At 32.0% G+C, this 104,382-nt stretch overlaps 6 protein-coding genes, 1 long non-coding RNA gene and 1 pseudogene across 14 annotated transcripts; 2 read left to right on the plus strand and 6 right to left on the minus strand.

The window, feature by feature from the left end:
- Nucleotides 1–2,912: 2,912 nt before the first annotated feature.
- Nucleotides 2,913–8,339, minus strand: LOC123914734 (NAC domain-containing protein 101-like). The gene is made up of 4 exons (XM_045965913.1): nucleotides 7,902–8,339; nucleotides 7,489–7,668; nucleotides 4,268–4,459; nucleotides 2,913–3,170 (listed from the first exon to the last, which is right to left on the minus strand). The coding sequence occupies exons 1-4, from the start codon at nucleotides 8,337–8,339 to the stop codon at nucleotides 2,913–2,915; spliced, it is 1,068 nt and encodes a 355-aa protein (XP_045821869.1).
- A 1,041-nt stretch (nucleotides 8,340–9,380) lies between these two features.
- LOC123916842 (CLAVATA3/ESR (CLE)-related protein 40-like) lies at nucleotides 9,381–10,212 on the minus strand. Its single transcript, XM_045968405.1, has 3 exons — nucleotides 9,910–10,212; nucleotides 9,760–9,821; nucleotides 9,381–9,666 (listed from the first exon to the last, which is right to left on the minus strand). Exons 1-3 carry the CDS (start codon nucleotides 9,998–10,000, stop codon nucleotides 9,547–9,549), a joined length of 273 nt encoding a protein of 90 aa, XP_045824361.1. The 5' UTR covers nucleotides 10,001–10,212; the 3' UTR covers nucleotides 9,381–9,546.
- A 1,000-nt stretch (nucleotides 10,213–11,212) lies between these two features.
- On the minus strand, nucleotides 11,213–20,835 carry LOC123914735. Its single transcript, XM_045965914.1, has 7 exons — nucleotides 20,634–20,835; nucleotides 19,932–20,134; nucleotides 18,287–18,728; nucleotides 17,837–18,196; nucleotides 17,475–17,653; nucleotides 14,073–17,348; nucleotides 11,213–13,778 (listed from the first exon to the last, which is right to left on the minus strand). The coding sequence occupies exons 1-7, from the start codon at nucleotides 20,833–20,835 to the stop codon at nucleotides 12,282–12,284; spliced, it is 6,159 nt and encodes a 2,052-aa protein (XP_045821870.1). The 3' UTR covers nucleotides 11,213–12,281.
- Nucleotides 20,836–27,356: 6,521 nt separating this feature from the next.
- LOC123917609 lies at nucleotides 27,357–40,345 on the plus strand. 8 transcript variants are annotated; one of them, XR_006812498.1, is made up of 9 exons: nucleotides 27,357–29,404; nucleotides 29,636–29,781; nucleotides 32,262–32,405; nucleotides 32,531–32,603; nucleotides 33,274–35,411; nucleotides 35,907–36,050; nucleotides 37,044–37,228; nucleotides 37,356–37,514; nucleotides 38,963–40,345. It is a non-coding gene; the product is annotated as an uncharacterized LOC123917609 (long non-coding RNA). The 8 variants fall into 8 exon arrangements; XR_006812496.1 differs by having other exon boundaries at nucleotides 29,636–31,990; nucleotides 32,531–35,411; XR_006812497.1 differs by having other exon boundaries at nucleotides 32,262–32,603.
- Nucleotides 40,346–56,434: 16,089 nt separating this feature from the next.
- On the plus strand, nucleotides 56,435–57,039 carry LOC123914736 (annotated as a pseudogene).
- Nucleotides 57,040–58,172: 1,133 nt separating this feature from the next.
- Nucleotides 58,173–59,716, minus strand: LOC123914018 (isoflavone-7-O-methyltransferase 9-like). Its single transcript, XM_045964990.1, has 2 exons — nucleotides 58,856–59,716; nucleotides 58,173–58,599 (listed from the first exon to the last, which is right to left on the minus strand). The coding sequence occupies exons 1-2, from the start codon at nucleotides 59,621–59,623 to the stop codon at nucleotides 58,297–58,299; spliced, it is 1,071 nt and encodes a 356-aa protein (XP_045820946.1). The 5' UTR covers nucleotides 59,624–59,716; the 3' UTR covers nucleotides 58,173–58,296.
- Nucleotides 59,717–62,740: 3,024 nt separating this feature from the next.
- On the minus strand, nucleotides 62,741–66,352 carry LOC123914019 (FT-interacting protein 3-like). The gene is made up of 2 exons (XM_045964991.1): nucleotides 65,933–66,352; nucleotides 62,741–65,407 (listed from the first exon to the last, which is right to left on the minus strand). Exon 2 carries the CDS (start codon nucleotides 65,374–65,376, stop codon nucleotides 63,064–63,066), a length of 2,313 nt encoding a protein of 770 aa, XP_045820947.1. The 5' UTR covers nucleotides 65,377–65,407; nucleotides 65,933–66,352; the 3' UTR covers nucleotides 62,741–63,063.
- A 4,277-nt stretch (nucleotides 66,353–70,629) lies between these two features.
- LOC123914021 (linoleate 13S-lipoxygenase 2-1, chloroplastic-like) lies at nucleotides 70,630–80,826 on the minus strand. The gene is made up of 8 exons (XM_045964992.1): nucleotides 79,965–80,826; nucleotides 77,604–77,872; nucleotides 74,072–74,309; nucleotides 73,644–73,961; nucleotides 73,396–73,481; nucleotides 73,156–73,266; nucleotides 72,545–72,843; nucleotides 70,630–71,878 (listed from the first exon to the last, which is right to left on the minus strand). Exons 1-8 carry the CDS (start codon nucleotides 80,329–80,331, stop codon nucleotides 70,849–70,851), a joined length of 2,718 nt encoding a protein of 905 aa, XP_045820948.1. The 5' UTR covers nucleotides 80,332–80,826; the 3' UTR covers nucleotides 70,630–70,848.
- Between the last annotated feature and the right edge of the window lie 23,556 nt (nucleotides 80,827–104,382).

Raw genomic sequence — 104,382 nt, forward strand, 5'->3', positions numbered from 1 at the left:
TAGAAATTGAAGCTGCTGACATTGAATCTGAGGTAAAATTCTGGCAATCCTCCCTCATCATGTATGTTCTAGGAGGTGATTTAAGCATGAATGCTGTCAAACAGTTTATGATTAAGACATGGAATTTTGTGAAACTGCCTGATATGTTCTATAATGAAGAAGGTTACTTCATCCTGAGATTCCACTCCTTCAAGGAAAAAGATTCTGTGCTGATGCAGGGGCCTTATACAATTAGAAATATGCCGATGCTGCTGCGCGATTGGAAACCTGATTTCAACCTCAAACGAGATATGCTCCGAACCATACCTATATAGATTAAACTGCCTCAACTTCCGCTGCATCTATGGGGGGTTAAGAGCCTGAGCAAAATAGGTAGCGCTATTGGAAACCCTCTGGTTACTGATGAATGCACTGCTCACAAATTCCGGGTGTCATATGCGAGGATTTTGGTTGAGATGGATATCACACAAAAACTGCCACAGGACATAACAATTAAGGATAGTGAGGGGAACAAACTGAAACAAGTGGTGGAATATGAATGGAAGCCTCTCTTCTGTGATAAATGCCAAAAGATGGGACACATTTGCGAGAAAGACCCACCTAAGAAATTGCACAAACAATGGGCGCCGAAGCCACTACCAATACAGTCAGTGAAGGCACCTGTGACAAATGAACAGCAGGAAGCTAGCGAGGCGGATGTGTGGACCACGGTACAATGTAGCGGGAAAGTGAAGGGAAAAGGAATTCAAGCAGGCAGCTCCCCCATTACAGTCACTTGCAGCAACGGTTTTGAACCACTAGGGATTTTGAATGGTCCTCTAGTGATTCACGACACTGGTGCATTTTATTTTTTAAAAGTATAAATAATACTTATTTCAATATAAAAAAAAACATATGAATTACCGGACCCCTTTCCCTGAGAACTAAAGGGTTAATGCCAAAAAAAAAGTTAAATGTACAAATTTCAAAATAATATTTTTACATTTATCTCTTTAATATATGAATTTTGATTATTTAAAATGAATAAAGGGTACAATAAAAAAAATCTTGTAATTTATATTACTCACTTTACACTTTTTTTTTTGAAATGCTCACTTTACACTTTAAAATAAATAAATGACTCACTTTAAAAAGTTAAATTTTTTTTTTTGTTGCAAAAATAGGCAAATTCTTAATATATGTACTTTTAAAATACATGTTACTTAAATTAATATCCAAATTATGACACATAGCATCCCGAGATATTTTTCTCTCGGCTTCTTAGCAGACGAAGATAGATAGTGATATTTTGTTGCACTTTTTGTGATGTTTTTGTCACTTTATTCTTCATCAATGACACGTATATTTTTCTTTATATTAATTTTCAATACTAATATCTGGTCTAATGATTCGTCTAATTTGATTCGATAGTCAATTTTGATATCCAGTGGTCTCAATCTCTTCATGATCGCAGTTTCAGGGGATTGAACCGTAACCTAACGACAATCACCACTAAATCAACTAATAATTGATAATGACACATATGTTTTATTTACTAGCCATGATACCAAAAACTCTTTTCATTTAGAGTCATACAATACTTTAAAGACATATGTTAAGACATTTAAAGATAAAATAGTTACATTAAAAAGTAAAATAATTTAACTTTTAAAAAGTTAAATATACAAGTTTTGAAAAATATATATATTAAATTGTTTATCATGTGTTTTAAGACACATGTTAGTTTTTACTTTTTTTTCTTCTTTTTTTCCCTTCTTTCTTCTTGATGTAGTCTATGTAGATCGATGTGAAACTTATTTGATTCTGGCACAATAGGCACTCATGAAGCCACGTTATATAACCCAAAAGTCACCCAAAATTTTATGTACGTGAATTATTTCTACATCATATTCATAATTGAATGAAGATATACATTTTTTTTAAGAGATTCAGCTGATTTAAAGTGAACAATTATATAATGTAAAGTGAACTTTTACTTTTATTTTTAAGTTTGTTTTCTTAACCATTATTCGAGAAATACCGTGTAGTATGACCTATTTCAATAATAAGTAAAAGAAACTATACAAACTCTGAATAATTGTACCAATTTGCATAGTAGTTGAGAATTTTTGTTGAGGGTTTCTTGCAAAAACTTGAATAAAAAGATGATGATGAAAAATATGATGAACATTGCACATAAATTTTAAAGCGTGTGTAAATACACTAAGCTTTAGGTTCGATTCACCCCCTTGTTTCATTTTTTTTACTAGTTTTTACTAATTAAAGATGTAAAATAGGTAGAAAAAAAAAGAGTTCAAAATCCATAGTAAGTAAGGAAAACAAGCATCATATTATGCAAATCGGATTCAAATGGGTTCATTGACGAATCCCCTTTAGGATACTTTGGAAACCTTGACATGGATTGCATACTCATATCAAGCATATCGATCAATGATAGTTTACAAAATAAAGTTTAATTTCTTCATTAACTCCCGTACACTAGAAAAATAAAGAAATGATTTAGAGATATTTTAGACAAAATTTTAATTCATGAAACTCATGATTTTTTGATGTGTATATTTTCTACCTCATTGGTGTCTCTATTTATAGAAAAACTCATATCATTTGATGAAGGGAAGCAATCTTAAAAGATATCATGCAATATTAATATGAAACAATGCTATAATTCACTCTTGTTCACAAAAGGTTACAAGACTAAACCAAGAAAAACATTATTTCAAACTAACCACTACATCCTTTCAAGTCTACTATTATCATGTAATGGGGTAAACATAATGACCAATGAAAGCAACAAACACAACTATAAACCATTGAATAAATTAAGAAATGTTCAATAATTACAAAAAAATAAATTAATACAAATGTCCTCGTATAGCTACCATATATACTACAATAGCAATATTTGCTACTAGTTACTTATTATTGAGGAGACTTTCAAACAACAATTCTTTATTAAAATTATTGGAAATCATTGGAACATTTTCCTCTCCCTTCAAACAACCTTCATTCTTGTTTATCAACTCTTGTGAAAAATACTTAGGCCAAGAAATAGTGCCATCACCCTCTTCTTCTTTGCTATCATCTTCTTCTGTGTCTATAATGATATCACCATCATCTTCTTTGTTCATAATGCATTCAACATGTTCTTTGTTAATTTCACTATTGTTCTCCTACAAGATGAGAATGCAAGAGCACAATAATTATAAGGAATTGAATGATCAATACAATTAAACAGTAAAATTGATTTGATCTCATCATTTACTCTATTTTTATATAATTTACTATAAAAACTTTTATAAATTATCTCAATAAAATTGTTGATTTCTTTTTTGTTATCATGATATTGTTACAAAGTTTCCATTGCCATTTAGCAGTGACTAATCTTCATCTAAGAAACTATGGAGAACACAAGGTGAATTATCCGCGGCCAACCGATTTTTTTCCCATACACAAGAGCCAATAATCAAACTCTTGTGTGTCTCAAAAAACTGCATATTACATTGTAAAAACAAAAATGTATTACTAGAAACTCCAATAAACCCTTGCATACCAAGTAAAAAAAAAAATGCATATATGATCATTGATCATTTGTTTTTTTTTTTTGGTACATGATCATTTGTTAGTAATTAATATAACAACTAAGGTCCCATTTGGATTGACTTATTTTTGAGCTTATGCAATATAAATGAGATTTTATGCTATTTTAGGCTTAACTACACATTTGGTCCCTTACGTTTATTTTAAGTTTCAATTTGGTCCCTTACGTTTAAAAAGTATCAATTTGGTCCCTTACGTTTCCATTAGGTTTCAATTTAGTCATTTCCGTCAATTTTGTCACATGTGGCAGTCAATTCGCATATGTGGACTGACACGTGGACACTTTGACACAGTGACACGTGTATAGTTCAAACGGTGTTAGTGACAAAACTAACGGAAAGGACTAAATTGAAACCTAATGGAAACGTAAGGGACCAAATTGATTCTTTTTAAACGTAAGAGACCAAATTGAATCCTAAAATAAACGTAAGGGACCAAATGTGTAGTTAAACCGCTATTTTATAAGTTTACACTAGTGAAAATTGTATTTTTATAAGTTATTTTATCATAAACTACCTTGACAAACTTATAATAATACATAAAAATTGCATAAGCTGTTTGCATAAACTCAAAAACAAGCTAATCCAAACAGGGCAAAATCTATGTGTACAATATTAATTAACAAATATAAATATAATGCGAAAATCAAAAATAAATATAATGCACTTACAGATTTGGTCATAGCCTCGAGTGCAAGAACGATGCTGGTTTCTTTTGGCCAAATATTTAAATTACACTTGAGAGAATCCATTCCCTCTTTATATCGAGACTCTTCATTAACCACATTTGTCTTGTAGTGTTCACCATTTGATTCGTTTATCGGTTCATAAATTGTAGTTTTACTCAACAAAGTATTACTGCCCTACAATCCAGGAATGAAAAAAAAATAAAAAATTAACTAGTTAAATTTTAAATCTTAATAATATCTTATTTTAAATTTAAAATATTGAAATTTGAATATAAAATCTTTTAAGAGATACTTCCTCTAGATACAATTATAAGAAAAAATCACTTTTTAGGTTCATTGAAAAACTAATGTATCTGGTCAATAATATAGACTGAATACATTATTTTTATCAATGAATCTAAAAAATATTTTTTACTTATAATTGTGTTCGAAGGAAGGATGTACGTAAATATATTACTTTCAACATTCCTGAGTGAATATTTTGTGAGCATCTAATCCGTACTCGAACTTCAAAATTTATCCTTCTTATATTATTTTGGCCGTATATATTTCTTATCAGTGTCTTTTTTGACTGGAACTTCATCTAGATTTGACTTGAATTTTTTCATCATTGAATTTATTTATTTTCTTAAGATTTAACATCGTTGTATCTTGTGGACTCCATGAGAGAAACATCACATTGTTTATGGCTTGAGTATTGCTATTGGTGACAAACACTCAACCCCACAAAATGCTAGATTTGTTCTTTAAAAGATAAATCAAATAACATTATGGATTTTGGCCGAATACACGGAAGGATCAGAGATACAAAGAATGGTTGTGTTTTCTTTATTAACCGTAATAATATTAATTTTTTGGGTAAATGATCATTTACCCCCCTGCAAAATATGGAAATTTTCATTTACCCCCTTGCACAGATTTTTTTTCTGTTTACCCCCTGCAAAAAATAGATTCTCTCATTTCGCCCCCTGGGTGTACAGCAGGACAAGTGACTGTGCAAATTTGCTGACGTGGCTTGTACACATGGAAAAAAATAATTTATATTTATTTTTAAATTCCACGTCAGATAATTTTTTTTTCAAAAAAAAAAAAAAAAAAAAATTTCATACAAAATTTAAAAAACGAATTTTGTTTTTTTTTTCTTTCAAAATTTTAAAAAAAATTTCCTAGAAATAACTTTTTTTTTTTCGTACAAAATTATTGAGTTTTTTTTTCCTAAAATAAAATAAAAAACGAATTTTCTTATTTTACTCCAAAAATAAAGATTTATTTTCAAATCTTTTTGAATTAAAAAAAAAAACAGAATCTTCGCCGTAATCGTTTGCTTCCACCGTCATGATTGTATTTGTCGTCGTCTTCTTCAATCGCCGAAATCATCTTCTACTTCATTATTGTCTTCTGCTTCTTTATATTTTTCTAGTTTTAGGGCAAATGGTTTTGATAGAAGGGGAAAACACCAATAAAACTTGTTTTTCTATTTTATATTTTTTTTTAAAATCTTTTTCTATTTTTTTTAATTCAAAAAGAATAACAAAAAATAAAGTTTTGTTTTTAAAAAATAAAGATTATGTTTTTTTTAATTCAAAAAGTTTGAAAATAAATCTTTAAAATTTTTATTTCGGAAATAAACTTTATTTCGGAGTAAATCTTTATTTTGGGAGAAAAATAAGAAAATTCATTTTTTTTTTTATTTTGGGAGGAAATTTTTTTTTGTTGGAAATTTTTTTAAAATCATTTGTATGAAAAAAAAATTAATTTTTTTTGTAGGAATTTTTTTAAAAAATTTTGTGGGAAAAAAACAGAATTTTTTTTATTTTGTAGGAAAAAAATTATTATTTTTTTAAAAACAAAATATTATCTGACGTGGAATTTAAAAATAAATATAAATGATTTTTTCCACATGTACAAGCCACGTCAACAGGTTTGCATAGTCACTTGTCCTGCTGTACACCTAGGGGGCGAAATGAGGGAATCTATTTTTTGCAAGGGGGTAATCAGAAAAAAAATTTGTGCAGGGGGGGTAAACGAAAATTTGCTTATTTTGCAGGAGGGTAAATGATCATTTACCCTAATTTTTTTTACAGACCGTAATAATATTAATTAATAAGCATATTATACTTATGACTTTTTAATTAAGTGGTTTTTCACATGCATTTATATTCTCCTTCTTATCCTATTTTTTTTTCTTCTTTTAAAGCACCTAATCTTGATGATCTTTTTTTAAGTTAATTTTTTTTTTCTTTTTCTATTCAATAATATGGTCAATTATTCATCAAATTTACAACAAATTTTGTGCCTTTCATCTAAGATGTAATCACTTCTTTATTATTTTGATCTTTAATCACAAAACTTATATTCAAATACCACTTTATAACCTTTTTTCAACAACTGAACAACGCTTAAAGGGTTTTGATTAATTCTAGGAACATATAAAATATTGAAATTAGGTGATATGATATTAATTCTTTCCGTAATATTTTTTTTTTAAAATGGCAAAGTAAGAACTATATCTTATGAGGATTCAGAGGGCGTTTGATATAGTTTATTTTAGAAAAAAATTAATTTTTTTTATAAAAATAATCATTTTTGATTGTTTTGCATCTGTTTGTTACAGATTTTTAAAATAATCAGAAGCTAAAAATAATCAGAAAACAGCTAAAAATGAGAAGCTACTAGGAGTAGCTTATAAAATAATAGATTTTTTTTAGAGGAGAGAAAAGAAATGTTAAAAGAAGAAAATTGTTTGTAATTAAAAAAATCACTTTTATAAGTTGTATCCAAACAAACTAAAAATTATTTTATTTTAAAAAAGTGATTTTTATTATAATAAACAAAACACAAAGTAAATTCAACTTTTCTAAAAATCTCTAAAAACTAATCTCTAAATTATTTTACATCAAAATCACAATTTTTTTAAATTTTTTTAATCTGTAAACAGACCCTCAGAGTGTTAACCTAATCTTTTACTCCAATCACGTGCTTAATCAATTATTTGATCTTTAAGCAATATAAATTAGAAGGCATAACGGTTAATAAAGAAAACACAACCTACGATCTAAACTGTTTTTTGGTTACAAAGAAAATACATCTTTTTAGGAATGAATCTAGGAAAAGAGGTAACAATATCATAAAGAAACTTAGTAAATCACTAATTTCTCTAAAAAAAATAAAATCACTTGCTAGATATATATATAGTTACTTACAGTTATGGTGGTTGTTGTCGCCGCACATGGAGTAACAACGGTTTTTCTTTGTTTATTTTGTCCAACATTCTTGGCTCTTGAATTTTTGTTTGAATTGGATTGTTGATTTATTCCTGTTCCTGTATTTTGTGTATCCAATTTCAAATTCTTTCTAAATCTACATAGAACATAATTACTGGCCTGAAAAAAAATTAGATACGAAATTAAATTCTTTTTCTTTTTTTGGTAGAGATAAAGAATTAAATTCTAAATATGATCCCAATACCAACATGCAGTAGTACGTACAAATCATATAGAACCTAATATATGACCAAAAAAATTACGAACCCTTGACGTATACTAATGAATATATATATATTTAGGTTCTCCGACGAAAATTATTAATGTTATAATATGAACTCGACATTGCTCACCGAAGGATTGCTTATCAAAGATTGGTCAAGGATATATTCGTGCAAGATCCATCCACCATCTGAATCCATCTTACTTTTCTCAAAGCGATAACGTTTTTTTATACCGAGGAGTTGGTTTGTATTTTTGGCGAATACACTTTTTCCGCTGTTTTCACCTTCCCATGAACCAGTTCCGATAGTTCGATCCATGCGTGTGCTAGTGGCTGATTTCTTCTTTAAGGTAGAGAAAAAATATAGGTCTTTGCCACTATATGAGTGGGAAGCTGCAAACTCTTCCCAAATTTCACAAGGATTCTTTACTGTACCGAATAAATCGTATTCGAGAATGGTCATATAATCGGGCAAAGGTTTATCATGAATTTTGTTGTAGAGGAATGATTGAAGAAGTTCATCATCTGTTACTTTGAAATCCTTATTTGAATTATGATGGTGAGTCATTATAATATAAGGGATCGAACAACTCTAAAGCAAATAAAATTTTCTCGTTATACATATAGATATATATCCTAGTTTGCCATTAAAAAAAGTTTGTTTTTTTAGTTTACGGAAAGAGATATAGTTCTAATTGACCAAAAGATCTCCCCCTAAAAAACTAAGATATATCCCTCAAAATAAAACAATAATTCTCTTTTGCAAATTAAAAAAAAAAAAAAAGAGAAGAGAAACAAACAATTGAGAAAAGGCTTGGTTAAGTGTCTCACTCTGAGAGAATAGTTTCAAAAAAACTTGGTTAAGTCTCTCACTCTCATAATAGTTTTTTTTTTTCCAATAATTATTTTTAGAGTGAGAGACCCAAGAATCAAATCAGGACTTTGGTTATGTCAGAAGAAATTCGCATCATTGATTTAAAAAGAAGAGATTCACATCATTTTATCTAAATGATCTTAGTCTCTTGGGTTTCAGTGCAATTAAAGTTTGCTATCAAAATATATAGTCTTTGGTTAAGTATTTAATGTCACACTCAACGTGTCTAACCGTTAAATTTAACGAAACTTATTTGATACAAGTGAAATAAGTTGGAGAACTATTTAACTATTTCGAATTATTTGAGCCGAAGACATCTAGTATTATAGTTTATTTTGTACCCAATAGTAACATCTTATTTACTTATATTACGACCGAACTCAATTATAAATGGCGCCTTCCCACAAGAACCAGAGAAATAATAAAAAAAATAAAAATAGAAGTATCTTAATTCAACATTTAATATCTCATTAAACATCTTAATTAGGCTTTAGGCTTGGACTAAACTTGAAATTATGGTATAAGCGGGAAAATGTAGAGAGCAACCACAACTCTGAAACTTGTACGAATTTGCAGAGTAGGCATTTCCACTACACTACTATTCCCTGTAAATGTGACAACGAAATTCCATTCTTTTGTCTTCTTTCCAATCAACAAAACAAAAAGGACCCCAACCAACAACTAAACTATGTAGGAAAAATGAATAGTAAATTTATAAAAACAGAAAATGCATTAAAAAAAACAAATATATATATCCCAAATGTAAAAGCTCATATATAAATTACAAAATCTTAAGTACTGAATAATACTACTTGATATAATAATATTGAACCATAAATCAAAATGTACTATAGGAAAATTAAATAGTTATAGTGCTAATAATTTCATGAAAATCAAACACTCATGGTTCAAAAGGGTTGTTGTTATGATGAAGTGGGTCAGGTCCTGTTGGAACTTCTCTTGCTGAATCTTCAACACTTCCAACAAAAACACCTTCATTCTTAAACCTTGCAATTTCAACCTAATAATAAAAGAAAATAAAAAAGAAACCATTTTTATTAACAAAGAACAAAAACCCAAAAACAAAGTTTCCATCTTTTGCTTATATTCATACCTCAATGCTTGTTTTTGCCAAGTTTCTACTACCTCCTTCCACGTTTGTTCGATAAATACGAGCTACAAAGATATTCAAAACAACGATTTTTAGTCATAAACAAAATAAAAAACAAGAAACTAATGAAGAGTGATTTTGTTGAAAACTCACTTGAACTTGAGCAATGAACAAAAGGAAGTGAAACAACAAAAGTGAGAATCATAAAGATTAAGAAAAAAGTGTTAACTTTCTTCATCTTCATTGTTTTAAGACCAACAACAACAACAACAACAACAAAAACAGAACTTTGTTTCAGCTGCTGAGAATCATAAAGTTTGTTTCTTTTTTGTTTTTCTATAAGTTGCTTTTTGTTCTTCCCTTGTTTCTGGCTAGAAATGAGGAAGCTTTTTTGAAAAAACGTTTTCAAGAAATTTTTGGGTGTGATGGGTGAAACAGAGAGACACTGTGTGAATGAAATGGTGAAATGGGTTTCTGAAATTTCGCTGTGTCGTTGTTTTGTACTGAGATTTGGTGTTGTCTTTTACAATAATACCCTCTTTGGTGTTCCAAAAATAGAGTAATACAAAAAGACAAAATAGGGGTAAAGTTGGTAATTAATGGAGTGTCACTCAGGTTGATACTATTACGAGGTAAGGAGACGTTGACAGACTGGCACGTGTCGGATAGACATCCTGTAGGGTTGTTGATGGCGGCGTGAAAGTGACACATGGATGTTTTTGATTGGTGATAAAATATGTTAAGATGGCCCAATCATTTTCGGTGGGGCCAGCTTTGATCATACGCTTCCTATGCCATACATCTCTGTCTTAATTTTATTTTTGATAGTATTTTGTAGATTTTTGGGTTTGGTCTTCATTCTCATGAAATTAACCTTTTATTTAGGTCAAGTCAAGTGTATAGGGTGGTGAAAGACTTACCAAATTTTTTACGGTGCACAAGTCGTGAATATTATTATAATAGAATACAAATTTTATAAAATTTATCTTTTGATTAAAATTTTATATCATATGGATTATTCATAATTTTTTTTAAAAAATTGAAAATGACTAAATTAACGATTTATGGGTTTATATGAAATACCGTTAATCTTGATGAGTCTCAATAACATATCAAATGATTTTCAATTTCTTTTAAAAAAAATTATTGATAATCTATATGATATAAGCTTTCAATCAAACGGTGAATTCATATTCATTATAGTAATATTCACGACTTATGCCGTAAAAAACTTAGTGATTTTTTTATGTTAGACAAACCCTTATTATAATATTTATTGCAATTTTGCCCCCAACACCTATTTCAACAAAGAGTTTGAATTTCCAAGATATTTCGAGCTAATCAATCATTACTAGTACTAGCCTTTCCCTAATTCAATAAGTGATGCCATCAACATTCAGAGTCACCACATCATGGTTCCCATGCTACCATCGAACCTCACTAGCTAGCAAGTCGAGTTGGGGGAATAAAACTCGTGCTGCGTCTTGACGCGCTAGTTTAACCTGAGCAAACACCATAAGTAAATCAAGTCTTTTACCATGTACAAATTTGTTTTTATTATCAGATCAGTAAGTCCAACCACCAAATCAAATGAGATTTGATCATTGATCCAAATAGTATACATAATCTTTGTATTGATTTTGCAATCACTTTGTTATACTTAGAAGTATGTTTGTTGTGTAGTAAATGTGCTTAAAGAAAATACAAGAACAAATAGTTTTCTATTTTTTCAGAGTAACCGATCAGTACATATTGATAATCAATTACTTGATGTAATTGTTTATTGTTTGATTCAAGAGAAAGTTTGTTAACCTTTGAAGGATTACTGATATAAACAATTTATTGCAAAATATTTATACACATTCATTTATATAGGGTCTGTTTGTTTAAGATTTTTAAAAAAAATGATTTTTTTTGAAAAAAAATCATTTTAAAGAAAATCATTTTTTTAGAAATTTTGAAAAAAATATAAAGCTATTTGTCGTTTGTTTACAATCATTAAAATCTATTTTTTTAAGATGGTGAGACTGAGAGATGATGAATATAAAAAAAAATATATTTTGATAAAAGTTATTGAAAATAGATTCTCATTTTGATGAAAAAAATGATTTTTTTACTAAAATGATTTTTGAAAAAATTTGAAACAAACACAAGTAAGATAAAAAAATAAATTTTTTTATAAAAAAAATAAACTTTTTTGGTGAAAAATCTGAAACAAACATGCTCATATTATAGTCACACACTAACAATATATATGAGCATACATGTGGAATTTGAGTAGAATTTCACAGTATAGTCTATGGTAAATTTATTTAATTTTCTACTAAACCCCTAATCATTCATCACAACACACTAGAGTCTATATTTGATATTACGATAGATATGTCTGAATCACGGCACTCCCCCATGATTTCATAGAAACTACACTGTATAACTTTTGAAAAATTACACTATATCACCATATTCAGGCCTATCAAACGTGATACCAACCACAAGCTTAAACAAAACACTAATAAACAACATTTTCACCTTGACCTAACAATTTCTTCTTTCATTACAAGTGACAAAGCACCAACATTAGCCTCATTCTCCAAAACAACACCAGGCATAACAACAGCTCTACTTCCAACAAATCCATTTTCACCAATCTTAATCTCTCCAAACTTAACCATTCCACCTTCATCACCTTCATATATATGTCCAAACAACAATGCTTCTTTTCCAACACAACCACCTTTTTCAATTTTCACCATCTCAGGATTCAACAATGTTCCCATACTATCAACATAAACATCATCATCACCTATGTTTACATCAACACCCATCATTTTCATCCATAACACAAACATAAATGACCCACATGTCATTTCCATGAAATAATCACCAATTAATGTTCTTATTGCTTGCCATGTACTATCAAAGATTATACTTTTACTCCATATAGGAATTTTTTCACCTTTTTTCTTTCTTCCAATAAGGACCCATTTGGCTATAACACATGTTAATGCAGCTAAAATTCCTGAGAGAATCCAAAACATTGGAAGTAGCCAAAAGATTGGAACTTTTTTGGTATTCTTGAGGTGGAAAATTAAGTTCAAAGGAGGATAAATTGATAAAGCTAATAAGATATGCGGTAAAGCTGTTTGTAGAAATGGCTGAATGAAGAGTGATGTGAAGGTTTGATACCATGTCCTTGTTAATGTCAAGGTTACTTTTTGTGAGTCTTGTTTGTGTAATGGTGCAGTTAAATTACTTACATGGGATTGTGATCCTATGTATAAACCACCCTCTTGGAGTATAGAGTTCATTGGAGCTAATGAAAGTGCACCAAGGATCACATTCTTTTGGATGAGAGAACAGGGGAGAATTAGGCTTTGACTTCCGATGACTGAGTTGTCTTGAACTTCGATTTTTCCGCTAGCATATCCGTTGGAAGAATGAAACCCTGTAATTATTTTGCTAAAGTCACCGAGATGGACACCGGCACCAATTGACATTAACTCTGGATTTGAAACTGGGTTGATGGCTCTAATGGAACAGTGTTTGCCAATTTTTGCTCCCAAAAGGCGTAAGTATATGCAGAAGGCTTCTGTTCCTGAGAGAAGCTTTGCACATCTAAGGTGGCAGGAAATGTTCATTTGATGTCGAAACCAGGTTATGGATTCGGTTTTGTTTTGATTACATATGAGGAGACGAGAAAAAACAGCGGTGATAGTGATGAGTACGAGACCATGAAGCAAGTAGGCGCTGGTAAATGTCATTGCAAAGGTTATAGGATTTGATGGGACATCAGAAAACATTGTAGCATATGCAATGACAGTAAACGGGATCCAGTGAAAAGCACCACATATGCAAACAAATGAAAATTGTTGGAGTGATGGAGGTTGCTTGGAGAATTTGATATATAAGAAGTATGCAATGGCTGCAGCAAGGGAGCTGAGAAAGCCAACAAAATAGATACCAATAAAGTGGTAGATGGCATCATATTGAGTTTTGCTGTTAATAATTGGAAGATCTGCATTCTGAAATAAAAACGATAAGGTATTAGTTAATAGTGTACATAAAATATTATCTGCCTATAATTTATGATGTAGATACAAGCTCTGTTTGGATAAACTACTTAATTAAGTGTTTATAACATAAGCTTTTATCATATAAATACTATAGAAGCAATATGATTCTTTTTTTTGGGTGAAATATAAGCTATATGATAAGAGCTACGACAAAAGAGAATCTCAATTATATATAAAATAACATGAAAATATATGCTTACATTATAGAACATATATTTTTAAGCATTGTCAAGTGTAACATACCTTATCAATATTATTAAACTTATCTGGCTTTAGCACATGCTCGCCTCCTCCAACCTTTTGCAAGGCCTGTACTTCAACACTTTCTCCAACAACACTTCCTTTTTGAACAACAGCATATGGTCCAATTGAAGAACATTTTCCAATCTTAATGGGATGGAGACTTAAAATTCCATTCTTTACCTCATGGCTTTGAACCAAAACACCTTCCGCAATGACAACTTCATCACCTATTGATACCAGAGCCGGGTCTGTGATGTCAACTGTATCAAGTAGAACCGAGGATCCAATTCTTGCACCAAACATCTCAAACCAGTGTTTCAGAAACACTGTTCCTCTGAGGTGTGTTGCCAAAACTTTAGAGGAAATTTCTTGAGCCTTATATAGTGCCCACCACTTGACAAAATCCATTGAATAGATGGAGATGTCAGAGGCAAGTTCACAGTTTGGCCCCAATAAAGAACTTCCGAACAATGAAATGCAAACGCAAGTAGAAGCAATGCAAAGAATCCAAGCAAGAGGAGCAAAAATCAGCGAAATTATATAATTTAACCAGGGAACTCCAGCTACTGATTTACTCACACACATGCTGGAATTTAAGAAAGCAGTGATGGATAGATAAGCAGGCCAGGCAAGCATGATAGAGATATAAATAAGAGCCAGGAATTGAAGTAAGCGGCTACCCCATTGGCGAGACTTTGATACCTCAGCAGCTGATTCAGTACAATCAATATCTGCCTCTGGAACATCGGTCGGATTGCTTGAAAGCTGAGGCTGAGTCTTTGACAGAAGATCCTCAGAGAAGTTAGCCAATTCTGTAATGCAGGATGCAGTGAAGACATCAATAGCTGCAACTGGTGTTCCAAGGAAATCTGAGAGTTTTTGAGTTGCTTTAACCACACCAATTGAGTCGATTCCATAGGATGTCAGGTTGTCTGTGACTGAAATCTTGTTGATTGCGACTCCAGTCTGTTCAGAAATAAGCCCTTTCAAGAACTCTACAATGTCATTTTTATTGACCCTTTTAGTAGGTATCGGTACACTTCGCACTAGCTGAGGCCGGGTCTTTGACAGAAGATCCTCAGAGAAGGTAGCCAATTCTAGAATGCATGATGCAGTGAAAACGTCTATTGCTGCAACTGGTGTGCCTAGAAAATCTGAGAGCTTTTGAGTTGCTTTAACCACCCCAATTGAGTCAATTCCATAGGATGTGAGGTTGTCGGTGACTGAGACGTTGTTGATTGGTACTCCAGTCTGCTCAGAAATAAGCACTTTCAAAAACTCTAAAATGTCACTTTTATTGATCCTTTTACTAGGTACAGATGAACATCTTGCAAGCTGGAGCCGAACTGGTTTTTCTTCTCTGCATGTTGCCATAGTAGTAAATGACCACACCAATGATTTCTTTGTCAGCATAGGTTTTGTACCTAAAGGTACCAAGTTAAGGGTCTCATCGGTAAATTGTTTGATACATTCAAATCTCTTGATCTTTCCTGATGTTGTTTTGCTGATGGTTCTGGGCTTGATCAACTTGACAGAAGCAAGACTGACGCCATGTTCTTCTGCCACACGCGCCTTAATGTTCTCAATCACATCTTTGCTAACTGGTTTACCATCCCTTACTTCTGCAATGACAACCAAGGCAACCTGATCAGAACCTTCAGGAATGGAAATCCCCTTTGCTGATAGAATTTCCTCAGGGACACCAATGACAGCACAGCATCCAGGACGAAGAAATTCAGATGAAGTCTCAATCGTCTTTTCCACATCAGAAGAGTATATGTTTCTTCCAGCAACAATGATAAGATCCTTGATTCTTCCTGTGATGAATAGCTTCTGATCTATTATTCGTCCCAAGTCTCCAGTTCTCGTGTAGTTACTTCCGGGACGATTTGCTAGTCCATTCCTGAATGTTTTCTGACTCAACTCTTCCCTTCCCCAGTATCCTACTCCTGCACTTGGACTACTAATCCAGATTTCTCCCTCCTTTCCGTCTACGTGAAGTTCTTCGCAAGTGTCTGGATCAACTATTCTAATGTCAATATCTGTATCCTCTGGATGAACATACCCGCAGCAAACTCTTCCCTGCCAATCAACAATGATAGGCTGACCTTCTCCAAATGCACAGCTGACAAACACACAATTTTCTGCCAATCCGTATCCTGGAGCCATCACCTTTTGAGATAAACCGAGAGGAGTGGTTAGCTCAATGAATCTTTTCAGTGTCTTCTGTCTCACCGGTTCAGCAGCAACCATAAGAAAAACCAAGGACGAAAGGTCTAAGTTCTGAATCTTATCCTTGTCAGCCTCCAATCTTCGAATTAGTAACTCAAAGGCGAAGTTAGGGCCGGCACTATGAGTTGCTTGATACTTGCTGATGATTTCAAGCCATAAGATTGGTTTCTTGATAAACGTCATTGGTGAAAATAAAATTGCTGTTCCACCGCTAACAAGCGATGTGAAAAGTCCGCCAATCAGCCCCATGTCATGATACTGAGGAAGCCAACTTACTAGTTTAGTCCTTGAGGTACTTTTGTATCTTCTTTGCATCAACTTCACATTGTGAATTAATCCACCATGAGAGATCATGACACCTTTAGCATCACCAGTTGATCCTGAGGTAAATTGCAAGAAACACGTATCATCAGGTTGTGGTTCACATTGATCATCAAGATGCTCCAATGCAATGTTCTTGGAATTCTTGACCCAGGTATCAGTGTGCAGCCACGGAAGATTCGGCCACCGAGCGGATGACTTCCCATTTTTTCGTGTTAGTGAAATTAAATTTTTCAATGAACCAGCACGGACGGCTGAGTGATAAGCTATTGTTGACAAAATTGCCACAATGCCGCATGACTTGGCAATGTTTTCAATTTTCATCAGTGCTTGTCCACTTTTTTGCATGGGATCCGGGGGAATAATTGGAACAGGTAAGATTTTAGCTCTTAGGCATCCAAAGAAGGCATCGATAAAATCTAAACCGGGGACATATACCAGGAGAACTCTGTCACCAGGCTTGATAACCGATATTTGGCTTGTCAAGAGCTTATGAGCAATGCAAGAAGAATTAAAATGTTGTTCTCTGTAGGTCCTGCGGCACACCGGATTCCCTTCATCATTAATCCATGTGTAAAGAGTCCTATTTTGAGTGATTGGATGAGTCCCCCAGTACTTTAAGTAGCTATTCAAAGTAGGCAAATTAGGGCATTGTACTTCTGGCAATTCACCTAATTCTTTAGGGTTCTTCTTTTGGCTCTCAGTTTGCAAGGGAAACAAATTCTGCATAAACATGCTTCTGTTAGTTGCAGGTCTATTTGGAAAATATGACTTTCTAAGTCTAAGATCCATAAAAGCTAGATTTCTATAATCATTCATTTGTAAAAATATATGTAAATGGTAAATTACCTTAGTGTAAGGAAATGTTGGAAATTCATTGCTATTAGCAAAGTTCTTGCAAACTAGAGCCATTGCATAAGATGAGTTCCTCTCTGTAAGCTCAAATGCCATAAGCCCACCAACATAATAAGTATTCCTTGAACCTTGAAGTTCTGATTCCAACTTTTCATAGAATCCATCTTTCATATCTGCATTGAAGCTTTAAAATTTAGTTCCCATTTACTTTCTGAAAATATTTTTATTTTTTATCTTCTAAAATTTGTATTCATTTTAAATTTATTATGTATATTAGTTGAAATGAAAACAAGAAACATGGAAAAACAAGCCAAGAGTCTTTAAGAATTTTTACCTAGCAAAGAAAAATGAAATACCTTGGCTGCTAACATGAGGAAAATACTTGAAGCAACGTTGAAGAATGAAACTCTCAACTTCTCCTCCCATGGCTTCGACTGTCTTCACTGCAAGATCTTTGACGGTTGGTCCCTTAATATCAACAGAGTTGCCATAGGACCAGAACAAGAATATATTACTGTCAGCATAAAATTTCTGCATTGCAACTGGATTTCCTATTGTGCTGGGATCTTCCATATATTTACTAAAATAATAAAATCCAATAGGAAAGTGTTCAAGCCCTTTGATCTTTAAAACAGTAGTGTAGTAGTCATTTGTCTCGACTTTGCTGAATAAATCCTTTTCAAGATCACTTGCATCCATTACTCCCTTTTCGCTTTCTGCCACAAGACTTGCTCAATAAGGTATCATGCCGGAGAAAGAAATAAAAAGCTTACATAAAACAATGGATCAGTGGGAACTCTACATACCTATACAAGTAGAAGGCGATCGGTAAGTTTTTGCATATTTTAATGGAAATGAACCAGAAATTATGATCTTATCAAATTCCAATGTTTCAACTACGTTTAGTCTCTTAACATCAACCATGACAGTATCAGAGTTCCGATTGATTGCCAGTACTTCAGTGTTACAGAGAAGTCTCAAAGGAAGTGATTCAGCAATCTTCTGCCAAAGACTTGTATATCCACCTTTAAATCGTCGAATTTTTCCGGCCATTGATGTTCTAGTAAATTCATGAAGGTAGGCATAAGGCATGTCTTGAACAAATCCATATCCTGAAGCAGTGTAACCATAAGCTACAGATTTGGGAATGGATTTGAGTCCATGACACTGTAGATACTCTGGAGTTAAGTCTGAAGCAATCTCGCTAACAGCATGGATACCGATACGACCACAATTCTTCACTTTTTCCTGTCAGCAGCATTCAAATTTCATGTTAGAGAACAACAAAACAATCTTTATGATCCGTTTGACAAAATAGGACATGCTAAACCTTTAAGTTATTTGACAACTTTTTATCAAATACGGTATTTAGTGGACAATAGATTGCACAAACAAAATAAGATAAAATTTAGACTAAATTGCATTTTTGGCCCCTAACTTTCACAAACTTGCGATTTTAGCCCCATAACTTTCATAATAGCACTTTTGCCCCCCTAACTTTAGCCCTTTTTGTAAAAGGTTGACCCGCCACTGATTTTGACCAAGTCAACGCGCATGTGGCAAGTGACTCACATGCCAGGTCAACACTTGCGGAACTAGGGTGGGGCTGGGGTGGGCCGCGGCCACCCCGGAAAAATAGGAAATTACTAATATACCCTTGATTTTATTATAAAATAAACAATTATACTAGATATATATTTAGTTACGCGTCAAAATACAAAATGTAAGTGCTAGCCTAGTGGCTTGTAGCATGCCATAACATACTCAGGTTATGAGTTCGAATCCTACAAAGCATGTTTTTTAACATTTTGTTTTTTTTTCTTCTCTTTTCTTCCGTTTGTTCGATTTTCTTTTCTTTTTTCTTTTAAAAAAACAATTTTAATATCCATATGCATATATCAATACCAAAGAAGAATATTTTATATTTTTTTTCCAAAAAATATATAGATATATCAATATAAAAGAAGCACAATTTCTATCTTTTTTTTAAAAATATATTATTTAGAGTTACACAATTAAATTTTTTAATGACCAAATTTGTGCTTATTATGACTTAATTTTTTGTATGAAATATAAATTTGTTCTTAGAGTTTAATGAGGACTAATGGGATGATTTGACAGAATAAACAGGTACTATTAATGTAAAATTATTTTACATTATCGGTGCAAATTTTTTTTTTTTTTAATTTATACATTATAAATTTTTTCTCGGCCCACCCCAACTGTTTTCCCAGTTTCGCCACTGCAGGTCAACATGTCTGTTGCGTGGCATGTGAGTCACTTTGCAAAAGGGGCTAAAGTTAGGGGGCCAAAAGTGCTATTATAACAGTTAGGGGGCAAAAATGCATTTTAGTCTAAAATTTACTATAATACCATTTTATACAGTGTGGTAGACAATATAGAGCACAAAGAAATGTGTTTAACAATTTATAGTAGAGAATAGAGACTAACTTGTATTTGCAATGTAAGTGACATAACAGATACATAATCATCAGCAACTTTAATATCTTGATATTCTCCTGATGAAGGGTCAACAACAGCAAGCTTATGGGAATCCATTTCTTCTAATGCAGAACCTGTCTCTTTTGCCAAGTGAAAGATGACTGGTGCACTGCTTGCAGCTAGAACTTGTCCTCCTAAATCATAAACTTTTCCTGTATACACATTTGCATAATAATCAAAATCAATTATCACTTAAACCTATAGTGTTAAATTGCAGTATGAAACCGAAGTTGCGGCTATAATAGAACATTTTAACTCTCTAAAATGACATCACAACCGCAATTGTGGTTACATTCGTCCACACTTTACCACAATGTAAAGGTTTGCAGTGTAACTGCGATCATAATTTTTTTAAGGACCAACTTTGCTATTTACTTGTTTTTATTTTTTTGGATAAATCCTCTCTATGATATTTAAGATAATTACACATGAATAAAAGGTAGACGGGGCAACAAGCTGTGCCGCTAAACCTTTCTGTATAGCAAAATCAATCCTTCGAAAAATTATATCCATAGACTTAAAGGACATAACATTGCCATGCATGACCCTTTGAACTTTTTTCAGAAGGTCTGCAGCCTCTAGTGCTATGAAGCCAGAGGAACGCAATTTAAAATCATGTTGAACAAGGTAAAGAGTGAAATCATGGCATACCTTCAATTTCTACTGATTCACACATGCCACCAACTGTGTGATGTTTCTCCAAAACTGTAACATTCTTATAACCAAGTCTGGTTAATGCATAAGCTGCTGATAAGCCACTAGGACCGGCACCGACTATTCCAATTCTGGTGTTTTCTGGCAAAGAAGGATGTAGCTTGGAGAATTGGTCTTCTATTGATCTTTCTGTATTCATCTTTTTATTTTTTTTTATTTGTAAAAAACTAGCAGTCTTTGAAACCTGTTATTATCAAATAAACTCAGTTCAACAATGCCTTCCTTCAACTCAGTTGTACTTATCACAAATATAGTGTAGAATTTTGTACCGATCAACAACTTAATTAAGTGCTTATCATGTAATGCTTATGTATAAACTAGTTCTATAACAAAAGATAATAAAATCAAACTATTTTCATATAAATAAGTTGTTGTTTTTATAAGATATCTTGAAGAGTTTATTGAAATGTCATTAGCTATTTTCATAAGCTTTCCAAAGCTATCCCACAAGTACTCTCCAAATCCAAACAGACCTTAATATAATGTGAGTTGCTGCGACATATTATGTGTTGACTAATTCAATAGAACATTATATATTCAATAGAACACTATGAATAACACATAAAAAATGTTTACTAATTCAATAGAACATTATATATTCAATAGAACATTCTGAATAATACAAAAAAATGTTGGCTAATTCAATAGAACACTATAATCTCACCGTCCCAAAATATAAGCAAAAATGAGTCAAATAAACTTGATGCATTTGGTTCAAAATTTGGACCAAATATATTCATTTTGTTGACCAATTTTTACTTATATTTTAAGACGGAGGAAGTATATTACGAATAACAAATAAAAAATGTTGATTAATTAATTCAATAGAGCACTATATATATTATGAATATCACATAAAAAAATGTTGTCTAATTAATAGAATATTATGGATAACACAAAATATGTTGCCTGATTCAATAGAGCACTATATATTATGAATAACTCATAAAAAATGCTGCCTAATTCAATAAAACACTATATATTATGTAACACATAAAAAATGGTGACTAATTCAATAGAACAGTGTTTCAACTTTGAGAAGTTAGTTACCTCAAAAACAGAAACAAAAAACTTTGAGAAGTTGAACATTTTTATGTGATGCTTTGTTCGATAGAAAATTAACATATGACTATCGAACACCACACACCAATTGACTAAGTAAGTTTCAAATCAAAATTAAGAAATGTCACACACACACAATAATTCCACATCAAGAATATTCAACAACATTTTGGGAGAAAAGTAAATATACCTTAGAAGTGAGAAGAAGTATGTGCAATTTATTAGTATCAATCTTATAATTGAAGACTTGTCACAACCACATTGCTATAAGTAGCACTTGCTATAATAGCAACACCATTAAATAGTACACACATGAAATGAAACAATAAAATTATGAAACTATAATTAAGGTGGTGACAAAAGTTTGAGTGAAAAAAGAGAAAGTAAAATAAAGATCATAAGTAGCTTGGTGAACATGAAAATGCAACACGTTTAATTGTTCCAAGTGAAATGCCAAATGGCTTGTAATCAAAGTGTAAAAGTGTGAGAGAAAGTAAATACGTGGCTAATAGGTCAATTAATTATCCAAGCTTTTTCATAATCCAAAAGAGTAGTGACAAAATTTAAGCTTCCATATGTTTCATAATTTGAAATAACCGATTATCCCAAAAGCTTAAGCCGTTAGGATAGAGCCACATCAATGGTTTTATATTATTTCTAACACGTCTCCTCACGCAAGAGCTCATTTGGGATTGAAGCGTGAATAATGGATATATTCACCTACCATATGCTTAAATTCCACTTTTTAATTAGAAAGTGAGGGGAGCGGGGATCGAACTCTAAACCACTTAGTCATAGAAGCTCTGATACCATGTCAAATAACCGATTATCCCAAAAGTTTAAGCTGTTAGGATATAACCACATTGATTTTATATTATTTCTAACATATAATATCACAACCATTAGTCTAGCTGGGATATATATTATATAATGTAACATTTTATAGGATAAAAAGATATTCTCATATAGATTCTTATAAATTGAGCTTCATGCTAAATGTAACGTTTGAAGAATCCGTTTCACCGTTTGCATGTTGATAATATTAATTTTAGCTTAATGATTATGAAGTATTCAAACTTGGATATTCATGCATCATTACTTTGGTTTTCTAGAGTTTAGAATAAGACACGAATATTAACCATTTTTCAAATAAAATGAAAGCATAACATGCAGTTTGTTAAGCTGGGATTAATGGATTATGCTTTTGAAGATACGAATCAACACATTAAATTTATATATTGGGCTTGTTTCATTTCATGAACTTAGATCGTTCATTGCGGAACTTTCAATGATTGTTAATTTGTCGTCACCTTTTTAATTTTTTTGGTATCGTCCTTTTATGAGATAGTGTACTATCGTCCTTTAATTTTATGATGTCAACGTGATACAACAATGAGTAATTCATTTAAAGTGTAAAATGACAGTTGCCAATCATTTTTAGTTCAAATAAAATAAAATGTTGATTTTATCTTTTTAGCTAGTATTTATATTTTCAATGATGTTTCTACATATATTCATGATTTAATTGGTAATGCTACAATTCTCACCTAATAATGCTGATCGATATTGTTAGTCTGGACATCACAATTGTGTGTGAAATTCAGTAATATTTATTATTTATTAATTATACGTAAAAAAGGGACGACAAATGAGTTCGTTGCCTTGGGCCTCAGCCTCACATTTACTTGACCTCAAATTTATAATTTTTAATTTAATTAATAGTATTAAAATTAATTATTTTAGCTCACATAGTATATTTTACTCATTAGTTTGGCTACTATTTTATTTATTGGAAAATTAATCAATCTTGTTAGGTATTTAATATTGTAAAATCTAATTAGACTAAAAAGACCAATAATTTCAGATATAAAGCAGTTATACAGTTTGATTAAATCTTCTTTATATCTGAACTGTTTAATTTTTTAATCAGACCGTCAAATCTTTCCTGATTGCATGACTGCATGCAATCTGAGCCCGTTGTATTTATCTTTGTTCTTGGTAAAGTTATTTTAGTGGTATCGAGCTGACGGTGTACCTGACACCAATCTTACAAAATTTGTATAGTTGATAGATACCTTAGGTTTAGTCCTTTCTTATATACTCAGGGAGTTGGTTGAGGAAAAATGGATAGACCCACTCTCTCACTCTCTTTTAACTAATTGACAGTATTTTGGGTAGTGGAGAGAGTGATGACAAATAATAATAAGTGAGTTCAGCTCTCCACCTCTTCATGACCTACTTTCTGTTCTGCCATACTCTCATATTAGGTGTCACTCGCCTAGTCAACTATCATCCGCTTTCGTGTGAGACTCATCATGTGCTTATCTCAATTAGGCCCTTCATCTCTAGAAGACTAGATGGGGTATTGGGTTGCATCTTACATGGCCCAAGTGATCTCTAATCTAGCTTAAAATAATTTGACTATACAATATTATATTACAAAATTACGTTCGTGCATCCTAAAGTTTGACAATTCAAAGATTATGTAATAGTAATAATAACGATAATTAATTATTATATTCTTTCATAGTAATAATAATGAATTAGCGATAATGGATTATTATTTGTTTATTTTAAACTAAGTTCATGCATTATGAACGGATTACCTTTAATGGACAATAAAATATATCGAATATTATGTTAATAAATATCCTTCAAACTCACATAACAATCAATCATCTTTAGAGTTGCAAAACAATATATTTAATAATGTCTGAAACACTACACTTTGGTGATGGTGTTACTGGAGAGTAGAAAGCAAAAGCGCAAGATGGAGGAAATAGTTGGTGCTAATTCAACAGTGTTATTGTCTTTGAGTATAGGAGGCGGAAGAGGAGGGACATCTTCATTCAAAACCCTTAAGATCCATGAGGAGCAGAGGAAATACCCATGTAAGTTTTGCCGTAAGATGTTTTCAAGTCCTCAAGCTTTGGGAGGGCACCAAAATGCCCATAGGCGTGAAAGGGTGCTTTTAAGAATGGACAAAGAAATTCAAATGGGAACTTTTGGACTTGGTCCTCGTTTGTGTCCATGCTCAAATCGTCATTATCATCATCGATATATCCCTTCACTGTTGCACGGTCTGACACCTTTTTATCATGGAATTGGATGACCTCATCTTGTTGCACCTATAGGTTATGGCAATCCACTTGGGTTACTCGAACTCCACTGAACAATAATAACAATAATAATCAGCTGCGGATTCCTTTGTTTGGTGGTGCTCTTAACAGTTATTTTCTAATGAAAAATAACAATCACAATATACCAAATAACCACTAAATTTCATCATCATTCTTTCATTACCTGCACTTCTTTTCCCTTTACCCGTTTTTTTTCCTTTGGGTTTTACCGGTTAGATTTTTAATAAGGTAGTTGAATTTTATAATATTTGTATGATGGCTCACTTTTTAAGATAAATAAAAAGTTGCCAACATAATTGAGATGTCTTTAATTATTTAACTTATTTTGAATCATTACTTTTGCTTAAAAAAAAGTTTCCTATAACATTATCAAAGGTGTTACCTTAGTAATAACATTATCTCTAATACTTTGTATGTTAATAAGTCACACTATTTTATTAGAGATCTATTTTCAATCAAAAGAGAGTAAGTGTTAAAAGGATTATTCCCTCCGTCCCAAAATTTTAGTCATTTTAAAGCTTTACACACAGATTAAGAAATAATAAAGATCGATGAGTTTAGTCATTTTTACCCTTAATTTATTAAGAAAGAGAAAATTCATTTAATGAATTAATGGTTTAGTTTTTGTAAAAGTATAAATAGTAAAACATCATTAATTATACATTAATTTTTTATTTTTGGAATACAATTGTACATTAAATCTATTAATTAAATTAAATTTTAATAATTTGTAATTGGATCAATAAATACAGGAATCAAAATAAAATTACAAAATACTTTAAAGACAATTAAAATTATTAAAAAAATATTTTCGACTAATCGATAGATATTACCTTTGCATTCAGCTCATTTGGATGTCTTTAGAGTTCCTTGGTGCTTTGATTGAGTGTTAGTAACACAGATTCGACCAAAATTGAGGTTGTTTGGAGGGTTTGAGAGAAGTTGGTGGAGAAGAAGTGTTTTGGACAAAAGGTCAAAGACTATTAAAATTTTATTAAGAAAGAGAAAATTTATTTAATGAATTAATAGTTTAGTTTTTGTAAAAGTACAAATGGTAAAACATCACTAATTATACATTAATTTTTTTTTTTGGAATACAATTGTACATTAAATCTATTAATTAAATTAAATTTTAATAATTTGTAATTGGATCAATAAATATCATACACCCTACAAGAGGCCCTATGACGTTTTGTCTTCCACTACTTAAGTAGCGGACGACCGGTGGTCATAAATTTTGTGGTCTTTCGTATTAGTCAATGATTAATGGACGGTGGTAGTTTTGAATGGCAGTCAATGTGGCTATTTCTTTTTCGCCCAATGAATTGAAGCCAAGATCCTATAAATTAAACCCTTCCCTTTCATTTTTTCTCATTCTTATTTCTTCTCTCAATTTTTTATTTTTTATAGTTTAGACGTTAAAAGGTTCATACTCCGTGGTCGATTAGTCATAGTGGTAAGTGTTCTTGGGGTGTCAAAAACTTGGGTGCAAAACCCTTTTAGTAATTTAGTTACACCATAAGAGGACTCACCACTGTGACTAATCGATACGAATCACTTGGCGGGTAAAAGGTCGGACTCTCAATTTAATGTAAACTCTCATTTTTATATATATTTTGTCAAATTTTATTTCTTATGTAATGTTCTTATGTGTCATAATAATTTGTGTTATAATTTATGGTGTGGTTTTTTGTTATTTTTCTGTCAAATGGCCATCCGCTACTTAAGTAGTGGAAGACAAAACGTCATAGGGCCTCTTGTAGGGTGTATGATCTCAACTGGTCCAATAACTAACAAATTTTAACACATTCGCTACCTAAGTGACAGACAAAATCCGTTACTAAGTAGCAGACAAGAGTATATTGGTAATTTCGTAGGGCGCGTTTGGGAATCAACAGGTTGGCAAAAAAAAATTCTCTTTAAAAAACTTTCCATGAATTTTTTTTCATGACTCACTCGATATTGGACCGAAGTCCTTTGTCCAATCCAATAAATTATGGGTCTGTTTGTTATAGATTTTTTTAAAATAGATTTTTTTTTTTTAAGGAAAAAATAGATTCTTATAGTGTTAAATAATTTTGTGTAAAAAAAATTTACAAAGAATTTTTTTATAAAAGCTTCAAATGAAAATTTGGTTTGAATAGTTATTCTTAAACTGTTATTTTAGGTGTTTGATCATTTTATTGAAACTTGTTTTGGATATCAAAATTTCGAAAAATCATTTATTTTTGAAGCTATTTCAAATAGATTTTCATAAAAATCATTTTTGAAATACAACTTTTTGAAAAAATTATGATTTTGACTATGTTTTGATCTTCAATAATGTGTGTTTATATTATATGATGTCAAAATTAGTGTTTTAATTTAGAAAATGCGTTTATAATACTTTTAAAAACAATTTTAAAAAATACAAAGAATTTTTTTTTAAAGCCGAAACATTGAGGTCCTGTAAAAGCCCATGAGATAGATTATAAGCACATACATTCGTAAAAAAAAGAAAAAGAAAAAACAGATAGATCACGCACGCGGCACATAGATTACGCAAAAAGAGAAATGTTGGTTTTGTTTCATTGCGTGTGGGCGCTTCTTTGTTCTTCAAGAAAAGTAAGAAACACCGATTGGCGTTTCTTGATCGAAACCTTTTATAAATCAATGTTGGGTTTCAATCATCCGCAACATCAAAGTTTTCATCAAGAAACTGAAAGACACACCTTTTGCTGCGGTAAGTTTTCTCAACATTCAATTTTCTGCTATAGAAAAATAAACCCTAATTTTCTGCGGTAAGTTTTCATTCTTGATAATTCAAGAACATTCAATCCTCTGCAAGAAAAATAAAAAACCCTAATTGTGTAAACATGTCCCCAAAACCCAATTTGGCACAAATATTATGAAAGACAATTTTTTTGTTTGTTACGATGATGGAGTTTTGCACATTTTTTGGAATTTTCATTCTAACAATTGGGAACGATGATGTGATGCCAATTTTCTCATTCTTGATCATTCAATTTCAAGATTTTCAATCTTCTGCTTGAACTTTCAATTTTCTACAAAAACGCTATAAGACTGTGACCGTTGGAATTGATGGATATAATTTGTTTTTTTAAATCTGACCGTTGCCATTGTCATTTCTGTTCTCTCATTATTGATTATTCAAGAATATTCAATCTTCTGCTCGAGAAAAAACCTTTTTTTCTCATTCTTGAATACCCAAGAACATTCAATCTTCTGCCAGAGAAAAAAAGAACCTAATTTTAGGATTCTCATTCTCATTCTGACATATTGGTTTACAGTTGATACATGTTGCAATACTGAGATTTTTTTTTGTGAGTTTTTTATTCTTGATAATTCAAGAACGTTCAATCTTCTGCATAATATTTTGAAAGCTTTAATCGAGTAAACATATTGTGTCCTAAGACCCTGTTTGGCACAAATATTTTGAAAGACAATCTTTTGTTTGCTACGATGTCGATGATGGAGATTTGCACATTTTTGGATTTTTCATTCCAACATAGTTGTCCCGTATGGTTTATAATCAATATTTATTGGGAAGGATGATGAGATGCCAATTTTCTCATTTTTGATTATTCAAGATTTTTCAATCCTCTGCTTGAAATATTTCAATTCTCTAAATCAAAATTTAACAGGGAATACAAAACCCTAATAACTTCGAGATAGAATATTTTTTTCATTAATTGAAAAAGGGGTGGCGTATATGGCCCTAGTAACCCCAAATCCGACCGTTGGAATCGATGGATATACTTTGTTTTTTAAATGTTCTATGGGATGGATGTCTAAATGACCTTCACGAAAAATGCATTTTGAACTCTATTCATAATGCAAAAGTTGGATGATGGCCTTCGATGCAATTTTCATACGAAATTGTAATCATATGATTTAAGGGATCATATCTATTGTCCTTTTATGACCCTAATTGTGAAACTGTCGCTGAGATGAGATATTTTTTCATTATCTATGAAGGGTGGTGTGGTATACACACTATGGCCCAAAAACGTTGGATGATGCCTTAATTCGAAAGCTAGTTGTTGCCTAAATTGCAATTTTAATATGAAATTTTATTCATAATTTAAGGCTTGGATTGTATCTATTGTTGTTGACCCTAGTCCCTAAATGTAATTTTCAACAACAATATGAAGTTATTTTGCAAATACCAAATGCAATGCGACTTGTGTTGGATTAGCCTACTGGTAACGGTTTCAAAAGGAATGGGAATGGAACTGTAAATGTGTTCAGTACTCAATGCTAACTTTTCCAATTGGGGATGGACATTGGAATTACCCTATTTGTTATTGTTGGATGGTCTTAGCTGTATTTAAGCAGTATCAAATTCTCAGTGGGATCACAAAGGGAGGTTATTTCCAGAAAGCATTATATGGTGGACAATGTATCTGTCATATGTTTTTGACTGCAGACTTATTTTGAAAGTCTCAAGCATTGTATTTTTCTTGATGAAACCCACCACAGAGCCCTCTTCTGGTTGAGTCGGAGGTAAATATGTTCCTATTAGCCCTCTTCTATTATTATGCATTTGAAATTATTTAATTAATTTCTCAAAATATAAAAAGAACAAATAAACATGGATCTGATCATTTTTTTTTTGTTTAACATTTTCAAGTATAAAAGAAGAAAACGAGAGTTAGTCTAGTTTTGGTATATTTTATTCTGAACTCTGAATTTACTCTGATGCATTTATTATTTATTTTTTTCGAAATTTTGAAGGTCCTTGCTGTTCTTCAGTTGGACCAGGAGCTTTTCCTGAACATGGTCCTTTCAAGCCTACAAGAAAAGACCATCTTATGAAAAACCAACTTGCACAGCTAATCCTTCAAACCAAATCCACCAAGATTAGCTTGAAGAGGATACTTGTGAGTATACATGAATAATTTTCTTTTTATGAATAATTATAGGATATGAAGTACTCCTGTACTGTGACTTAGCTTCAAAAATTTGGTATATAATGTTTCGTTGGATTGGCTTGATGTTTGTGTTACCTCCGAATTTATGTTCTCTCTTTGAAATGATCACTGGAACTGCTAGTAATACAAGAATTAAAAAAGGTTTTTGGCTCATTTGGCTCACAACAGTACGGACAATTTGGAATGCAAGAAATGAAATTATTTTTTCTAACCATAGGAAGGATTATTTGAGGTGGTTAAGGATATATTAAACTTGTCTTGGAGATGGTGGATTGGTAGTAAAAATGTTGGTCAATGGTGGCGGGACCTTGTAATTGGGAATGATGATGGGATGCCAATTTTCTCATTCTTGATCATTCAATTTCAAAGATTTTTCAATCTTCTGCTTGAAATAAATATAACTTTCAATTTTCTAAATGAAAATTTAACAGGGAATACAAAACCCTATAAATCTGGCCGTTGGAATCGATGGATATACTTTGCTTTTTAAATCTGACTGTTGCCATTGTCATTTCTGTTCCATTTTCTCATTATTGATTATTCAAGAATATTCAATCTTCTGCTTGAGAAAAAAAAAGGTAGAACCTTACCCATTTTTCTCATTCTTAAATACTCAAGAACATTCAATCTTCTGCCAGAGAAAAAAAATCCTAGCAGTGTGTCCCAAGACCTTGTTTGGCACCAATGTATTTTGAAAGTCGTTTATTTTTTTAAAAAAAATTTGCTGCTGGTAATTTTAGGATTTTCATTCTGACATATTGGTTTACAGTTGATACTTGATACATGTTGCGATACTGAGTGTTTTTTTTTTGTACAAGTGATAGTGAGTTTTTTATTCTTGATAATTCAAGAACATTCAATCTTCTGCATGAAAAAAAAACTTTGATTGAGTAAACATGTGTCCTAAGACCCTGTTTGGCGCAAATATTTTCTCATTTTTTATTGTTCTAGATTTTTCAATCTTCTGCTGGAAATACAGTGAACTTTCAATGACCTTCGAGTAAAATGATTTTTTAACTCTATTCATAATGCAAAAGTTGGATGTTGGCCTTCAATGCAATTTTCATATGAAATTGTAATCATATGATTTAAGGGATGGTATCTATTTTCCTTTTATGACCCTAATTGTGAAACTGTCGTTGAGATGAAACAGTTTTTCATTATCTATGAAGGGTGGTGTGGTATACATGAGCTCACTATGGCCCAAAAATGTTGGATGATGCCTTAATGCGAAAGCTAGTTGTTGCCTAAAATGCAATTTTAATATGAAATTTTATTCATAATTTAAGGCTTGGATGGTATCTATTGTTGATGACCGTAGTCCCTAAATGCAATTTGCAACAACAATATGAAGTGATTTTTTGCAAATGCAAAATGCAATGCAACTTGTGTTGGATTAGCCTACTGGTAACAGTTTCAATGGAATGGGAATGGTACTGTAAATGTGTTCAGTACTCGGTGCTAACTTTTCCAATTGGGGATGGATATTGGAATTGCCCTATTTTATATTGAATAATGCTTGAAAAGACTGTTCTTGAGCCATCATTGTGGGGCTATATAGTTATGGAGACTATGCCATCATATGAGTCTTGAGTCAGCATTGTGGTGCTATATAGTTATGAAGCTATATGAGCATTCATGGCAGCATTGTGGGACTATATAGTTATTGTGCTCTATTGTTGTATCTCATTTAGTATTGTGCCCTAATTTGATTAGAATTGATGACGATGTAATGCTTTTAACTGACTTTTTAGCTTTACCAGATTTAATTTCTCACCAATATTTCACCTTTCCCTAAACCACCACAATCTTGTTGCAGAAAAAAAATAGTGTTATGGAGTAGAATTTTGGGCTGGCCCAATCCAATACCCCTCCTCCTTCGGTTTATATAACTTATAATCCTCATATAGGGCTTATGATTCTTTTTCTGTCTCTTGAATTTATACCTTTAAGAATGTCATTCTCCTGAAGTTATTAATAAATGAAGAAACAAATTATCATGCAAAGTCTTTTTCTAAAATAGTTTGCTAGAGTCTCTTGATGGAACAGAGTACAGTCTTCTGCTATTAGACAGTGAAGGAATATATGCTTATGATCAAACGGTTCGCATATTTTCAGGTTTTTAAGCGTTTACATATGCTTATTATCTCAAGAACAGGTAGGTAGTCTTTTTTCTAATAGTTGCTATGTGTTGTCTTACTCTGCATTTTATTTTTACTACATTCTTTTATACTTAGGAACATACAGCACCCAGATATGTTGTCTAGTCTGTTCATTTATACTTAGGAATAATCACTTGTGTTTTTGTTTGTTTTGATATCCCATGACTACCGGTTTGTGGGTCTGTTACCGAGCATGGAAATTTATTGTCCTCCATTCTTTTCTGGATATTTTTGCTGACATTGGAATCTGATTTTCCATTTGCCCAGATTGGTGGTATAGACGAGGGTGCCCTTGATCGTTTTTCTCTAGTCACTCAAATGACAAAGCACATTCGTGTTAGAGCATTTGGAGGAAAGAATTCTGCATCTGAATTAGTACAATTTTCCCCAATTTTTGTTTGGCTCTTATGGGTAGGTTGCGAACCATTACAAATATTGGAATACACTTCAGTCATGATATTCTAGTTTAATGGTATCTTAGTATGATCTGACTGTTTAGTCTCATATGCTTTATTTGTAAATAATATTGGTGGCAGGACTTCTACTTGGACTTAACTGATGAAGATAACAGAAAAATAACACCCGAGACTATCTGGAACTTGCTTTGAGGTGATAGTGAGTTTTTTATTCTTGATAATTCAAGAACATTCAATCTTCTGCATGAAAAAAAAACTTTGAATGAGTAAACATGTTGTGTCCTAAGACCCTGTTTGGCACAAATATTTTGAAAGACAACTTTTGTTTGCTACGATGTCGATGATGGATTTTTGCATATTTTTGGATTTTTCATTCCCACATATTTGTCCCGTATGGTTTTTAATCAATATTTATTGGGAAGGATGATGGGATGCCAATTTTCTCATTTTTGATTATTAAAGATTTTTCAACCTTCTGCTTGAAATTTAGTGAACTTTCAATTCTCTAAATAAAAATTTAACAGGGAATACAAAACCCTTATCACTTCGAGATGGAATCTTTTTTCATTAATTGAAAAAGGGGTGGCGTATATGGCCCTAGTAACCCCAAATCTGACCGTTGGAATCGATGGATATACTTTGTTTTTTAAATGTTCTAAGGGATGGATGTCTCAATGACCGTCGAGTAAAATGCATTTTGAACAATATTAATAATGCAAAAGTTGGATGGTGGCCTTCAATGCGATTTTCATACGAAATTGTAATCATATGACTTAAGGGATGGCAATGGTATCTATTGTCCTTTTATGACCCTAATTGTGAAACTGTCGCTGAGATGAAATATTTTTTCATTATCTATGAAGGAAGGGTGGTGTGGTATACTTGACCCCACTATGGCCCAAAAACGTTGGATGATGCCTTAATTCGAAAGCTAGTTGTTGCCCAATTTGCAACAACAATATGAGTGATTTTACAAATGCAAAATGCAATGCGACTTGTGTTGGATTAGCCTACTGGGTAACAGTCTCAAAGGAATTCTCTATGGAAGAAACGAATCAATTGAAGCGAAATAACAAAGAAACGAACTCTTTGGAGTCTGAACTATTTATTATAGAATCTATCTGGTATATATGGCTTTATGCTGACCACCTATATAATATAAGGATGCTTGCATAATTGCATTGTGTGATCAATGAAGGAAACCATAAAGAGGTTGTATCTGTCCATATTTTTATTGCAGACCTGTTACAAAAATCTGATAAAATTTGGTGGGTGTTGGTATAAGAATCAAATAACACTAGATTTGTGTTGATAATTATAAATGCAAGTTTTTGATCTTGTAATTGAATGTATGTGATCTCTTATAGGCAGGGTACAAAATTAATTGTTGTTGATGAATTGAATCACTTGATCTTCTAGTTGGTACACCCTCTTGATTTTGCAGCAGACAAATTTGCTGTGATGACCGATGACAGTTCTTTCGGAATGTAGCAGGTGTTTCTTGCATAAGTACTGTGACTTTTGTGGCCAGGTTTGACACTCGTTCTAAATGTTGCATTTTATATATTGTTAAATACCGGTGCAATTCAGTCTCTTATGAGCTTTGGCTTATGGTAGATATATCAGGTTTTTTTTCTTTTTCCGGATCTTGCTTTATTTGCCTGATGTTACTTTGCTAAATTTTGGCACATCATATGTGAAAGTTCTTAGAATTGTTTTGTAATTATTGCATAATTACCGCGAAAATTTAAATTCTTTTATTAGCTTGGGTTTTGGTTATATCACATACCTGCCTTTTATTTTGGTCTAACTCCATGTCTCATTTACGAAAGTGATGTATGCTAATTCTTTTAAATCATTATGTCAAAATTTTCTAAATAGCTTGAACCGGAGAATGCTATGTTTACTCCAGCTGATGAGATGGAACTCCAAGATTTTTCATTGTTGTTGTTTGTCTTGGCTTTATGAGTTCAAACATGGTTGAATTGTTTGACACACTAGAAGTTCTGGGTTTCTCATACTAGAAGTACTAAATTTATTTTCTTTGTCCTGACTTGAATTATTTGTTGAGGTGGAAAATTCTGACATTGAGGATTGGCATACAAGTGAACATTGGATATGTCATCGTTTTAACCACCTTTTCTATATCTGTATGCTTCTTTTTGGTTTTCGATTTTCCATTTTATTGAATTTCTTTATAGATAAATACGCACTCTGTCCCAAGACCCTATTCAGCACTGATGTTTTGAAACTGAAAGATACTATTCGTTTTGGTTTGATACGGTAATTTTGGAATTATCATTCCAACATATTTGCATTGATTCATGCTGCGGTACTCATTTTCTCTTTCATGACTATTCAAAAACATTAAATCTTCTGCTTGAGAAAAACAACAACTTTAATTGAGCAAACATGTTATGTCCCAACTCCCAAGACCTTGTGTGACACCAATATTTTGAAAGATAGTTTTTTTCCTTTGCTATGAAGATGGAGTTTCGTATGATTTATATTAAAATAACTTTTATTTTAATCTATAACAAATAGACTTGAGTGTCTTGATGACCCAAAGTTTTTTGATGACGCCTGATGTGAAATCTAGTTGTTGCTTTAAAAGACTTAAAAGGAATGAATGGTTCCTAATCATGCTTTGATAACCATAGTCCCTAAATCTAATTTTGCAACTAAAAGATGAAGTAATTTTGCAGATGCAAAGTGGAGTGTACTTGTGTTGGATTAACTTACTTATTATGTATCTGGTAGGTACTTTATATGTCCTTGTAGGCCAAATTGGTATTTGGAGAAGATCCTGATAGGGAAGAAAGTAGAATAAGATGAGACCTAGTAAAGAAAGGGAAGGATAACTCTAACCTCCTATCTTGTAACAACTTAGCTCGTTTCCTTTCCCTTGATCGGCATAATGAGGTTTCTGCGTGACTTGATTCTCTATTTGAAAGGACGAAGTTCAAGTATCATGGTCAACAGGGGAATTCATGAGTAGAAGGTTTGTCTGAATGGTGAACATGATTGAGATTACATGCTTTGGTTTTGTGTATCAAAGATTTGTTGGTTGCTGTATGACCAAGACTAGTTTATGACATGCATTGAATGCTACTTTTTTGTAAATTGACTAATTTACATATAATTAGACGTATGGCAAGTGGTACTAATTGGCATCATTGGTATGTAAGGTTGATTTTGGATTTTGGAAGGGGGTTGCAAGGATCATCATAGACTAAATATTACAACCTCATACTTATTAGCACCTCATACTTTAATTGCTTTATGCTCTGATAAGACTAAATATGAATCATTTCAAGAATGACAAGTGCTGTAGATCATCATAGAAGTATATGGATGGTTAGTTAACAAAATCTTTATTGATTTTGAGTCCTTAATAGTATACAAAACTTTTCTGCATAATTATGTAGAAATCATATTTGCATGCTATGTTACGTGGCTTAGAGCTTACACAATACTTGTTTAATTGTTCTGTCAGGTTCTTTTTCTTCGAGAAAAGAATGAAACACACATTGTCGTTTCTTGATCGAACTTTTATGAATCAACGTTGGATCCTTCAATCATCTGCAACAGCTAAGTTTTGATCAAGAAAATGAAAGATATACCTTTTATGTTTGCTACGGTAAATTTTTAATTTTCATTCCACATATTTTCTCATTCTTGAATATTCAAGAACATTCAATCTTTTGCTTGAGAAAAATAAACGTTAATTGAGGAAACATGTGCTAGCGATTTTGGGATTTTCATTCTAAATATTGGTGTAAGCTTGATACATGTTGTGACACTGATTTTTTTATTCTTGATAATTCAAGAACATTCAATCTTCTGCATATTAAAAAAAACCTTAACTGAGTAAACTTGTTGTCTCCCAAAACCCCATTTGGTGCAATGATATTTTGGAAGACTATTTTGTTTGTTACGAGTTTTGCACATTTTTGGAATTTTCATTCTATCATTTGTCCCGTATTGTTTATAATCAATATTTATTAGGAACAATGATGGGATGCCAATTCTCTCATTCTTGATCATTCAATTTCAAGATTTTTCAATCTTCTGCTTAAAATAAATTGAACTTTCAATTTTCTAAATCAAAATTTAACAGGGATTACAAAACCCTGATCACTTTGAGATGGAATCTTTCTACATTAATTGAAAAAGGGGTGGAGTATATGGCCCTAGTAACCCCCCAAATCTGCCATCGGAATCGATGGATATACTTTGTTTTTTTTAATTTTTTAAGGGATGGATGTCTCAATGGCCTTCGAGTAAAATGCATTTTGAACTCTTTATTCGTAATGCAAAAGTTGGATGATGGCCTTCAATGCAATTTCATACGAAATTGTAAACATATGATTTAACGGATGGTATCTATTGTCCTTTTATGACCCTAATTGTGAAACTGTCGCATATATGAAATACTTTTTTCATTATCTATGAAGGGTGGTGTGGTATACATGAGCCCACTATTTCGACAATAAGATGGATATACTTATTGTTTCATGATTTTTGTTAGGGATTGTCTTGATGGCCCAAAAACGTTGGATGATTCCTTAATGCGAAAACTAGTTATTGCATAAAATGCAATTTTAATATGAAATTTTATTCATAATTAAAGGTTTGGATGGTATCTATTGGTGCTTTGATGACCCTAGTCCCTAAATGCAATTTTGGAACAACAATATGAAGTGATTTTGCAAATGCAAAATGCAGTGCGACTTGAGTGTCTTGATGACCCAAAGTTTTTGGATGACGCCTGATGTGAAAGCTAGTTGTTGCCTTAAAGACAAAAAGGAATAAATGGTATCTATTGTGCTTTGATAACCTTATTCCCTAAATGTGATTTTGCAACTAAAAGATGAAGTAATTTTGCAAATGCAAAGTGGAGTGTGCTTGTGTTGGATTAACTTACTTGTTATGTTTCTGGTAGGTAATTTATATGTCCCTGTAGGCCCAATTGGTATTTGGAGAAGATCCTGAAAGACAAAGTAGAATGAGATGAGACCTAGTGAAGAAAGGAAAGGATAACTCTAACCTCCTATCTTCTAACAACTTAGCTCGTTTCCTTTCCCTTGATCGGCATAATCAGGTTTGTGTATGCTCTCAGCTTTTAGAAGGGGGTTATAAGGATTAACACCTCATACTTTAATTGCTTTATGCTCTGATAATACTAGAAACGAATCATTCCAAGAATGACAAGTTGTTTAGATCATTATAAAAGTATATGGATAGTTAGTTAACAAAATCAGAGGTGACGATGCAAGATGGCTTAGAATTTCAAGACCTAAACCTTCAGATTTTGTGTCCTTTAGTATACAAATATTTTCTGCATAATTATGTAGATATCATATTTAAATGAGTGTTAGCAACCTTGGTACCCAACAGATCAATTGGAGATGAAATAAGGTCGTAGTGGTACATACTTTACCTTAAAATAAACTGATAATACTAACTAAAACTAGTATATGCATATTTGAGGCTTCATTATAAAAAGGCATGAATGGTAATTTTGCAAATGCAAAGTGGAGTGTGCTTGTGTTTGATTAGCTTACTGATAAGGTTTCCGGTACAAAAAACTTGCATGCAATTGTACCGTGACTTATATAGGTGGTTCATCACAAATCTAAATGTAAGTCTTGGGTACAAAAATTGCAATTGATGAATTGATTATGTTGTGATGAACTTTCGTTTGGAAAATTTTTAGTATGACAATTCTTGCATGCAATTGTACCGTGACTTTATGGCCAGGCTACCAACTCCTTACTGCATAATTATTGGGAAAATTCACATTCTTTTAATAGTTTGGGTTTCATCTCTCAAATTTAAGATAGAAGTGTATGCTAATTTTAAAAATCACAATGTCTAAATTGTCTGCATAGCTAGTACATGAGAATGTGATATTGTGATTACTATCTTTTTTTGTAGATTCAATGTTCACAAGACCATATTTTATAAGTAAATACTTCTCTGCAAATTATAACACCGAGTCTCGGTGTATTGTGTATGATGTGCAATATGTTGCCTTGATGAGATGGAATTCTCTGGTGATCAGCAATTCAAGCTTTTATTCATTATATAAACTTACATATTAGCATACTCTTATATATAGAGAAGCTTTCTTCAACATTAGCACAGTAGTGCACTGCTTTAACCTAGAGAAGCTATGTATTTCCAAAGGGTTTTCTAAAGTTGACCTGATCAACATTGTATTGTGCATATTGTTGAATGTCTGCTTCTAAAGTAAGTTTAATCTTTCTTGAATAATGGTTGAAAAGATTGTTCCTGTTGAGCCTAGCATTGTGGGGATATATAGTTATTGAGGCTATGTATTCAAGACAACATTGTGGGACTATATAGTTATTGTGCTCTATTGTTGTATGCATTCAAGACTAGAAGTTAAGCTAGTATTGTGCTCTAGTTTGATTAGAATTGATGTAATGGTTTTAGCACAATTTTTAGTTCCATACTTCAGCTTTACCAGATTTGACTTCTCACCAATATTTCACCTTTCCCTAAACCACCTCAATCTTGTTGCAGAGAGAAAAATATAGTGTTATGGAGTAGATTTTGGGCTGTCCTGATCCCAATACCACCTCCTTCATGCTATATAAGCCTCACATCGTCACTCGTTAAGGTATGTCTCATTCTAAACCCCTCTCACCCAATTTACAAGTGGTTTAGGTAGTTGGGTTATGCTCTTGGAACAATTGGGACTTGGAATTTCATAATTAAATACAGAAATCATAATTAAATATCAAACTTGTTTGAGTAGGTAGTTGTCTTTAGTTTGTTGTTATAACATATTTAAATACCGAAAAAAGTTGTACAACAAATCTCATTGGCAACAAGAGGGTTGAGTCTAACGAAATGAGTTAGACTTTCACAACATAATGAATCAAAATTCAAATATTAACTAAGAGAGATATCCACATTCCACATTCAATATCTGACACCTGGACTATAATTAGCTACTGAGAAATGAACCTATGGATACAAAACAAAAAAACTTGAAGAAAAATTGGGCCTTCTATGAAAAACTTCGTTGATATGAAAAACTTCGTTGAAAAATTGCTAAAGGACCAAACTTTAGTGGAAGTTATGTTAAGGGGATAATGATATCGTGTGGTAATTTAGTAGTTATATTGTGAATAAAACCTACTTGGGTTGGTCTAGTGGTGTTGGCTTGGGTCCTTGGAGTATGCTCCTCTCAAGGTCTCAGGTTCGATTCCCGCTGGTGCCAATTTAGGTGGGCTAGTCCATATAGAGCAAAAAAACTCTGGCTTTAAATGGGGCCCTGCAAGTGGGCGGTGGGATTGGTCCCCTCGAATTAGTCGGTCCTAGGGCCGGATACCAAGTTTTTTTTTTAAAAAAAGTCTGAATAATTGAAGAATTTGGGGTTCAAATTCTAGCTCTTATAATAACATCCATGACAGCTATTAATTCAGCAACACTTACCTACCCATATTTAAGTTCCCTTCATTTCCATGTCTAGGTTGGGATTTGGATAGATTAAGTATTAGGATTAGGATAATTTATATGCTAATTTACTATGAAATTGATGAGAATTAAGTTCCCTTTAACTTTCTCTCAATTGCTTAAATTGATGCATCTTGAACTCATATTTAGTGATCAATTATTTTCCCCTTGTGCTGTTATGTATGGCCTAAAAATGATCCTTAATGCATGTAAATTGATTGGAACTGGATAGGTTAGCTAGGATTAATTTTGTCCTGTTAATGATAAAATTTTAGTAAGTAGCTAGATACAAGTTAGTCAAAGATTAATCCCCTAAATGTTAATGCATGTGTTAGATATGTTTATGGTTTTAATCTACTGTTTTTATAAATGACATTTTCTCTGCCCTGGAACTGTTAAATTGAGTCTTAGGGCCCGATTGGTTCGAGGTAGATGGAGGGGAGGTGAGGGGGGTAATCTTGACAAAAAAAATTTCTTTTATTAAATCATTTTTTCAAAAAAAAAAAAAGTTTTTTATTCTTGAAAAAAAAATTAAAAACAAAAACTCTCAATTATTAGAGAGATTTGATTGGTTAAAAAAACGTTTTAAATTGGCAAAAAGAATATTTTAAATTTTTTAGATCAATTATTAGAGAGATTTGATTGGTTCGCAAGACGTTTTAAATTTTTTTTTTTTGAAAAAATGATTTAATAAAAAGATTTATTTATTTTTTGTCAAGATTACCCCCCTCATCTCCCCTCCTCTCCATCTACCTCGAACATATCGGGCTCTTAGTGAGCAAGGACTGATTTTGAGAAATTATGTTTTTTCTGCAAACTGGGTTCTGTCTAGTCAAATTCGCTAAGAGAGATTGAACTCGCTAAACATAGACCTCCCTCTTAGATTAATTAAATACTTAGTTACAAGTAGAGTAAATAGCCAAATTGCGGTTCATTTTCCTTTGGGTATGCTGCAATGTTAAAATTTTTAGGGTGGGTTTGCAACCCATTTGGATCCCACAAGACTTGAGGAATTAGTCTCTGCAGTTGCACGCAGAGAATACCCAATTTACGCAAAAAAAAAAAAAAATTTGCGAATGTCCCATTTATTTTATTATCTTCCATTTTATATTGAGTCATTAACTTCTATTGAAATGCCTTTAATTACATATGGCCTGACTTTTTTTCAACTCGTAAGTTACTTTTACCTTAAAGTTAAAAAATACCACTTTAAAGTTAAAGTAAAAGTTGTTTGGATTTTGTATTAAAAAAAAACATAAAAGCTACTTTTAAAGATATTCATAAAATATAGTATTATTAAATGTTTTGTTTAGTTCGATAGCTTAGAGGCTAAATTTACACATTATAAATATGAAGAAGTGGGGAATTCAGAGTTCGAACTTCGATCTCTCTGGTAATATTTTTAATAGTTATCAACTGAGTTACTCTTAAAAAAAATATTAATAATTATTTTGTAACATTTAACTTCTTTTTTTTTCTTTTTTATATTTATCCATTACTATAACATTAGAATAGATATAAAAAACATTAGATTCAATAAAAAATTGTAATGATAAAGTAAGATATCATTAGATATCATTAGATTAGCTAATGGCTGTGGCGTTTCCAAAATTCCAACATGCAAAATATTAGTAAAATGAAAATATAAAATGGATGCTGCTGGGTTTCGAAGGAGAAACCAATAAAAAAGGAGGCGAAGTACAATTAAGTTGATATTTGTAGCTTTTTGTTTAGGCTCCTTATCCATTGTTTTCTTCACTAAAAAAAAGTTCTTATTTTTAAAAAGAACTTATGTTAATTTGTGTTTGGCCGGACTTCTTCTTAAAATTAGAAATAAGTCATAAAAAAGCTACGCCAAACGGTACCATATTAATATGTGTCTATCTCATAATAATCGTCATATTTAACTATTATATATAGATTAAGAAAATGGTCATGCTAACGAGTACTCTTTAAGGATTTTAATTAAAAAACTATTTATTTTAAAAGTTAAACATTTTAATTTTCAATGCATTGACTTTAGATTTTTTCATAAAATTTTCATTAAAAGTTACTATTTAAAGTCTTTAAAAAGTGTATAAGGGGATTAGTCTCTACGGTTAGAAATATAAAGTGACAACTTTTATGTGACAATAAATATGTGACTACAGGAGTTTTTTATTTTTAATATCAAATAGGCTTGTGACTCTAAATCTAGAGAAGTGGAAAATTTGGTGTTCCAACCCTTGCAATAATGTCTTTAGTCTAATTGAGTTGCACTTACATAATTGTTTATTTTCTTTACAACTATTAGATTGTCCCATTTTATTTTATTACTTTCTCAATTCTTTTTAAGTGTCATTTTAAAAAAATCACTTTGTTCCTATTTAACTATTTTGATGTAAACTGGGTATCTTCTGCGCGCAACTACATAGACTAATCTTTTGAGCCTTGTGGGATCCAAGTGAGTGGAAAACTCTCCCTAAGAGTTTTAACACTGTTACCTACAAAGCCAGAGATCGAACCTAGAATCTTACTTTGTTCCTATTTAACTGTTCTTTTGATGATTTAAAGTAATAATTTGTCATTATATTCTTATTCTCTCAATAACTCATTTCTTTTTTCAAAGGAAAATAATATTCGCTCCGTCTCAAAATTATTGTAACAATTTGACCGTGTGCACTATTCATACAAGCTATTTTGACCATATTTTTGAACTAATGTATAAAGATAAATACTAGCATATGAGATCTTGTTAGATTTGTCTCAATGAGTACTACCAAAATATCAATTTTTCATAACTTTTAATAATACACAACTAAAGATATTAATGATTAAAATTGTGCATCAGCAAGTTGCAGTAGTAAAATGTGACGATTATTTTGAGACGGAGGGAGTATTTAGTAAGAATTTTTTGATGCAAAAAAGAGAAAAAAGTTTATGTGGCAACATACACTTACAAATTATAATCACTTTCTCTCGTATGGTTAGACAATTTTTAATTGATCAAATTCCCGAATTTTGTGGATTTTTTTCTTTGTGTAAATATTTCTTACTAAATAGCAATTTTTTTTTTCAAAATGAGGGTAGAATAATATGTTTTCCACTTTATATTGAGTCCTTAGTTTTTATTGAAATGCATTCAATTCCATTTGTAGTAAAAATGTACTGCATTAAATATCTTTACACTCCCTGTTTCACGAGTCACAATATTATTTGACCAAGGTAATGCGAACCAGATCGATCATGTGAGCTTACTGGTTTAAGGTTCAATTGGTTGAACCCTGATTCAACCGTGTCAGACCGTTTTTAGTTTTATATATATATATAAATAATTGTTCAATATTCCCTCATTTTATACGTTAAAAAGATAAAATGTAATAAAGTCAATATAAAATAAAAACTTTAGTACATTATTATAAAAGAAAATACATAGTTTTTCTAATATTTTCCAATATAGGTGGGCTGTTTTTAGTATGTATTGGTATTTGTACATTTTAAGCCCAAACCCACTATCTTAACCCTCAAATGTTACTCGAAAAAATGAGTAGCAGAGTAGCGTGTGCGTGTTTTTCTTTTTTGTGTGTGTTTAATGAAACAAAAAAAAAATCCAAACCGCCGAGACCGGCCGAGTCACCGGTTATTACCAGTTTTGTGCCGTTTTACACTTTTTTATTGGTTTATTTGCGCAATGGTTTTAACCACCAACCGGACCGGTACAGGTCCGGTTCCCGGTTCGATCGGCCGGCTCGGTCCGGTTTTGACAATCTTGTATTTGACCAATCACTACCTGAAGCTTTCCCACTCCCAACCTCGTCACCTCATCCCTCTTCGGTTGCATGGTGTCAGCATCAACCATTGATTGGTTTGAGATTTTTGTCGTTTCTTTAACAAAAAAAAGTTTTTTTAGTCCTTGCGAGTTTAATTCAATTGATAGAGACATCACATTTTATATATAGGGAGGCCGGAATTTGAACCCCGGACACTCCACTTATCCACCTTAAAGGATATAATTTATAGCTATTATGCTACCGGACAAAAAAAGTTTTTTATTTTTTTTTAAGAAACACCAAACCTGAACACTTATTCTGGTAAATTTTTGGTAAATAAATTGAAATATTTGAAATATTTTTCAACAAATTTTATAAAATTTGAGTACTTTTACATACCAGAACATTTGATTTGATGTGTGAACAAAGTTAAATAGCAAGGGGATAAAATTGGAATATTGATTGATTTGTAAGGGTGGGATAAGTGTATGGGTGTGGGAGGGAAATATTTCTTCAAGTTTGAGCAACAACTTCTTCGTATTATTCGTATTCTTTTTTTTTAACAACTAATATTAATAATTACTCCCCCTATTTATTTTAAAGTGTTGTTTTAGAAGATTTTTTTTTGTTTCTATTCAAATTCGTTTTGATAGTTTATGATACAATTTGTCTATTATAATCTTAATAACTTCACATTTTTCATAAAATTTAATAGAGAGGAAGAATGTATATGCTAAATTTATTTGGAAAGAAACTAAGACATTGAACTCAAGTGGTTAATGAGCTTCCTATAGAACGGATCATTCGGGAGAACCCGAGTTCGATTCCTGATGGGAACAATTCTTGGTCAGATTTTCTGAACCTCAACGCCTAACTCTGGATTACCAGGGTCTCCTTTCCCTGAGTGTTGGGAAAAATAATCATAAAATTTCCACACAATACATAAAAACAAACTGAATCATCAACAAATAAATAAAACCAAACAAATAAACTCAAAATAATATTTTACTACCAAATCTGCAATAATATAATACTAAATCTGCAATTTTTTACAAGGCGAAATTGCAACCTATCAAACTCTCACACAATTACAATTTTTTTTACAAGGATTAAAATTACAAACCCTCAAAACTACAATTTTTGCACAGAAAAATTGAAAAATTGCAAACCCTCCTCTGACTCACAGCCACCCTAATCCTAAACCTATAAGAATAGATCTATTGTTATAGGTTTAGGATCTGTTTCGATCCTCCAACAGCAGTGAAGCATCACAACCCTGATTCAGCAACACCACAAGCAATTAGAACAGAAAATCAAAATCATAACAAAGTAAGAACTTTTCTGCATAACTCAGAAAGGTTTCATTTCTTGGAAGGAAAACTAATTAACACCCATTTAAATTCAGAAAATAAGAAGACTAAATATATGATCTTGGATGTAAAACAAACAAAATTAAAACATCTCATTTCTGCATAATTGAAAGTAAAGAGACTAAAATCACTAAATTTATCATCTTAGTCTTAGATGCAAAAAACACAAATAAAAACAACCCATTTCCATATATTGAAGAACAATAAAGACCCATTTGAATTCATATTATAAAAAGATTAACTTTATGATCTCAGAAGCAAAATACACAAAAACAAAAACACTCAAATTCCACATAATTGAAGAACAATAAAGACCCAAATGAACTTGGATTTTGAAGCTTGATTGAAGGTAAATTGTGAATCGTGAATCTGAAGCTTGAAGGAAACGTGAATCGAAACGTGAGTGATGTAGTGAAAACGAACTCGAATCGGAAACCGTGAACAATTTGAACCAACACTCATTCCTAATTTAGCCGCCGCTGTACACACTAATACCGCCGCCGCAATACACACGAAACCGCCGAAATTTACAACCAGCATAGGCAGTTGAATGAATGCCGCAATAACCGTCGGTATTGACCAGAGCGGTGGCGGTTCCCTTGATAGCGCCTCAAATTGATTGTCGCCATCTCTATATTTTCTTGTAGCTAGAGTTGTTGTGGTGAACAAAACTCAATATAACTCTTCATGTTTATAATAACTTTCTACTTCTTTTTTCTTCCAATTACTCGATGTGTGACTTTTTGAATGAATACCCACTTTGGCCCAACACTGATGGTAGAATTGAAAAAAGAATAAAATAATTCCATTACATTGGTTGGAGAGCTCTATGCTAAAACAAAATTTAAAAAGGAATAGAGAAATTTCATTTTTTTTTTTGTGAAATAGCGTTTAGTTCCTTAAATTGAATAACATCAATCAATTTAGTCATTTTGTAGATTTAGCACTACAATTTTAAATGTTATATACTCGTTCAGATTTTGCAAGCAAGAGATTATTTTAAGTCAATACGTAGGTCTTTCATTATTTTTGATGAAGAAACTAAATTGATTTACTTTCTTTCATTTAAGAAACTAATTTTCTATTTCATAAATTTGAAGTCCTAAATTGTTCGAATCATACATGATATTTTGTCTACAAACATCGTTTTTAGCCTCAATTTTATTATTAAGCTCACTTAGGTAAATGTATCTTTTTTTGTTGTTGTTAGTGACATTCACCACTATCTGTGATGTCCCAGGTTTCCAACTAAACAATATCGATATTTGTCAGTTGAACTAGAAAGTATAGACAAACATAAATCTTTTTCCATTCAACTCAAATTACTGAATTTTCATTATTGCTTAAAAAGATCCCCATTCCCGTCCCCCCGAACTTCCATATACACATTGTTGGATATTTGAATTGGCTTAATTTTGCTAAAACAAATATACTAACAAGATGTTGGAAAACTTGTTACAACATCATATTTATTCAAGGAAATCTCGCGCATTTATGAGAGCATCTGCTATATATGGAAATCCACTTAAAGAGCACGCTCAATGGAGATTTGATCTGATCAGGAGCTTTAAGGATAAGACAAACTTAATGGAATAGCTGGATGACTTATCCTATCATATAAAGTCCTTTAAACACTTTTGGAAAGTCTTGATATATCCTTAATGAAGATTGAAAAAGTATCAGATCACCTTTTATGATTGACAAGGAGCGTCCTATTGATTCTGAAGAAAGAGGAGCGTGCTAGATCATTATATATACGAAGACCAAGCTCAAGACTATGGATCTTATTGAAAAATATTAGTTCACATATTGAGTCTTTGTTGAGTCTTTTATTGTTTGATTGTAATTCTTGCTTGTGGATTCTATAACACGAGTTAAGAAGTAAGTTTATTATTTTAAGGTGACTCCTAAGCTTTGAAGTACGGAGTTTACCGTGTGTGATTCACTTGAAGCTTTTAAGCAAAAGTGAAGTGTTGTCTTGGCAAGTTGTCGCCACATCATTCTTAACATTGTATAATCAACACAGGTTGTGTTGTGTGAGTGGAAGTGAGATGGGATCTCATGTCTAGGAGTTCCTAGGCAGAAGTTGCATGAGTAGTGTCGAGGTTATAAGGCGTAAACCAAGGGTTTGCTGGAGGTCTTAGTTTAAGGCGTAAATCCTAGGGTTTGCTGGAGGTCTTAGTAACTAGAGCTATTAGTGGATTTCCTTCCTGGATTGGTATCCCCCAGAGTAGGCAAGTTGGCTGAACTGGGTTAACAATTACTTGTGTCATTTATTTATTTTCTGTCAGTTTTTATATGTTATAAGATGTGCCAACAATAGAAACAACATTATTCATAAAGTAGTTGTTGGGACATCTTCGGTAACATCATTCTAGTCATACCAGAATTTCAATTGGCATCAGAGCAGGCACCCTGTTCTGTTATTTTGGGTGAGCTCCAGGGAGAGTACTTTCTGGTACAATGGATAAAGAAGGAGGGTCAGTGTCTAAACCCCCCTTACTGACAGGTCCTGAGAACTATGATTATTGGAAAGCTAAAATGGAGGCTTTCATAAAATCAATTGACAGCAGGACATGGAAGGCTGTGTTACGCGGATGGGAACCACCAATGGTTCTTGACAAAGATGGCAATAAAACTGATGTCAAGAAGCCAAATGATGAATGGACTAAAGATGAGGATGATCTGGCACTTGGCAACTCCAAAGCCTTGTATGCAATTTTTAATGGTGTGGATGCAAACATGTTCAGGCTTGTTAAGAGATGTATTACTGCTAAGCATGCCTGGGAAATTCTGAGAAAAGCTCATGAAGGAACATCAAAAGTTAAGCTATCTAAACTCCAGATGCTCAAAACCAATTTTGAGAATCTTAGAATGAAGGAGGAAGAAACCATTCATGACTTTCAGATGAATGTGCTTGACTTTGCAAATTCGTTTGATGCACTTGGAAAACCTATCTCAGATGAGGAGCTAGTTGGAAAAATACTCAGATCTTTGCCTAAAAGATTTGATATGAAAGTGACAGCTATTGAGGAGGCTCATGATCTTTCAAGTCTAAATTTAGATGAACTCATAGGATCACTTCAGACCTATGAAATTGGCCTAAACAGGAGAAATGAAAAGAAAGATAAAAATCTAGCCTTTGCTTCGAAAAGTGCTGCTGATGATTTACAAATTGAATCTGAAGGTGAAGAAAGCTTAGCTGAGTCTATGGCTATGCTTGGAAGACAGTTCAACAAGTTGATGAAGAAAGTGGATCAAAGGCACAAGCCAAATGGTCGACTCAACAACAACAAACAGTCCAGCTTTCAGAAAAAGACAAATGAAGATGAAAGAGGAGTGAAATGCCACGAATGTGAAGGTTTTGGCCATATCAGACCTGAATGTCCAACCTTTCTAAAAAGACAAAAGAAAAGTCTCGTTGTTTCATGGTCTGATACAGATTCAGAGGAGGAAGAATCTGCCAAGTATGTTAATGCTTTAACAGGAGTATGTGAATCTGATTCAGAATCATGTGATGAGGAGGTAACTTATGAGGAACTAGCTGCTACTTATAAAGATCTTCATACTAGAAGTATAGAAGTTTGCAAAGCATTAGAGAAACAAAAGAAGATCAATGGTAAACTACAAGCTGAAAAAAATGACTTACTCATAAACATTGATAATCTCAATGCTAAGGTTGAAGATCAGAGTAGTCAAATTCAACAGCTGGAAATGGAGAAGTCTAACCTCCTGTGTAAAGTTGCTGAACAGAATGAAGAAGTAACCAAATTAAATGCTGATTTAGATCAAGTCACAAAAGTGGCTAAAATGATGACCAAAGGTACTGATGCCTTTGAGGAAATGTTACAGAGACAAAACTATGGGAAACCTAAGCCCATTGGTTTTGAACATGAAAAAGTAAAGCAGCAGATGAAGTTCAACAATGCTACTATACATACTCCAATCAGCAGCACGTTTGTGTCAGGAGGATTGTCGCAACATCTGATGGGACATTCTATGCCCAGGTTCTATAACTGGACATGTCATCATTGTGGCAGGAAAGGACACATTAGGCCTTTCTGCTATAGGCTGCACGGATATCCAAGGAGAGTACATCAAGAGTTCTATACTCCTGTCTTTCCTAATGTTACAACAAGACAGGAATGGAGAGAAAAAAAGAAGATCACAGGTCTAATAGCTCATACATCCTTGAGAGTTTCTTCAAGAGAAACCTGGTACTTTGATAGTGGCTGTTCTAGACACATGACAGGTGTTGAACACTATCTTGAAGACTTGAAGTCATATGCTACCAGTTTTGTAACCTTTGGAGATGGAGCCAAAGGAGAGATCAAGGGAGTTGGTAAACTTGCAAACCATGGCTTACCAAAGCTTGATAATGTGCTGCTTGTAAAAGGGCTTAAAGCTAATCTAATCAGCATAAGCCAACTTTGTGATCAAGGCATGAAAGTTAACTTTACAAAAGCTGAATGCCTAGTTACAAACGAGCAAGGAGAGCTGTTGATGAAAGGAGTAAGGTCAAGAGACAACTGCTATCTCTGGATCCCTAAAGAAGAAGATGTACCAACATGTCTTATTAGTAAAGAAGATGAAGTAAAATTGTGGCACCAAAAACTTGGCCACCTGCACCTCAAAGGGATGAAGAAGGCAATAGCTAAAGAGGCAATCAGAGGTCTTCCAAAACTCAAAATTGAGGAAGGAAGTATATGTGGAGAGTGTCAAATAGGGAAGCAGACAAAGATGTCGCATCCAAAGTTGCAACATCTTACCACAACAAGGGTTCTAGAATTACTGCACATAGACCTGATGGGGCCAATGCAAGTGGAGAGCCTTGGAAGAAAAAGGTACGCATTTGTCATGGTGGATGACTTTTCAAGGTTCACATGGATTGAATTCCTAAAAGACAAATCTGAAAGTTTTGATGCATTCAAAGAACTTTGTCTTCAACTCCAAAGAGAAAAGAACTCTGCTATTGTTAGGATACGAAGTGATCATGGTAAAGAGTTTGAGAATGCAAGCTTTCTTGAATTCTGCATCTCTGAAGGAATCAAGCATGAATTCTCAGCTCCAATCACACCTCAACAAAATGGTGTTGTTGAGAGGAAGAACAGGACAATACAAGAGTCAGCCAGAGTAATGTTGCATGCAAAACATCTTCCATATCAATTCTGGGCTGAGGCTATGCATACTGCTTGTTATATTCACAATCGTGTCACACTCAGAACGGGAACTTCTACTACACTATATGAATTGTGGAAAGGCAGAAAACCAACTGTCAAACACTTTCATGTGTTTGGAAGTAAGTGTTACATCCTAGCTGATAGAGAGCACAGAAGGAAAATGGATCCTAAAAGTGAAGAAGGATTATTTCTTGGGTATTCAACAAACAGCAGGGCTTATAGAGTTTACAACCAGAGAACCAAAGTAATAGTAGAGTCTATCAACGTTGTGATAGATGATATGACATCTGCTGAAACATCTGACACTGAAGATGATGTTGCAACAACTTTGCCAACATCTGAAGAAGCTGTAGCAGATAAGGAATCAGATTCAGATGATGAATCAATCATCCCTACACCTCGCCCTGTGAGCAAAGTTCCTTCAATACGAATCCAGAAGAACCATCCCAAGGATCTCATCATAGGAAATCCTAACCAAGGAATTGCTACAAGAAGGACTAATGAAGTGGTTACTAATTCATGTTTTGTTTCAAAAGTTGAGCCTAAAAATGTAAAAGAGGCTCTCACTGATGAGTTCTGGATAGAAGCCATGCAAGATGAATTAACTCAGTTTAGGAGAAGTGATGTGTGGGATCTTGTTCCTAGACCCAATGGTGTTAATGTTATAGGCACAAAATGGGTGTTCAAGAACAAGTCAGATGAAAATGGTGTTGTAACAAGAAACAAGGCAAGGTTAGTGGCTCAAGGGTACACTCAGGTTGAAGGACTTGACTTTGATGAAACATTTGCGCCAGTTGCAAGGCTGGAATCTATTAGGCTACTTCTTGGTATAGCATGCATCTTCAAATTTAAGCTGTACCAAATGGATGTCAAGAGTGCCTTCCTTAATGGGTACCTACATGAAGAAGTTTATGTGGAGCAGCCAAAAGGTTTTGTAGATCCTGCTAATCCTGATCATGTGTACAAGCTGAAGAAGGCTCTTTATGGACTGAAACAGGCTCCAAGGGCCTGGTACGAAAGGCTGACAAATTTTCTTGTTAGTCAAGGATACAGAAAAGGAGGCCATGACAAAACCTTGTTTGTTAAAGAACAAGAAGAGAAGCTGATGATTGCCCAGATTTATGTTGATGACATAGTATTTGGTGGAATGTCTGAAAAGATGGTGCAACATTTTGTACAACAAATGCAATCAGAGTTTGAAATGAGTTTGGTTGGTGAGCTAACATATTTTCTTGGTCTGCAAGTAAAACAAATGGAAGACACCATATTTGTCTCTCAAAGCAAATATGCGAAGAACATGATCAAAAAGTTTGGAATGGACACTGCAACACACAAGAGAACACCAGCTGCTACTCATCTAAAGCTAACCAAAGATGAAAATGGCATTGATGTTGATCAAAGCCTATACAGGAGCATGATTGGCAGTCTATTGTATCTTACAGCTAGTAGACCAGACATCACCTTTGCTGTAGGTGTTTGTGCAAGATATCAAGCCAAGCCAAAGATGAGCCATCTTGTCCAAGTCAAAAGGATTCTGAAGTATATAAAGGGCACCAGTGATTATGGAATTCTGTACTCCCAGACAAAGAATTCAACTTTGATAGGGTATTGTGATGCAGATTGGGCTGGAAGTGCTGATGATAGAAAGAGCACTTCAGGAGGATGCTTCTTTTTGGGTGACAACCTGATCTCATGGTTCAGCAAGAAGCAGAACTGTGTGTCTCTATCCACTGCAGAGGCTGAATACATAGCTGCAGGTAGCAGTTGTTCCCAGCTGATGTGGATGAAACAGATGCTGAAAGAATATAATGTCGACCAAGATGTCATGACATTATATTGTGACAACTTGAGTGCAATCAATATATCAAAGAATCCAGTTCAACACTCAAGAACCAAACATATAGACATCAGGCATCATTTCATTAGAGACCTTGTTGAAGAAAATTGTGTGGAACTTAAGCACATTGGTACAAGTGAACAGCTAGCTGACATTTTTACAAAGGCGCTTGATGCTAATCAGTTTGAATCTTTAAGGGGCAAATTGGGAATTTGCCTGCATGAAGATGCATAGCAGTTACAGCAGTTGAGGCGTGCAAAAAGAAACCGTTTTCTCTCCCATCATTCAATGCACGCTAATTTAGGGAAATCATTACAAACTTCCCTTAAATGTGTCTGTACACGCAATCAATACACTATCATTAAAAACCTAATTTCTGATCGTGAACCCTATTCAACTGCTTCTCATCACAACCTTCATCCATTCAACTTCTCAAACCCCAAAAACCTTCGTACAAACATGTCTGAATCATCACAAACTACAAAGACTGGCCGTTCTACTCGATCAAAGGCGAAGATCGATTCCTCAAAGATCATTAAGGACGCCGTTCCTGTTACGACTGTTCGTGCTACCAAACCCAAAGCTCAAACAAATGCCGCTGAGAAGAAAGGAAAAGAGAAATCTGTTGAGAAAAAGGAAGAAATCATCAAAGTAAGTGATGCTATCTCTCCTTTGAGTAATAAATCTAGTAAAGGAAGTTCTAAAAGGAAAAGAAGGGATTACAAATCTAAGTTTTCTCTGTCTATGTCTGATTTGGTGTTTGATTCGAATGTTAACACATCCGAGAAGGCAACTGAAGTAGAACCTCAAAAACCTAAACCTGTGTCTGAAGTTGTTGAAACAATTATTTCCACTGCTGGTAACCCTAGTCAAGAAAATTTGGGATCTGATGCTGAGAAGAGAGATCTGAATAATGTGCCTGTTGATACTGAGATGGAAGACAATCCTACAGAGGTTGAGGCTAATGTTGCTGAGAAATCACCAACAATTACTGATATGATGGCTGAAAAATCTACCCCTGTTGTTACTGAAGAGGTTGTCATGAACGATGTTGAGACATCCCTGAATGAGAATGAAGATGCTAGAACTGCTGAGGAAGAACCTGTGAAGGAAACTGTTGCTGAAAAGGATGTTGAGCCAACTGCCACAACATCTGAGTCCACAGATGAGGAAACTGGAACTGCTGATGAGGATACCTCTGATAATGAAGGGGACACTCAATCTGAAGAAAGTAACCAGTCCATCCCTACAGATGAGCAAGAGGTTGAAACTGACAAGCCTGCAGAAGCTGAGAAAGAAAAAGATGTAGTAGATGTTGATGATTATGTCACCACCAAGACTGCTGTAAAACCTACTGGTGGTATAACAAAAAGGTTGAGAAGCTGTACAGGGAAGGCTGTGGCCACTGCAAGCAAGACTCCTGCACCAAGAGTAAAAACAAAAGGTGTTGGACCTGTAAAAGGTTGGAGCAAAGTTTTCTCCCCTCCCAGCAAGAAGAAGGAAACACTGAAGAGAAAGAAGGAGTCATCTAGTGACTCAGACTATGATGTTGCTGAAGATGTTGTTAACATCTCCTCTGCCAACCCTAAGAAGACTACTGTGAAGAAGGCTCCACAAGGTGTTGAAGAAGCCCCCTGTGACAACATTTCATTCCATCGTGCTGCCTTTGCACTGAGATGGGATTACATCTACCAAAGGAGACTGGCTGTTGAAAGGGAATTAACCAAAGATGCTCTCAAATGTCAAGACATCTTTGACTACATCAAAGAAGCTGGTCTGATGAAGACAGTCTGTGATTTCAGTCCCTGCTATGAGCTGCTGGTGAAAGAATTTCTTGTGAACATCCCTGAAGAATGTGATAATCCACTGAGCAAGGACTACCACAAAGTTTTTGTCAGAGGTAAATGTATCAATTTTTCTCCTGTTGTGATTAATAATTACTTAGGAAGATCTATAGAACCTAAGGCTGAATTAGAGGTTGCTAATGATGTTGTGAGTGCTGAGATAACTGGTGGTAAGGTTAAGGTCTGGCCTACAAAGAAGCTGATTCCCACGAGTAAATTAAATGTCAAATATGCCATCCTCAATAGGATAGGGTCAACAAATTGGGTACCAACCAAGCATGCAACCAATGTTGCAACCAACCTGGGCAGATTTATATATGCTGTAGGAACCAAGTTTGACTATGACTATGGAACCTTTATTTTTGATCAAACCATTAAGCATATTAGATCAACAGCTGTGAAGATGCCAATAGCATTTCCATCTTTGCTATGTGGAATTATCTTGGCCCAATATCCAGACATTAAGGTTGTGACTGACACTCCCAAGAAAAGGGAATCTGGTTTTACTTTCCATCACAAGCTTTTTGGTAATCACAATGTTACTGATCATGTTGGGACATCTGCTGCTGGAGCTGGTGTTATGACCAAAAGGGAGATTATTGCTGTTTTGAAAATTCAATGTCAGGACATTGATAAACAGCAGGCTGAGCTTGAGGAGAGGAAGAATGTATTCTTAAAGATGATTGAAGGATTGGAAGCTGATGAAATACCTGTGAAAGCTAGTGCAAATGTGGCTGCTACAGGTGATCAAAACAATGCAGATGAGGATGAAGGTTATGCTACTGCTACAGATGAGGATGAAACCTCTGACAGTAGTGATGATGAATGATTTTGTAATCTGTTTAATGTTTTACTGAACTTTGCTATTTGTTTTTGTGGGTTGTTTGTGCCCTGGATTTTAGCACCTTCTGAGTGCATGGTCTGTATTTTTAATTCTGCACTTTGGATACTTTCCTGTTTTGGCACATTTTGTGGCTAAAAAGGGGGAGTAGTATTTTGGTTTGTTTGTTTCTGCTACATGTTGTTGTGTCTTTTGTTATGACATGTTTTTAAGTAGCAGTAAGCAAGTATTCAGGGGGAGTAAAATTTTTACCCTGAGATGATGCACAAGCTGATGAAGTCAGGGGGAGTTTGCTGCTGAATGGATACTGCCCTGGTTGGACGAACATGTGCTAGGAGATGTGCTCACATATGTCCCAACATCTTTGATGACATATGACATATGATATATGTTTTGCTCTGATACCACGTTTTATTTTTGCTCGAGGCAATTTGATGATAACTCCGCTGCTGCTGCCTCTGATGCATATATTTTTCATCTATGTGAAATTTTGTTTAAATGATGCTCTAACATTCCTTCTTTTGTGTGACCGTGGTGATTTGAAGGATTGCGCTCTTTATATCTCTCAAGGTAATGGCCTGAAATTGTTTTAGCCAAAAATTGCCAAAGGGGGAGATTGTTGGATATTTGAATTGGCTTAATTTTGCTAAAACAAATATACTAACAAGATGTTGGAAAACTTGTTACAACATCATATTTATTCAAGGAAATCTCGCGCATTTATGAGAGCATCTGCTATATATGGAAATCCACTTAAAGAGCACGCTCAATGGAGATTTGATCTGATCAGGAGCTTTAAGGATAAGACAAACTTAATGGAATAGCTGGATGACTTATCCTATCATATAAAGTCCTTTAAACACTTTTGGAAAGTCTTGATATATCCTTAATGAAGATTGAAAAAGTATCAGATCACCTTTTATGATTGACAAGGAGCGTCCTATTGATTCTGAAGAAAGAGGAGCGTGCTAGATCATTATATATACGAAGACCAAGCTCAAGACTATGGATCTTATTGAAAAATATTAGTTCACATATTGAGTCTTTGTTGAGTCTTTTATTGTTTGATTGTAATTCTTGCTTGTGGATTCTATAACACGAGTTAAGAAGTAAGTTTATTATTTTAAGGTGACTCCTAAGCTTTGAAGTACGGAGTTTACCGTGTGTGATTCACTTGAAGCTTTTAAGCAAAAGTGAAGTGTTGTCTTGGCAAGTTGTCGCCACATCATTCTTAACATTGTATAATCAACACAGGTTGTGTTGTGTGAGTGGAAGTGAGATGGGATCTCATGTCTAGGAGTTCCTAGGCAGAAGTTGCATGAGTAGTGTCGAGGTTATAAGGCGTAAACCAAGGGTTTGCTGGAGGTCTTAGTTTAAGGCGTAAATCCTAGGGTTTGCTGGAGGTCTTAGTAACTAGAGCTATTAGTGGATTTCCTTCCTGGATTGGTATCCCCCAGAGTAGGCAAGTTGGCTGAACTGGGTTAACAATTACTTGTGTCATTTATTTATTTTCTGTCAGTTTTTATATGTTATAAGATGTGCCAACAATAGAAACAACATTATTCATAAAGTAGTTGTTGGGACATCTTCGGTAACATCATTCTAGTCATACCAGAATTTCACACATAACAGATGTCTTTTTAACAAACCTATGCATCAAAACAAAAGCTGATCAAAGCAAAACAGATAATTAGGCATCTGAAATTTAAGCCATGAATATTAAAGTATCATATGATGAACAAAAGCTACCACTTCTTCACAACATGGATGTTATAGAACCACAAAAGAACCTTATTCATATATCAACCAAACATGTAAAAGCACAGCACATTTAGCCAATCTTTTACCAACAGGCACTGTCCTATCTTTCCAATTTCTATCACCAATATTCACAAACCAAGGTAAATGTGATGATTCAGTTACCAAGTTAATCACTTTATCACTTTGTGGTGCCTCATGCTTTCTACTATGCTTCACTGATAGCTTCAGAGACAAGAAAGGTCACATATATTATGGTTTTTCCACATTTAAAGGCTTATGGATAATTGATGGATCAACAAAACTTCCACATGAACTTGATGAAAAATATCAACTAAGGTTCATTGATTTCATGCATGCAATTATGTCAATCTTGGTGTTTTCTGCAATTGCATTGTTTGATCATAATGTAGTGAAGTGCTTATTTCCTTCACCTTCACATGAGATTCATGAAATCCTTACTGCATTGCCAGTTGGAATTGGTGTTTTGTGTAGCATGCTGTTTGTTGCTATTCCTACTCAAAGACATGGAATTGGCTTTCCACTTTCAACAAATTAACACTTTATAGTTTATATATAGTTCCTTCTTTATATTATTTATATTTATGAAATGAATTCTCAAGTTTGTAACAATTATATATGAATAGAATTTCAATATTTGGTTATCATGCTGATACTTCATGAAATTCTGTTCAACTTTATTGAATAAAACAAGTTTTACCATATACCAAATTGTTACATCAAAGACTATAACTTGTGATGGCACTACAAAACTATTTGCATTTTTTTTAAGATTTTGAAGTTGTTGATAAAAAAGAGAAGATTCAATATAAGAGCTTAGAAAGCTTGAGAGATAATCTGCAAGGGCTTCCTTTGAACTTAGCACCTCACTAAAGAGATAATCTGCAAGTTCAAATAAAGCACCTTGCAGATTTTCAACGCCGATTATTTGAACTTCATACAACATGACAGGAACATGCTATTTTCAACGCCAATTTATTGAACTGAAACCTTTAGTGACCAATGATTTATTTGAAACTCACTAAATACCAGAATACCAATTTGACATAGGAAAGTTCCGCCGGGATGGAAGGGAAAGATTGAAATTGAATCCAAAAATGACAAAATAGAGAGCATAATAGCAGAACTGTCTTCCTTCAATAGGAAGGCTTGATTGTCTCAATAGGAATCATCTGCACCATTTCAGATTCTGAATCTTGACTGAAACTGCCGAAAACGAATTTAGAATTCCTTTCCTCCATGGTTGCAAAATCAGAATCTTGAACTTGAAAAATGGTGGCAGAACCTGAAATAGTAACATCAACAGAAGTTGCATCTTCACATTCATCAGCGGAAACTAATCAATGTATCGCTGTTCCTTCTCCGGTACCGGTACGGTGGCGGAAGCAGAATGTGTTACTGGAGATTGAAACCGAGGCGATGATACCATGTTAAGATTTTGAAGTTGTTGATAAAAAAAGAGAAGATTCACGATAAGAGCGAGAGAGAATAAAATTTTAAGATTTCATTTTGATAATTGATAGTGAATTTTGGATTAATAGTGGCTCTTATATAGAGAAATTTAGGGATTAACCAACTAACCAACTACTAACAAACTAATGTATTCTTAACAAACTATTGAGAGCTTTTGGCTAATCATCAATATATTCTTAACAATTTTAACCTTAGAAATTAATGTAACACATTGTTTCTCATTCCATTAGTTAGTAGCCACATTTATATCACATGAATTAAATATGAGTGGCTACTTTAGTACAATATATATTAATATAAAACAGCAAAGTTACAACATGGATTAAGGATAAAGCTCAATTAGAGATCTAAAACCAAATGTGGGGAATATCTTGTAAGATTTGAAGCCAGCTTGTAAGAAAAGTTGCTTCCATTCCTTTTCATTTCTCTCTTTTCCATTGAGACTGGTCATCATAGTCACATCAAGTAAAAGCTTTACTTCTGTCATTTCAGGCTCATCTTCTTTTTCATTTATTACTACATCTATGATGATCACTTTACCTCCTTTCCCTTTTCTTGATATTGAATTCTTGCAATTTTTGAGTATCTTTATGCAATCATCATCACTCCAATTGTGTAAAACCCACTGCAAAAATAGTAATCCATATAGTAATTAGAAACTGCCAATAACTTTTGCTAATGATATTTATACCACATTAATGAAGAGTTGAACCTATGTTTGAGACGTTTCAAAACAAGTACTAGGATGCAGACACCGAACACGACACTAATAAATCAACATTATTGATAATAATTTGAGAAAAACGATTGAACTACTTAGAATATAACATATAATTAAGACAAGAAAAGGGCGTCAGCATAATTCTTGTTGAATGATATACCTTGAGCATAACGGCATCAGCTTGCGGGATAGATTTAAACATGTTTCCACCAACAAAACTCAAGTTATTGCTTCCTGCTAAACCAGAAACAACCTGTGGAAGGTCCAACACAATGTACTTGAGCTCTGGAAACGCCTCACATATAATTTTAGCTGTGTTTCCAGTTCCACCACCAACATCGACCAACGAACCAATTCCTTCAAAAACAGACCTACAATCTCTCAAAGCCAACCTCACAACATGAGAATCACTTTCCATAGCCTCATTAAAAGTATTCAAGTATGCAGAATTTTGATGAATGAAATCCCAATAACTTTCAGGGCCTAAAGCAGTCTCAACAACTGTGAGATCCTCCCCAGAAGTCCATTTCGCCAAATGATTGTACGAATCAACGAGAATGGGAGTGTTTAGTAACCGAACCATGGAAGATAAACAATGATCAGTGCCAGAGACAAGAAGTTGTGATGTTGGAGTAAGAGCATATCTTTCTTGGTTGTCTTGAAATTTGACAATTGCAAAGAAATCAATGTGTGCTAATAATCGCATGAGTCGTTGGACACATGTTTGTTTGGATTGTGGAACTTTAAGAGCTGAAACAAGCTCGGAAAGAGTAATGGGTTGGGGATGATTGTGGATGATGTCTGGTATTTGAAGGTCAATGGCCCATTTGACAGACATGGGATTGAGGAAGCTATACATGATTTTGTACAAGTGTGCTTGAGCTTGGAAAAGTTCACTTGCTTTGTATAAGCCATTTTTAGAAGCCATTTGATTGGAATTAATTATAATGAAACTGAAGATATGATGATTTGTGTTGTTTAATTTAATGTTTGTGCTCTGTTATGAATGAATGAATGAACTAAAGAAGAGTGCTCTGCTATTTATATACTAACTCATCGGTGCAATGTAACACATCACAAATTGTTTATTCAGTTTCACATACCACAGCCACTGTTTGATTCTACTTTTATAAACAAATACTAAAACTCTAAATACATACATAAAATGTGTCTCTAAAACGTGTAATGGTTACGTTGCAGCTGCTCCTTGTTGAATTCAACCCAAGTCAACGGGGAAATGTGTTGTGTGGATTAGGAGTTTAGGATAGGACAATGTGAATTTTTTATTATACTGGCATGTGTGAATGTGATGCACAACCATATACTACTAAAACTTATATATAAATATAAAAATAATGAAATGAATAATAATTATTTATTTATCACTTATACATAATCCTTTCTTCGTCTCAAAATATAATAACCCATTGATCATTGCATGTATGTTAATACATAATTTTGATTACGAATATTTTAAATTGTCTATTAGTAAAAAATATAAAAATTTGATATTTTGAAAATATTAAATCGAAACAAATCAAACAAGATCTTATATAATAATATTTACATTTATATACTTTTAGAAAAGTACGATAAAAACAAGACATATAAATAGTGCATTATAGAATAAAAAGATATAATCCATTTGCATGTTTGATAATATTAATTTTCAGCTTAATGATTATGAAGTTTTCAAACTCGGATATTCATGCATTACTTTGGTTTTCTAGACTTTAGAATAAGACACACGAATAATTAGTTAATTACATTATTATGTTAACCATTTTTCAAATAAAATGAAAGCATAACATGCAGTTGGTTAAGCTGGGATTAATGGATTATGCTTTTGAAGATACGAATCAACACATAATTTATGGTTTTTTCTAATTAACCCTCACATAAATTTAGGGTATATGTCCTATGCTGATGTGGTACTAATGAAATTCATCCACATGTATTTAAATTAAACATAAGTAATTTTTTACCATAAAGTAATTTTGACTACTTTTATTTTTAAATTAATTATACTTGTGTAAAAAAAAAATAACGGATATACTATATTCTATATTCATATTGTAAAAAAAAAAAAAAAGAGTAAACCAAGTCGTGGTTTCTCAAGCTCTATGTTTCTTTGAACAAAGCACATTCACGTGAACTTTGCCACTTGCCGCATGAATAATAAAGAAATTCACACTTCTTGTTTTGAAAACTCAAGTTATACATACCCCAAGAATCAACTCTGTGTAAGGGCTTATTTCAAACGCTTCCCAAATTTTTTATTTTAGTTTTTAAAAACTAAAAAAGAAAAAACATGTTTCGAAGTACTCTCTCTCAAAATAAATGATCTGTTTGACCACCATTACGTTTGCCAATGTACAATTTGATCGTTAATATCTTTAATTATTTATTATTAAAATTAAAATTATAAAAATTGAATATTTTGAAAATACTCATCTAGACAAATCAAACAACATCTAATATGCTAATATTTACATGTATATATTAGTAGAAAAGTAAGGTCAAATTAGGTATATGAATAGTACTCTAAGTAAAAATAGGACATTTGTTTTGGGACGGAGGTAGTACTATTTTTGAAAATTGTTTTAAAAACTATTTCTAATTTTGTTGTTTTAAAAACTAAAAAACTGAAACTAGTTAAAAGGTGTTTTGCTTCTCTCAATTTTCAATTTTTAAAATCAACCCAAAGACTATGCTCAAATGGTAAGCCCAATTTATTTATTTTTAAAATAATAAATTCAGTAGTGATGGTGCTGGTCAATGACCGGTCAATGCCGGACATTTGACACCGGCGCGGTGGTCCACGGTGGCCGGACAATAATTTCCCATAACTTTGTCAAGAATAACTATATATATATATATATATATATATATATATATATATATATATATATATATATATATATATATATATTGGAAATTTACATAGTAAACCACCTTATAGGTAGGCTATCTTAACGGTCTATATGATCAAATTGTGACACTTATTTTGGAACGGATGGAATACTAACTATATTAATCATGTAAATCTATTAAAAGAATATACTATACAAAAATCCATTTTAGCCATCCTATAAATTGACACATAAGCAAAAATTATTATTTTGTGTCTTTTAATTTTCCAATATATGCCTACTTTTTTTTTATTAATTCTAGGGGAACCTATATTTTTACTCTTATATTAATTAGGAGAATGTTAACTTGTGCCCTTAAGGCACATGTTAAGAAGATAAATGTGGAAAATATTTATTGAACTTGTATTGTATTCAATTCTCTAAGCATTAAATTCTTTGTATCATTAAATGCTATATATTTCTATTTTTAGGTAGCTTAACATGTGCCCTTAGGGCACAAGTTAACATGACCCTATTAATTAATACAAGTGTCTATTTTATATAATTTCAACAGGGACCTATATTTATACTCATATACTAATATCCTTGTCTATTTTTCCTATAATTTCAACAATAATCTATATTTTAATCATATGATAATAGGTGTGCTTATTTTTTTTTTTATGATTTATGTGTGGACCAAATTGCTATGTGACCTATTTTCTCCTCATGTATAAATACGTGTGCTTTCTTTTTTATAATTTTTATGTGGGCCTATATTTCTACTCATATATACTAATACACGTGCCTACTTTTTTTTTAATAATTTTTTATGATGAAAAATTTAAATAACTATTATACATGAAAAATAAGTTGTTCCTGATGAAAAATTTAAGTAACTAATATATCAATTTTTTAATTATAAACAAAAATATTTATTCATCAAATTTATCAACTTTAATATATAGTAATATTTATAATTCAAATGAACATGCAATAAAAAATACAAGATATATGTCCCATAAGTGTAGCTCAAATGGTAGCTACTAGGGACATTATTGGAGTGGTTGGGGTTCGAACCCCGGATTCCACATTTCTCCACATTTAAATGTGTGAGTCTAGTCACTAGACTACTTGACAAAAAAAGAATATACAAGATATATATTATCAACGATGTCTAAAATAACTGCAAGTCGGTAGGAACTCATATTACTACTCCATCTGTTTCATAATGATAGGAAAACAATTTTCGAACATACTATCACAAGTAATCTTACCTTACTATATTTATAGTTATCATACACCTGACAGCAATATTTGCAATAATGAATAATTTTATAATGGAACTAATTTCATACTATACAATACTCGCCTTATGTTAAAAAAAATATCGCGGCAAGTATTATGGTAGTTGAAAACAAATGAAAAATCAACACTAATAATAATATAATTGTAACAGCATGAACATTCCCAATTCACATGCACATAATTGTCTAATAAGTATTATGAATGATGATTATATCATGCTGTCTGATCTAGCAGGCAATCTCCTAAAGAAATTGAGAGGAACTGATGGAAGTTTATGTCTAAATCTAGGATGTCTCAAAACATAGAAGCCAGTGATTAGCAACACAACTTGAAAAGGAGTAACATAAAGAACAATAGCAGCAACGAAACAAAATGTTACAAAAAGTGTTGTAGCTCTTGGATCTCTCCAACTTAAAAGACTTTGAAACCTTTCTCCTTGAGTTGCAAGATCACCTACAAAACTTTGAACTTTTCCTCCGATGCTTCTTAAACGATCGTATCTCATCTTAACGATATCCGATGACCGTGAAGTAGGAAATGAATCAAACTCTTCGTCTAATTCATCGGGAAATGCTGCGTCGGCGTGAGATAGTCTAGTGTCCATATGTGGAGGGTGTCTTGGCCTCCATCTAAAGTTCCAAATTCCAATCATGAACATGTATAAGAAAATTGTTGGAAGTATTAGTTCAGGGTAAAGAACTAATATTATGAAGAGTATATGAATTAGTATCGATGTGATCGGGTTTTTCCAGTTGCAAATTTGATCAAACCATTTCTCGAAAGCTATCAAACCCTCAAAAACTTTCATTATTCTGAAGAAATTAGCTTTGCTTCTTCTCATACTCCACATATGTGAATCCACATCAAGCATGTATTCTACAACCTCTTTCCTTAACGGTGGCTCAGCTCGGCTCATCCTCATCGACACAATTTGTGTCGCTTGATGCCTCAGATGGTCGAGATGAATCACCGATAAGGGATGAATGTAGTGCATTTTCGGTAACAATGGTGTGGAATACATATACAACATGTTGATGTAAGATGAGTTTGTGAACCTAACAGCCAATTGAACTTCACCTGTTTTCTTCACACCTGATGGATTAAGTACTAAAAGGGGATATGAATGTGTGTAAACTCTATCGGTTTCAAGAGTCGATAACCTAATTCTTACCTTTCCTATCCGAGAATCCTTTGATTTGTCACCTCCTTGTAAATGATTGTTATCGAAGACACCTATAGTGATAACAGTAGATGGATCAAATACTTCCCAAGTGTATTGCTCATTCCATTTTGGACTAAAGCTATCGACGATTGTCCTAGTACGGATCCACTTCTGTCCGAATTTCGCTACGCAATAAGCATCTGTGGTTCCTCTACCATCTCTAGTTTTCATCGGCATCAACCCTTGTGCACTTATAATCCCAACTTCTAGAATACCGATAGCCGACTTCCATAGTTGCTTCGCCGTTGGCCTAAGATCACTACTATGATGAGTTGATTCATCCAAAACATGGTATCCTCCATCCAAACATACCCTTAAATGTATCCGGCTTGCAAATTTGGTGTCCTTCTTTTCCCCTTCAACAACCAAATGCTTCTCAAGATTATGCCACCGAGTGTTAACCGGCTTATGGTCTAACCTCCTTTGTACCGTATGCAAAGGAATCATACATTTTCCTAGAGTTTCATCTTTGTTGGGTGCAACCCTGTCTTCCACAGTTAAAACTAAGGGTTCCTCGAATGGCTCAGCTGCGACAAACATCAAATCCTCATTCCATATAGGATTTATGGTCTTAATTTGAGACATTCTAGTTCTTGAAAACTGATTCCCTAGAGCAACCTTCACAAAAACTTCAGGATACCGGCTTTTATCAGTTGGAACCAAATCCTGTGCTTCGATTACATTGACCCTAACATACCAAAGCTTAGGAGACAAGTAAACTTTTGATCTTATGTTTGCAACTGCTTCCGATCCAACCAGTGCAGCATCAGAATGCCAAGAATCAGAAAATGCCTCATCTGCTTGAGTTCCCATCCAAACTGCAAGCATTAACTCTCCCTTTGCTTTTTCGCCTTTGCGATCTTCAAGCCTATACCATTGTGGAGCCAAAGGGCTATCTGGAGGTATGCGTTTCGGTATATCATTCAGATCAAACCATACCCTACCTACAAAGTCATCTGCTATAACATCCTTATCTTTGACAATCACCTCCAAAACTGAAGCTTGGATTCGATCTTTGGAGAACGCAAATATCTGATTCCACTGAGGATTAGACTTTTTCTCAAAATGTTTTGTCAATCCCTTGTAGTTTCCAAGCTTCACTTCAACATAGGGATCAAGACTACCAGTGACATCTTTTGTAGGTAAATCCTTGGCTTTGACAACACGAACGTAGAGGTATTGCATTTGTTCAACTAGGTCATATGTGCAGGATAGCTTGTCCCTTATGACTGCCCCTGCACCAATGTTCGGTGAGGTCTCCTTAAGAGCAAACTCACGAGGATTTGGTACCTTCTGCATTTTACTTCTCTTTCAAAAGTTGAGAATTAACCTACATCCAAAATTGGAAATTCGAAATATAAACAGTTAAATCATGTGAAAGAACAAAACATGGCAATTATAAACATTATTCTTCTTTTTATGATCAGATTCAGATCTTTCTAAAAGAAACTCTACATAGGGTTTTAAACAAAGGTCGGTAACCACAATTTAGGCCGCAACATCAAAGTTAGTTCTTGATGTCTATGTGACCTCACTTGAGACCACATCGGTCATATTGAAACAATGCAATCATGGACAGATCATTCATTCTTCTTTCTGTGATCAAATCTTTCTAAAGCAACTCCACACATAAGGTCGGAAGCCACTATTTAGGTCGCAAAATCGAAGTTTTTTGATGTCTATGCGGCTACAGTTGAGGCCAAACCAACCACATTTCACTATGATTCTTCCCAATATTAAGAATCACAACCAGAAAACAACTTAAAAACAAGAATCTAAAGCTAAACATTTCTAAATGCAATTATGGAAATAGCATCAAAAGTGAAATGAAGAGATAGAGATTATAGAGCCTCACCTGGTAGTGATACACTGATACTAAGCCAGAAATGAAAAGTTGATAACCTTCTGCAATGAAGAACATTTACTGTTATGAAAGCATTCCTTTCACATTTCACAAAAATAGCATAAATAAGAAGAAAAAGTTGAATATTCTTCACCCTTTTTGTAAACTCTTTTACATATACCAAGTTTTGCGCATAATAAGCATCATCACTTTTTCTTCTAGATAAATACAAGTAGGTAAAAAAAGGAAAACTAACTGAAAAGCAAAACAGAATTGGTGTGACTAATTTAAAGCTTGCATTACATTGTAATATTATACAATATATTAGATCTAACACATCAAATTAAAATGAAAATAAAAAGCATAAGTAAAAGTAATTAGACAATATACAAAGTTCTTGCAAGTAAAGTTAAGTAAAACAAAGAAATGGTCATTCATCAACTTCAACTACTCATACCATAAAAGCACTCACATAGAAGGAGTTTGTTGAACCACTCAGAACAAATATTTTCAAAATCAAAATGTGTAAAGTAGTAAGTAAACCTTGAAGTGTGGTGTGACCATGTTGGTTTCTTCTATGAGATGCAAACATTAATACTATATAGTATATAGAAAAATTAGTTTAGTAAATGATCTCTTTAATATGTCCAAAAATGTTAAACTATAGAGGACTGATTTATCTACAAGTGAGAAGGGGGAAAATAAACTAAATAGGATTAGACTAATTTTACAGAATTTAAATTTTGCAATTAATTTTTTTTTGACAAACAATTAAAATTTTTTTATAAATAAAAGTTTAGGTGAGTTGAGTTTCGAGACACTAGAATCAGAGCAAATCTTAAGGTTCAACGTTTTTAAAGGTGTTTATAAATTACCCACCAACGAAATCTTTATGTTGGCGAGGATAGTTGAACTCACACGATATGTGTCAACTCCTTATCAATTGAAGTAATATTTCTCATCACAAATAACTTGTAATTTAATTAAAAATATAGGAAAGTTAAAAAACAGCAAACAACTACTACCTAAACAATATCCACAATATTACACAACAATAAATAGTCATAAGTAACATTCTCATTTGGTCAAAAAAAAAAATTCTCACTTCATTTACTTGCTAAAGATTCAGCATTGTTTGTAGTATTTTTTTTTTGAAGAAGTTAAATTAGCTCATCCAAATTGATATCAGAGAAAATTGAATCTGAGAAGCACACTCCCATATCTCAAACCAATACCATCAAACCAACAGGTAATTTGTAGTATTTCATGCCTCTTCACATATTTGTTTCTTAAGCCTTAGCTAAATATTCAACATTGTCCATCTAAATGTATTGAAAAACATAAATAAAATGCATGCACCTAGAGCAGCTACTACTAGTAGGGATCTGGATTTGCTGTAGTGTATTTTGCACGCAGTTTCACGCAGTTTTGGATCTCGGCCGTTAGATTAAAATCAGACGGTCCAGATTATATATTACTAAAATTAACTGTTTGTGATCTGAACCATTCATTTATGATCGGACGGCTGAGATCCAAAACTGCGTTAAACTGCGTGAAACTTTTACGGCAGGATATCCTGTTAGTAGTACTACTATTACTATTGTTGTGTTCTTTTACAATATTTTAAGCACCAACCCGAGGTGCATGTGCGAGGATTTTGGTCGGTTGTGTCTTGTAGCACTTTCAAAGGGGAAGGGGAAGTTTTCCAAGACACACATGAGCTTGTAGCACTTTCAAAGGGGAAGGGGAAGTTTTCCAAGACACACATGAGCTGTTATCGTTAGTGTTCATGCTAACAAGTGCCCGGGCCACTTGTTAAGGAATTAAAATGAAAAATAAAAGAAAAAAATTGTATTGGAAAAACAAAAAATGTTCACTTCACAAATTTCAAGATAATATTATTATTTTTAGTTATCTTAATTCTTAACCAGTGCCTCGGAAGCACCGGTTAGCATTTTCCTTTGTTTTATCAAGAGCAGTATTAAATATACAGATCACTTATTAACGAAGTCATTACTTAACAGTAGGAGTTGGACTCAGTTTAGAGCTGCCAAATGGACTGATTTGTAGTCCCAACTCGAGGGAACCAACTACAACAATGGACCTAATCGGTCAACTAGCTTACTCCTTCCGTTCCAAAATATAATAGAAAATTGGTTAAAGAAAATTAATGTATTTGGCTAAAAATTTGGACTAAATACACCAACAATATTTTTTGACCAATGTTTCCTTATATCTTGGGACAGAAAGAGTAATATTTAGGGTAAGAGAAAAAATAGTATTAAAATTACGGAGATTAAGAAAATATGTTGTGGTATTAAATCTGTTGATAATTTGTGTTATTTTACAATTTTATCCTTCAAAAAAGATAATGAGTAACGTTTTTTCTATAATATTTATTACATATTGTACAAAATATGCAAAAGATATCTTATAAAAAAAATGAAGAAAATATGCATTTTAATAATTAGAGTATATTGATAAAGGAATAATTAATGTCCTTGAAAATGTAAAAGATATCTTATAAAAGGGACAAAAAAACTCGAAGACCGTCTTATATTTAAGGACGAAAATAATATTATTTTTTAGTTTTAATTCCTATAAAAAAATTTTGTTTGGGTTCAATCATGTAAATTCAGAAAATGTTGTTTTTAACGATATTTGAATTAGGCTAGCGCAATCAATTGTACAGTTTAAACCAAAAATTAAGACAATGCATGAATTTGAAAAAGAAAAAAAAAAACTACTCCCTCCGGTCCTTATTATAAGGAACAATTTGGTAAAAACACACATACCAAGAAACCTTATCTTTCTTAATAAAAATTCTAAAATTTTACAATCTATTCCAAAACTAACCTTGGTGTATTAATTTATTCTTAGGGAATATGTCACTCTAATTAATGCATAACTTTGGAATGGATACAATTTAATAAGGGTAGAAATGGAATTGTAAGAATAAATTTAATGATTGTTTCTTATAAAAAGGACCAAATTTTTTTTCCAAATTGTTCCTTATAAAAAGGACCGGAGGGAGTAGTTTAGAATCCTGTATATTTGCATGACTTTTATTCAATATTTAAATTGTCATTATATCAATATAAAAAATCTAAAAATTGACTTATAGTGACAATCAAAGAACGCCGCGACACCTTTATTAAATTCAAATCACATCACAAAACTTTCCCGTTTTATGCATATACTAGTCCCACACCCGTGCGATGCACAGGTGTTATGTCGTATTTTATATTATAATGTTGAAAAATTATTCGTATAAATTGTAACAATAAGTATTATAAAATGAAAATAATAATAATAATAATAATAATAATAATAATAATAATAATATAAAAGTGATGTACTTATCACTTCCTCCAACCAATATATATACCTATATGTATAGAGAATGAGTACGGACCATCAAAATTGAATGAATTTTTTTTTGTGGGGTGCGTCAGCCAATGCAATAGTGCAACGCATAGGCGACACACTAAAATTGAATGAAATATGATAATGATAATGGTTATTATATATTTCAATCTCATAACCTAACTTTTTGCATAACCTTCACTCTTCTCTAAAATTATAATGTAATTAAGTCAATAATGTATACACTCTTCGTATTTTTTTGTGTGACTAAATTATAAACTCTTTGTTGTTTCTATGAAAACGGTTGACATTTAAATGGGATAAATGTTGAAAGAGAATCCAACTATGTTCATCTTCATTGTCACTAAGAAATGTTATAATAATGTAGAAAAGTGTAACATATTGTGACATCAATTTTTGGATAATTGGAGAGGTATAATTCAATAATAATGTAGAAAATTGTAACATCTTGTGACATCAATTTTTGGATAATTGGAGAAACATAATTCTTTATTATTTATTATGAGATTGATATAATATAAAAAAAAATAGAGATGAAAATGATATAATATAAGGAAGTGATGTGGCATTATTGTGTGATTTAATTGGATGTAAGTGGGTGATGTGGATTAGGGTTAAGATGGATAGTAGGAGAACTATCTAGGAATTATATATATAGATAAAGAAACGAGATTTATTTTTACCATCATATTCTTTTTTTTTTACAAGGACCTATATTTCTATTCCTATATATACATGCCTATCTTTTATAATTTCTACGGGAACTTCATTATCCTTCTAAGCTCTTAAAATCTCTAAGTCATGAGCAACATGGGGATTTAAAACAACATCAGAAGCAATGAAGTTGGAAGAAGTCGTACGCACCAAGATGAGGGATCTTGAATGTAATCCTAGTTTGTCACTGCGTTACTCCAGGAACCAACAATCCGCAAGTCCGGAGTGATACTCTATGGGTCCACACATTATTCATATATGAACAAGTTGTAACTAATAAATATACAATTATAAGTATTATACACGGGACAACGATCTTACACTGACAAATAATTTTTTAATGGGACTAATTTCGCTCTATCATAAAAAAATCGCGGCAACGCCGCAACCCATGCCGTATGCACGGGTGTTATACTAATTGCGTATTTAAAGAAAGTTAGGCCAAATAAATTAACATGTTTCAAATTAATATAATAATTCTTTTGTTGTTATTTTATATATATACATAGGCAATTCTATAATATTTTCCATTGTCTTCAAGCTTAATGGTATACTATAAAATTACACAGGTTAATTTTGATGTATCGTGAAGATATGAGAAAAAATTATTTGTTGTAGCAAACAATCAGGGCCGGTCTAACATTAAACGAGGCCTAAAGCAAACTTCAAAGTGAATTGGATATGGTTTTTGCCATACCATACATATCTAATATTTGGTTTAACATAACTTTATTTAAAGTTATAATCAATTACATTACAATCATGAGCTTAAAATAGAACATTCATTGATCAACACAACACAAATTGATCCAAATCATGTGTTCAAATCAAATAGAGATACTATATGGAACACCTTTTCCTGTCACACCAGGCTCATCAGAAGTTGGCTTCAAAAGCTCATAAGGCAAAATCCCAGCACCATTCCTATTCCTCAACTTGGCATCAGCATTCCTCTCATCAATTATACCTTCAAGCTCCATCAACTTCCCTTTAAACTTCTCAAAAGAAGCTTTAACCAACGGTTCCTCTTCCCAAGCCGGCTCAATCGTTTGTCCAAGATATTCCTCGTCGGGCGAATGACTAGACAAAATATCTAACACGGTCATCACCGTCATAGCTTGAATTTGCGAAGGAAAAGTCTTCAACAAAGTCACTTCTGGTTTCTCGAAGAAAAGTTCCCACTCGTTGTCTGTAGGGTCTTCTGTAGGCATTTTGTTTCTCGCAATGGCCGGTCTATTGGGAAAATATCCGGCATAAGTGTACTGACCAAAATTCACCGCGGCATGATGCCCTGATGTTATCCAAACAATGGTCGTCAATATTTCAATAAGATCTTCATTTGTTTTCAAATTAGGCCACCATGGTGCGTCTTTCTTGTCGCCATGACCAACATTTCTAATCTCATCCCACCAAGCTTGTATTTCTTTATCTGACTCAACATTTCTTGATTCTTTATAGTAAATGTTTACATAATCAGTGATCCAAGATTTTAAAGCATCCCAAAGAACAAGACCATCATTTGCATAAGGGTAATCTTCTATGGTTAGTTTTAAGCCATGAGGGGCATTTGGGTCTTTTACTGCCAATCCTCTATGAATGAGGTCATTTGGAAGGGCTTGTAAGTCAAATTGCCAATGTTTGTCATAGGCTATTGAACTTACTAAGAGAGAATGTTTCTTGGGAGTGAAGCTACTTTCAATTATTCCATCTGCATTTACTAGTGCTTCACGTGCAAGTGCATTGATTTCCATTGTGTATCTAAAATGTGGAAGTAATAGTTTGTAGATTGGATGCATTGCACTTAGTTGCCTGTTTGTTGCTATGATGTATGGTTCTGTAGCACAATGAGTTCTCAGCCTGAACAAAAGTGAAAATCAACATTAACTGATGATTTTCAAATCAACAATATCATATTAACAAATCAAATCAAATAAAAAATTTATGTCAACAAATTAAGTCATCATTTCAACAATGTCAATCCTTAAAATAATATATCTCATGTCAATCACGGAAATGGATTTGATGTTGTAACTGCTTTGATGCAGTTGAACCGTCCGATCTGAATGGATGGTTGAGAACATTTTAGTATACATATGATCTAAACCGTCCGATGAGAAATGAGTGGCTGAGATTCATTACTGCGATAAACTGTGTGCTTTTTTAACCGTAGCAAATTCAGGTCTCGTCAATCACCTATTTAATGTCTAAATTGGAGTGTCATGGAAACTGGATCAAACTAGATTCATTCACAATCTTATAGAATTGGATTGAACCAGGATAGACCGTGGTTGGTTCAATTATTGTTTGTTCAATCATAGTTGAATCAATTGAACCATCACCTAAAAGTCTCACACATTCGATCTCCGATATATCTGAGAACATTGCTAAATTGTCGGATAGAGGCTAATATGATTCAGGTTTTTTAGTTTAAGAGATAATTTTAAAACTTTGTTTTATTTGAAAATCAAAATTATAAGACATGAAAAATCCTATTATATATTAAAAAAGTTGGCGGTTTCATACCAGTGACTAACAAGTTGGTGGTAGCCAGAGTCATGAGCAAGGACATGAGCTTTAGCAAGTCTCCAAAGCCAAACGCCAGTTGAATGCCAACAAGGTCTGTAAACTTCCCTCCATAGTGGCTTATCACCAATCGGCGGCCGGGCTAGCTCAATCGCTAGCGGTCTCAATGTGCCGTCGTGCAGGAAGAATAATGTCCTTGATCCATACAATGTTGTGCCTTCAAGTTTTCTAACTTCCTCTACTAATGGCAAGAAAAAATCATAGTAGTCCAAGACGAACAACTTCTTCTGTTTTATTGCCTGCATTGAATTGTTTCAATTGCAAAAGTTTAGTAAGATAAAATAAAAATAACTTTAATCAGTACATTTTATTTAGCAAATACTATGCGAAAATATTATTAAATAAAAACATACCCTAAGAAGAACAGACACGGACACCAAACATGACACTGACACTGACATGTCAACACGTTGACACCGATAATAATTTGTAAAAATGACATAATTTAGTGTAATCATAAATGTTTGTATAGTGTCGGTGTCCGACACCGAGGCGTGTCCGACATTGGGACACGGCTAATCTGAGGAGTGTCTGTGATTCATTGAACATACCTCTTGAACAGTAGTGAATCCTCTGATTTGTTGCTCAACTAGTTCAGTGGTTATTGCTGATTCCGCAGGACCATAAATTTTAGGGTCAAGTTTGCTTTTCAATGGCCATTCCTACATGAGAAAATTTGTTTTTGTTGTTAATTATCAATGATCATATTTGCTATTACCTTTAGTATATTTTCAAATAACATGAATTTATTTTCTAAAATTTTAAATAAGTAGCATAGGGTAATAGTATACCGTGACCAATTGGATGCAACAAGGATTAAGACCTGCTATAGTCTGTCTTCCAAATTCTTCATCCATAAACCAAAAGAATCTGTCCTCTGCCATATTCAAATAATCACATACAAACGTGCGCACGTTGATTAGTTAAACTAAAATAATGAACCATAAAATATGGAATTAACGACCAGAATTCAACAAAGAAAATATTTTCGTAACAACTAGTATACTGATATTTGTCTATCAAAAAAATCATATCTTACTGTCCATGGTGGCAGGAGTCTCGAAACGAAGAATGTCGTTGCCAGCATCCTGGACAAATTTGATCAACCTTGGCAACACAGCCCTAAGACCTTTCTCATTGTGAGGAGGCAAGTCAAATCCTTCATTGAAAAGGTCATCTATGGATGAGAAAACAGGAAATCCAAGATTTGTGTCAATTGCAGCTGTTCTCAAAGCTGGTAGAAGCGCGTGGAAAGCCGATTGTAAGGTGTTTACTGAAAATGTGAGTTGTTTTACTTGCGAGAATGATTCGTCCCTAGGAACGTAGACACTGCTACTTGTTTTCTCGTACAACGGATCTGTTAATTATATCATAGTAAATTATTAATGTTGAGGCAATTTCTCAACGACAGTTTTAATACTGCTGCATGCATTTTTTAAGTTGGTGCTAACTCTTAGTTGCACCTACCTGTCTTGCTACGAGGTCTTCCGGTTCTACAACGCCTAGGATATGGATGTAGTTTGCCACCGAGAACAGGTCTCTTGTGGTCGGGATTTTTGTCTATATCTCCAAGGTCATTGTACACATCGTAATCGTATATTCGATCAAAGGTCTTGCGTTCACCTTGTCCTTTGCCTCGTAAATTTATCAGTTCATCCTCTCTAAACCTTTTCAATCCTTCTGGTGTTTCAGATGGCAAATATGACTGTTCAAAATAGAAGAATTGATTAGGTAGTACAAAACATGCATACAAATCTACATGCACACATGATAATTTTAACTTTGTAATTGAATGAGATTTCAACCCTTAATTATCATAAATAACTTATGTAAACTTATACATAAGCGCTTAATAAGCGCTTTATTAAGCGCTTATGTATAAACTTATATAAATTATTTTTATAGCAAAAGATAACATCAAATTTAATTATTTTTGTATATATACTATAAGCTATTTTCATAAACTATCTTATAAAACTTATGGAAATTAGGTGAAAAAATCTTATGATAAATGTTGTAAGTTGTTTTTACAAATTTTTCTAAACAGACTAACAAAATTTATGTGAATATATTAACTCAAATAAATATTGATTCCATCTCTTTATAAATATTAAAACATGTTTTAGATGGGCGAAGCCTGCTTTATTTCTTAATGTGCAGATGTTCTTCACTTTATAAAAAAAATGTTTTAGACCAGTGAAATCCTACAAATTAATGAGACATGTGTAACAAGAATATTTTTTTTGGAAAAGAAAAAAAAACTATTATTAAATTAATTACAGTAAAAACTTGGGCATAAGATATTACAAAATACAACCTAGTCTAAGATAAAGGGCCACCCATTACATGATTTACAAGGAATGAAAGTAACACCGAGTAGTCCCCATTAATACATTGCTCCTATAACAACTGAAACAGATCCTAACATCCCCACATGAAAAATCCTAAATCATAACTACTTCATTTTTATAGGAATATATACCTAACTACTTCATTTATAATTGAATGACTTGTCACTGCTCACCTTGTCCCACTCTTTGTTTTTTTTTAAACTCAAGGATTTCAATTTGCCTCAAAAAAAGAAAAAAAACTCAATGATTTAAATCGGTAAAGAAAACATACACTCAAGCAATTTAGACTGTTCTATACGTAATAAATCAATTTAATTAATTTGAACAATCTACCGGTTAATGTGTGCTGTAAATTTTGAGACCATTAAATAAATAAAAAAATTGAACGGTTTAATTTACAACACACTTTAATTGTACATCATGTATATGCACTAGACCATACTCCTTCCGGCCTTATTTATAAGCAAAAATATTACTTTTTTGATTTATTGAAAAATTAATATATCTAACCTATATTTAAGCTAGATACATTTATTTTTCAATGAATCTAAAAAATATTTTTTTCTTATAAATAAAGTCGGAGGAAGTACACCTTAGTGGTACATTCGTTTTTTTAATGAAATGTTCTAATTATTATTATTTTTTTGTATTAATCTTATCTTCTAGTTTTTATGAGAAGGACCTCAGTAATTCAGAGTTCAGTCACTAAGGTAAGTAAAATCTGACTAAAAATTATTTTCACTAGAAATGAAACTCGGGTTTTTTCGAATAATTCATCCTAAAAAAAATTTATTAATCACTTGAGTTCAATGTCATGATTAATAATGTTCTAATATATATATATATATATATATATATATATATATATATATATATATATATATATATATATATATATATATGGGGCTGCTAATTTAGACCCAGTTGGGTCTAAATTAGCAAAGTGCACATTTTCAGTTGGACCAAAATACCCATTCTTTTTAATTAATTAACCAAATTATCATCAATGGACGCGGATCCAGTGTCACGCGCGTACCGCAGGACCATGGTTACAGGCCGTTGATCTCCATCAGACAGCCAAGATCTGATCTCATCAAGACTGTATGATCAATCACACAGCCCAAATCATCCGAATCCATCAGATTCCAGCGCGTGCACCACACTGGATTACACCCTGGAGAGAGAAGAATCTACTTTTTAAAAGCAGGACACGTGTCGCTGTCTGATTGGCTGGGAGTGATTTTTTTCCATTTAATACTTTGAACTCAATTATTTCGTTGTAAATTAATTTTTTATTTTTTTTTTTATACCAAAATTCATAATTTTTTTTTTCTCTACAAATAGAGACTTGGTTCGTTTGATTTGGACACAGAAAAAAAAACTCAATTTTTCACTACCTTAATCTCATTTTTCACTACCTTACATCAACTCACTGAAACCATTCTACCAGGAAAATGGTTTCAGAGTACAAATCTCTGAAACCATTCTACCAGCTAAATGGTTTCAGAAGCAAACACAATTAATAAATTACTCACTGAAACCATTCTACCAGTAAAATAGTTTCAGAGTACAACTATGTGCAACCATTCTACAAGCTAAATGGTTTCAGAAGCAAATAACTAATAATCAACTTACTGAAACCATTCTACCAGCAAAATGGTTTCAGATTACAACTCTCTGAAACCATTGTACCAGATAAATGGTTTCAGAAGCAAACACAATTAATAAATTACTCATTGAAACCATTCTACCAGTAAAATGGTTTCAGAATACAACTATGTGTAACCATTCTACCAGTAAAATGGTTTCAGAAGCAAACATTAGTTTTTAATTACCGTTTTATCTCATTTAATTAACTAAAAATAGTTTCAGGTCTCCAAAAATTTCATAAAATATACCAAAAGTTTCAGAATATTATCTACTATTTTTCTGGTATAATGGTTTCAGTGAGTTGGTTGAGTGGTGCGTGTTAAATTACAACACACAAGTAACGTATTTAGTAGACAAAAAATGAGATTATGGTAGTGAAAAATTGCATTTTTTTTTCGGTGTCCAAATCAAACGAACCAAGTCTCTATTTGTAGAAAAAAAAAATTATGAATTTTGGTATAAAAATAAAAAATAAAAAATTAATTTACAACGAAATAATTGAGTTCAAAATATTAAATGAACAAAAATCACGTCCAGCCAACCATTATGTGACACGTGTCCTACTTTTAAAAAGAAAATTTTTCTCTCTCCAGGGTGTAATCCAGTGTGGCGCACGCGCTGGAATCTGATGGATCAAGATAATCTGGGCTGTCGGATTGATTAGACAGTTTTGATGAGATCAGATCTTGGCTGTCTGATGGAAATTAACGGTCTGTAACCATGGTCCTTCGGTACGCGCACAACACTGGATCCGCGTCTATTAATGGGTATTTTGGTTAATTAATTAAAAAGAATGGGTATTTTGGTCCAATTGAAAAGGTGCACCTTGCTAACTTAGACCTAACTAGGGTCTAAGTTAGAAAACCCCTATATATATATATATATATATATATATATATATATATATATATATAACTTAAATTTATCTCATTATTATTTATAATTTTTAACACAGTAAAATATAGTAATATATTATGGAGTTGGGGTAATGATTGAACCTTGTTGGAGAAAATGACCCTTTTGTTAGGGTTGTCAAACTTGGAATGAACCCAAGAATCACAAGAAAAATTAACAGGACCAGTGAGAAATCCATCAAGAACAATTTGCTTTATAAACATTTCCCTTCTATGCTCATTTTCCACAAGAACAGCACCAATATCTCCAAAACTATTTGGTACATCAAATTCAGCTTCATACTTGATCTCTTTTGCTGATCGAGTTGTCAAGTGAACATAACCTTTGATTTTTTTCTTCTGCAATGATGTATCTTTGTGAAACAAAATAAAAGACACAATATTAAAAATTAATGTTAAAATGATGGTTAATGTCAATTTTAACACAAATTATATCTTAATTTTGTCTAATTAAATTATTTCATAATTTATATTAAAGACAAAGAAGATTTCTTGTAGTGGTTCCCCAAGAAACATGTTCATCTAAATTTCTTACTAGATATAAGACATGTGACGTACGTAATGCAGTATTATTTTGTGCCACTATATATGATACTAATGTATGTACTTTCTTCTTATATTTTATAGTACCATTTTAGGGTATTTTTTTACTTGAAGTGTTATAATAAACTTGAAAATGATACAAATAACATTGAGGACTGCAGTATATAGAGACAGAATAGAATAATACTATCATATCCTAATTAAATTTGATGTTTGGTGATCAATAGAAAAAGATAAATTAATCTTATTTTTAATCCTATCATATTAACTCTTTGTTATTTTTATCCTTAATTTGTGGTGGGTTAGCAACCTGATAAGAAATCTTTAAAATTTTCACGCCTTATTCTTTTAATTTGGCTCGCTTTAATTTCTCTCTCTCTCTAGTTTACCATTGCTGCTCTATCTCCCTCCCTCCTCTTCACGTTTTCTCAGATTATTTTGTTTCTATTCCTATCTATATTGATCCCAATTTTTTCATGCTTGTATCTTTGCTTCATTTTCATAAATCGATTTCTACATATATCTCCATGTATTGATTTTTGCTGAATTTCTTTGGGGTTTAATTTTTCTTCTCTTATATATACATCTGAAACAAAAAATTGTTTTTATTTTTATTTGATTGATAATAATTTTTCTCAAAATAAAAATGTTATTTTTTTTTTTGAGGAGTGCTAGCAACACACTCTTTAACAAACACACTCTAACACACTCTCTTCTATTGGTTAAAATTTATATAGGTCCCATAAAAATTATATGGGTCCACATTTTTTTATGGGACCCATGTGAATTTCAACCAATAAAAGAGAGTGTGTTGGAGTGTGTTTGTTAAAGAGTGTGTTGCTAGCATTATTCTTTTTTTTTCTCAAGTCCTAAAATGGATCTCATAATTTTTTAAGGACTAGAATGAATTTTCACTCTAATAATAATACTTAAAATCTAAATTTTGAATAAAATAATTAATATTGCATTAAAATATTTTTCTTTTATATATATATATATATATATATATATATATAGACATGAAAATATATAGGGAGATTGAAGTAAAAATAAATACTACACTATATTTTATATTTTTTTGTTTTACAATGGAGCTGAGTATTGAACTCAAGACTTTTAGTATACTATCCAAATCTTCATCAACAGACCAAACCTAGTGACTTAAATACTACACTATTTTCAAACAAACATACTTGTATTGAAAAAAAATCATCATATTTTGACAATGTTAGTAATAATTCTTGAACAAATAATTGGAAAAAAAAAAAAAAAAAAAAAAACTGATTGGTGACGTGGCAAGCAAAAAAAATACATGTGGCAGTGCCATCTCGCTGCCACGTCATCCTCCATTAAACTCATGTGGACAACAGAGACTAAAACCATTGACTGGTGAAACTTCAGGGACTAAAAAATGTGGAAACAAACTTCAGGGACTAAAACGAAAATTCTGTAAAACTATAGGGATCAAAAACATATTTAACCCATAATTAAATGTGTAATTATCTAAAAAATTAAGAAAATAATTTGTAACAAACAAATTTAGTAAATATTAATACATATAGTTCCTCAGAATATAACTCAGTTGGAAACATTGCATATATATAATGTAATAAGTATCTGAGTTCGAACCGTTATACTTCCACTTATTTATATATACAGAGATATGACATCATCGTAATATATTGCCTTGATTTAAATAAATAAAAAAAACCCTGGATATGACATCATCTGTGATTTAAATAAAAGATCCCCATTTTATAAGTAAAAAAAAAGCATATTTAACTCATGTTTAAATATAATTTTTTTTTAGTAAACTTGAATTTAGATAAAAATTATGCTTTGCAGTACGTTTCTGCAAAATTATATTTTGGTTTAGTTTTGTCAAATTCACCAATAACTTACCAGGATCTAGCTGAGAGCTACAAAGCTCCAAGAGAATGGATTTACCAAACAAATCAGTTATGTCATCAAGTCCTCTTTCTATAGCCATTTCTGAGAAAAACCCTGCAACTGTTGGTGTAACAGTTACTGTGGCTTGTACTTTTACTGATTCCCTTTCTATAATATTTGCTTCTTCTTCACTCACAGACACAGCTTTTATTTTGCTGCATCCATTTTTACTACTAAACCTCCCTTGTTTCTTTGGATTTGTGAATAAAAGCCTTGATGACCCAACCTTAAAACATGGTTGGTTATTGCCAATGCCATTGAGACATGGCTTTTGCAAGATGAGACAATTTGGTTTTAAATTAATTTGTTGCATAAGCATTTTTTCTACTTCTATGTATTGTAGTCTCCACTTTAATTTTTCATGTGTTTTGAAAAGAGTAGAGGGAGACAATGGTTTTGATTGTAATTTAAATTGAGGAATGAAGTGAGAATGAAGCTAGTAGTATATTTATTTATACTACTTACAAATATATTGAATGTTGAATTTCCTCACAATTTTTTCTCAGGACAATTTAATCCTTGATAAATAATAATTGGTCCTTGACATTTTTATTGTTAGGAAATAACAAAGCTGAAAAAAAAAAAATAAGCTGGAGGGTAATCAACAATATAAAAATATAAATTAGAAAACTCTAAAATCGGAGAAAAATCACGATCGTTGTCAAAACCGATAACCAGATAATAAACACTAGCATCATATCTACTTCACTCTCAATTACCTCATGACATCAGTATACCCACATTCTTTAAAATAAATATTTGACCTACAACTCACAATACTGTAAAACAAGAGCATAAGAAGAAAAAAAAAAAAGACACAAATATAAACTTGAGATCTCTATGTATAACATTGAGCTCCCCCATCCTTCATTTCTCCAAGCAATGTGGAACTTCTCCAATATAAATCTAATAGTAGTTAATAAATATTAAATATTATTATTATTATTATTATTATTATTAATATCATCTTCAAATAAAAATTTAAAAATATAAAAGTGTTGGGGAGTCCAGGGGAGCTCGGGAGAAACAATGGGTCAATGCTCCAGGACCACAAGAGAGGGAGACGCCACATCCCAACCCAAAACCTTAAGGTGTTAGGTTAATGGGTTACCTCTCTTATAAATCCAACATTCTTCCCACACATAGTCGATGTGAGACTTAAACACTCACACTTGAAACCCAACATTCTCCCCCAAGTGTGAGATCCTCCACATACTATAGTTGATCCAAACCAGGATCCCCTCCTGCTCCCCCACCAAACCGAACCTAGGCTCTGATACCACTGTTGGGGAGTCCGGAAGAAATAATGGGCCAATGCTCCAGGACCACGAGAGAGGGAGACGCCACATCCCAACCCAAAACCTTAAGCTCCCCCGGACTCCCCAACAAAAAGCTTATAAGTTTTTTTTATAAGCAATGTTAGTTGTTATTATTACAATGTTATGTTAATTTTATTCTTCTTTGTCAGGACTTGAACCCTGGACCTCCTACCACTTAACCTAAGCTCAACTAGTTTAAAAGCTTATAAGTTGAATAACCATAATCCCAAAATCTTCAAATTGATTCTTCAACTTTAACACCTAGTTCAACCCAATCATTCTTTTTTTTTTTTTTAAACAAACCCAATCATTCCTTGATCCATCATCTTCATCACCTAATTCAAAGTAATCCTTTCTTCATTTCACCTTTTGAAAACAACAACCGAAAGTTAGTATTGCAAATGAAATGACAAGTCATTAAAACTCGTACATATAAAATGATGAGATTCGAATCCTATTCATGACGCCCGACTTAAGAATTTCGACATTTCTATCAATTAAACTAGAATTTGCGGACAAATTTCTCATTCTTAAAATAGATGGAAAACTTCTCTTTAGTGTTAGTTAAGTGTGATAATCATGCTTCAAATGGTACTTGGGGTCCTTAATTTCTAGGCATGGCAATAAAACTCATACCCGTGGGTACCGCCCAAATCATACCATTACCCGCTTTGACGGGGAAAACCCGAGTTGACTGGGTTCGGGTTTGAGTTTTCCCCGATTTCAAAAGATGGGTTTGGGGCGGGTAATGGGTACATTGATACCCACCCCGAATCCGTCCCCGAACCTGCCTCGCTTATACTAAAAATTAGATTTCATCTCTTTTAAATTAGAAATATTTAAACAATCTCTTAAATTACATTCATATATTTATTTTTTATTTTTAATTTGAGTATTAAAAAAACCATTTTCTCTATTTTTTTCTTTATTTAAAAAAATATTGTTGAGAGAAAATAATTTTGGACATTTAACTTTTTTTTTTAATAAAAAAAATACTAAAATACAATCTAAATTCATGTGGAAAGAGGCGTAATGGGGATACCCGATTCCCGTTGGGTATGAGTTTGAGGTTATCATTTTTATCCCCGCTAGAATTTGAGATGGGTTTGGGGAAACCCGAACTTTTTGAGTTTGGGTAGGGCAAAACTCGTCACCGCCCCGCCTCATTTGCCATGCCTATTAATTTCTATATGGTAGGGCTTCTATTGTTGCTGATTTTCTTTTTTTCATTGGAAATCTGACAGCTCTTGAAGTTGAATTACAACCTGTATTATGAATATTAAAATTGATAAATATTAGTTCCATGAACTTAGTTCAGTTGCAAGGATATTTCATTATATTTGTAGGGGCTTAAGTTTCAAATCCCGATCATTCCACTTATTCATCTTAAGAATGAAATTTTTAGTCATTAAATTACTTGACAATTTTTTTTTTTTGATAAATATTAACTATGTCTTTTGCCCTGAATGTGATTTCTTGTTTGTGGTGAAGACTTTTAAAAAATTTCAGTATATATTGTTAGACATGGATGGGGCTATGATTTGCAATTATGTTGACAAGTTAGCAACTTTTGGTTTTTTCCAATAATTGTTACAATTGCTCGACTCTTCCATATTTTTTTTTTCGGATAATATCTAGTTTAATTTTAGAAGATTTTGTTCGTGATAGGCATTTTTTTCATTTATTTTATTTCATTCTATCTTTTTTGTCCTTGTTGTTTGTGTTTTTTTTTAATTTTATCAATAAAATATTATTGATTTCGTGAAATCACATATATTTTCAATAAAAAAATATCTTTAAATCACCGTGAGACCAAGGCATGCTTCACAAATTATCCAACAATATGTTGAAAATTACATTAGTGCAAAAAGTAGCTTTTCCTTCATTATGGATAAATCGAGAATAACTATCAATGTCAGATGAGAAGCTCCAAGCAATGGTTGGATAAGTTTAAACACGGATGGTGTTGTGCAACATGGAATAATCGGATGTGGTGGTATCTTGCGTGATCAACATGAAAATTGGATTACGGGATTTTCCAAATATATAGGTACCACGTCTGCCTTAAATGCTGAACTATGAGGAGTATATAGTGTGGGTTATGTCTTGCAAGAAAGAGAGGCTTCAACTATATAAAGCTCCAAATGGATTCCTTGACAGTGGTAAGGAATCTTGGGGGTGATAGACTTGACGGCAGTTAAGGAAGGAGTTTAGTTCGACGTATACGAAGTTTACTTTAAGGGGGTGGAATGTTAGAATCCGACATGTTTATCGAGAGACAAATAGAGTTGTCGATGTCTTAGCTTCTATGGGATGCGAGCAAGATGCGTTTACTTTGTTTGATTGTTTGATGAACCTCCTTTAAGAGTGGACCAATTGTATTCTTATGATTCTTCGGGAGTTTCTACTCCCCGCATTATTTCCGTGTAATTATTTTTAGACATAACCCCTTGTCAATGAAAAAAAAAAAAAATCTTTATTCAATGAAATATCTTCAACAATGAATAAATATCTTTAATCAATGTCAAGTACATTATTAAATCTAGAGACAACAAGTGACTGACTGTAATTCCTAAAATGTTTGGTACGTATTCATTCATAAGAGGGCTATACCTCCAAGCGGCCCCGCTATATGTACTATCGTCGCCGGTTATTTTGGCTTTTGGTCTCACATTGTAAATTGTAAATACATTTTTAAATGTTTTTTTTGTTGTAATTTTATCGATTAGTTTGACTAATAAAAAATATAGTTGGCATTAAAATGACTAATAATTAAAATACATGGTTAAAGTGTCTAATTAAAAAGATATTTAAGTGTCCATAAGTCCTAATTCAAATTGTAAAATAATATCAAAATTATTAAGTCGGACATTATTATTAAAGTTCGAACTCTGACTCTCATAGTTGTGTGTGTAAAAGAATCAGAGTTTGAACTCTAATAATGACTTTCTTTTAATTGATATAAATTTTCAATCCAACGAAAATTTTGTAAAATTCGTATTCGTTATAGAATTATTGACAAATGGTGCACCGTGCATCGGTTGTCCAACTCTTTCATTTTAGCAAATGCCTTGAAATATTATAATATATTTTACTATTGTGTGATTCCTCCCTCCTATTAGATCATCTCTAATTTTTCTCTCATGTTGATCATGTTGTAGTAATTTTAATGATTTGTTCAATTTTCTTCTCTCTCATCTTAAATGTTTTTTTGCTCTTTATAATTAAAAAATATATATACAACATGAGAGAAAAAATTTAAAAAAAAATTCAAATCCGTAATAACAATCTCACACATTTCAGAATAAAAAAAATACTATTTACTCACATGGATGTACACATCCATTCGACGTACACCAATCAATAATGGTCCCTTTATTTTCCTTAATCTATTTAGATAAAAACAATCAGCTACGGTGCATACTCCAAAATGGCATCATATAGAGTGGCCACAAGAGATTGAAGATTGCATATTGAATCAAAAGGCCAATGAAGTTAAGACTTTGGATAATGACTTTGGATATGATAGAGGATTTGAAGGAGAGCAATGAAGGAGAGAGGATACAAATGAGTGAAGGAGAGATGAAAATTTTCTCATTCCACCCACTCGCTTTCTCGCCTACTCCCCTAGTGCGCAAAAAAATTCAGAAAATACGTTCCGAATTGTTTTTCTAGTGTAAAATTTACATTATAAAAAATTGGGAAAACGTTTTCCGAATTGCTAAGGGGTAGGGGAGAAAGTGAGTAGGTGGGATGAGAAAATTTCGAAGAAAGTGGGAGACAAATATAATTGAAGGAGATAATCCAAGTCCCATAGAGACAAATGAGTGAAGGGAAAAGTGGAAAAAAAATAATTGATGGAGAGGATCCAAGCCCATAGAAAAACTTATACCGTGGTGTTCATCAATTTTATTTTATTTTTATGTTCAACATACATAAGAAGATTACAAATTAATAATAAGCATTAATAATGGTTGTCCATGGAAGCCAAAAATAATTACAATAGCGCTTTAATACTTACAATAGCACTTTTTGAAAGTGTTATAAGAGTACTATAGCGCTTTAATACTTGCGGTATCGCTTTTTGAAAGTGCTATAATAGGCATCATACCTATTATAGCAGCAACATCTATAGCACTTTTAAGCGCTATAAAAGCCAAAAATAAGCACTATATATAAAAGCCTTTTTTTTGTAGTAGTGCCATACTCCTTAGATTGAGAATCAAGTTGAGTATTATCAAAAAGAAATTTATCAAGTTACCAATTGTTAGTTGATTCAGTAGTGATTGACGCTGAATTTAATAGGGATGACCATAGTTTGATCTCCGCAACTACGATCGGGAAGATGATGGAACCACTTGATACTAGAATAGCGATCTAGTGGGCTGGATACAATTGGTGGTGAAAACAAAAACAAATCTATCGAGTTGATGAGTTTATGATCGATACATATTATACATATGTCCTTACCATATATAATATGAAAAAAGGTTCTGCTAAACAGTGTTTTGGATAAACTTATTAAGTATCCTAAAAAAAATCGAAGATAAAATTATTTAAAAATATATATATATATTTTTAAGATATTAAATGTATAAGTTTTAAGAAGAATTTTTTTTTATTATGTTTAATTAGTGCCCTAGAGGCACGATTTAACATTTAATCTAAGAGAAAATAGTGATTTTTTTATTTGAATGACTTATTTTGTGATGGCCAAAACAATCACAAAGTTGTGTCAATAATAAATTAAAATAAAGAGATCAAAATACATTTAAATACTATATATCTTATATTTAGCTTTCATATGGTGGTAGGTAGACCCAGACTTTAATTTTCTACATTATGTTGTGAACTTTTAAGAAAATGTTTTTCCCTCGTGTAATTGACTAATTGCATTGCATGGTTATGTACCCTACAAATACGACTGAGTATAATTTTGGTGGGAGTTTTCATTTTAAAAAATGTTTTAATAGGAGGAGTTTGAAAGGGAAGGAAGGAGAAGTTTTTTTTCAATCTTGTTAAGCAAACTATAAAATATTCTTAAAAACGATATAGTGTAACTAAATTATAATATGATAATGTTAATTTTTTTATAATAGATGTACTATTAGATTTTTTTACAATACATTATTAGTTGTCCCACTGCAAATTTATTGAAAAAACAGTTAACTGTTTACTAGGAATATATTTTAAGGAAGTAAATATGGAAAGATTATATTAGAATTTGTGTATTGAACTATTTAAACATTAAATATTTTATATTATTAAATATAAAAGTATTCCTGATGAGAAGCCGACTTCTTCGATAATTTAGAAATGGGAATCGATGTATAGATTTCTCCGTTAAATTTGGATCATCCTCAGATACTAACTTCTCTTATAAAAGGTGTTCATGATCTTCTTAAGAACGACACAAATAGTTTTAAATTCTAGTTGTATTTTTTTCTTTCTTTTTAGCTTCCTTATCACAAAAAATACAAAAGTACTAAATACTTCAAGTTCAACATACACTCTACCTTGAAAATCATCCTAAAATTAAACAGTAGTGATTAACATAGTTACAGTACAATAAAATCCAAATTTTTCAAAGATCGTATTGTACTCCTTTCGACCTCATTTATAAGCAAAAGTCAACAAAAATTTTGACCTCAAATATAAGCAAAATTTACTAAAATCAATTTTATTTAATGTTATTTTTCCAAAATTACGCTAATTAATTGTTCTACTTTTTAACATGATTACATAAAAACAAAATTTTTCCTAATACACTGTCAATTTTTTTTTGGAAAATGTTAACTTGTGTCCTTAAGACACATGTTAAGAAGATAAATGTGGAAAATATTTATTGAATTTGTGTTTTATTCAATTATCTGAACATTATATTCTTTGTATCATTAAATGCTATATATTTCTATTTTTATGTAGCTTAACATGTGCCCTTAGGGCACAAGTTAACATGATTTTTTTTTTTTTCCTAACATGTGCAAAACAATGAAATTTTTCATGACCTATGAATGGGAGAACAATATGTCAGTTCCCATATGAATTATGAGTAGATCCAAGTTATGTAGACCCAACGTCTCGTGTTCAAATTTTGGAGCTAGTTATTGCCACGAGGCTAGCGTGGAAGAACAAAAGGACGAGAACACTATTAGCTATAGCCTGGCCTATAGGTTGTTTTCTTGCATGTGTAAATAATGATATATAAAGCATTAATTCAATTATGCAAACGAGTATTTTTGGAATACTCTTTAATCATCTTAAATACTACATCTGTCTCTAATTATAAGATTATGTTTAATCACTGCACGTACGTTAATGCATAATTTTGATTATTAATATCTTTAATTGTTTATTATTAAAAATTATAAAATTTAATATTTTGAAAATATTCATCAAAACAAATTGAGCAAGATCTTATTTGCTAATATTTACATTTATATATTATTAAAAAAATACAGTCAAAACAAGGTAAATAAATAATACATTTTTGTCAAACATGATCTTATAATTAAGTACGGAGGTAGTAATAGTATGTTTTTATGAAGTTTTTATTAAAGTTTGTAAAGTCAACATCTTAAAATTTAAAGGTGAGCACTCCGGTACACGTCTTATGTGGATGTGTACCGGTACATTGTTGAGGTGTATAATTTTAATTGGTCCACGTATAATGATAATTTAACATGTCATTTAAAGACTTATTTAAATAGAATTTTTCTAAATTACTCTTTTAATTTACAAAAATTTCAAAATGGAGATTATTGTAATTTAGAAACCTTAAAAAAGAAAATAAAATATCTCGCCTCTCTCTCCTTTAATCTTGGATTCTAGTTTTAACTTTTAATATATGTATTTTTTTCCCATCAATTTCTATTTTTTTTTTGTAATTATAGCACCCATTGAATTCAGTCTGATCTCTTTTTTTTTCCATTAAGTTTATATTTTTATTTGATATCTGCAATTTCGTGATTTTTCAATGTCTGACCAATGGATTTTTTTTTTTAGGCTGTGGGTGTTGGATTTTTTGTTTTAGGTTTATTAAGTATTAGGGGTCATAGAAAATTGCCCTTATTTTTGTTTTTTCTAGTGGGGTTAGGATGAAACACGAAACTAAAGAATTTTGAAACCGAAAATTAAAGAGAATAGAAATCTCATGATAAATTTGAACTGGCTTAGTTTAAGACAAAAATTTGAGAGTAGAAACCGTATATTTGCCATGATACCATGATTATATATTGAAGGGTCGTATTTCTGAAAATCAAAGTTGAAAGATGTTGTTAATTTTTGTTTAGAAAAATAGTATTTTTGAAGAAAATTAAAGTCGAAAGGTGTTGTTAATTTTTGTTTAGAAGGGTAGTATTTCTGAAGAAAATCGAAGTTGAAAGACATTGTTGAGTTTTGCTTAGAATATTTGTATTTCTCGAAGAAAAAAAAATCAAAGTTAAAAGATATTATTGATTTTTGTTTTCCGTGCGTGACGGCGGAATGACATTGGGGATGTTGTTTTAGTAATAGCTTATGCTCTTTATATATATATATATATATATATATATATATATATATATATATATATATATATATATATATATATATATATATATATATATATATATATATATATAACAAAGGGTTAAATATGTTTTTGGTCCTGTAGTTTCTCATAATTTTCGTTTTAGTCTCTAAAGTTTGTTTTCACACTTTTTAGTCCCTGAAGTTTCATCGGTCAATGTTTTTAGTCCCTACTTTTCATTCAACTTGTGCGTACCATTTGAAATTTTAATTTTTTTTTCCGCGGTCATGATTAGTACATTATATGAATATTTGTTACTAAAGTTTAAATTTTTTTTAACAAAAGATGAATTAAATATGAATTTATTAGTTATTTGCACATAAAGTTTAATATATATTTACGGTTGAACCATTAATATATATAATTATTAAAATACATTTTTTTTTTACAAAAAAACTTATAATTCTTAATATGTTTATATATTATTGTAATACTGTTAATTTTTAGTGTTTCCTAATATATTTTATTGGTTAAATAAATTTAATTTTTTGTCTTCATAAAAATATGTCATGCTTTCATCCCTACAAATTGTTGATGCATGCAATTATCGCCATGTTGTTAAGTTGATGTGTATTTATGATAATTTTGCAAATACGTGTTGAACATTATAAAAAGTTTGTTCAAAAATAAGGAGCTCAATATTTGGTTTTTAAGTCAAAATATTTGTTATTTTTATCTTCATATTTTGATTTCAAAAACTCATATTTAATTCATTTTATTTTGAAAAATGCTAAAGTTTTGTAAATGAACTTTTTAGATTGTTCTATAAATGTTTGATTGTCGAAATTTAAATTCATAAATTATTGTTAGTTCAATTAGGTGATATTGAACGACTTCATTGAGAATATTATAAATCCTTAATGAAAGTAAGTATAATTATAATGATAGTAATTTTGAAAGAAATCAAACTTGAAAGATGTTAACTTTTGTTTATAAAGATAGTATTTTTGAAAAAAATCGAAGTTGAAAGATGTTGTTGATTTTTGTTTAGAAAGGTAGTATTTTTAAAGAAAATCAAAGTTGAAAGATATTGTTGATTTTTGTTTAGAAATATAGTATTTTTGAAGAAAATCGAAGTTGAAAGATATTGTTGATTTTTAGAATGGTAGTATTTCTGAAGAAAATCAAAAATGAAATATGTTAATTTTTGTTTACTATGATGGCAGAATGACATTAAGGAATAAAGTTGGGATTTTGTTTTACACCTTTACTTTTATTACTTTAACAAGATGATTATTTGTCTTGTTGGTAAGTTGTATGTGTTGTTAACGTATGGTCATGGGTTCTGATTCTAATCCAGATAAATTATAATACAGACCACTTCATTAAGTGGTCCATGGTGGACCAGTCATTAATAACATTATAACGAATATAAATTTTACAAAATTCACCGTTGGGTTGAAAGTTTATATCATATGTAGATTTGTAAAATATGTATTCGGTAAATCACTTGTCCACGGTGGACCACTCGTGAAGGCGGTCCACCATAGCATTAGCCTTCTAATCCATCCTAGGCCAAATTTTGTTTTACTATTTTTTTACTAAATTTTTAGTCTTTACAAAATTAGAATCTTTTGGTCTAGTGGTGAAAGGTTTGGGTAGTCGCTTGAGGTCATGGGGTAGTGGTAAAAATGTCTACTTGGATTAAATTATTTCTAAACTTATAAAAAAAAAAATAACTTATGCAAATAAATAATTGTTAAATCTCAACTATAACTGAAATAACAGTTACTTAAAATTTCTTCATGAACCAATTTTTATTTTGCTTTTATTTTTTAGCTTATGAAAAATATTTTTTACAAATAACTAAACTTTGATTTATAAGTTGCTTAAAAAAATATTAATTTACAAGTTTTCCCTAGTGAAAATGGTGAAGGCTAATGATGGAATTTTCGCAAGTGAACGAAATATCACGTAGTAATAAAATATCGATCTACAGGGATTGTGTGATCAAACTAGTCTAATAGTGTTTATAAACATCATGCAAGAATAACACATAAATTGGGGGTATGTTGAGTGATGAATTGTTAGAAAAACGTGCTTTGTGATAAGTGGAAAAGTGAGGTAGAATCATCGGAATCACCTATTCTATAGCTAAATCACATGCAATCTACCGTATCATTCGAATTTACTCAAGTGTTCACAACTGGATCAACAAATTAGTGAATCGCAATCTCTTGTCAAAATCCACTCTATTCGTTGTCGATACTTCCCCGAAACAGAAAATGCAGAATCCTTATATAATAATCGCAACCACGCCGCGCGCCAGATCTATCACGCCGCGCGTGGTTGCAATTTCTTCAACTACGCCGCGCGTGTAACGGTATCACGCGGCGCGTGATAGCTCCACGCCCCCGGCGTAGTTGTCCTTCCTTCCTTCACGCCGCGCGTGGTCAGTGCTACGCCGCGCGTGATCAAGTCAGAGAGCAATCCAATTCTGATCAAAGCTTCACGCCGCGCGTGGTAGGCATCACACCGCGCGTGATCATGGTGAAAAACTTGGCTCCCTGTGATCTCCATCACGCAGCGCGTGATGGGCTACGCCCCCAGCGTAGTGAAAATCAGCAATTTCCTACAATTTTCCTGTTTTCTTGCAACACAAGTAATCATGTTTATACAAAATTCATCTAATGTTGCTTAAAACCTACTAAAATGCATCTAATGTTGCTAAAATAGGCATGGATTAGAGAGTGTGACGATCCGTCATCAGCTAACATGCACAAATGTCTTAAGTGGTGCACGTGTGCTTGTTAAAATTATACAAAATTCACCGTTGGATTGAAAGTTTATATCATATAGATCATTCATACAAATTTTTCATAAATTCTTTGACAAGCTTATAAATAATATATAAGAGCTTATTTATTTTTCCAAGTTTAAAAATAAGTCAATCCAACAGCCCATAAGTTTTATCCTTAAATCATATTTAACCCTACGAACCTACTAATTTCAAAAATCCTAACTCAACTCTTAACGCCGATATTAAATCATATTTCAATTAGATTGTTCAAAATCACTTAATTGGGATGACATACAGTAGATACTTAGAAATTGTAATTTTGATAATCTAATGGTTAGTCGAACAGATTGTGGTACCATCCGCGGGATTTCTGCAAATACCTGAAATGGAATGATGGCAGAAAGAATTTTGATACAAGCATAACGACTGTGACAAGGGAAATCAATTTTCTATGAAACAATTCAATACCACCTAGTTGGAATGACACACGTATGATTCAAATTTTTGACAATATAAACGCCTCAATATCAACTAGTTTGATTAATTGTTATTCAAAAAACCTAGTTATCAAGAACTGATAATTAAGTCTCTACCAATTCATTTTTTTTTTGTCAATAGTCTCTACCAATTCTACCATAAGAACTAAGGAAATAAATTGACCAAATTGAAATGGAAAATATTTAAGAATTTAAATGTCGACAATCTAACGGTTCAACATCAACTAATTAGATTAACTATTACAATAAAATATTTAAGCATATTAAAAAATTTAAGTTTTTTTGTACAAAAAAATAATTATATGTGTTAATGGTTAAACGGTAAATAAATATTAAACTTTGTAAATTAATAATATTAAAAAAAATGAAAGAAAATAATAATAATAATAATAATAATATAAAAAAATTGTTTAAATCATACGTTTTTTTTTATAGAAAATACAATGTGTTGAGTGTTGTTAAAATACTAAAATTATATTATTTTAAAGGATATTAAATAATATTAAATTATTTGAATCTTGTTAAAAAAATGTGACATAGATTAAAAGAGATTTATTGTGGAACATGATTGATTGACTATATTTATGTGAATGATACATTTATAAATATTAAAAAGTTGTGTCTAATGATGAAAACTTAATAAAGAAACGAAATCTACATTAAATGGTTGACACCTATTAACCACCTCAGCGGTGTACCGGTATACATCCACATAATATGTGTACCGAAGAATTCACCAAATTTAAAATGTTTTACATTTTAGAACAATAATTTCTATAAATAAAATGTTTAAAGAGTGTCATAAAGACATTCGTCAACAATACTCTCTCTGTCCCAAAATGAGTGAGCTATTTTGACTATATATACTATTCACATATCTTACTTTGACCCTATTTTTCTACTAATAAATAAAAACAAATATTAGCATATAAAATGATGTTGGATTCATCTCGATGAGTATTTTCAAAATATCATATTTTTATAATTTTTACTATTATACAATTAAAAATATTAATCGTCAAAGTTATGCATTGACATGCGTAACGCAGTCAACTGGCTCATGGGACGGAAGGAGTCCCTTTCAATTATTATAAAATGACATGAGATTAACATTACAATCATTCGATCTCTTTCCGCATAATTATTCAATTATTATTATAAAAATGACATTAATAAGTTACTAGTATCATTTACCAACATTTTATTGGTCTAAGTGTGGTAAGAATCTTGATCCCTTAATCATATGGTCAGAAATTCGATTTTTGACTCATGTATATGGAGAAAATTTGGTTGAGAGAAAAAAACTCACCTTATGTACCTCACAAGTTTCCCAACAAAAATTAGTCATCGCTAACGATGGTGAAAACTTTACCACAATATTACTAGCAGTATCATTCAATCTCTTTCCACATCATTAACTTGGAGAAAAAAAAAAGGAGAGAATTAGAGAGAAATTGGATGAGATGAAATATAGATACAGTACTATCAAGTTCTTTTATGTTAAAATTAATAAGTATTTGAGGAGAGCACAAGTAAAAAATTAATCCATTATGTTATAAAATTTTGACACTCTTGCCCTTTTTTTAGGATTTTTGTTACCCTACATTATTGTTAGAAAAAGCTCAATTCAAATTCTGGACTCGTCAATTTTTCTCTCTACTAACCTCCACTAAACCTATATATATATATATATATATATATATATATATATATAGAGTCAGGATCCGTTGACACCAACTAGTTTGACACCAAATGTTACACCTCTCAATAACGTTTTAACCGATATAAATTTTATAAAATCCACCGTTGGATTGAAAGTTTACATCATATAGATCATTTGTGTAAAATTTCAAATAAATCCAAAATCATTTGATATGTTATTGAGATACATCAAAATTAACGGTTTTTGTATTTTTTTAAATGCCGTTAATCTTTATGTGTCTCAATAGCATATCAAATGATTTTGGATTTGTCTGAAATTTTACACAAATGATCTATATGATGTAAACTTTCAATCCAACGGTGGATTTTATAAAATTTATATCGGTTAAAACGTTATTGAGAGGTGTAACATTTGGTGTCAAACTAGTTGGTGTCAACGGATCCTGACTCATATATATATATATATATAATTTGTTATAGAATTGATATATTTAAATTATAGAATTATATACATCAACTTTATAATAAATCTAAAAACTAAATTTTTCTTATACATATAGGATGAAAGAGAGTATCTTTAGTTTTAGTTTTTGGACTATTAATTATTTCTTTTCCACTTGTCGATATTTAATGTTTACCGGATTCATTTTTTAAAAACATCCTAAAAAATGGAAATGAAGTTTTTCGAAACATACCATAAAATTATCTATTGAGTCACTTAGAAAAATCAATATTTTGATTATGGAGAGCTCAACAGGACCACCTTAATGTCTAGATACTTTTAATTTATATAAAAAAAAACTCAATTAATATAAAAAAATAATGTTTAATGTTACTTATAACATAGATATTTTTCATGATATACTAGTGTAAATATTTGTAACCGAATTAAAAGTCTAAATATTTTTCCAACTTAAGTATTATCTAAATGAATCTATCGACTTGAGTTTGTGGTTGATACAGCTTTGTCTAACATGGAAGAGTTAATCAAGTGGTGCACGGTGCACCACTTGTCAATAACTTCATAACGAATATAAATTTTACAAAATTCACCATTGGATTGAAAGTTTATATCATATAGATCATTCTTACAAATTTTTAAAAAATTTGAAAATCATTCGATATGTTATTGAGACTCGTCAAGATTAACGGTTTATCAATTTTTATTAAACGTTAATCTTGATAGGTCTCGATAACATATTAAATGATTTTTAATTTTTTTAAAAATTTGTATGGATGATCTATATGATATAAACTTTCAATCCAACGGTCGATTTTATAAAATTCGTATTCGTTATAGTAGTATTCATCACTTGTTTACGATGAAAGACTTGAAGCACTCTTTCACCATAGAATTGGCCTATATATATATATATATATATATATATATATATATATATATATGCTCCCTCCGTCCCAAAATAAAAGCAAAAGTTTGTCAACAAAAATAATGCATTTGTTCTAAATCTTTAACCATATACATTAAATTTTTTTGACTCACTTTTGCTTATATTTTAAGACGGATGGAGTATGTCCTTTGCCAATTGGCATATATAAAATCATGTGATTAAGCCAAAAAAAACACGTTTTCCAGCTTTAGCCCGTGGGGACCGTGCATGGTGTCATTGTCACATTTTAATTGATGCCTTTATACGGCATTTAGGTAGGCCAATTCTAGGGTCGGAGACCATGACAGGTCTCTCACCGGTGCACCATATGATATGTGGTCAGGATTGAATGTGTACATGATATTATGGTGTACTGTCAGTATTATATTATTTATTAATTTTTTTTTTTTGAAAAAAATTTTTGATTTTTTTTTTGGAAAAAAAGTTCCAGATTTTTGAGGAAAAAAGTTTCGATTTTAGAAAAAAAACAATTTCGGAGTCTTTGCTGAACAAAAAAGTTTCCGTTCTTTTTTCGGGAAAAAAGTTTCGGATATTTTCCGAAAATAAAGTTTTCGATTTTTTTCTGAAAAAGTTCCAATATTTTATTCGGGAAAAAAAGTTTCAAATATTTTCTATTTTTTTACTTTTTTTGTATCGACAATAATTTTTAGGTGAACATTTCGAAACTATTTTCCCCAAAAAATCGGAAACTTTTTTTCGGAAAAAATCTGAACTTTTTCCATAAAAAAAAATAAGCAAAAACATTTTTTTTCCGAAAAAAGAACGGAAAATTTTTTTCCCAGAAAAACTCTGGAATTGCTTTTATGTGAAATCGAAACTTTTTCCCCCAAAAATCGGGAAATTTTTTCCAAAAGAAAAAATCGAAAAATTTTGTGCCCGAAAAAAGTTAGAAAACATTTTTCCGGAAAAATTGAAAAAAAATTTCAAAAAAATATAAATAATATAATACTGACAGTACACCATAATATCATGTACACATTCAATCCTAACCACATGTCATACGGTGCACCGGTGAGAGACCTATCATGGTCTCCCACCCTAGCATTGGCCATTTAGGTAAGGCCGGACTTAATTGGTAGAACATAAAAGATATTTGAACAGTACATATGGGACAATTATACCACACTTATTATTATTACTCTCCCTCCGTAATACAATATATGTCGTTTTGACACTTTTACGCATATTAAGAAAGATAATTAATGTTGTATAAAAAAGAGAGATTATGAGTTAATTTACAAAATTGTCCTTCATTTATGGTATGAAAAAAATAAATTCAAGAATTGAAAAAAGTGAGAGTAATAAATAGTTAAGGGTATAATAGGAAAAATAACATTAAATACTTCATTGGTAATATAAAGCGACATATATTGTGGTACAAATTTTTTCCTCAAAGTAACATATAGTGTGGTACGGAGGGAGTACTCAATACTACAATTTTATTTTATTTGTATCTCTCACATTTTTCTCCGGTGTTGGTGTCGGCGAACTCCTCTCTCTGTTCTCTCGACCAGATCTCTCTATCTCATGGTTCTCTCTCTTTACCGAATCTCTCTTTCTCACTGTTTTCTATTTCGTGTTTGATTTCTCACGGAAAGGTGACCTTCCCGCTTGCCTGTAGAATCTGAAAAGCAAGCTCAAATTCCTGTCAAATCTTCGCTTTGGTTGCCCACCGACCTATTGCATTAAAGACCGGCAATCGAATTTTTGCTTTGGCTTGAATATCCCTTTCGAATCACCTGAAAGTCTGATCCTTTCCCAATGTTTTCAACAAAGCGGAAGGCATAATCTCAACTTAGTGGTGGTGGTGGTGAGGGCAGTGTGCAGTGGCAGAACAAGAGGTGGGCTGTGGTTGGTCACGACCCCCCACCCCAAAAAAAAAAAATTAAATTACTAAAATACTCACGGTGTTTTCATAAAATTACATGTATATATTATATATATTTTGAAGTCATAAGAATTTAGAAATTTTTTATAAATATTATTAAAATATAAATGAAAATATTGTACAATTTCATATAAAATTTATTAAATCACCAAGCTTATTTTTTTAAAGTTATTTTCCCATGTAAATTTTTAGTATATTTTTAAATAAATTATAATTGTCTCATAAGTGTAGCTCAAATTGTAGCTACCATGGACATTATTGGAGTGATCGGGGTTCGAATTCCAGATTCCACATTTCTCCACATTTAAATTTGTGAGAGACTGGCCTTTAAGCTACTTGACCAAAAAAAATAATTATAATTAATATATTCTAATTTTTATTTAGAAGATATCAAAAACTTAATGAATTTAACAAATTGGTGCTTATTATGACTTAAATTTTTATATGGAATATGATTTTGTATTTGATTTATATATTATAATTTTTTGACGGTCCACCCAATTTGTTTTTTCTGGTTCCGCCACTGGTAGTGTGACAACGTGGTTGTGAGAACAGAGTGATGGTGAGGACATGGTTGTGAGGACGAGGTGGTGATGGTAATGGTGGAGGAGAACAAATGACAGAGGAGGCGAACGACGTGGTTCTGGCATGGTGGTTGAAATGGCATGGTGGTTACAGTGAAGAGAGAGAAGTGAGTGAAGGAGGAGGAGGAAATGATTTGGATTTTTACCAAAATGTCCTTAAATTTATTGTTTGAAATACCAAAAATACCCGTTTGTTGTATTTTTGTTGAATCTGTGTGTTCACATAATACACCTGAATATTGTTTTCTCTTTTGACAGGATATGATGGACCTCTTATTTTTTTTAACTTTGAGCTCAAATTAGTTGAGCTATTTAATCTACTCGACAAATCACTATTTTAATGCTTAAAATTGTAGTTTATAGTCACATTTGTATCTCAATGTTTTTTCTAAAAGTTACAAATTTATTGAACAGAATAAAATCTGGTAACCTAGAAAATAAAAATAAAAGAAAAAGAAAAAACTTTATCATCAGTATATATCCTATACGCTTAAGGCATTGTTTGTTTTAAAGGAAAGTAGGAGGAAAGAAACTGGAAGGAAGGAAAGCACAAATTCGAATATATTTTCCTCCGTTTGGATGCAAGGGAAAGCTGGAAGGAAAGATTGATTTAGGCGTGGGACCCACAGAAAAACTTTCCGCCCACTAATGGAGAGAAAGCTTGCTCATGTGTTATTTTTTTTGGCTATTTACCTGTTTACCCTTTGAGTCTTGTGCATAACATTATTACATACTTGAACCTTTTTTTTAAATTTTTTTATGTTGCTAAACAATAAGATAATTTCACGAGTGCCAATAAATATGTTCAGCCTTTTTCTAAAATTAATACTCCCTCTGTCCGATATTATAAGGAAAAAAAAAATTATTTTTTCATGTCCCAAATTATAAGAGAAAAAAATCAACTTTTATCATTTTCAAGATTTACTTTTATTTATTCTCATAAAATTAAATGCAAATTGCATTTAATTTACTCTCTAATCTTGGATTTGATACCGTACCCGGATACATTTCATGGTTATACCGTGTTTCTCATCCGAAGATATTGCTACCTATTGAAGCAAATCCACCACACATGCTAACCTTGAAGTCTCGCTTGAGAAAGACAACATGAACGACAAATGCAACGTGTCCGAGGTGACTAGGAATGGAGAGGGGGGGGGGGGGGGGGGGGGGGTCTTGAGAGAAAACGAAACTAGACCATACAAAAAGGCTAACTCATACCAAGAATGCAATCAAGCCGAGACAAAAAAATTTAAGATAATTTATCTTCCGAACCCCGCCTTTCTTTTATACCCCATAAAATTCCATTTTTTCCCTCGTAATTTTAACATGATATTTCACCTCACACTTGATTCATGGGCTGAAGATCTTATCATAAAAAATGTTGCCTTTGAAAGATAACTTCTCACAACACCAGATTTCTTTTTTTGTCCTTCAATAAAAACTTCGATTTTTATTTATCGAACTTTTTTTGCATTGAAAAAAACTTCGGTTTTCGTTTACCGAATTTTTCCTAAAATTTCGAAAAAATTTCGATTTCTACATTCCAAAATTTTTTCAAGGATGAAATGAGATTTTTGGAGGGCAACGATTGGAAAGATCGTGATTGATGAAAGGAATGAAAATCTAAAGTTGAAGATTAGAAATGGAGCTGGCATTATGAGCTTCTGAAAACTACGTGTGAAAGGAATGGTGTGGGGGTCCGTTTTGATCAATGGACCATTACATGGATTAATCAATGATGGAAAAATGTGTGACATCTGACATGAAGCAAGTTATTTTAATTTGATTTACTAGTTTTATTCGAGTAAAACCACCAAATCAGACTCTATAAAATACTCATAGCAAAAAGTCAGTCAGAAATAGAGGTATGATTGATTCATTGTTTTTAGACTAGATATTTTATTCGGTGAGTATCTGTATGAAATATTTCAGTTAGATCCTAAAAAAACCCATTTAAATAGGTCTTTGACTTTGTTAATATTTTAAAAAAGTTTTCGACTCTCTTAAATTTTACTCATATTATAATCCTTCAAAAAATATGTTAAGGACTAAATTAAGAATAAGTGGATAAATTTTAGGACCAATTGATAGTAAGTTGTAAAATATAAGGACTTAAATGATAGTAATTGATTAAACATTTAATCAATTTGACAGTTTAATAAAATCATATTCTCTCATAGACCTATATATTTTACAGAGTCGCTGATTAATTTGATAATTTTCTCATCTTTATTCTCTATCTAATCTTTCTATCAACAATCTTCTCTCTGCCATAACCACTCGTATCTTCTTTAACCCCATGACCAAGGGTCGACCTCTTCAAGCCTTGGTGTGGCTATAGCCACACCAGCCCAGCCTGATTTTTTTCTAAAATAAATAAATAAATATTTTATAAATAATTTTAGGTCATTTTATATATATATTCGTACAAATATCAATGTAAATATTAGTTTAGAGTTTATTATTGATGACTGTAAGTCCTTATAAATATATTAGTTTAAGTGTTAGTGCAAATATTAATTTCTAGTATATTATTGATGATTTCAAGTCTTTCAATATATGTAAAGTATTATTTTAAGCTATATATATAGTTAATTTTATAACAATTAACTTTGTTTGGCAAAAAAAAGGTAAATAAATAATTGAGTTTGTAATATTGTGTAAAATTACCAATTCAACTGGAATATAAACATGAAATGACATAATTAATATTTAATTTTTTGAAGTAAGATAATACGAGTAAAATTGAAATAAAAATTAATAAGTTATAAACTAATTGAATTGGTTTATCAAAATAAACTATATGCTAGTATAATTTTGTGTTCTATATATTTTGGTTCAAGGTAGAATCTTGTGAAGACTCTAACGATAGTGATATATATGATTTAACAATTATAGTTTTTTTCTTATTCGAATAGAAATTTTGTGGTTTTTTTTTTATGTTTGTTTTTTTTTAAAAGAAATTTTATAGTTCGTTGATTTGTTGTTCTTTTTTTTGATATATATGTTGTATTAGTAAATCTCATATATTGTTAGTTGTTCAACTGAATTATCAATGAATTTTTTTTTCGAGTAGTGCCTAAAATTTTTAGCCCCACCAGTTATTTGTGTCTGGGTCCGCCCATGACCATGGAAGCAAGTGTTTTTAATTTGTTTTACTATTGGTTGTTGAGGTGTAAGATCGAATTTATTCAGTCCCACGAACGAATTGATTCGTTTTTTAATCTTGAGATTTAGATTTGTGCTACGTATTAACTCGCGAATTTGATAACTTTGAACCTTATCCCTATTGTATCTAGTGTCCTTATTAAGATTAGTGCTCCATAGCTCATCAACTATGATTTTCAAACACATGAATCTTTTTATGTTTCCGACATCCCTATGTTGGAATATTTTATATTATTCAATTATTATATTCCAATAATTATTATGTGGGCATATATATTTATATTAATTATATTAGCTATTTATCAATTAAGAGCCTAAATTGATTAAGTGGTCAAATAAAGTTAAAAGGCTATTAGATTTCTATTTAGAATTAATTAATTATTTAATTAGTTAGATATGGACTCAAATGGGTGGATGTCAGGATGACCCATTTCGGGATAATGGGAACCCTAATGGGCCATCACCCTATATAAGGCTATGGTCCCCAATACACCGTACGTAAGCAAACACTCTCTTCTCCCCATCTGAAGAGAATCAAGGCATCAGGGTACCGGTTGAGGAAGAACCAATCTAGCCACCATCTCTTTGTGTATCAGGATCACTGCAAAAGAACTTTTCATCATGGATCCAGGTATTCCTAAAGATCATCTTGTCGATCCTATAATTTTATACATGTTTCTATGACTGATTTGTTTCCGCACTAAAGTATATCTCATAATATGTTGAACATGTATATGTGTTTAATCCTAATTTAATGATTTAAATCTAACAAATGGTATCAGAGCAGGACATGCTTGATCCTTATGAATATCTATATTTTCAATCATATTTGGTTTAATGTTATATCGATTGACTGTGTGTATGAGCTTATGATTGCCTTTGATCTGTATCGTTTATAATCCGCAGAATAAAATATACATGAGGTTGTGATTAACTATTTTATTTTGCGGTTTCACGTGTACTGTCAATTTTGAAAGGATTAACTATATTTTTTTTTTTTCGGTTGGTGTTGTTTTTGTTTGAATAAACATGGCCGTATAGTTTTCTGCAAAATAAAATATGATTATGGTTATGTTTTTCTATTTTATTTTGCTGTTTTCTTATATATGATTAAGTGGTGTTTTGAAAATATGTGTATGCTATCACTTTTGGATCCAGATATATTGCTTTCAATATTGTTACCTTCATGGATCAATTTCTTCCTGATATGCCTTCTTTCGGTTGTTGCTGTTAGGAGATTACAAGTTGCAATTTTTTTTATGGTCATGGCAATCTTTGTTTGTTTTTTTTTTTTCTTTTGGGTTTATACGGTATATATGTGGATATATACATGATACATATGTATAATTTTATTTTATTTTCGGTTCCCCTGTATGTCGTGACCTTTCCAGAGCATATTCATCATGTTTAGTTTTGATTATTTAGTATATTTCAATTCAAAGTCCAGTTTAAGGTTGTATATATATCATATATGCATGATTGTTTTTTTATCTAGCTAATCAAATTGATCGTATGTGAACAACAAATTTTTTGTGAATCAGTGTTAAAGCAATTTTTGTTTCCTTCAGTTTTCACCGAGTGAAATTTTTGTTGACTTGTTTTTCAATTAAAAATAATAAATTGATATAACTCTGATTTGTTTCCTTTGGTTTTAATTTTGAAACAAATTGACATATTTGATTTGGTTTCCAAATATGAATATCGGTTATTATTTTGTCATCAATTTTTTTTTTTTTCCATCAAATTTCGGATCGATTTTATCACCCTTTATTATCGATTATTGCCTTTAATTGTTAAGATCATACCACTTATTTGATTTTGAAATATTAATGGCTATTCATTTTAATTCCACAACTGCCAGATAAAATTTTCCATTCAGATCGATATATTTAATTGACAAATATTATACTGATTATGTCTCTCTAATTTAATTTAATTAGATACAGTATTCAATTTTTATTTTATGGAAAATCATATATGTGGTCAGTTTTGGATTTATTTAATTTTGTTGTAAATTAAAAAAATAAATAATTGCAACGTGTACGTTTTATAGTTTTCCCCTACCACGTACATATGTACCATGAGCACTATTAATGTGCTTGTTTAATTGTAATAAGTAATTAACTTATTTTCGTACCCCTTAAGTACAACCGGTTTTATTATACTGGTCTGCACTTTGACATGAACACAACTCTGTGTTCATTTTCTCAGCTTAAATTTTGCGAGTTCCTTTTTTCGCATAATTAAGATAGTTTAATAATCATTTGATTATTAAGCGATCAGATAACATACAATTTTGACATTACATTTGTAGGTAATGTTTATGTGAATTTCTAAGACCTTCCCATTTAATTTATTAAATTAAAATGTCTAATAATTTTAGTTGAGTTGGTTGAAACAACATGTTGCAAAAGTAATCTCTGTTGTGTAAATTTGATTCAATTGAAATTATAAAAGATGTAGTGTGTAATTGTTCATGCGAGCTGTTTTAGTCGGCCAAAAGGAAGACACAGTTTGGCCGAACAATTGCATACCTGTGATGATAAATATGTGGTAATTATTAAGTTTTTTTTTTCCATGTGGGTAATGGTTGGTGTCAAAGACGCACATTATCTGACAGGACTTATTACCAATATTTGATCGTTGCGTGAGAGTACCGTTTACAGTTAATTCTTGCAATCAAAGATTGGGAATTAATGGTGTGCTTGGTATCTTGTTTGGGTCTTATTTAATTTGCATATAAAGAATATTGTGCATGTCCATATGGTTATTTGATGACATGCCTACTAATGTTATTGTATGTTTATTGTTCTCTTTTCGATCCAGTTGCTGCTGCCACCGCTCCTAATTTCACTGCTCAAACCAACTCTATCTCTGTGCTAAGTGGGACTAACTTTAAGAGGCTAAAGAAAACTGCGGGAAATTTTTTCCAGAACAAGAAAACAAGGGAACAATCTAAGGAGTCCACATGTTTCTTCTGCAAGAAGGCTGGACACATGAAGAAAGATTGTTCCAAGTACGCCTCATGGCGTGAAAAGAAGGGTAATTTTCTCACTTTTGTTTGTTCTGAAATTAATTTAGTTTCTGTACCTAAGGATACTTGGTGGGTAGATTCTGGTGCTACTACTCACATTAGTATGTCCATGCAAGGCTGCCTGTGGAGCCGTCCGCCAAGTGATGCTGAAAGATTCATCTATGTGGGCGATGGCAATAAAGTTGCAGTTGAGGCTATTGGGACTTTTAGATTATTGTTAAAGACCGGTTTTCATTTGGATTTGGTTGAGACTTTTGTTGCTCCGTCTATTAGACGGAACTTAATTTCTATTTCTATTTTGGACAAATCTGGTTATACTTGTTCATTTGGAAATAATAAATTTAGTCTCTCATATGATTCAAATGTTGTTGGTTACGGTTCTTTGAATGATAATCTTTATATGCTTGATATTGAATGTCCTTATAACAAAATAATGCAAGTAGAGTCACATGGTACGAAACGAAAATTAAATGAGAATTCTGCCACTTTATGGCAT

The sequence above is a fragment of the Trifolium pratense genome, linkage group LG3 (assembly GCF_020283565.1).
Source record: "Trifolium pratense cultivar HEN17-A07 linkage group LG3, ARS_RC_1.1, whole genome shotgun sequence".
Classification (NCBI taxonomy): Eukaryota; Viridiplantae; Streptophyta; class Magnoliopsida; order Fabales; family Fabaceae; genus Trifolium; species Trifolium pratense.

Coding starts and splice junctions, on each gene's coding strand:
- LOC123914734 (XM_045965913.1), bottom strand. CDS start 8,339: ATGACTCACCATCATAATTCAAATAAGGATTTCAAAGTAACAGATGAT. Junction 7,669..7,901: donor CTTTGATAAGCAATCCTTCG/GTGAGCAATGTC, acceptor ATTTTTTTTCAG/GCCAGTAATTATGTTCTATG. Junction 4,460..7,488: donor CGACAACAACCACCATAACT/GTAAGTAACTAT, acceptor CCTGGATTGTAG/GGCAGTAATACTTTGTTGAG.
- LOC123916842 (XM_045968405.1), bottom strand. CDS start 10,000: ATGAAGATGAAGAAAGTTAACACTTTTTTCTTAATCTTTATGATTCTC. Junction 9,822..9,909: donor TGTTCATTGCTCAAGTTCAA/GTGAGTTTTCAA, acceptor ATATCTTTGTAG/CTCGTATTTATCGAACAAAC. Junction 9,667..9,759: donor TGGCAAAAACAAGCATTGAG/GTATGAATATAA, acceptor TTTTATTATTAG/GTTGAAATTGCAAGGTTTAA.
- LOC123914735 (XM_045965914.1), bottom strand. CDS start 20,835: ATGAATACAGAAAGATCAATAGAAGACCAATTCTCCAAGCTACATCCT. Junction 20,135..20,633: donor TGAATCAGTAGAAATTGAAG/GTATGCCATGAT, acceptor ATGTGTATACAG/GAAAAGTTTATGATTTAGGA. Junction 18,729..19,931: donor CACTTACATTGCAAATACAA/GTTAGTCTCTAT, acceptor TGCTGCTGACAG/GAAAAAGTGAAGAATTGTGG.
- LOC123914018 (XM_045964990.1), bottom strand. CDS start 59,623: ATGGCTTCTAAAAATGGCTTATACAAAGCAAGTGAACTTTTCCAAGCT. Junction 58,600..58,855: donor CTGATGCCGTTATGCTCAAG/GTATATCATTCA, acceptor CTATTTTTGCAG/TGGGTTTTACACAATTGGAG.
- LOC123914019 (XM_045964991.1), bottom strand. CDS start 65,376: ATGCAGAAGGTACCAAATCCTCGTGAGTTTGCTCTTAAGGAGACCTCA.
- LOC123914021 (XM_045964992.1), bottom strand. CDS start 80,331: ATGCTTATGCAACAAATTAATTTAAAACCAAATTGTCTCATCTTGCAA. Junction 77,873..79,964: donor TAGCTCTCAGCTAGATCCTG/GTAAGTTATTGG, acceptor TGTTTCACAAAG/ATACATCATTGCAGAAGAAA. Junction 73,267..73,395: donor GTTGCATCCAATTGGTCACG/GTATACTATTAC, acceptor TTTCTCATGTAG/GAATGGCCATTGAAAAGCAA.